Source organism: Rhyacophila brunnea, unplaced genomic scaffold, assembly GCF_057557595.1.
Source record: "Rhyacophila brunnea isolate RB1 unplaced genomic scaffold, BYU_Rbru_1.0 scaffold_20, whole genome shotgun sequence".
NCBI classification, from domain to species: domain Eukaryota; kingdom Metazoa; phylum Arthropoda; class Insecta; order Trichoptera; family Rhyacophilidae; genus Rhyacophila; species Rhyacophila brunnea.
In genome coordinates this window covers 10,000,001-10,133,529 of record NW_028232860.1, presented here as the reverse complement: position 1 = coordinate 10,133,529, position 133,529 = coordinate 10,000,001, and the positions used below count along the sequence as shown (strand labels likewise).

The window sequence follows — 133,529 nt, the reverse complement described above, 5'->3', positions numbered from 1 at the left end:
CTATAATTATAATAAATAATGACAGATCGCATTATATAAAAAATAGCAGGCAAATACTCTTCAAGATGCATTTAATTTAAATATATAATTGCATAGGTAGGACTTTATGCGTCACATATAATATTATCGCACTAACCTAATCGCCGAGCGTCGGGAATGCCGCCCTTCGAAGGAACCTATAATTTTGATTGAATTATAATACTTGAGACCACTGGAGCGAGAGAATGCCTCTTCTTTTCGGAGCAATTCTGGTGTCAATTTGTACGTAAATGACTAAACTAATTAATAAATTATCAAACAGCTAAAATCATGTCTACCCACAATGACTGCACCGAATAAGAAACAAAATAGTATACAAGTAGTAATTCTGGCAGACAGTTTCAAATTTATTGGTGGACCGAAATGTATGGCGTAATTGAAAAAAATGATAAAGTTATACGTGTGCTATTTTCTATGAGTGGTATCTAGAACATCATCATTTTTAATAGAAATTCTAAAAACTATTTTCCCCATAACTGCTCGGCACGTTAGACAGTTGAAAAATAATATTTGGGAAATTTTGGCACGTGTACGTAAAACGGTTCGCAAACCCTGAACTAGCTGTTAGCACAATTATTATTTCTCCAAAAATGGATACACTTACCTACATCTTAAATTACAAGAGGATATATATACTTTATCTGAATTAGAAATGGTGTTTAAGTGTCTTACAATGAAAAGTATCTATAATATTTGTATGCAGTACTGTTTTCGTAATATTATGTAAGATTAAAAAAAATACTAAATAACAATTTTCCGATTATTTTCACGTGAAGATGTAAATAATTCAATTAAAAAATGTTAGTTTTGTTTTCGTTTTGACGTGGTCCAATTCACAAGGCACTGGGGTCTCACCCGGGGGCTCCGGAATCGATTCCTAGTGGGCTCTCAATATATTTATGTGGTTTTATCAAAGCATGCATGTTTATGTGATCGTTTCACTTCTACTACCTACTGCGATACTGTCATTAGAAAACATAACCTATTATAGTGGTAAAAAGTATAATATATAATAAATACGTATATTACATTTTTTTCATATTAATTATATTTTTAAAAAATGTATCTGATTGCGAAATGGGGAAAATTTTATTAGACGCATGCAATACCGGAAGATAAATTTTCGCAAAATTGATTTCTAGGTCCGCTGATCTTCTTATTTATTTAACGATTTTATGGATGAGCATTCAATTGCATTTAATTTTCCATTCGAAGACGTTATTCTAAGTATAATTTAAAAAATATATATTAGTGTTCCGCGAATAAATTAATATAGTGGAATCGCAAGCAGACAAATCCGCCACATTGTAAAAATATTCTAACATGAAGTATTATATAGATCCGAACGTCAACTTGGAAGATTTGAATATAGTAAGTGTTTTACTTGGTGGCAGTGTATCGTATAAACACCGAGAACTCAATACCACGAATACCGCCAAAGACTGGGATGGTATAATCATTGTAAAGAGGAAGATCGACATTGTAAATCTTATTAATCACCATAGATCTGAACTTTGTCGTTTATTATATATAGAACAGGAAGAATATTCAAATTTACGTGTCCCTTATAATGAAAACAGTGAATTGTTTAATCGAATAGACGCAGTTCGTTTTGTTGGTAAAACTGCCAACGGTATAAAAAAGGGCGCCAAAATTTTAAGTGTTGAACATTTCTCGAATATTTTAATAGAAAACTGTCCATCGCATATAAATCTTCTTTCCTTTAAAGACATCAGAGTGATGAACCTTCAAGACAGGGACGGTTTCGACTTTCGCCTCGTCCACCAAGCGTCTCGTCTGGATGAAAATTTGGTAGTTCTACATGACATGGATGTGTTCGTAACAGATCCTTGCGCCGAACATGGAACACGCGCAGCTATATTTGGTGTAACTGCTGATCTTCTTATGACTGGATCCTGGATATATGACAACGGTAGTTCACTGCCAGGTTATCAAATCTCAAGAGATCTTCTGTATAAATTTCGCAAATTGCATACGGCATATTTACCGGAAAAACCTTTAATGTTTGTGTTCAAAAATCATAATGAATTTCAATCTTGGTTCAACCGATATTTGGAAAATCGATTTAATAAATATGAAGCTGAAATAAATAGAAAGTTACTATCAATTAAACCATTGTCTGACTGTAAAACATGCGTTTGGAAATATCAATATTTCGTATTTGGGAAGGTACCAAACCAGATATTTTTTGAAAAATCTTTAATTAAATGTTGTATATTAAAACCACCAGCTGTTACTCAATGTCAAAAGCTCGATCTTCGTACTGTAGAACAATCTTCTCCGTTTTCTTCTAATTCTCAAAGTGGTCAGTGCAAAAGTCGTGACATGGAAAACAAAAAGAGCTTTTGGAAGCAGACTAAATTTGTTAACGAAGAATTGGAAGGAGCCAAATTAGTTTCGGAGTTTTATCCACGAACTCAGTCGCCTATTATGATCGATGTACGAAAGCAGATTATAGTATATCCTTTCTTTGATGGAATTTTAATGTCCGACATAAGATTAGAATACATAAAGCAAAATTTGGCAGGAAATTTACAACCGAATTCGGTTCCCGAAAGACTGATATTGACTATTGAGCTTCAACGAGCTGAAGATCTTTTACGGGCATATTGCTCTTCAGCGAAAATGGTAAAAGAGACAAACATAACACCTTCTGCGATTGACAGATTTTTTTATAATAGACTTGCCCACGACATACGACTGAAAGAATTTTACACTGAAGGAATAATCGTCAATAAAACAACACTCTTGACATTCGAAGAGTTGAAGTATAATAAGTTAATCGTAAACGGAAACGATTATGGCAATTTAAACCAAATTTTAAACAGAGCGACTGAAATTCTTGACCCAATGAACAATACAGAAAACCATCTTGTAGTTTGTGGAATGGGAGATGGACATAGTGGAAATCTTTTAGTTGGTAAAGAAAAACAACCAAATTCATGTCATAATTTTCTATATATTGACTACGAAGTAGCCGGATATCATTCGCCAATTTTAGATTTGGCTAAACCTTTCTTTAATGACGTATTCTTCGATATCTTCTACGCAGACTTGTTCACTGAAAAAGATGACTTGTTCTCCGGCGGCATCGTTCAGGTAAACTTAACTGGTGTAAACAATTCTGTTATATCAGTTGATTTAAAGTTGAAAATATCCTCACTCAGTTATGCAATATATCAGATTAAAACGAGGTATCTGTTATCGCCATTTTTTAAATTCATTGATGGAAAACAAGACTTGCACCTCTGTGATGATTGGCCAGCTGTTTTTGGACATGCTTTGTTTTGCTGCGCAGTTCTGACGCGTAACTTCTCCTGTCGTCCAGATGTGTTCTTCGCAAATCTGGCTCTTGGCGTCATTCTCTCCAATATCAAATGTTTGACAGTCGATGGCATAATCAATGAAATCCATGGGATAGTTTCCCATGGAGTAGTAAGTCCGAATAAATATAATTGACTCACTAAAGATAATAATGTTGAAGAGGTGAACGCAAAGCGTATTAGTATTACCTACACACATAGTCATCACTGGAAGCAGTCAATATACCTACTAAGATTCAAACCAGCAATAATCAATCGTTACGTGGACACCATCGCAGCTAAGTTCTAAAATGGAACCACCTCCGAGACCAGTGAGTGTAAACGTTGTTATTAAAAGATATACTAGCGGTATTTCTATATCCCGAATTAGGATTGATCGCAGCAGATTCATACGTTCATGGAAGTTTTCTGTGACTAGTGAAAGTAAGAAAAAACTATTTCTACCCCTAAGTGAAGTATATTGCCCTCCACCAAATAAATGCTCTACAACCATTTTTTTGGGTTGTTATCCATTCCTCAGTGGGTGAATGTGAATCTATAACAATATTTGATTGACAGTACCGAGCAAGGCCTGAACTAAAACGAACCATAAGTGTCAATATACGTTAGAGTAAGATATAATTTCGACGGCTGAATTAAATATCTGCTGTACACGTACGTCGCCGGTAAATATTGATTTTGATGACTACAGTCATTTAAAAATTGACAGTATGTGTTGCTGAAATAATTCATTGTTTTTGCTATAATAGCTATAAAGTTAGTGACAATTGAAGATCTTGGCATAAAAACATCAAATGTCCACTTTTTTCCATTTTCATTTTATTGCATTTCTATATTCCCTGTGTATGATTACATACAACTGTGCAAAGATACATTTTTAAAAAAAATTATAAGTCCCTCAAATCTGCTCTCGAAAATATGCCACTTTTCTAAAAACCGCAATAGTCCAGGCATTTTTGTGTGAAAACAGCAAAGGTCCAGTAGTTCTACACTTTTATCACCAGGCGGCGTTAGTAATGTTAGTATACATTCCATACAATTTAGTGTCTGAGCTGTCAAATTATCCTTGATTCGTTTAATTATTGCTTTTTATAACGTTTTCTAATGATTGTTTTTATATTTTATCATGAATATTCCTAGCAAGACATCTGAAACGTCTCGAAAGAGAAAAATTAACAAAACTATGCAACGTTTTTACCAAATAACGGTGACTTTCATTATTATTCAGTTTGATGCAATAAGGAAAATTCTGGGCCCTTCATTATAAAATCTAAAGAGACCGGAGAAAATTTTTTTTTTAATATGAAATATAGGTTAAAACTTTGACATTTTTCTGTAAAAATTTGTAGGCTAGTTATAATGTACAAAATAGACCAGGCTAGTAAGGGAGAAGTGCTTTGCGAACATTTCAGTTTCTCTCTTAGCTGTGGGATTGATTCAATGTAGTGAATAAAAATCAAATGCAAGTCACGATTGCATTTAAAACAACATATGGTGGATTAGTTCCATTGAAAGTAGTTTAATAAAAAAATATTTTAAAATTAGCTAAATATTTACAAAACCCAATAAATGTAACGTTTAATTTGCTGATAGTGAAGGTGTCAGACGAGGCTCATCGGTTTTCTTTTTTCATGTTAACTATCAATTCATGGTAGAAATCCATTGAGTTAATGATTTAATTTATTAAAACACATTTTTTTAGTACTTGTTCCACTTTTAATAAATAAATCTGGATAGGTTTCGTCCACCTTATAGGGACATTTTCAACTGTTGAAAACAGTTGGCAGAAAAACAGAGGCGGACGAAACCGGTACAGATTTATTTATTAAAAGTGGAATAAGTAGATACTAAAAAAATGTGTTTTATTAAATTAAATCAATAATAATAATATGAAGCTAATCAGTATTAACCCGCACATGATTAAAACATTTTTTCAAATATTTAATTCTTGATTTTTTAGAAACATTGAAGTCGTTTGTTAATAGGTAAATAATATGTCCAAACCTTATTAAAAGTTGTATTATGATCAAAAAATAACAGAAATATATATTCTTTATTTTATTTAATAAAATTATAGTTTTAGTCATACTATTTACATTTCGATCTTTTCAATTTTGCAATAAAAACAACAAATGTCCAAAAATTGTGAAAAAACAGCAAATGTCACACTCATTCTTTTTTAAATATCTATTTAACCGAAATACATTTAAAATTTTTTTTACATTCATATAGTGCATATACGGTTTCTCTATAATTTCTCATTGTCAAATTAATAAAATTTCTTTTGATAACCAAGATATTATGTTTTTACCCTCTCCTGAAAAAAAAGTGTTTTGTGACATTTGCTGTTTTTATGCCAAGATCTTCAATTGTTTTTAGTTAATCTGTGTTAAATTTGCTAATAAAATTGAGGTTCTACTGTGAGTTACACACAAGAAACACGGGTTCATTTTGCCGAACAATACCCACTCTCTTTATATTATTACTCTGAGTTACCGAGAGTACAAAATAATGAAATTGCAAACAATCATTCATAATACATTTTATGTTTTCCTACAGTAAGACATTAAAAAGAAATTCTCGTGAAAATAACTTACGAATCTCGAATTTCAGAGAAAAAAATATTTCAAATATTAACTGATAAAGTATAATAATGCTAAACATAATAAATTTATTTACCTGTCTGATAAGAGTGAATTAGGTTATTGTATTATTGAAAATAAGTAAGTGTACCTAACTATACGTATTATAATAAAATAAATTTTCCGACTCGTTTTCTTCTGGGGATGCTATCAATGCAATCACTGTCAACCCGAAGTGTGATTGCTCTTTTAAAGCATTTCTTTTTACTTCTTCGTGGGTTCATTTACAATCCGCATGTATTGTATGACAACATCTTTTTGGCTACGTGTTAATACTGTGAACTAACATGCCCCGCCCATTTTTACCCAGAATCCCATTATAAACTAAGAAGCTCCTCCCATTTAGTAGACAGCAGCGCCTAGACGCTTAGCCAAGAAGATGTTGTCGTACAATACTGGCAAAAATATTAATTTTCGTGTTCCCACCAATATCACTCGTAACACTACGGTCTTCATGATACCTCGTCGCAAAACAGATGTGATGTTTCATGATGCTGTGTATTGTGCGATTAACTTATTTGATGGAACCATTAAGGTTGATTTGTTTTTTATTAATGTTTGTGGACGTGTTAAATAGGTTAAATTTATAATTTTATTTATCATTTTAGTCTAATATCTACATAAGCATAGTCTTTTCTACTTTCTTGTTATAATAGTTATTATGTAATTAAGTCATTTTTATAATTTTGTATTAATTATGTATTATGGCGCATTGGCCAATCGCTGTAATACCGTAATACTATTTTCTAAATAAATAAAATAAATTATTGTCATGCCCATGTATTTTTGATCATGAATATTAATTACGTGTCTGATATCGTACTTATGTAAAGTACCTACTGTAGAAATATACATATAATGTTTATTTAAATAAATCATAAGTTATCATTGTATTATAAGAAAACAATTATTAATAACAAATTATAATCGATCACTGATCTAAACGGAAAGAGGTGAGACAGAGAAAATATTAAGTATATCAAACATTATATTTGATTTACTTATAAATAATTAGTAATTGAGAGGAATAAACTAGTAGAAGTGATATATTATATTATAATTATATTATTGTTAACATAGATAATTCACCATAGATATACATTTATACGTGAAATATTATTCAAACATATTGATTGTAACTGTTTTTAATTAAAAGATTTATCAGCATATTATTTCCAACTATTGGACTATTATTTTATCCCATGAACATTGCATATCAACTATAGAAAGGAAAAAGGGCGTACACTCAGTTTTTTAAAAATAGGTTTTATTGCATAATAATGTTGTCCACGACTAAATACACGTTGTGCCCAAAGGATGTAAGCTGCAAATGTCAATTTAATATCTAAATTTAAAAAAAAGAAGTGACATGGGAAAAATGACTTAATCATCATTTTAATTGGTTTTTTTAATCAACTCAATAATTATTAATATCAGATAAGGAATATGAAAACCTTACCTATTAATTATTATCATACACTTCAAGGTTATGTCTATAACGTATTAACTTTGACCGAAAACCATAACAGATACGTTTTTGTGCCTCCTGTCAAATTTGATTTGTGTGGATTACGCTCTATTTCCTTTCCAAAGACAATATACAATTTCGTTATTCTTATAACAACCGTATATAATTCGTTCTGATGATTTTGGCCAGAGATTCCTCTTTCAAACAATACAAATATGTTTCATCATCCACTGCTGGATGAAAGCCTCCCCTAAGCTCCGTCCACACGCCGAGCGACATGTCCAGCCCATTGTGATTTCATCTGATTAGTGACCACTTTAAAAACATCAATAAACATAAAAGAAGTTTTCGTCAGTGACGAGACTTTATTTATAAAATGTTGAAAACAGTTGAGCGTGTAGAATTTACAATCGCATAATATTTAAGTCGATTTGCACATGTGCACATGAATTCATTGAATCCTCAGTAAATAATTGCATAGATTGTAATTAAAGTCGGGAGTGAGATAAGAATTATTAATGATGAAAAATCATTAATTGTAATATAATTTCTTTTATTTTGTTAACTGTCAATTCATGGTGGAACTGCATTGTATTGTTGTTTTATTTAATAAAACGCAATTTTTTATAGTACTTATTCCACTTTAATCAATATATTAGGACCGGTTTCGTCCGCCTCAGTGGGACATTTTCAACTGTTTTCAACATTTTCAACAAATTTTCAACCTCATTAGTTTTAAATTAGTCTGTTATTGGGAAGGTATTATTGGACGGATAATTATTATGTACCTATTGTTATATTATTTCTATCGCTTTGAATTTTGTTTGATAAATATTGTTTTAAAATAATGTATTCAGTTGAAAATGTCCCACTGAGGCGGACGAAACCGGTCCTAATATATTAATTAAAGTGGAATAAGTACTATAAAAAAATTGCGTTTTATTAAATAAAACAACAATGTAATATAATTAATGCTAAAGTTCCGGTGCGGAGAGATATAAAATGGTTTTATGAATTAATATTGATAACAATGCGATAACACTAATCCGGTTTTAATACCAATAATTCGAGAGAACTCATAGCTACTACTAACTGTCAAGCGAAGAAACGATACATACTTCAAACATATTATGTTCCGCTATGAAAAGTAGTTATAATTCATTATAGCTGACAATACAGGAAAGCGTAGAGGGCAGCAGATTGTGTAGGAAGAAGAAGATTGTTTTGGCTACGAAACCTCTGTAAGTGGTGCAATTCCCAAATGTGCTGGTGAGTTATTACGACTATGACATCAAAATAAGAAGTATTCGGTTAAATAATAGCATTGCCTGCGCATCTATTCTATACACACGACTGATTTCGGCGGCTACGGCAGCTATCTAGGGTAAGTTAGGTTTGTATCGAAGTATTAGCACTAATTGTAACAATTACAATAAGTTAGCCGTCTAAACAGTAAAAACTGTCTATCTCGCTCTAAAATTTACCACAGCCAAAAGAGGTCCTGTTAAAACATATCACTTAAGTGCTAATACTTCGATACAAACCTACCCTAGATAGCTACCCTGCCGTAGCGGCTCAAATAGATGCGCTGGAATTATTAAATATTTCGAATGCGGAGTCTTAAAATCTCTGCAAGGACTCATCATGGAATCAAGGATCCCCAATATATTGAACATTGGCGAAGTGTGGAGGTAGGCTGTTAAGATACGCCATAAATAGTGCACATTAAATCATACGTATTTGTCTGTATTGAACTAAGACTGCAATTTACAGATGGTGTTGGTTAGTTTTTAGAATCCTATTAAACCCTGCCTAAATCAAACCATAATAGTTTTGGTGTACTTTGGGCGATACGACAAAATTGTGTACACTTTTTTATTCATACTTACCTTTTCGTTATTACTTACACATATTATTGGTTCTTTTTTTTAAATTCATTCGGCACTGCCTAAACCAAACTATAATAGATTAAAAAAAATAGTATTCTATCTATAAAATATCCAAAGTAATGTATGATTTAATTGCATAATTATAGGTATTTTATAGATGGTCGATTATTGTATGACTATTATCTATTAAGGTTTGGTTTCTCAGGGTTTAATTAAATTTTAAAAACTAACCAACACCATGTGTAAATTGTAGTCTCATTTCAATGAAAACGAATACGCATGACTGACAATGTTTAGTGTGCAATATTTATGGCGGATCTTAACAGCCTACCTCCATCCTTCGCCACTAATATTAAATAAATACGCATATCTACATACTTCACAAAAAGGTTGTATTGCAAAGAAATTCGCATGTAGGGTGTTTTATTTTATACGCGACAAAAGAAAAATATTTTTTTTTGACTAAATAAATTACACAAAACAAAATATACCTGCCACCAATCAGTTTTCTTTCGAATAATATATAATATGCGCACAGTATACAAGTAATGTAATATTATTATTAATTTGTTTACATTAACTCCATGAGAAACTTTAAACAATAATAGTTGGGTATTTACCAAATCTTAAATAAGTATGTAGCATATTATATTATATGCATATAAAAAAGTGTATTTTCCGTCAGCCGATTTGATGACATATTTAAAACAATAACATGACATCTACGACAACTTTGACTGACCTTTAGGTGAAGCGGGATTGGTATATAAAATATTATTATCTTATTGCTATCAGGCATGTCCAATGTATGCCCACAGGTCTAATTATAGAAGATGGACATACCTAATATACATGTTACGCCGAATGTGCGAAATTGAATATTACATGAAATGGGCAAAATTTTGGCTAAATCATGAAAAATGCAAGCCCGTTGCCTTATTCATGAATTAGACAAAATATCTGGAGAGTGCGTGAAATCGGCAGTAATTTTTCTGCCTACTTCATGTCTTGGACAAATTAGATAGTAGCGCTACGGTGGTATTTTTTGCAACTAAACTAAATGTATCAAATGCTCATGGATTGGTCAAAATGTACATTTATATTATCTATGGTCAAAATAGATGATCGCGCTCCGTGGTGTTTTTTGCAACTAAACAAATGTGTCAAATGTCATTGATATGAAAGACGTTCGTATCCATTTACTATGCGCAAAAAAATTCTAGAACTATAATATGATAACGGAAGAATTTTATTGAAAAGTATTTTCGCGATTTGATTCGTGCTTGGGTATCAATTGTGCAATGGTCGATTGAATGTTTGTGATAGTTTGTTAACACTTGATAGCTAACCTCAAAATGGACATTCAGTTGAATAATTTAATTCAGAATTACGAAACCTAACCTAACCTAACCTAACCTAACCTAACCTAACCTAATAATAATAATATTATATTATGTCCAATTATAACTAATAAAACGATCCGTATTAAATTTACTTTTTCTTCTGTCATGTTGACAGTTCAAGAATTCCATACCGTGGCGAATTCATGTACTCAGCAGAAAAATTACCTAACTCATGAATAAGGCAACAGGCTTGACTATTACATGAATTAGCCAAAATTTTGCCCATTTCATGTATTAGTCAATTTCGCACATTTGGTGTAACATACATACATAGACACAGCGAAAGTTATCACCAATATTCAAACTAAATTTCTACGAAAGGTGACAAAACAGTGCCATATTCAGGGGCAGTTTTGCACGAAGCATACTAACCAAAACTAGAGTTGGGTTGCGGAAATTTCCCAACGGGAATTCTCGATAAATTTTCGAGAATTCGAGAACATTTCGGGAAATCCCGGATCTCGAGAATCTTTTCTCAGGATTTCTTTATTATCAAATATTAATTGGAAAAACGATTTTCTATATGGAAAAAGTGGACAGAAAACACAACACGTAGCCAGCGTCAACTCAAAATGAGCGCATTTTTTTTTTGCAACATCAGGGAATTTTGTGTCTCAAAAGCGCACCTACGCGATTGTCAGACGTAGCGATTGACAGTCTGTGTTTTTTGAAATCCTATTTTAATAAGTAATGTTTTGAATTATTTTTGTTTTCCTACTTCTGTTTTGTTTGTCTTCTTACATAAATAAAAAAAATCATATTTTTTTGAAATTTGTCTGTTTTTACACTGATTTTAGGATTTTTACAGTTTTTTTTAAATCTCCCGATATCTCGAGAATTCTCTGGAATTCTTTTCGGGAAATCCTGAATCTCGAAATTGAGATTTTCTCAGGAAGTATCCAACTGTAACCATAACGCACTTACTTCGTCATAAAGTACACAACTGGGCTTCCAATAAACGTCCTTAATGCGATGAAATATACGAAAAATAATATAATACCTACATGAAAGAGACACGTCGATCTACGCAATAATGTATTTTTGTCAGATACCCGTGGTGTAGAAATAGGGAACATAGTAAGTACATACCTATGTAGTAAGTTTCAGAAAGAAAATGTATTCTTTTTGAAAATGTTATTTAGTATCTTTTGCAACGTTTTATTATGCATTACTCTGACTTTCTTTTGCTGGGTTTTAGTCAACGTCACTTTATGTTAACACTAAGGCGATACCTCTACTTACCAGAGGCACCTAGTGGAAAAATACGAAGCTTGCAATTTGAGACATTTTTTTGATAATTTACAATTTAAACTGTATTCATTAATAAATCTGTACCTATGCATTAAAAAGATTTTTTTTATTATTTTAGGTCAAAGATAAACTTTGTTAAAATAAAAAATGTTATAAAATATGAATTTGTCAAAGGACTCCACCTTATTATTACATATATTTAAATGTCATATTTATTATTAAAATTTATTTTATTAAGTTTTCTGTATTTTGACGTAGAGATTTTTGACTAATTCATAGTTTTTATATTTATTTTGAAAAACATCGATTATTATAAAAATATAAATGTGTATAACTTGAAATCCTTTTTATTTATATCAAATCGAGCTTCAATATTGGGACCATACCTAAAAAGATTTCATATAACTAGGCTCGGGTTAAAACTAGGGATTGCAACAACGAATGAAAATATTAATACCGGTATTAGGTAATACCGTTATTCGTTAAAAAAATAGACAAAAAAATATAAGTAGGTATCTACCAATAAATATTATGTACTTATCTCTTTAAAATATTAAAATATTTTATAGCACGGGTCATTGCTGGTCTACAAGGACATCGAAGGGCAACAGAATTAAACCAGACATCGCGTAACCCAACAAAAATACAGCCATGTCAAACCTTTTACGTTAATTAACACATTTTATTTCCACTTTCAATACCGAATATATCGGTATTATCTGATTTTTAAAACCGGGATTTCGTTATGGAAAAATACTGGGATACCGGTTTTGACATATCGGTATTGCAGTCCCTTGTTAAAACCGACGCTGTATCAATATATTTCGATGCAACAAGCTTCTATGTGCCAGCCATGCGAAATCTCCGACATAATATTATTTTTAGCATGAGCCAATTGGTTGTTTATCGTTAATATAAACATACCACAGTAACGTCACGAAGTAAAGTATCTTAATCAGAATTTAAATGCCATCTCTTCCATTTTTAGTTTCAAATTGTATGTTATGTAGGTACATTCATTACGTGCTGCTATTTCTTTAAAATATTATTTTCTGCGCGGCTATCTTAAATGGACAATTATTAAAACATTGGCTAAAACTTTTCCTTGTATTTTAGGGTAACCGCAGGACGACATAAAAATTCTTTTGGGCCGCGCGGCACCAATTACAGCAGTGAAACGGATAAAAGAAATGCAAAGGATTAATTTTCATAGATGTGGGTATATTGTATTGTGACATCAGTGGGAATCGAGCCCCGGTATGATAAACCACTAACCCAGAGGTCCCAACCTTTCCTCCATTGAGGGCGCAATATAAAATATAAAAATCGCCACGGACTTGAAAGCTTAAAACTTTAAAATAATATTATGTGCTATCGCATAAGCACAGTTTAAAAATGTGTATAGCTTTTAGACAACATGGTAACTTTGTTATTGTAGTTGTTATGGAGACTCATTTTATGGTCGCCAAGTCAGACATGAATTTCACACATATGAGGTATTTGACCAGTTCAGTCGTAAGCAGTTGATAAATTTAATGATAACAGCATTCATATTTACTCATTTTAATTATTAGGTACTTACTCAAATGTCATAGGTGACAAGGAAAACTAAGACGTTCCATTAAAATAATATCTACTTACATAAATTAACAGGAAAACGGTTTAATGTAATAAATAATAACATATTTATACTAAATAAATTAAGGGAAAACAACTTGACAAACTGTCACAACGATGGCAATAATTAGTTATAATGAGTTTATTTTCGTTCATATTAAGATAATAATTATTACATCGCTTTGTCATTGAAAATTTCCGACCATAGATAATACACATAAGGTCCTACTTCCGCTGTCATACGGAATATTATTATAGATACTTATGGCCACTGGATAAAATCATTTTTAGAAAAAAAATACCCGACGTAATAAAATTATTAGGATACCACAAATGGCTATATCTGAACAAAGATAAATAAGTACTAAACATACCTACATAATTTGAAAACATCTCATGCATACGAGGGTAGCCGTTTATATTTCGGGAATAACAAACAAAAACGATTTTTTTATAAATGAAAACAGTTTTATTGTTTTTCAAAATATTCTTCACGATAATTTATACACTTTTCCATGCGTTTGAAACAATCTGGAAAGCATTTTTGCCACTTAGCAGAAGGTAACTCCAAAACATGGTTTTTGAATGCATCAACCGCCTCTTCTGTGTAGAAAATCGTTGACCACGCAATTTATCTTTGACTGACAAGAATAAAACGAAATCATTCGGTGCAAAATCGGGGCTGTACGGCGGATGACCCATCAATTTAATGTTTTGAGTGCTCAAATAGGCGCTTGTTTGAGCCGATGTGTGAGAGCTCGCCAGTGACGTCCCGTGGGGGTAGGCAGATTGAGCGTCGCTTGGGGGCGGCAGATACTCGAAGGGCGGCAAATCGAGGAGAATCATTTGGTATTATATAGAAATAGCTACCTAAAATTAGTTATATTATAACCAGAACGTTGGAGATGTTTTGTTCCGGATGCTTTTTTTATTATTACCCAGTAGGTGGTACTCGCAGCGATTTTAGTATGATGTCACCACCTAGTGATTCTACTCCGCTAGAGATTTATTTTATTTTATCTTTGACTGCTCGGTTTCGTATACAAATGCTAATAAACTTGGCGCCTAGACACATTATTTACACTAGAATATTTTTATAAATTAAAACACCATAACCGAATAATAAATCAGTCATAATAATACAATGTCATTTACTCAGATTAAAGAGTTTCTTTCATAACAGTGGTAAGTATACTGCGCAAAAGCCAATAATAATTATGTCGCGCCATAGTTATTAAAAGAAAATAATATTATATATATCAAAGTTGGTAATGAAACAAGGAGAATTTATGGTAGAGATTTATTGGTAGGTACATACCGTATTTTTTAATTTATCCAAATATTTTTGCCAGTCACTCGCGAGATTTAAAAGTTGTCGGATGTACCTATTGCAAATAGATACCTTTTCATAATGATTATTAATCCTTATTGACATTTGACATAATCAATTAGTATTCGTGCATATAATAGGTATTTACGTTAAGTACCAGCTAATTGTAATAAAAATGTACACTGGTAGGTATCTACCTAGATTATATCATATTTATCGTGCTGTGAATACAATACTGTGCAATACCTTCTTTTAAGTCGTTTTTTTGTAAACATATTTTTTGCTGATAATAGTGTGGATTTGTAGTTTATTTCAATCATCAACGGTTGAATGTTGAGACTATTAATTAATAGTGTATTTATGATTAAATTTAGGTTTATATTAAAAAAATAATGAGGAAAATTATTTTGTTTACATTTTGTAGGGTACAATAATAGCATAGAAAAAATGGTGTGAAAATAATACATTTGCGTAGGTATTACTAAATGATACAAACCAAATGTGTCAGACATATCAACCAAATGGCATCTCAGACTCTGGTGATTTGGGTAAGTGTCTAACTAATATTATATTTATTCGCTTATTTATTTATTGATATCTAAATTTAATTTTGTATGTTTCAGCTTAGTGGTAGGTGTATATTTTATTAGTAATGTATCCATACCATGGCCCCCACAAGGGGGGGGCTGATAGGGCTCTAGCCTGGGGCCCGGGCTCCATAAGTGAGATAAACACATATCACAAATTTGCTCTAATAGCAAAAAATTCGCCTGCGGCGCTATTTTCCTTCAATGGTGATATTATTTAAAATTATGTGGTTACACAATACAATTTATAATAGTGTAGCGATACTCAAAAACTCCATAATTCAAGTGTATGTATTAAAATATACAAAAAAACACTAAATATACACATCAATTTTAACGCGTACACCATTTGGAAAACATTACTGTAGAGCGTCACACTGCTTTTATCCTTAGCGATAGGTAGGGGGGGCGCCAAAGATCCTAACATGGGGCCCGCTTCAGGATGAGGGGGCCATGCTTCATACAACACATTTCTTAGATATTGGAGTAATGAAAGGATGATAAAAAAAATGGGGCGGCATTTTGACGCTGCCTAGGGGCGGCATTTTGTCTAGGAACGTCACTGGAGCTCGCATTGTGTTGATGAAGGATGATTTGACGCCGACGGTTGCTTTTCCTTATTTCACCAAAAACTTCTGGCAAACAAATAGTTTTTTACTATTCAGAATTGACTGTTCAACAATTCTCTAAAGGCACAATTGCGATATGGCCCGTTTTTCCAAAAAAACAGGCGACTATTTGCTTCGAAGTGCTTCGAGCGCGAGCAACTTTTGTTGGTTTAAGCTCATTTTGGAAGACCTATACGGTCTACTGCCGTTTACTCTCGGGCTCATACATATAGATCCAAGATTTTTCACATGTAACAATCTTATAAACGTTTTTTGAAGCACCTCGGTCGTATTTTTTGAGCATTTCCTTGCACCAATCGACACGCGCTTTTTTTTTGTGCGATTGTCAAATTATGCGGGATCCAACGCGAACATAGCTTCTTCACGTCTTCACGTATACGTTCATGCAAGATAGTTTACACGCTGGTGTTACTAATGCCCAGGGATGCCCCAGTCTCACGATAGGTATGTCACATGATGATCTTGCATTATCAGTTCACGCACAGCATCGATGTTTTCTGGAGAAACAACCGATTTTGGACGACCTTCACGCGGCTCGTTTGTGAGCAAACGACGGCTATGATAAAATTCGTTAAACCAGCGTACCGTAGTTTTTGATTGTGCTTCATCGCCATATAAAGCACTAAGTTCAGCGCTGCACTGTTCCCGCAATAATCCACGTCAAAAGTTGGGCAAAATAATCACACGAAAATGTTCACGAGTTAATTTCATTTTTTGGTCTAGATAAATTTTTCAAATGAATTAAAAAAAAAACGCGTACGTTTGTTAAAACTTTCTAAGTACCTACGTTTGCCGTTAAAAATGTCAAACTTCAAAATACAGAAGTCGAAATTACACCTAACAACACCAGTGTTGCCAATTCCCGAAATATAAACGGCTACGTATGTATATCCATATCTTGTGTCTTATTCGTTGAATAAAAGAAACAGTTTATATAAAGTATAAACTGAATAATGGAGTTATCCGTGACGTCGGTTAGTGACGCCAGAGACGAGTTAACTCGTCAAAGCATGTATGTCGCGTCAGGCCATGGACGAGTTAGCTCGTGCGTTCTTGTAAACGTCATTACTTCTGAATAAACTGTTAAACAAATTAATTGATAACTACCTTAATTTAATATACAAAAACCGATAGCCAACGCAAAGCATTTCATGTAAGAAATACTAGTTAAAATCGTCGTATTTAAGTAGGATGCCCGTAGCTTATTTGGAAAAGCACACTGGCGCGAATCCAATGGTAACAGGTTCAGGTCCCGTCGGGTGTGTGTTTTAGGTATGATCCCAATCATGGCCCCACAAAGATGGGGCTGACAGGGTTCTAGCCTGGGGGCCCGGGCTCTGGGGGGTCCGGCGTGGTGGGATGACCTGATAATTGAGATAAATACATATCCCAAATTTGCCCTAATGCGGAAAAAAGTCGCCTGCGGCGCTATTTTATTTGTAAAATTTTAACATTTTAAAATGTCTAGTGTGATGCAATTTTTGATTATTGTGTGTCGAAATTCGACAACTCCATAATTCAAATGGATTTATTCAACAATACAAATAAATCGCTAAAAATACACGGAATAGGTACCTTTAATTTTACCTGAAACAACATTAAGAAAACGATTCTGTAAAAATTCCCAATGCCTTTAAACCCTAGCGATAGGTAAGGATCCCGGTCTGGGGGCCCGCTTCAAGATGTGGGGGTCATGATCCCAATATTGAAGCTTGATTTGATATAAATAAAAAGGATTTAAAGCTATACACATTTATATTTTTATAAAAATCGATATTTTTTAAAATAAATATAAAAAATATTAAAACGATGAATTAGTCAAAAATCTACACGGTAAAAAATCTAAATTTTAATAATAAATATGACCATAAAATATAATGTAATAATAACATAGGTAACTCGTGATATAAATATGTAACAAATTCACATTTTTTTACAATTGTAAGTTTATCTTTGACTTAAAAAATATCTTTTTAATGTTTTCAGATACATATTTTATTAATTAAAACAGTTGAAATTGTAAATTATCAAAAAAAATGTCTTAATTTGCATGCTTCGTATTTTTCCGCTAGGTGCCTCTGCAGGTATAAGGATCCCCCTTAATGTGCGAATGTAGACAGGGCTATATTGACAGTCCATATCGGATGTCGGTTGATCTACGCATGCTCTCTGACTTCCGAAGACTCCATTATCCCACTAAGTTTAGATATCCTGATGCTTGGAGTGGATACTGGGAATGCGGTTTGGCATAACTTAGCTTAAGATAAGATAATAGTGCGAACAGCGCGACTAATCACATCCAAAGCGAGGCATCGATGTTCGGTATACGTCTCAAGTCTTAAGAATTCAAACTGGTCTGTGTTTTCTTCAAACCAGTCAGATTCCGGTGTCTCGGAAGGCGCTAAATATCTCTCACAGGGCGTATACTTCTGAACTACGGGATGCCGGAATGATCTGGATAGACTCGAGTGGACTGGCAAGTGATTTGCATTCTTTAATAGCGCGCCACTGATATACACTCATTTTAAATGTACATACCTGCTTGAAAATGTAACGCCACTGCTTTCAGAAGATTACATTAAATTAACTGAGCGGATATTTTATATTATAAAGTTTCCTAGAAAAATATGATTGCCGTAGCTTAGTATTTGATTCAATCATAATCTAAAAATAAGTCGCATAAAAGTGTTCACGATGGAGAGTAAAATATTTATTATATTTAATTGAATAATTGGATTGCAATACCGATATTTCAAAACCGGTATTCCAGTATTCTTCGATACCGAAATACCGGTTTTAAAAATCAGATAATACCGAAGAGATTGGATTGGATAATACCAATATAATCGGTATTGAAAGTGGAAACAAAATGTATTAATAATTAACATTGTATTTTCTTTCGGATTACGCGATGTCTGGTTTACTTCCGTTGCCCTTCAACACCCTTGTAGACCAGCAATAGCACGTGCTATAAAAAATGTTTAAAGAGATTTATTTAAGTACCTACTTCTTTTTGCCATAATAATATATTTCACGAATACCGATATTAGTACCTACCGATATTCGATGGGAAATACCGAAATACTGGTATTAGTATTTTCATTCGACATTGCAATCCCTAAATGTCGGAATTAGTATTTCCGATCCCGATCCTAGGATACTGGGATCGATGAAATCATATAAAATATTTAGATAATAGTTTCCATTATGAATTTTCAATATAAATATTTCACATTTAGTCAGTGACGTCCCGTGGGGATAGGCAGATTGAGCGTCCCTTGGGGGCGGCAAATCGAGGAGTATACATAGAAAGCTACCTTAACTTAGTAATAACGGAAATATATTTCCATTAAAAAATTCAGCTCACTGGTTACAAAATATATTAAGTAGGTAAGTACCTACTATAAAAGTTTTAACAGGACTTTTTTTGTCGGGTTCGCGATGTCTAGTTTACTTTCGTTGTCCTTGGACGTCACGTTCTTGGTGAACAGCAATGACTCGTGCATACCTAATTTAAAATTTATCCAAATATGTTTGCCAGTCACTCGTGAGTTTTGGAAGTGGTCAGGTGTATTTTTAAATGTACCTATCTGAAACCGTAAAACTGAAAACTCGCAATATTATCTATTGAAGCAGAGATGATTAGATTTAGTGGTATACATATATCTTTTTAGTTATGTATCCATACACCACATTTCTTAGATATTGGAGTCATGAAAGGATGATAAAAAATACTGTATACAACAATGTGGTGGCATTTTGGCACTGCATAGGGGCGGCATTTTGTCTAGGGACGTCATTGATTTAGTGACAATATGGTTCACTTAGCAAATACACCGCAATCCGAAACATCACACTTTTGATAAGAGTGAGTATCGATGAGCTTTTTTATTATAATATGGTGTTGTTTAAACCAGTGTTTCACAAAGTGGCAGCACTGTCGGAGCTTTAATGTAAATAAAAGGGCGGTGTAAACAACAATAAAGTAAAAGATTTTCTTTATTATACTGTTTCGTGTGTTGTGTAACATACAGTTAAAGTCGTAAGTGATTATTATATTATTTTTCAAATGAAAACACAAAATGCAAGTTTTCCGATATGCATTTATAGCTGCCAGTCTGTTATGAGCTGCAAGCAAGTGTTGAAAGGTGAGCCTTTCGGCAGGAATATGTGTTGCTGAAAAAAAATAGATATGCACCAGGTTCACACTTTTTATTACGATTATTTTTGGTGTAATTCGTTATTTTTAATTTATAATGTTAGTATAATATTTATAATAACATATTTTCTTTGTTTCTGTGTTTCATGAGTAGAAAGAAAAATAGGGCACATAGAAGAATACAAATTTGTCACAGAAACTTTCTGTTTATTCACTGATTAAAACCCATTTACTGCATCCAACGCAACTGGCGCGTTGCCCATCAGGTGGCCATTAGATATAATTAGCATATTATTTAAATGTGGTAATTAAAAATTAATTAAAAGGTCCTCAGTGAATGGGAAAAGGTAGATTTCTAGGTGGTCAAGCTGACTCCTCCCCAAAATCCCTGGATTTGGGGATCAAGGTGAACAAATCGAACGAGATTGTAATGTAATAAACATATCAATTAGTACAAAAATTTTAATTACATCGTAATTTATTAAAGTAGTTATACACTACGAACCTAATAAGCATTAAGGCGTCGCGCACATAGAAACGGGCTTGCGGGGCGCTCGCGCATATTCAATGTGAATCATCAAAAATACAACGTAATCAAATATGGCAACGCACACTGGTTTTGACGGAGTACTGTGTCCGCTCGCCCCATGATTCACACGTTGTTTGGCTTCTCAGCGGGACGAATTAACGAAAATAATACGTTGTTAAATATGACAAAGCCCATTGAACACGGCAAGCAAAAGGGGCGCGCGTCGTTTTTTTTATCAGCTTCTGGACGCGTTGTCGATAAGACGGGCGAGTAGGCATTATTTAATAACAGTGAACTCATTGTTTAGTGCTTTTATTCTCGCTGGGAGAATTACGTCATCGTGAATATGAATTACAAGCTGCCGAGAAACATAATAATATTTTTATTGCTTTGTTATGAGATCGCTGATAATAATAATTATTTTGTGCTTCTCGTGCCCCTTATTACATAGGTGAAGGGTAATGCGCGGGTGGGAGGGGGCCTACTTCGTAGTGAGCGCACCGAGCGCCGCTTCTGGTGGGCTTCGTCACTTATACTTAAGTAGGTAGATAAAAATAACTTCAACATGTATTATTTTTAGATTGTTGTTTTTTGTGAGATCGTCTGTCTGGTACCTCATTTACAATCAGTAATCACTATTAAATGTTATGATTGATTGTCAAAAACTATCTTAAAATAAAAATAAATAACAGCTGTCTGCTTGACAGAAAATAATTTGATAACTATTTTTACACTCGTTAAATATTCAACCATATCATAATAACGTTTTTTTCCATGAGTAGGTAGGTATTCCCCGTTATATTTTGGAAATAAAAACCCAACTAAACTGACAGTGCTTATTATGCTAGATACTTTTTCCTGCTTTAATATTTTTTTATTTTTCACCCACGTACCTAGGTGTAGCATATGGATACCACGCCCTAGAGGGGCGTTTTCAAAAATCACTGACGATCTCCAGCATGGCCCCCACAAGAGGCGGCTGACAGGGCTCTAGCCTGGGAGTCTGGACACATAAGGGGCCCGGCGTAGCAGGTCGACCAGATTAAAGAGATAATTAATATGAGTAGCGCAATGTGGCATGGAAAGATGTATGTTGGGCACATCGTAAAAAGATCGCAAAATAAACCATTGGATAAGGTAGCAGACAATAGTTCACGATGTGATAAATATTGCTTAGCAGATGAAATGGCAATGGGACATGTCCCTCGGCGAGTGGACAACCGATGGATATATGAACTTATAATCTTCGGTAGGTGTACGTGGCAGTGACAAAATTAGAGACCGGTATGAGTAGAAAGATCTAGGGGAGGCCTTCATCCGGCAGTGGATTGACCTCGGCTGATGATAATGAGATACATACCTGTAACAATTCATTAAGGCTATACCTTAGTTGAGGCATGGTCTAAAAAGATCGTGGCTAGGCGATGCGCGGTTGCGGGTCGCGGGTACAAATGACGTATGCCGAACGAAATATAATTTGTCATATAAATCCAACATGCGTCCATTTAATGTTATGTTTATGTGCATATCCACGGTTGTGCATATATGACGGGTGGTGGTGGGCACTTTAACGTATGTTCTATTAGTAACAATAATAATATATTCATTGACATGTTTTTTTTTTTCAAGTAAATGGGTAACGTTTTTAGTCATCTTTACACGATTTAAGAATTAAATTGAAAATTATTTGCCATTTCTCTGAAGTATCGTCTTAATAATGAAGGTAATTAGCAGTGGCGCACCCAGGATTTAATATTGGGGGGGGGCAAGGAGGAGAATGTAAATTAGTCCTAGAGGCTCTTTTTCTTCTTCACAGCCTAATTTCTCGTTTATCGTCCTTTTGTCTATTGCACTCGGTGTACCTACACCATGGTCCCCACATCCTAAAACGGGCCCTCAGGCTACGATATTTGGCGGCCCCCCTACCTACCGTTAAGATTAAAGGCAGTGTGAAACACTACATTAACGTTTTTCAAATTATGTTTTAGTTCAAACTAAGGGTACTTATACAGTGAATTATTGGCGATTTTTAATACATCTACTTTAATAATGGAGCTGTCGAGTATCGACACATAATAATCAAAAAATATATTGCACAATTATATAATTAAAAATGTTCAAGGCCATGAAGTATAATAGCGCCGCAGGCGACTTTTTTACTATTAAAGCTAATTTATGATGTGTGTTTATCTCACGCCGGGCTCCCCACACCCCGGGCCCCCAGGCTAGAGCCCTGTCAGCCCTCGCCAGCCATGAGCTACACCACTCCGGAATTCAGGTGGACACCAAAAATTTTTGACAGTTTCATTCGAGATTGGGTTTCTAAAAAAACCTGACATTAGTGTTTCGAAATTTTTGTGTTGGAAATTAAAATCTAAGAAATTTTTCTAAAAAGGTTGCTGGAGAATAATTACAAAACGATTTTTTGCCGTGTTTTTATTTGTCTAAGGCCAAAGGTATAGTTTATTGGCTTTCAATTCCAATGTTTAAAATCATTTTGATAATTTTCATGTTTGGGGTGCCAGGGCCCCTTGGCTCCCCCCCTGGGTGCGCCACTACTAATTAGTATATGTAGGTACATGTTTAATTAGTTTATTATAGTTCTTGACTCCATGTCAGTGTACTGTGTTAATCTTTTTATCAAGATATGCTTAGGAACTTAAATTCTATCATGTTATCAGAATTCATATCAAGAGAATATGTATTATAAATATGACGGCAACGTGTTTTGTCGTGCCTAGGGTCGTCATATCGAAATAAAAAGTATCGATACCTGGTATCGGTATCGTATCGATTCTTGCAAGTACCGATACCAAATTATCTAAACTTTTTAATAATAATTATTATAAGAATGCAATATTTTCTTGATAAACAATGATCATGATAATAAAATACTAAATTTATATACCTACTACAATATCTAATAAAATTTGAGACAAAAGAAAATAATTATGTGCAACAAATTTTGAAAATAACTTTGGTTTCAACTCACCCAAGGCCTGAACAAAACGAACTATACGTGCGAGTGAGAAAGCATTTGGCACCCTTATATCTCCGCAATATGCGTTAGCGCTCGTCCAGCGTATGCGCGTTCGGCGGAGCGTTGAGCGGCGCGCGCAACTCAAATGTATAACCGTGTGTGAAAATGTTCATAGACAATGTCTTTTTTTGGTTATCGTTTCAGTAGAGTAGTATAGAATTTCTACGGCTGAATTCAATATTTTTTACGCGTCACCGATAAAATAAAATATTGATTTAAATGACTACATTCATTGAAAAACTGCGAGAAAGTACTGCTGAAATTTATTGTTTTTGTGTTAAATATAAAGTTAGTGGTTATTATTTTTAATAAATTAGAGTAAAAAATATGGTTACTTAACTATGTTGCGTTTATATTTGGTAGCCGTACTGAGAAACAACATGATGGTATAACGTTTCATAGTTAAGTTAAGAATAATGAAATTGAGGTTCTACTGTGCGATATACGCAAGAAACACGGCTTCATTTTGCCGAACAATAACCACTCTCTTTAGGTACTTACTTCATTAACCTTTAAAAAATAGTTCGTGTTACCGATCACACTGCGGGGGTTGGATGTTTGTAACACATCGACTCTATTGCAAATTATTAACTTCAAAACAGTATAGAGGTATTAATTTCGATAGATCGGTAGATCATTTACTTTAGATACTATTATATTTATTCAAAACGATCAATAAGGGGCCGTCCATATGACGTCACACTCCAGGGAGAGGGAGTTCTGATATAATGTGATGATTTGTGACGAAGGGGGAAGGGGGAAGGGGGATCAGAGAAAATTTGATGTCACAAAGTAAACGAAAAAATATAAGGATCTGAAAAAACACATTAACATTTTTAAAACAATATTTTTTAACGTTTAGGGGGGGGGGGTGTTGTCAAAAATGTGACGTTATATCAACAGGGGGGAAAGAGGGGGGTGACAATGGGGGCAGCATTTTAATATTCCAACTATGGTTTAACTCAGTGGTCGGCAAACTCATTTGTTAACAGAGCCAAATATCAACAGTAAAACTATTGAGATTTCTTTTGAGAGCCAAATTTCTTCAACTTAAATTATATATGTGGGTACACTGTTATTAACTTAATAAACTTTAGTTAAAATTTTAATTCATAAACCTTCGCGGGTGTGAGCACAGCAACTGACGAAAGATTCATCGCAATCGGATGAATGGTATAGCAATGCATACGAATAGAAGAAGATAGAATAAAAGAAGAAGAAGAAGATGATTGTACTAATTCAAAAATCTTTTCGGGTGTGCGCACAACAACTGACGAAAGTTTCAATGCAATCGGATGAATGGTATAGGAACCATAATTATGAATAAAATAAAATAGAATGAAGAAGAAGAAGAAGATGATTTTTCTAATTCAGAAACCTTGGCAGATGTGCACACAATAACTCACCAAAGTTTTATCGTAATCGGATGAATGGTATAGGTATAGTGTACATATAATTATTTATATTCTAGTTAGTGGCTGTCCCTACTTTATATTTTGTTATTATGCATTTTTAAATATTTGTATAGAAAATAATAAGTTGGTAAAACCGGTCCTGATAATTAATAAAATATGTGAAAAAAGTATTTAGTCAATAGGTACATATTTAACGTTTTCAATGGTAAACTGTAATTATTTTAAATCAAGTAATTTTATAATCAACAATAGGAACAGTATGATGAGACACCACTGTATTATTGGACAAATAACACGCAGAAATTGTCAATATTCACTTGCCGTTTTTGGCGTTCGATATTGACTTCCCATATTTATTTTCTTTCTAAACGCTTCCTTGACTCGTTGGGCTTACGTTTCGACACATTAATCAGGTCAACATTCATTATAAATATCGAAAAATACTATTAACCTACAGAGCGATCAACACGAAGTCACTTTAATTTTGTTCAGGCAGACATATTGAAATCCGTATCACATGACCATCAGAGCAGCCGCTGATTGGCTTATTCATTTTAGGGGGATTTGAAATTCACATGAAAACTGTTTTAGGGGGTTTTGAAATTAAGCCTAATTTTTGATAATAAATATTGAGGGTTTTAGGCCTTTTTTGAAATTATAACTTTGTCCAACATGTAGTGGACAAAAACATATCTCTAAATATATATCTAACTCAAAATTTTATGAAAACCGTTTTAGGGGCTTTTGAAACTAGACGCGTCAATTTCAAAAAGCGATAAGTCCACATTTGGTCAAAATCGAGAAAAAAATACGCACGTATTCTTTGTATAATTTTACACAATATGTATTGATCTATAAATTCCAAAACGCGACATAACCCTAAGAAAAAAAAATTTAAGTCTCGATTTATTACAAAAAGCGCCAAGTCCGTGTTTCATATTATTTAAAGCTTGGTTTATTTCGCGCGTGTTTAAATCAACCAATAAGGGAACATTCAATATTGAAAAGGGCGTCTCCCATGCTGTAGCATCTGGTAAACTCATGACAGTGCCAAAGAAATATGTGCCTTATGCGGAGTAAATTGAAAAGTGAGGTACAAATAGCGATACGTCCAATTTTATTTTGCCTATATTTATTACATTTAAGAGTTTATCGGCTGAAACAAATTGCCATCTGGTTCTAATTCCGACATAGAATACAACGGAAAAAATAATCGAACGTTAAAACAAATGATTGAAGCTTGAAACATAGAAACGTTGTTTCCCGAAAATATTGAATTGTGGACTTGTCGCTTTTTGTAATTAGACGCCTCAGTTAAACTATACGAATAAAACTTTATATCATATTTACTTAATAATGATCATATTTATTGATAAAAATTAAATTTACGTTTGTATGTTGTTGTTTTTAATTTTAAGCACGATTCCAGGTTCTCATCAAGAAGACGACTTCTCTTGATTTCCTCTCTTAGAAATCTCTTTACTACCCACAAAACATACAATATTAACATTGTTGGAAGATTGTATTCAGTAATTTAAGTTTTGAATAAACGCAAAAATCTCGGTCCATTCAACTTTAAATTCGCGGTTTTCGTCTTCCGTTTTTCTTTGCGCTTCTTTGTAGCTATGTCAAAATAGGGAAGAGGATATTTGTGGCAGAGCCGCATTCAAGGGGCCAAAGACGGTTTGCCGACCACTGGTTTAACTGATAGATACCGGTATCAAAGTATCGAAGAATCAGTTATAAAGTATCAATACTTTGAAGTATCGATAAATTGTTGACGGCCCTAGTCGTCCCAGTATCCTATCTCATTCATACACAGCTGATTTGGTTGTTAGTTGGCCGGCGCTGAGAAAGGACGATAATATTTCTATCGGTAAGCGAGACTTCAACATTTTTTGTCTTCTTAATTATTAAAATTTTTGATTACAGGTGTATTCAATTAATTAACGTACACGTACACTTTCCGAAGGTCAAAACTCAATACTAAACGATTAGTAATTAACGTGCATCTTAATTCGTAAAATACGTTGAAATTCAAATTCTCTTTTTTTTATAATTACATACAGTGAACATTACAAATTATAAATTCAAGACGTTCACATGTTATTAAAAAAAAAAAAAAAGTATTAAAACGGTGTAAATAATAAAGATCATATCTATATGCAGTATCACAAAAAATAAATAGGTACAAAATCATAAAGCATGGAAGCACACAATATGACCTAAGTACACCCTATTTTAAGAATTTATCAAACAACGCCCACCTATAAATGCTCATCCTCGTGTAGCTGGTATACCTATATCAACATCCGAAGCGATTTGGTTGAACAGAGTTATTGCCTTCCCAATTGGCATCACCAATGGCAGGTTAGTTCTGCATCTTGGGGGAACAAACAACTGATGCTCCCGATTTCTAAGATAGTTATCAGGAACACGCAAGTCGATTAGTATTGAATTAGTACTCCAAGAATGGCAGACAACACGTATAAGTCGAAAAAAATACGTGGCCAAATATTGCCATATTCTAGATTTTAAACTACAGTCCTTCAGCTAATTGGATAAAGCCACGGATAGTATCGATATAACCTCAAATAAAGTAGTGTTAACACTGTTAACAATAATTTCTTTTGAACTCTCCACCATAAGATCGTATTTCAACTGATGCAGGTCCCGAACAATCGACATTCGTAAAAAATCGTAAATAATAAAATAACAACGTGATAAATAAGTTTCTAGTCTTAACTAATATTAAATGAATGTACGTAAATTTAATATGGAAGATACATACTTATATAAAATTAATATTAAAAATAAATTGAAAATCTTCTGACATTTTAAAATTAAGCAGAATTCATCGAATGAAGGGCGATTCGAAATGATGCTGGTCAATACTTATGTTCTATAATAATATTATAATATGCAGGAGCGTAGCAAGGTATTTTGTCGCCCGGTCAGTAACAAAAAATGCGCCTCTTAAGGGCCCGCTGAAGAGCCCGCCGTTCAAATATAATTCAGTATAAAAAGGACCTCGGCGTCGTAACTACGTCAATTTAAATCGATCTTTTCGCAAAAATCACTAATCATCGGAGATTTTATTTCAAGAAATATTATTATTATTACTGATAATTTCTGCCGCGCGGAGAATTATTATTATTTTATGAACACCTGCGAGATGAAGCCGATCAGAAAACAGGGCTGTCAAAATAATATTAAGCATTCATATTTTTTAAATGTTAATTTCATCATGGTTTTTAATCAAACCTGTGCAAGTACGTACTGATAACTTGGGTGGATTTTGTAGCAAACATACTATTGATATATATACGGGTATATTATTATTATAACCCAATTCAAATTGAACATAGGTTGATACTCAAATACTATTATAGTATGTTTATGATTTCGAGAAAATAATACGATGGTATAATTAATCCATATCAATTATTTGAAAACATTACATTCGCACTTTGCACAAAATTACAAACACATTCGAAGTTTGCCGCACACGTACAGACCACGTGATATTTGTTTACGCAAAATCGTCGCTTTTCAAAATGGCGAATTTGATTACCAGATTTTACTGCGATGAATCAGTATGTTCCTTTTTGTCTTTTTTTATTCGTAGGTTTGTTTACTATGTACACCGAGAAATTTCCATTTATAAACTCGGAAACGATTTTTACAGAAGAGTTTTGGAATATAATGCAACCAAAACTGGAAAAAATTCTATCATGGGTGTTGACTTCCTGAATTAGCTAACCCCAGGTCCATGCCACTACGTGAACCACAGTGGATATTAAGCCATTTCCACACTGGTAACAAGTTGCTGGCAACCTCATTAAATTTTACGATACTTACCATAATTGCTTAAGAAATTTTACAAAAATTATCGTAAAATCTAACGAGGTTGCCAGCAAATTAACTTGTTGCCAGTGTGGACCCGGCATTAGATGCACAAAACTTAAATAATATATATTATAAATAAAAATTTAAAATTATAAATATATATTATGATTTATGTCTTCGACAGCCCTGATGAAATAAATGTGAAATATGAGTCGGATCAGTCACAGAGCAAATTTATTAACACAAACAACTTTGACACGACCTTTTTATATTAACTAGTAGACAAGATATTATGGACCACATGTTAAAAAATCATATTTTCAATTCTCAAGGCCAATTCTGTAGAACGTCCTCTTAAATAATACAAAAATTGTAAGTAACTACGTATTCATTTTTATTTATTCCATATTAGCTAATAATAATAATATTAGGCTCACCTGTGGGCGGTTACTACAGATTTAATTTAGACGAATTTAAAAAACTAATAATACCTATAAAACTTCACGTGTTGGAACGGCGCTCCGGTGCATACCGGTCCATTTCGAACCCTGTAAAACTAATCAATTTGATTATATTCATAATTCAAACTTGCTACATGTTTCAGAGCACAAAACGTGAGCACAAACCAAAGAAATGATATCCAGTAACATCCGGATCACCATCTCCGTGAACGGCCCCGACAATGTCGGAAAAACGACGCAGATGGACAACATGCCAGAATCTTTCGATCTGCGGTCTTCCATCCACAACTACGACAAGTTTATGATGAGCCTCGTAACAGAGGACACATTGCAGCAATGGTGGTTCAAAAAAAGTACAAGTGAGGAATTTGTTTCTGTCATTATTCGAGCCATAAGCCAGAGAGCTGCAGAATCGTCGTCAAAAGATTTCGTGGTGTATGACAGAGGTGGTGCAATGTTCGAGGCTGTCTGCATTGCCACTATTGCCATTAAAGAAAACTGCGATAGAAAAGGCGCAGAAAGTATTTATCAATCGATTAAGGATAAACTTGGATTCAAAATTGCTACGGAGGATGTACGAATTTTATTGAAACACGGTAATACCATGGAGAAATCTGTTTCAATATCTCTAATGCGTCAGTCTTCTTTCGATCAGACTTATGAAGACTATCAGAAGATACTGCAGCAACACTTATCTATACAGGAGTCGCTCAATATATATACCGATGTTATTAATGTAACTGATATGTCTGTTGTTGAAGTACAAAATAAAATCCGTTTGATTATTCTCGAGTATTCAGCGAAGAAAAATGGATCATCCCCAAGTCTGCCTTTGATGTTTGAGCATGTCAATGCTATTGTTGCATTTGGTGGATTCTCTGAATCGGGTAAAAGTTCTTTATCAGAAGGGACTTGTAATAGATTAGAAGTTGCCGGCACAAAGTGTGCACGTCTGAAGATAGGATATTTTCTCAAATTGGCTTCGGCCCAACTCGGTTGCGATGTTTATGAGTTTTCTTCTGAAAAACAAGCGAGTTTACTTGTGAAACAACTCGATCATTACCTCAAGTGGCATTACTGGATTAGAGTCATCACCATTGAAAGTCTTCATGACTTGAAATCTACTAAAACGTTAAAACTGATTTTAGGAAACCTATTACAGATTGTTTTTGTTGATACGACACTCGATAATCGTATAATGCGTTCAAGCATTGATATTGAGGAATTGAAAGCCAGAGATGAGGTTAAAATGTCACGAGGAGCTCATAAAATTAAAACAGATGTCGCTTGTTTTATTCACGACAACAATGATGTTACATTGGATGAATCGTCGCACCGTATTTACGATATGGTTAAATCAAAAAACGAAAAGATTTCAATGCTAGCTCTTATAAATCATGGCTACACAAACAAGGTTGATCTGTTCTCTCATGAATTCGTTTTGAGTGCTGGATCGATACTTATAAATAAATCTACAAAGCAGGTTTGCCTTATTCATCACATAGCGAAGAACGAGTGGCTTTTGCCGAAAGGACGGAAAAATGTAAATGAGAATCTAAGTGAAACGGCGTTACGGGAGACGTACGAGGAAACCGGATATGAGTGTTCTTTGATGCCTGTGACGATGGAAACCAGAGCGACTCCTGGCGATGAATTTGTTAAAGACGTGGCCCGTAAAGTAAACGATGCCACTGAGCCTTTCATTATTTCTATCCGAAAAATCGGCTCTTCGCAGAAAAATCAGAAGATAATATTTTGGTACATTACTCAAATAAATGAAGATGTAGCTAGAGACGCCAATACTCAAATGGAGAATGAGAATTTCGAAGTGAAACTTTTCTCACTTGAAGAAGCGAATGCAGTTTTAGCTTATGAGGAAGATAAATCGCTAATAAAACGAGCTTTTGAGCTTTTCGAAAACACATACAATTGTTGATATTTTAGTCGAGATATTAAGGAAATAAATACCGTGTCCGGAAACTTGTACGTACGCAGTTCGCCGTATCACACTTCACCTTTAAATGTTGTATCGGAAATATATGGCCGTATATTAAAGACCGTCCAACCTCTTTGAGTCGTATAGTATCTAATGACATAAAATTGATGTCTTAATAAAACACGGTTTTTGTCGGTTTACTTACACTTTACAGGAAGCCAGCAGCAAGCAAATTTTGAAAATAGCCGATATACTGGATTAGTATATCTATATATATAGTATATAGTATATAGTATATCTATATATAGTATATAGTATATCGTATATATAGTATATCTATATATAGTATATAGTATATCTATACTATTAGTTAGATTAGGTTAGGTTTTCATTCTTCAATTCATGAATTTTGCCGAAATCAGCTATGAAAATCGATTTAATAATGTTCATATTGAATCTAATAAAATTGGAAACCGTATAGCCTACGGTCATCTCCTTCTGATATGAAAACTCACGGCGAACTGTGCCACGGTGAAATGTTGTACGTACGATTTAGGTGGGATGTGAGAAGTGGTTAATTACACTGTATGTATGGTTATGAATTCTGCGACCATATTGTTATAAGGTAGCCATTATTTTTTTAAATGTAAATTCAGCTAAATTTGATTTTAAAAAACTCACTACATGTAACCGCCTCAATGCATAATATTATAGGTACGAGTACCTATACATGTTGACTATTAGTATGTGTTTAGTATACACTTATTACTTGTTGGCATCTTTATTTTTCTTCTTCGTTGGGACCACATCACTGAGGATCGGGGTCCAAATACCTTGGCCGTCGAGCTGCTCATGCAAGTGTATCGCAATGAGAATTATTATTGTCATATCTATGGTGTATTGCTGTTATAATATGGTTGCGAACCACTGAATGTATATTATTGTATATATGAATTGGTTATACAACAAAGAAGTCTTTTTAATACTTTCCTACATGCTTTTATATTATGAACTCTTGAATTTAATATTTTTTTTTTTGATAAAAAAAACTAATCGATTTATATCTTGACTTGATTTACACTGAGATTACATTAATTTGAGTTTTTCACCATAAATACAAAAACCCAACAATATTCACATTCAAATTAATTTATTTTACATGTAATGAACATGAAAAATTACAAATTAAAAGCGTTCACGACATGACATAAAGTGTTAACAATTGTTTTCAAATAAAAATACAGTGTAATGTGAGTAAATAAGAACATAGAAGCTCACAGAGTGAACTAGGTTGATAGACCCTATCTTAAAAACTTATAAAACAACGTCAACCTGAATTGACACTCACGTAAGTGGAATATATCAATATCCGAAGCAATTTATTTAAACATATTCATTGCCCTCCCAATTAACAGAGACACACAAGCCAATACTACCAAGAAATGCAGTGTCCAACATTTTCCCAAGATATTATTTTTCGATAGGCGGATTTAAGGTCAAATTCTCTTAATTCGGCTCTGATAAATACGGTAACACTTCATTTATTTCGAGATGAAGAATGAGCACAGTATTCTTCCAGGAATTTTTTTATCAAGTGCTGCAGATAGACTGATATACATATTATTTTTTTAAATGATCTGACATTAATTACATTTTTTATAGCTGTCAATTACTTATCTCGTAGCAATATGACGTTTTCAAGTACCTTTAGGTAGGTAGGTATTATTTTGAGTGAGTATCATTAGGTACTGAACATATTTCTTTTATTATAGGTATTTAATCAAAACTAGAACTTATATTTATCTTTAAAAATATGTATATCGTCACCTTACTATTACATCCAGTGACGTCCCGTAGGGGTAGGCAGATTGAGCGTCGCTTGGAGGCGGCAGTTACTTGAAGGGCGGAAAATCGAGGAAAATCATTTGGTATATATAGAAATAACTACCTAAACTGAATACTTAATAACGAAAATATCGTTATTTTTAAAAATTCAGCTCACTGGTTGGAAACAAAATGTATAAATTAGCTTAAAAAGTTTAACAGGACTTTAATTTTTGTCAGTTTCGCGATGTCTAGTTTACTTCTGTTGCCCTTCGACGTCCTTGGTGACCATAAATGACACGAGCACGAATATTAAAAAATATTGTATAAAAAAATGGGGCGGCATTTTGTCTAGGGACGTCACTGATTAGAACCTCGTAAGTATGTTTGAGAAGAATGTTGAGGGAAAGGGAAAAACGTAGTAAAAACAATATTTTAAACACTTCTCTAATTGATGAATCTGCTAACACTATATAAAAATATTCTTTTTGTTTTTATTGTTTATCGGGAAAGGTTAAAGTTAAATCAATCCTTAGAAGAGGTTGTGATCCAGATTTCTTGTCTTGAGAAATAAATACCCTGAGATATATTTTTTTTAGATAGATAGGTAGGTATCTATATTTTATCTTCAAGTGACTCCCCATTCGGTGTTTTAGGATCACAGGGGCCTAACTACAAAAATGTATGTTTTGAGTTAGCCCCTGTTTCGATAATTCTATAATCATATTTATTGGTGACACAAAGATTTAATATGTCGTATGTACATATATCTATTTACAAGATATAGTTGAGTAAAGTTTGTTTAATTGAATGAATTTCATAGCAGCAAAATCTTTATTTGCGTTTATCTCAAAACTGTGTTATTGTAGATAGGTCCCTGCGATCATAAATCCCCGTACTGTGTCTTAAGCGTAAAGTGTTCAACCCATGTGTGCTACCAACGCTCTCATAAATTCATGTGAAATATGGACTCCTAATGTAAGAGAAATCCAAAAACTAGGAGAATCACAACATGTCATGGAGAGGAGCATGTTGGACGTAACGCGTAAAGATCACAAAAGAAACCAATGGATAAAGAAGCCGACAATAGTATGCGATGTTATAGAGGTCGCTAAGCAAATGAAATGAAAAACAATGGGCTGGACATGTCACTCGGTAAGTAGACAACCGCTGGACAAATGCCGTCATACAGTGGTACCCAAGGGGCACTAAACGCCCACAGGGACGCCCTAAAATCCACTGGATAGGTGAGCTCATAAAGTTTGGTGGATATATGTGGAAGCGAAGGACTATGGACCGATAAGAGTGAATAGAGCTAAGTGAGGCCTTCATCCAGCAGTAGATCAACCCCGGCTGATATTTTTTATTAATTTCTTAAGAAATTACAAGCTCTAATCCGTAAACATTATAATATAATATTGTATCATTTTTTTATGGTCTTACTATTTTTATTTTAAGTTTGTTGGACTCATATTTGTAATCAATAACTCTAACTATGATTACATGCAGAATTAACACATGTTATAAACAATAAGAGTAAAATAAAGTAACAATGTGTAATACTAAGTAATAGTGTAAAATTAATATATGTAATGAAAATTATGTATTATAAACCACACTTACGGTAACCAAGCATTGACGAACGTATCACCTTATGTTGTGGATCCTGGGTCTGATAAATTTATATGTTGTTTTGTTAATATTTGTATTGATCCAGAGTATGGTCTTAATATGAGTGTGACTTACAACCATTTCTCGTAAAAACTAAAATCTGTTAATACAACCTCCACTCTAGAGTATGGTCTTAATATGAGTGTGACTTACAACCATTTCTCGTAAAAACTAAAATCTGTTAATACAACCTCCACTCTATAGACTTCCATACATTATGATCCTTTAGGATAGAACATGATGTAATAAATCTTATTAAAAAAATATTTATATAACTCTAATATCCCCAGGTATCCCATAGAATCTATATAAAACATATCCTTCAATCCCCTGGATTCGCCGAGTTTTAAAGATGCTGCAACCTTTCACAATTACCTACCACTGCAGCCAAGGATTTTCTACCCTTGTGGACCTCTTGGATTCTGAAGACAGCGCTCATGTAGCCTTGACATAGAAAAACTCAATATTGCTTTTATCAATAAAACCTGAAGTGGAGCTGTTTTGAATAATCTATTTCAGTTCTGCAATCCTTTTTATTAATTTTGTATGTGCGATAGTCTTTTAAACATGTGTGGTGATTTAAACCCTTCCCAAGCTAAACAACCATACATCATTGCTCATAATACTCACGAGAAATTCCAACATCGATCGTTGTTGATATTATTATGCTTGAAATGGTAAATTATTTCGGGAACTTTCTACCGTCCTATTATCAAACTGGTATTCATTTTGTTTATTTTGTCCATTTAATTAATTTATTTAACACTCGCACAAAAAGATAAGATGGTTATAAAAATAATACCATATTTTTTTATCAACAATAATTATTATAAATGGTAGTATTACTCACAAAGAATTTGAAAAACATCATAGCACCTAAAGGATTAAGTCTATTATTAATTCTTGGCATTGGGATTCCAATGACAATTAGCTTGTGTCTTTATAATCCAACAGTGGATAGAACCTAGATGATGAAGTTATTTTCACTGTTTAGATTAAAACAAAAACTCTTTTATAGTTTAAATACAAACTTAATACTTATGTACAGGGCCATGGCAAGGTTAAAGTCGCCCGTGTACAAAAAAATGCCAAAATTATAGATGTTTACTCATAATATAAACGCAATATGATATCGTAATAGATTTTTGGGTTTACACCGTGTGTACTTCTTACTTCTTTCCTCCACACCAAGTGCACACGGTGGAAACCGAAAAATCTATTACGATAAAAAAACAACCGTGAAAGCCTGAAACATTACACAATATGGATACTACGTAGGTTGGTATATTAAAACCATGGAGGTAGAGGTGAATTTAATATTTAAGATGGTCAATAACACCAACATAATATTTGTTATCCGATAGAATTTCCTTTATATGGCTACCCATTGGCCGATATAAATAGTCAGTATTATCAGTTATTTTAATTAAATTTTATTGTATATAATCTTTTAGTTTAAACTATTGTTTTTGAGAACAAAAAGCTACACAAAACCGTCTTATAAATTTGTACTGAGTCTACATATTAAATGTCATAATGTTAACGTTTTAAATTGATGCCACTTGTGTGTTTAAAAAAACATTATAAATAAAACAACACTTCATATATTTTATATTTTTAACTAAAGACTTATAAATAATAAACAATTTGTACATTTAAAATTTTAATAAAATATCTAAGTACTTATAATTAATTTGTAATTAAAGAATTCTTTCTTCTTAAAAAAATTATAAAAATATAAACAAGCTTACATACTTTTAAAATCAAGATGTCATAATAATAATATATTAAAATATATTTAGTAGAATGTGTATCTTATAATATAGTACTAAATTAGTATGTATGTATCTCTAAAAATTACTGCTTATAAGTGTTATCAAATAACTCAAAAGCTTGTCTTATCAACGATTTGTCCTCCTCATATGCTAGAACTTTATTCGCTTCTTCAAGTGAGAAAAGTTTCACTTCGAAATTCTCATTCTCCATTTGGGTATTGGCATCTCTAGCTACATCTTCATTTATTTGAGTAATGTACCAGAATATTATCTTCTGATTTTTCTGCGAAGAGCCGATTTTTCGGATAGAAATAATAAAAGGCTCAGTTGCATCGTTTACTTTACGGGCTACGTCTTTAACAAATTCATCGCCAGGAGTCGCTCTGGTTTCCATCGTGACAGGCATCAAAGAACATTCATATCCGGTTTCCTCGTACGTTTCCCGTAACGCTGTTTCACTAAGATTCTCGTTTACATTTTTCCGTCCTTTCGGCAAAAGCCACTCGTTCTTCGCTATGTGATGAATAAGGCAAACCTGCTTTGTAGATTTATTTATAAGTATTGATCCAGCACTCAAAACGAATTCCTGAGAGAATAAATCAACTTTATTGGTGTAACCGTGATTTACGAGAGCCTGCATTGAAATCTTTTCGCTTTTTGATTTAACCATGTCATAAATGCGGTGTGTTGATTCGTCCAGTGTGACATCATTGTTGTCATGAATAAAACAAGCGACATCTGTTTTAATTTTATGAGCTCCACGTGACATTTTAACCTCATCTTTGATTTTTAATTCTTCTATATCTGTACAGGAACGGAGTATACGATTATTGAGCGTTGTATCAACAAAAACAACTTGTAATAAATTTCCTAAAATCACTTTTAATGCTTTGGTAGATTCCAAGTCATGGAGACTTTCAATGGTGATGGCTCTAATCCAGTAATGCGACTTGAGGTAATCATTGAGTTGTTTCACAAGCAAACTCGCTTGTTTTTCAGAAGAATGCTCATAAACATCGCAACCGAGTTGGGCCGAAGCCAATTTGAGAAAATATCCTATCTTCAGACGGGCACACTTTGTGCCGGCAACATCTAATCTATTACAAGTCCCTTCTGCTAAAGAACTCTTACCCGATTCAGACAATCCTCCAAATGCGATAATAGCATTGACGTGCTCAAACATCAAAGGCAGACTAGGGGATGATCCATGTTTATTTACCGAATACTTGTGAACAATTGAACGGATTTTATTTTGTACTTCAACAATAGACATATCCGTTACATTTATAACATCAGTATACATATTCGCAGACTCCTGAATAGACAATTGTTGTTGCAAGATCTTCTGATAGTCTTCATATGTCTGATCACGTGAAGATTGACGCATTAGAGATATTTCAACCGATTTCTCGATGGTATCGCCGTGTTTTAATAAAATTCGGACATCTTCTGTAACAATTTTAAATCCAAATTTATCCTTTATCGATTGATAAATACTTTCTGCTTTGTTCCTATCGCAGTTTTCTTTCATAGCAATGGTAGCAATACAGACCGCCTCAAACATTACACCACCTCTGTCGTACGCCACGAAATCTTTTGACGATGGTTCTACAAATCTCTGATTTATGGCACGCATAATGACAGACACGAATTCCTCGCTTGTGCATTTTTTGAACCACCATTGCTGCAATGTATCCTCTGTCACGAGAGTCGTCATAAACTTGTCATAGTTATGGATGGAAAACCGCAGATCGAAAGACTCCGGCAAGTTGTCCAGTTGTGACGTTTTTCCTACATTGTCGGGGCCGTTTATGGAGATGGTGATTGGGCCAGTACTCGTTTTCATTTTCTTGGATATGTGCTTATAATATTTGGTATTCTGAAACAAATTGATAAATATTAATAGGGTACACGATTGAAATTTACAAGTTATTAAGACATGTCTTGTTTTCATAATAAACAAGATTCCTATGATTGTTATTGTTAGTTCTATAAAAATAAACAGATAACTAATGCACATCTTATATTCTATATATTATATATTTTTGTCTTTATTTATCTATCTATCTCTCTGTCTGTCTGTAATGCATAAGAGAAAACATATGTAAATGTGTAGGAGAGGGTAAGATAGGGGAAGACATATTAAAAGGGCTAAGGTGAGATAAAACATACACGTTAAGACAAATTCTCAATTTGAAATAATTACAAGATAAAGAGAACTTTTTATATATCACGTTTTTAAATTTTCTGTTGAATCATATAAACTTGACAATTCTATGTATTAATAAATACTTTTTATTGTACTTGATAGAAATACTGAATAAATATTATAGAATATTGAAATGTCATTTTGACATTTCATATTGATTTCTATAGTAACGCTAGTATATATCAATAATTTAGTTGCTAGGACCCCCTAAGCAACCGACAATAATAACTTTCCATACAAAACAGAATTAACTGAAAATGAATCCAATTCTGCTTAAAATTGGCTAAAACTATTAAAAGAATGCATTGTCGTCGTGTTCTGATATATTCTAAAAGTTTCAAATGTCTAGCTAGTCGGGAAGTTAGTTAAAAATCTTCAATCGTCCAATACAAATCTTGGACAAACAAGAAAAATCTGTACCGGACAAACAAGAATACGAGCTAACGTGGTAAAAATAAACTGACACGCAAATAAAGGTGACATGCTGTATCACACAATACCTTATCATTATGATTATCATTGTGAAAACGGTTTGCTCCATCAATGACATTATGAAGAAAACATTTTTCTATCAGGCTTATTGTTTCAGTATTTCGAAAAAAAATGAGATTGCTGGACTGGTCATCTGCAGAGAATACCGGAGGAGTTGCCAGAAATATAAGCCATGTACGCATCCTCTGAGGACAAGAGAAGACCTGGGCAGCCAAAACTGAAATGGTTGAATTGCGCCACGAGAGATTTTAGAATGCTCATTATTAGCCAAAGATTTTGCAGGATGACAAACGTTGCAGTGCCATTATGACGAAAAGTCTTCATGCAAATTTGTTATTACTCACATACTTAACAGAAACATGCCGAAAACAATTTATTTTTCAGTTAACCATCGCAAGGTTAGGTTAGGTTTACATTGTAGTGGTAATCTTCCGATGATATGTGTATAAATCATTGAACACTTATGAAATATTTTCTCAAAATATTTTAGTTAAAAAAAACTGATAAATTTAAGACATGTTATATTAAATTTAATACCTATGACATATTAACCAATAATTTCCTCCATAATTTGAAACCACACCAATATATCTACCAGTGTGGTATGATTCATAGATGTTGTGGATGCGCGGCGCATCCCTATAGAATTCCAAGATATTCATATAAGATTATAAGGTATTCGTAAAATAAAAAAAAACACAAATGTAGTAAAGACAATGAAAATGTGAAGATTACTATCTTCTTTCTTCTTCTTCTTTCGACCATGTCCGATCCTAATAGGATCATATGGGCCTCCACAGAGTGGAGGTTTGTATTGACAGATTTTTGTTTTTACGAGAAATGGATGTCAGCCACTTGCTCAACCTATTAGGTCCAAACTCTGACTCATACACAAATTGAAAAACAATATGTGTACTCGCCAGACCCAGGAATCGAATCTGGGATCCACGACGCTATAGGCCGACACTTAAACCACGCGGCCACTGTGGGCGTACGGATAGAGAAATAATTATTCATCGTTAATCCATCATCATCGTAGATCAGGATGATTTTTTTCTTATTGCATCCGTTGCAGCTTTAACGTCATGTAGAACAAACCCCTCTGCAAACCAATCCACCCCGTACCACACTTAGTTTTAATCGAATGTAGCACGAGGCCCTACGTTTGGATGTGAACAATCAGCAGTTTTTACGCCTGGTAATGTATCAGGAGCAGATACTCAAGTCTGAGGTCGCCTCGCTCTCAAGTGAGCTAAGACTGAGTTTACTAAATTGACTTAATACAAAATTACCATGCTAAAGAAAGGCACGGAAAACTAACAAAAAAGAATAAAAATTTAATTATAAATATAATACAAAAACAAAGCTAAACAATACAGACATACAAAAACTATGTAAAGAGATCTTCATGTCCGCAATATACCGTAAAATTTTTAAATACAGCGGAAAACACATTTTGAAAATAGCCGATAAACGGGATTATTTGTTAGGTTAACCTAACCAAACCTAACCTAACCCAAACTAACAAATAATCCAGTATATCATTCAAAATGTGTTTTCTGCTGTATTCCTGATAACCGAACAGTACCTTATTATTGATGAGACATGCATAAAATCCGTCGTGATGATGCAACGTTCGTAAATAATATTATTTTCCAAAGAATAACTCCACATAATTTTACATACCTACCTATTTAGAACAAATAAGGTATAATTTATTAGTAACTAATTGGTATACCCAATCTCAAAAGCCACCGCACGCTACTGATTACTAGATAGTATTAACTTAGAAGAATATTTCTAATTCAGTACGTACCTATACAATAATATTATTAGGAATAGTCATTTCGCATTGGATTACAGATATTGTGTATTATATCATCTTTATCATTATTGCTTATGACACGGCACGATGCATTCACATGCACATGCAACTATGCAAGTTATATTGTTGTGTATTTTCGGCATCACATTAAATAATATACATACAAAATACCTAATACACAAAAAGTATTCTACAAAAGTAGATGGATACGTAATTTTATAACATCAAACAAATTCAAAAAATTACCATTGAATCGGAGTTTTCCTACTTCTGATAACTCTGGGAAAAACTTTTCTCGAGTACAAGGAATCAAGAACAAACGCTGGCAAAATGTCAAATGACACTGACAGAAACTGACTACTGACTCAGTGTTGCCATATTTTGAAAGTGGAATTATAGTACAGAGCCTCCAAAATTATAGTATTTGGGGATAAAATATAGTACGCGTTGTCATCTGTTGAAAATGAAAATTTTCCCAATTTTTCATGGTCGGCTCGTTTTTTTTAGGAAAGATATTTCGTCGCGGGCCAAATTTTCGAAGACCACTCGATTGCGAAATGGCAAATGCAAAATTATAGTACTTTTATATGAAATTATAGTACGATTTTCAAAATTATAGTATTTTGGGCGTACTATACATATTTTATATCGTACATAGTACGCGGACCAAAATTATAGTACAAATACTATAATTATAGTACGGTTGGCAGCACTGACTGACTACAAAGTTGCTGACACTAAGTGCTCGGCCGTAGTCAATTGGCGGGCGCGGCGCGGCGGCGTCTTGCGAAACTCAAACGTATAACCGTGTGTATTATGCCCCAAAAAACACACTGTCTACGAACATTTTACACACGGTTATACGTTTGAGTTTCGCAAGACGCCGCCGCGCCGCCCCCGCGCGACCACTACGTTCTTGCACTAAGTGCTCGTCCGTGGTGGTTAGGCGGGCGCGGGGCGGCGGCGGGGCGGGCAACTCAAACGTATGAACACGTCTCGACGTGTCCGTAGACAATGCGCGGGGACGGGTGTTCGCGCGTGTTGTTTTGGCGCGTCTAGCTCAACGTAGGCAAGATCGTACATGCGGCGGGCTCTTCCCATACTGCGCGCATAGAGGTGTCCGCACTGAATGGACGGGCACCGACGCGGGAAACGAGCGAGTTGCGGGTGTCTCAAACCATCATGAGCTTACCGCGTGCGTCTGGTGTATTTATGGTATTATTTTCACAAAGCATAGATAGTGCGAAGTGATGTAAAGTAGGTATACGTTTTATAACGTTGCACTTTTCACTACACTGATACGCCTCTTTGCCTTATTACGTCGCATAAAATTATATCAAATATATATAAAAATTATATATTCACTTGTATTAATATAATATGTAGTACTAAATAAATATATATTATGTAAAAATAATATCTTTAAATTTCAATAATTCTTAACGCACATATAATATTGTATACTTATTTTACTTATAGTTATAAAGGTAGGTACATAAAAAAATGTTTTTTTTTGTCTATAATTATTCAATATTCTTTCTCATTTATCATTTTATCTAATTTCTCTGTATTTAAATTTTAATATGATTAACTATAATTATTATAATTTATATGGAAACTTTGCTTGTTGCAATATCTTTTTCTAGTCTACTTTATACATATTTGTAGTCTATGTAACTGTTTGTTTTCCTTAATAAAAAAATATAAACATAATAAAAATAAAATATATTAAGTAGGTACATCATTTCCATCCTAGAGCCGGGGTGCAAAGTTATGAAGCGTACATTCTACACCTACATTCACACCATATGAACCGAAAAGTCTTTTTTAAACTTTAACTTACATATTATCCAATATATAATCAAATTATAAAATCGACCAAGGGTACTTGATGGAATTTGAATTTAAATTCATAAATATAAATTTACCAAATAAACAGGAATTAACTGTATCAGATGACAGTGTATATTCACCATTGGTGGTGTTTGAAGATGCCAAAAGGCGATAGTCGGATCGCAAAAAATTACTCAAAAAGAATAGATAAAAACTTAGATCAATTAGAATATACCTAATCAAATATTTTCTCATGTTACTCTTTTTCGAAAAACTTGTCTGGTTGTTCCCGCAGTTTCTTGTATAAGTTATAAAATTCTTCTGCTAAATTAGTGCTTTCCATATTGATTTCATTGGCCCCATATTTTGGTGCAAAGTTTTGCCATTTCAAATAGGAGTTTTCCAGTAAAAACTTTTCTGTGTTTATGGTTTCCTATCCCTGATTTGACGCTGAACACGACTGGACGCGCGCGGGCTACTACGGACACTCTACCCGTGCCCGTCCCCGCGCCAATTCCGCGTCGAAGACGCCCCATGACTACGGCCAAGCGCTGACACTGAGCGCTTGGCCGTAGTCATGGGGCGTCTTCGACGCGGAATTGGCGCGGGGACGGGCACGGGTAGAGTGTCCGTAGTAGCCCGCGCGCGTCCAGTCGTGTTCAGCGTCAAATCAGGGATAGGAAACCATAAACACAGAAAAGTTTTTACTGGAAAACTCCTATTTGAAATGGCAAAACTTTGCACCAAAATATGGGGCCAATGAAATCAATATGGAAAGCACTAATTTAGCAGAAGAATTTTATAACTTATACAAGAAATTGCGGGAACAACCAGACAAGTTTTTCGAAAAAGAGTAACATGAGAAAATATTTGATTAGGTATATTCTAATTGATCTAAGTTTTTATCTATTCTTTTTGAGTATTTTTTTGCGATCCGACTATCGCCTTTTGGCATCTTCAAACACCACCAATGGTGAATATACACTGTCATCTGATACAGTTAATTCCTGTTTATTTGGTAAATTTATATTTATGAATTTAAATTCAAATTCCATCAAGTACCCTTAATGGATAATATGTAAGTTAAAGTTTAAAAAAGACTTTTCGGTTCATATGGTGTGAATGTAGGTATAGAATGTACGCTTCATAACTTTGCACCCCGGCTCTAGGATGGAAATGATGTACCTACTTAATATATTTTATTTTTATTATGTTTATATTTTTTTATTAAGGAAAACAAACAGTTACATAGACTACAAATATGTATAAAATAGACTAGAAAAAGATATTGCAACAAGCAAAGTTTCCATATAAATTATAATAATTATAGTTAATCATATTAAAATTTAAATACAGAGAAATTAGATAAAGAGATAAATGAGAAAGAATATTGAATAATTATAGACAAAAAAAAACATTTTTTTATGTACCTACCTTTATAACTATAAGTAAAATAAGTATACAATATTATATGTGCGTTAAGAATTATTGAAATTTAAAGATATTATTTTTACATAATATATATTTATTTAGTACTACATATTATATTAATACAAGTGAATATATAATTTTTATATATATTTGATATAATTTTATGCGACGTAATAAGGCAAAGAGGCGTATCAGTGTAGTGAAAAGTGCAACGTTATAAAACGTATACCTACTTTACATCACTTCGCACTATCTATGCTTTGTGAAAATAATACCATAAATACACCAGACGCACGCGGTAGGCTCATGATGGTTTGAGACACCCGCAACTCGCTCGTTTCCCGCGTCGGTGCCCGTCCATTCAGTGCGGACACCTCTATGCGCGCAGTATGGGAAGAGCCCGCCGCATGTACGATCTTGCCTGCGTTGAGCTAGACGCGCCAAAACAACACGCGCGAACACCCGTCCCCGCGCATTGTCTACGGACACGTCGAGACGTGTTCATACGTTTGAGTTGCCCGCCCCGCCGCCGCCCCGCGCCCGCCTAACCACCACGGACGAGCACTGACAGTGACAGAACAGCGCTCAGCTGTTGCTGTGTTCATGTCAGAAATTGCCCGAATAGAAAACTCTTCAACACTTTTCAATTTTTAATAATATTACCGTAGCTTGGGGTGACTTTGTGCCAAATTATTCTTCTACCTACTCCAAGAAAACTGATATAAAATCGAACTCGAACAAAATAATGGGCTGAGTATTTTGAGTCAAATCTAAGGTTGCGTCCAAGGCTCAACTTGTGGTGCAACACTATAGAACATCACTTTAGCTTTAGACAGTCTACAAACAATAATCTTACCACCAAAGAGATTGAAAGACTGCAATCTCTTTGCTTACCACACAATACACAAATACAAGCCTTTGCTTTCGATGTTTTAATATTGCAATAGCCACTTGGGGGCATGTCCTGAAGTTTTCAAAATTATATATCGCGGAGCTGTGTAGCCAATCTTAACTTACGCGGCATCGGTCTGAATAAAGCATCTCATAGGAAATCACTCAAAAAAAACTGAACTCCGCGCAAAGACCTTTTGCAAAATCAATTTACAAGGGATATCGCACAATATCACTAACGTCAGCACAAGTCCTGGCAGGCATAGTGCCAATCATAGAGATATTAAATAAAAAGAGGAGCGAAGAATCGTCTTTCTCATACAACTGAATGAAGGCGGCCAACAATAGCCGAAAACTTACGAGAAATGGCGACGCGATAAAAAAAATTCAGGGCATCACGGAGGATTTACTTTGGTCATTATAACGTACCCATATAATATTATGTTAACGTGGAAATTTTGCCGCAACTTGATTATCAGCCCGCCTCACCATACTTTTTCACCATACTAGCCTGCTTCACCATACATTCATATAACCTGCCGCCCCTAGGTGCCAATAGACATAAAAATATAAGAACTTACAGGAATATACCAAGTTAAAACAAGCCACATACTTTTCCCGACACTTACCTACAGACAAAACGTACGAAAACAAAACACACCACACACAACTTCCACATCCTGGCATCAGACATCTAGAAAATATAGAACACATAGGGAACAGTTGACAAAGACATTAAAACATAACACCACATCGCACGATTGGAGATCTACACAGGCATGACAAAGTAGGGGCGGGGCAGCTTTTGTAGCTTGTTACATAGTACTAGTTAGATAAAGTTGTCGTGTTTCAATAAGATTCCCGTAGCTTAACCGTAACCTGATTATAAAAGTGTAATGTTTCACATACAGCTCCCTTTTTGGAACTTTTCCTTTCTGGTAGTTCCTCTGTTTCACGTCCTCTCACTAAACTTGCTTGTTCTTTTAAGATTTGTTAGTTGATATTGTGTGTTTCAAACGTTGATTTATGATTTGGAACATTATTTTGCTGATGTGTACAACCAGAGAAATAGTCCTGTAGTATTTCCACTTCTTCGTTGAACCTTTCTTAACCTTTTTACTGCCGGTAGGTGTATGGATGGCGGTACGTTGCACGCAATTCTGTTTCAATTCTGAGTATGTGACGATATTCCCAATATATGTCGTTGTGCGTTCAACATATTTGTATTGACACATACCTGTTATCAACTGGCTTTTTTTGTTGTTTATAAATATCAAATGAAAGCGGGCCGAACCGTTACCCTGATCTCTATAAACAATTGAATAAAACACCTGATCTGATTCCCTGCTCAACTACGTAAATGTTTTATTCTTAGGTAAAGTCCTTCGTCCGGTATATGGAAGTAACATGCCGGACGGAGATGAAAAGCAAACGTTAAAGTAATATTAAAGTATGAAAGATGATGTATGCAATCAATAGTTTAAGAATATAATAAATTTGTTTTATATAAAATATGTACTAGCTATAAGAAATAAAATGTTTAGTTATAAGGTTTAAATCATGGGTAGCCAACCCGAGGCCCGCGGGCCGCACGCGGTCCACTAGGTGTCAACTTGTGGCCCGTGGAGCAGTGAGAAAATAAAAATAATATCAAATGCTACCGCTAGATGTGCTAATTTCGCAAATTGAGATTCGATATTGACTCAAGATTTTAAAAAGCACCGTGTGCCTTTTGCTGCATTTACAACGCCATTTTCCGTAGACGTGAATTTATTACCGAGAAATTTACAAATGGAACATTGTGAAATATGTTGCGATGAACAGATAAGGAGAAATGTCATCAGGTTGTTTTTAAAGAGTTTTTTGGACAAGGAGAAATATCCTGCATTTTACAAACATGCTCTCATGATAACTTCGCTATTTGGAAACACTTACATGACGTGTGAACAGCTTTTTAGTCGGATGAAGTATATCAAATCCCGAGTGAGAACACGAATCACTGATATGCATTTGGAAAACTGTTTGCGTGTAGGAACAACCTCACTCGATCTCGATATTGATCCACTTAGTTCTGCCACCCAAAATCAAACTTCTCTCTAAAATTTATTATTTTTATTTTATTTAATTTTTATTATTTAAAAAAAAATATAACCTAATAAATATGTTTGATTTTCATTTTTGTTTTATTTCATTAATATACAATATATAATTCTTTTTGGTTTTGTATAATAAAAAAATCGGTTGTGCGGCCCGGTAGGAAATCTCATTTTTACTTTGGCTGCTGAAAAGGTTGGCCACCCATGGCTTAAATGAAGGAATGAAGAAAATTCAAATATTATAATTTTGCCGTGCATTGCGCAACGCTGAACTCGTCACGCGCCAGCGCTAAAGTCCACCTTGTGATTCGCCAAATCAAAAGATCATCCGATCGGATTTGGCCGAACACGGGGGCTCCTTCAAAAAGCTGGCTTGGGTTGAAGAGTGGTAGAAGAACCCCGTGGCGAGCAGTGAGCATCTTCTGGTTAAAGCGAACAGACCTGAATCACTGTAACTCTGTAAAACCCCGAAAGTGAACTTTTGTTAAACTAACCATAAAAATATAAGACCACGTACGACCAAGAAAGATTTTTTTTATTCAATTTCCTTTATTTAATTTTTGTGAATCCGGGGATCTATCAACACCCGAGCTAGTCACTGAACCCTGGATATCTCAGTATGTTTAAAATAATTGATTTATGTTAGTAAAATCCCGTTTAAAGAGGAACATCCGAAGACGTCATTTTTGTATGAGTGGTGTTTCTGTTCACGGAAAAGTACGCGTCTTAGGACGTTATTGGCAGCCATCCAGTTAATATGTAAGGGTATATAGTAATAGATTCTGCTTATTCACCTAACCATTTACATGTACAGTCCTACAAACTTATTTAAAGAATGGTATAAAAATGGAACTACGAACTACCATATGGACACCATTTTGAAAACGTCATTCGAATGTCAGATTCTGTCCAATTGTAAGTCTTGTTTGGGTAGTTTTCGACAGTGGTTCCCCCATCCATTCTTTAGATAAGTTTATAGGTCTGTATCTCATAATTATAATAATGGAGCACATCAGCTGATGAATACTTTTAATTCCTTCCCTCCCAGTTGCTTTCAATATTTTGGTTTGTATTTGAATTTCTTGAGCTTATGAATACAGGGGGTCCTCATTATCTGAGTATTCGTTATCCGAGTGCGCGCAGTTACGAATTTGCAAGATATAGAATTATAAAATTATAGAACTATAAAAACACATAAAAACACAAGCGCAATAGCTCACAGTCATCAACTGTCACTTTCAATCTTTCAATCGCACATTCCTACACTATTTCTGTCTTGCTCACATATCTATTTCATTTCTAAACGTGTCCCAATTAAACCTATGTAATAAGTAATTTTGGTCCCATATTTTTTCGGTTCTAATTACCCTCAAATAACGAGGACCTGCTGTAGTATACTCTGATTCCCCTTTCAATACGCATTGTTCTTTCTCATATATACCATGTTTCCATCTCTCTTCTACTGAAATGGGATCCTTTTCACTCATAAAGTATTCCTTCCATCTAACAGTGATCTTCTCAAATTCGGATATTAGTTTACCATCCTTACCCAAACTTTTGGCTTAAATTCTTGTGTGATGAACTTTACACTATTGAAAAGACGTTTGATTTCAAAAGTTGCCGAGTGGTCTCCGATTTCCTAACAAATTTTGCCAATGAATTCATTTTTATCTCTTAAAGATAGTTTTTTAATTAGTTTAATTTGCGAATTGTATATTATATTCTATGTTTCAGATGTAAGGCGTGTTATCTTTATACCGAATCACACTCTCACCGAAATCGCTCGTGGGGGATCGAACGCAAGAGTGTAATCGGTGCACTTGGCTCAACTCCCCGTTCCTCGTTAGCGTTCACTCCAACACCAACGTTATGACTGTAGAAGTGCTTGGTAGATTAAAACTATATTGACGTTACAAATTAATGCAGTTTGTAAATTGAGCCCAATTACAATGCTGACTGAGTTAATTTTCATGTGTATTTCACATCTGGTTATTAGTATTATTTCAACAAAATAATATTTGTACAGGTGACTTGGCAGATTTTAATGTAACTGGTATGACTTCATTTTATTATCGCCACTTTTCGTCCATTCAATAAAAATAATAAAATAATTCATTTTGGCGAAAACTACATTAAACGCAGTGTATACTGACATGTAAGCATAAAGAAACACAATATAAAAACATGTAAAATATCAGTCCCTGCTAAGGGAAATCATAGGAAAAAGGTTAAACCTCCTTGTAAAAATCCTTTAAAAGTAATCATATCATAATATTTTGTATGTATTATAAATAAATACTTGTATAAAACTGAGTATATCGATTTGTATAAATCTTAGCCTAAGCAACAACTCGTTGAAATAAAGGATTGTCCTCTTTAAATAAGATTGGATGATCCCCGTATTCATTATGCACGAGCGTAGAAAAAGGGTTACATGTAAATTGTATGTAAAACATTTCACCGTGGCACAGTTCGCTGTGAGCTTTCTATCGGAAAGAGATGACTGTATACTATACGGTCTCCAATTTTATCAGATTCAATATGAACATTAATTCAATTTTCGTAGCTGATTTTATTTCATTGTGTTAACTGTCAATTCATGGTGGAACCGCATTGTATTATTGATCAATTTAATAAAACGCAAATTTGTTTAGTACTTATTCCACTTTTATTATTTAATAGTAGAGCTACAATGTCCCTCTGAGGCGAACGAAACCGGTCCGAATTTATTAAATAATAAGAGTGGAATAAATACTAAAAAATTTTGCGTTTTATAAAGTTAATCAATAATAGCTGATTTTGGCAAAAATCATGAATTCAAGAATGAAAACCTGACCTAACAAACATAATATAATCCAGTATATCAGCTATTTTCAAAATTCGTTTGCTGCTGGCTTCCTGTAAAGTGTAAACCGACAAGAACCGTGTTTTATTTAAACATGAATTTTATGTCAGTAGTATACAACCCAAAGAGGTTGGATGGTCTTTAATATACGGACATATATTTCCGATACAACATTTCACGATGAAGTGTAATACGATGAACTACATGGGTACAAGTTTCCGGACGCGAGAAAAAAGAGTAGCACTCGGTATTCCACGCCTCAGAAAAGTCTCGCCAAGTGGTTTGGGGAAACGTTTCGGTGAGAGTGTGGATCTGGCGATAGAATTCTTCATTTATTAATATCTCTCAACGTTACTTCTATCAACCAATTCTTCCTGTGATTAGGTTTATTAGTAATGTTAAGATCTTTGGGTATTTCTTCAATAACTTTTAAGATACAGAAGGTGTTTTTATCTTAAATATTTACATATTAATATTTACTTAAATACCACATTTCATTGATATCGGATGATCCTATATCATGAGATAACTTTTCAGTGTTTTCTTCTTGGAACCGATGCCTTACCTTCAATAAATTCGACTTGAGTGATCTTAGGATGTCTCTTCAGTTTCATTAAAAAATCTACTACTAGCAATAATTGATGGTTGGATCCACAGTTTGCTTCAGGATATAATTTCTTACACGATCCTTTGGTGAGATCCATGTATATTGTCAGCGTGGAGGAAAAACCACAAGTTCATTATGTTTAGACATTCCTTAGGTGGTCATCCATTTTTGTATTGCCAATTTTGCAATTCACATCCTCCTGAATGATGGCAACTTGTTTTCGAGGCAAGTTAGGAGTAGAAACTTGACATCTCATCTTCCACCACTGATCCTGTTAGAACAATAATATCAGTGTAATATTTAAGACACATGGGTGTGAATATTGAGTTTAATTATTATGATTGTTTCGCAGAACAGCTTCCTAATGTTCTTTTTCGGTCCTGAAAACAACGGTATTTCCATTCATCGTCTCAAAGTGACCCGAACCTCTCCAATGTGTCTCACACACACCCATAATGTCTAGGTTTTTCCTTTCTATTATGCTGAGATTGCGGGGGTTTTGCATCAGTCTTTTAATGTTCCATGTCCCAAAGCTGGTTTAAGCCTTTAGAGATATTCTACCAGTAGCCAATTTTCCACAAGATGGCTGGTGAGTCACATCTATGCATCCGGCAACCAATTTCACACCTTATGCTTCACCAGCAGTAATTCTGTATTGTTGTATTATTGGTTACTTTTCTACTCTTCAAGACGGATTGTCTTTTCATATCCCATTTTTAATAAATAATGGTTTCATCTTTTGTCATCTTGGGCTTTTACACCTACCTACCGATGTCAATTATATATACCTAAATGTCCTAAAGCCTGAAAATAGTAAAAATCTGGGTCCCCGAAACCAATCTTTATGGAAGTGTAGAAATCAAAAGAAATTTTTTATCAATAGTACCACCGGATTACTTCTTATTTATTTGTGTAAGTATTTAGGTAGATACAGCGGCATGTTTCTTTGACGCAAATGACGCAACCGATTTGTCAGAAAATTTGAAAGAGGGCCTCCCAAGACTTCCCTATGAATGGTGATTTGTAAGAGAGAAGACTATTTCAATTAAACCATGTTTGTACAATTTATACAAAATTAAAATGACAAATTCATTATGGATGCACAGATTTATTAAGAAACTTAAAAAAATGTTATTTTTTAATCGTAGGGGACCGCAAAATCAGTCAGTGCGTCGAGCCTCTGTGTCACTAAGCGCACCACTGGATAGATAAACATTTTGGTGTTAGTTATTTCTAGGTAGTCTCATTTTTATCAGTCGAAAGATGTAGGTAAGTACCTAGTTATCAAAAAAATATTATTGCAAATTCGAATTTTTTAAACAATGACTTATTTTTATATATTTATGTATTCTTCAAAGATGATGAATCGCATTTTTGGTTTTCTTGTAAAATAAAACAGAAACTATTACATAATTTGAAACACCTTAGAAAAATAACTACCAACCTATTAGAAAAATGTTTTCCTATACTTATAATAGGAATGTTTCTGAGATGTTCCAAATTATGTCCCTATGTTCAATAACAGATTAATAATAATAATATTATATTCCATTCTTATTAGAAATATTTTTTTTCCTTTTATTAAAATATGTAAATATAAGTTCGGGTCTATCACTATTTTTTTAATAGAAATATTGAAATATCAGAATGACAATAATATTATCATTTTTGCCGAAGCCGAAATGAACTCTATAGAATTCAAATATCCCTCGGAAAGAATAAATTATAAACGTAATTTTCCGTGCTCTGATTGGTGTAAGTGGAAATATGCGTCATCGCATTCCTCGCCGGTGATTGGCCAAATGTGTAGTCATACATCTAAAAATAGAACGTGAGATCACCCTCCGTTCGGTGTTGGCGGCACAAAAACAAAATGTACGATCTCTCCGTACAAAATTCATAGCCAACAGATGTCGTTTATGTCATTTTAACATTTAGTTGGGAAGTTTTTTCTGAGAAGGGCATCCCCCATCGTTTTATTCGTCATCGGCGATGAGTCATACCAGTTGTTTGTAGGAAAAGTGGACAGTTCGCAGAAAAACAAAATCTTCTCCTACGAAAAGTGTATTATTGGCAAATTGTACAAATTGTCTATAGTTTTCTACAAACAACTTGTTTCGGGTACACCCGTTACGAAATTTGACATCGCGAAAACTTTGTAACAGATTTGTTTGTGTTTTGTGCCGTTTTTTGAAGCTGTCAAAATGAGATACGATGCAAATGATAGTCAATCGAATGATTCTGACATGTCAAGCGACAGTCAGTCATCCCAGATGTCTTCTGGGACTGATTTCCTGGGATCCATATCGAATACGAGAATATCGCCAACCACGGTAAGTCAAAATGCAGAACATAAAACCTCCATTGATTTTGATTGACATAGGTACTGTTTTAATACCATGATAATCGTCTGTTGTCTTTTATGATTGTATACGAAAACATTACAATCTAGTTTAACATGAGTTCCAATCCATCATGTAACGAAATATATCAATGTATTGTTAATATATTTCGATATTATTTCATCTGACAGTTCATTTAAATTGTAGGTTATGTCAAAATTGTTTTCCAAGTCATCTGTTCATAGTTTTGCATGTTATTTGATTATTTCATAATGACAAAACTGTTTTAAATTAATACTTTATCTATATGACACTGTTATTCGCAGATTAATGACATTATTTAGATATTGTAATTTGTTTTATAATTTTCTTTCCATGAATCAAATAATGTCGTTCAACCTTTTGTATGAATTTGTTAAAATGACATGATAAATACATTGCATATAATAAGGTTTTAACCAATTTAATTAATTATTTACTACTTGTATACTTTATTGAACACCATTATTATACTGGTAAGCAGTGGCGAAGGCTACTAAAACTAAATGAACCAAAATACAAATAATTACAAGATAAAAAGAACTTTTTATATAAGTACCTACAACGTTTTTAAATTTTCTGTTGAATTATTATGCTCAATATGCTCAAACTTGTACTTGATATGAAGTAAATAAAAAACAAACAAATAAACAAATACTTATAGAAATACTGAATACTGAAATTTCATTTTGATTTCAATAGTAACGCACCTATATATTAATAATTTAGGTGCTAGGACCACCCCTTTCCTTTAGCAACCAATAATAGTGGATTGGATTACGAATTTCTTCCGAAATAACTTTTCATACAAAACAGAATTAACTGAAAATGAATTCAATTCTACTTAAATATGGCTAAAAGTATTAAAAGAATGCATTGGCATCGTGTTCTGATAGGTATATTCTAAAAGTTTCAAATGTCTAGCTAGTCGGGAAGTTAGTTAAAAATCGGTTGCAAGATTTGTACCGGGCAAACAACCACGGACCTTTCTATAATCTAAGCACCGGACAAATAAGAATACGAGATAATAAAAACGTTGTAAAATGCCATGTAGGTAGGTACCTACATTACGTTTTAAGTTTTTAACGGAAGCCAGGAGGGAACCATTGATAATAATATGTTGTTTTATTTCCCTGAAGTGCTAAAATGGTGACCATTACAGAGTACTTACTTATTAAAATCTTGTTATTATGTTCGTAGCAACGTACCTATCTAATTTCAATATTTTGACTTGATTTATACGTACCTATACCCATTCAATCAGTGAAGTCCCTAACGACCCTAACCAAAGCACAGCCTGACTTAAAAAGCCACCCCCTTTCATTTTTAATCTCAAATAATTATTGTAGTAACAGAATTCTTGAAATAATTACACAGGGACCTACTTACTTACATGACGACGTAATCTACTGAGGATTATTATAGAATTTCTATGAAAACAGCGGTGGTTTAAAAAAAAATACATGGAGGTCTGTGGTACTGACACGTTTGGAAGCCCTCTTTATGTTTTTTTTTATTTGACTAATATACCGGTAATTTAAAAAAAAAAAGCGATCGCATCCTCTGCTTCATGAAAAACTGCCACTGCTTTCAAAAGTTGTAATGATCGCATTCGTTCCTTCATAGGTATTTTGTTTGTTTTTATAATTTGTCGCTCTAATGAACGCATGGCCTGCCTAATCCCACATGACGTCACTGCATTCAATCTTTAAAAAATGGGTTGCTGCTGTGGAAATACCCACCATTATTAATTTTATTGAGCCCAGATCTTGCCATAGTAAAAATACTAAAATAGTGTATAATTTTAGGAGCAATGCCCCATTACCCACGTAGAATTATTATTTACAATCACAAAGAACCATACGCTGACTTTGAAGTCACTATTTAACATCGTCACATATTAATATTATGCATTTAGATTCTTTTAATCCTCAGCTCCTATAGTATAGTTAATACACTAATAATGAAATTAAGCAAGCAATCTAGGTACGTATTATATTATTATAGTATACAGCCCGATAGCAGCCTTGTGTATTGAATAGATGTGCTGGGCACATAATAACAAGTTAAAACGATATTTGTGATTTGAATTATTACAATTTATAATTGTATATTACTTATCTTATAATATATTTAAACCATCACTACTTCCACAGTGCTGACTGATAAGAATATTATAATATGTAATTATTATTTAAAAAATTAACGTATGCATATTATGTATCTAGGCAGTGGCGGTTCCTCCATTGGGGTACATGACAACGTGAATCGCCAACCAAAAATGCAATATCCAAATATTCTTATAATGACACGTACCTAATAAAAATGTATAGATGTACTATCATAAATCGTCAGGTGTTCGAATTTAGAACTAAGCTCATCACAATATAAAAAGTTTTGAGTGATATGTTAAATATTAACATGTGGCGCCCTCACTCAGCGGACAACTTATACTGGTGGATCTATACTAATTCAATTGAATAACTAAACCCAACTCTTCGCGGAATCTTTTCTAAAAACTTTAAAGTTTACAATGGCAATAGTATAAACATACTACCAGCGTGAAGTTGCGACCAGGTCGGACGGTACGATGGGCCCAGCAGCTTGCTGAACGACTTTGAGCAGCGCTTGTCTTTTCGTACACATTTTAGGACGTTCCCAGAGGATGTGGTTTGTATCCTGTATTTCTTCGCCACATGGACATGTTGAACGGGTAACGAAACCAATCTCAAAGCGTCTGTCAGATCACTACATCTGTCAAGAATGATCTGGAGTTAAAGCGGTTATCTCCAAACGTACATTACATATTAATATAATATCCAGCCCATAGGTTTTTTAAAGAAAATAATGTGTACCCCCGCTTTCAATTATTACGTTCCGCCACTGTACCTAAGTATATAACTATAGGTAGTTATTAGTAAATTGTATTCAGAGCTGTCTTATCAGTGAGTTGTACAAAATACTCAATCCCATTTTAGAAACACGTATAATATAAAAATGTTACGTTATTAAATTATATAGACGAGATTTAAGTTTCTACTTCTTACGTAATATTTTAATATTTTCTGTTAAAATATGTGGCAACGGCGGACTAAAGAATTTAGAATAAAATATCTGAAACCAATCCGAATAAATGGTGTCATTTTATGTTCAAGAGGGTATTGTAGATATAATGGTGTCGGATTCTTTTGGAAGTATGGGCGACTCATTTAGGTGTTGGTATTAGAGATGGGAAAACTGGTCGATTTTGAAGATTAAGTATACTTACTACCAGTATAAAAAAATACTTAGTATAGAAACTTGTTCCAAAATACTTACTAGTATTTGGAATACTATATAGAGCATTTGACGTGCGTATGCGACAAAAGTTTCATACTCAACTGAAACTAAAACCAACTCCATAGTACTCGTATTTGAAATACGTATCGGCTCAGGGAACTCAGACTGTGTATCGGCTTCAATAGAATCGCTAAAAATACGCTGAGCTCCGCTTGTCGAATAGTCTCGTTTATTATAAAATTTTGAACACATTTTAAATTTATAAGTTGTTTTTCTGTTAGGTTAAAATAAAATATATTTTTTTTAAATTTTAAACATGTTTTGAGCAGTCATATAACAAGCCTAAGCCTGTGCGTCATATCACCACTGTGCTGCGACACAAAATTTATGACCTATTATTCATACATTCGAACGCAATAGACTAATAAATTAAAATATACCTATATTCAATTATTGCTACCTCGCTCGCGCGCATTTAATGTCAATATTGTTAAAAGTCTACCAGCTGGCGAGCGACTCGCGATGATATTATCATCACAAGTTTTTTGGAATAAGTTTATTGGGCCACGCATACTGAGTATGGGTATTTTCATCCGAAACTTGAGTACACAAACTGGTGACAGTATTTCCAACTCACCTCTAGTCGGTATCATTACTTTGGTTTATAGATACTAACACGGTTACAACGTGATTACGTCGTAGCCGCAATGCCAGAAGAATCTGTCTTCCTCTTATAGTCTACACGTCATAGCGGTGCAATGAACCAAATTTGATTGACACAGAGCAGAGTTAAGGTCCAAGGTACATACTATTTTATCCGTAAATAATTATCATTTTATAAAAAAAAACTGTTATCAAACATTCGTATTTAATACATTTAAAATGTTTTTTTGGTACGTGTGCAAGTGTGCTGATAAATAGGTGAGTGTGGCTATATTTTGGGGGAATTTTTTCACGGTTTTTTCTGAAGGAATGCTCTTAATTCATTTTTATCTTAATTGTTGTTGACAATAATTTTAAATGATTTGTTTTTATACTGAAAACAAAAAAACGTACTTAATACAATATTTTTTTAAATTAATACCTGCTTGAAATGCAGATGTGGTTCTTTTATCTTGCTTTTGATGCAGTCAGAACTATCAATGTATGGTAAATTATTTTAATACTGCGCTATCTATTTGAAAGAAGAAAATATAGAATAATGGCATGTGTTTATTTTCTGCAATAAAAAAATGTCACTGTCATAATATAACGAGCGAACGCACGTACCATCTTTTGGCGTTCTTTCGATATAATTGTCACCCACCAAATGCTATAGTCACCGCGTTGAGATTAGACGAGTGTCTGTGATCCTAGCTGTTGGATATTGAGATACATGACAACATGACACAGGGCATTCTGTCCACGTTCTACCATTTTGTATCGATTATAATACACACCCTTACTTTCGTAAAATCATAAACATTCATTACGAAGATGAAAGTCACACAATGACAGTAAAATCAGTTTATAATTTATATGCTTTCGTCTGTAATATCACCGAGTCTAAAACTTCGGATTCTGTGTCGGATTTTGCGATTTTGGCCATAGATTATTGTCACACGCCATCGAATATATGGGCCAAAGCACACTGCGAGTGGCCGCGCGATGCGCGTGAGGCGTAAAAAGCAAGTGCCGTTTAGGCCCTCTGCGCCGTGAACGCATTGCACGGTTTCCTGCAGTGTGCTCAGCCACTAAACTCACACTGAATTCAGACACATCAAAATAAGACAAAATACTCATCTTATAACCGATACAATACGGTATATCAATAATTGACTATATGAGTGGTAGAGTTGCCACTTCATAACTTTGCACTCCGGCTCTATGATGAAAATAGTGTTAATATATTCTAAAAATATTTTTTTACATAACACGTTTATGTATTTTCTTATTACTACATATTATATTAATGCAAGTGAATATCATTTGATCTAATTATATGCGAGGTAATCACGCAAAAAGGCGTGTCAGTGTTGTAAAATGTGAAAAAAAAGCGTATAGATACTTCACCTATATAAACTATGCATCGTGGCGCTGCTCGAAAATTGTTTGAACACTATAATTTCTAAAAAATGCTTTTGATCTTGATTGTGGACGGAAAGAAAATTTTGAGCGGAAAACTGCCAACTTAGATCAAGGCATCGACGTCCGTGCAGTGAAAGATTTTTTACACATAAGGGCGTCGTGAAAGTTTTAAAACCACTGGAATATATGACATACGTAATTATTTAGTTTGTGCTCTCAACATAGTCCCGATGCGGATGATGACAGGTTGGTCAACGACCTATGAGTACCTATTTCAAAAATTGCTTTAGAATTTCAGATGATATGATTTTATTGGTTCTCGGAAAATTGGCTGCAAATTATATAGGTATAATGTGTATTATATTATTCAAAACGTGTTTAAGAAACAACTCCACTGATGGAACTCATTTTTAATTGGATGCAAACATACATTATATTATTAAATATGATGTAAACAAGAATTATCCAAATTTAAAAAAAAAATAATAACATACTAATAATAGGCACACGTTAATTATTGTAGTGAAAAAAATATTATATTTATTGTTTTGTAATTGATATGGTTGCACTGACGGTGGGTGACCTATTTGATATAGCGGTCATCTATGTAGCCGTGGGTAGTGGGCTCGATCCCGGCTGGGGTATAAAACTATGTTGTTTTTCAACGTGTATTATTGATCCAATCTCTTCTTTTGGTGCCATATCCGTTGTCGGGCGTCGGCGACGAGTTCGGCCATTTTCTTCTATGTAGAAGTTAGTTCTAAGTATGGATGAAGTGCTGAGTTCAAATCAATATCTGAGGTTCATGAGCCAGGATGTTCTTCTTCTACCAGGATTAAACTAAGATGTCAACAGTTTCTAACGAATCGACCGCATCGTCTGCTCCATGGAAAACCGCCACTGCTCTCAAAAGTTGTCATATTCGTTCCTTTATTTGCCGCTCTAATCAACGCATTACCTGCCTACCCCCGCTGGACGTCACTGAATCTAACCATTCTCATTTTGAGTCCCAGGTGTATGTCGTGGCTACATAATATTTTTCTCAGTCGTGTAAAATCATCCCTGGCCATCTCAACGTTCTCAATTGGCATTTTAGTTCATAGTCCAAGTTATCACACAGAATGTAACCGAAGTATACAATAGAATGTGCTTTCTACAAGGGCACTCAATGCAAGAATGTCCCCTATATGTCCCATATGCTCACAAAATGGTGATTTACTTTTAAGTTTACTTATTGCCGTGTTATCAACTTTCATCAATATCACAGTGAGTAGGTAGTTTTTTGGAATAAGCTGGAATCAGAGAACTCAGAAATAATGGGAATTGAAATACTTAACGGGTGTGGAGTAACAGGCAACTGATCTCGAGTGTGGAAGAATATGGGATAAACTTACAACACGTGTCAAGAATAAGCTTGTCCTTCGTTTTGACAACTGCTCTCGGCTTATTCACTGACGCTCAATTAATATTGGTGTATTTGAAGGTTGCAACCAGGGAACTCATTTTCAACTTTTCTGTGGTTGCAACACACACTATTGCACGTCTATAATATGTGGTTCATTTTCTTAGGACACTCACACATTCAAAGCCCTGCGTCAAAATGTAGTGCATTGGGGTATATAGCCCATGGCCCCCAAGGGGGGGGGGGGACTGACGCGGCCCTAGCCTGGGGTCCGGGGCTCAGGAGGGGCCTGGCGAGGCGAGTCGACCAGATAAGTGATATAAACACACATCACAAATTTGTTTCCCTCAATATTATTATTATTTAAAATTATGTGGTTGTACGATACAATTTTTAATTGTGTATCAATACTCGACAACTCCATAATTCAAATGGATGTATAAAAATATACAAAAAAACACTATATATATCTACACATTAATTTTATCGCGTACACCATTAAATGGTACTAAATTTTGGAGAACGCTACTGTAGAGTGTCACACTGCCTTTATCCTTAGCAATCGGTAGGGGAGCCCGCCAAAGATACTAGCCTGGGGGCCCGCTTCAGGACGGGGGGGGGGGGGCGTGGCCATGATGTAGCCTATCGGAATTATATTTATTAATCTGTTGTAAAATTGTCAAGGTGTGCATTTCATCGTTCATAAACAGGATCATAAAACTATCAATTATTAATGAGTAGGTAGGTACGAAAATATTCACCTGGTATTGCCAATCCATTAATAATAATATGCAATTTTGATTATTACTAATCTATTTCAAGATACCTTTTATTATATAAATATACAATTCCACGTAATCTTGTCAAATAGGTATAGGTATATGTGATTATTCAATGAAATAGTTTGGGAAAACCCCAGACTGTTTGTAACGATACGACCTCCGAGTAGCTTTCTCTGGCCTGTTTTGACTGTGTCCGCCTGCAGTAGAGCGGCTACAGCTCCGGCTCATAATATTATGTCAGATGCAGAAATTGCTGTTACTAAGAAATAATAAAGTACATGGCATGCTGGATTGTTAGCGATAGGTACGGTACATTCTAAAATTAGTGGCCGCGGAGAAAATAAAATGCTTTATGTACTTAGCGTAATATGCCGAATTTTCAATGAGTCAGATGCGGCGTCGATTTTCTTTGACGCAGGTGACGCAATCGATTCGCCAGTGGATTTAAAAGAGGCCTCGAAACAGTCCAGACATGTCATACAATTATTAAATTATACCAGAATCTTAGAAGTTGACTATAAAAAATATTACCCAGAGTATTGTAAAATCCCTCCAAATAACATAAAAATGGCCCATAACAGATAAGTACCGTGATGGCCGCGCGGCTTAAGCGTCGGCCTATAGCGTCGTGGGTCCCAGGTTCGAATCCTGGGTCTGGCAAGTACACACATTATTGTTATTCACTTTTTGTTTGAGTCAGGGAATGTACCTAATAGACACACATTATTGTTATTCACTTTTTGTTTGAGTCAGGGAATGTACCTAATAGGTTGAGCAAGTGGCTGACATCCATTTCTCGTTAGAACAAAATCTGTTAATACAAACCTCCACTCTGTGGAGGTCCATATTATGATCTTATTAGGATTGGACATATTCAAAAGAAAAAAAATGACAGATACGTGCATAAAGTAAACCAATAATATTATTCTGTATCATTCATCTTCGATAATAATTGGATGCGGAAGAGATACAATTAGTCATTTTTACTGGGTAGATACCTCTGTTGGTAGTTGGAATTAATGATTTTTCCTTTATTGTTTATCGTGAAGGGTATCAAAATGGCCTCTGGTTAGGTGGTTGATAGCACCACGATGGCTATTTCTTCTTCTCTGGCACTATAGTTCAGGGTGGACAGGGTGGCAGTCTCCTCGTCTCCATTCGATCGCTCCCAGTCTATAAACCGCCGAAGGTGACGTCATCTTGCCGCACTATGTTTTCCTTCTGGACGATTAAATGCGTGGCGCGTAATCGGCGCTAGTTCGTCCATATTTTTCACGATTCTGAAAGTCAACATCTCTGGTTCTTGATAAAATGATATATCTCACAGATAGCACGTACATACGCATTGAACAAGGGGATTTTGGTCTTCTATTTCTATTTGAAACGAGCGATTGTTTGTAACGCGGTTGTACTAATGTACAAAACTCGTCTGCAACGTGTCGATGTAACGTCATCGTTATTCACAAAACACGTTGCCAAATGGAGCTGATTGATCTGACTGCGAATTGATGGAATGCGACATTTAGTTTGAAAAAAACATCTAGTGCTGCTAGCAACAAATCGCATGCGTCTCGGGCCGAAGCCGCCAAAACTCTTACGCGTACCTACGAATTGGTCATTCCTATACCGGCTCACCGGTCGCCGCATCCCAATACATCCACATTTCGAGAGGTTACGCGCGACTCGCTGTGCGTGATTTTCATATGCAACATTGGAGCGACGTTCATAAAAGATTTGATTTGAGGCTGTGCGACAGACGGGCGATAGTAGATGTGAGAGCCGGCTTAAAGCTCAAAAATAGAGTCAAACAATCGAGTTCGTGAGCGGTCACGTCAACTCGTCAGATGCTTCACGTGACTGGGTCATAACATGTCCCTTGTGTTACCGGAGAGTGCGACACTCCATATCCTTATGGCAGAGCCTCAAGGATTCCATCGCTGTGGCCGACCCTCACACGACGGGAGGCGCGAGACGTGGCGATAGATTTTGTGCATGCCATGAGCTCCAATGCTGTGGCGTAACATGATGAAATAGTCTGAAAAATAATTAATACTATCACGTGATATCATTGATTTTAATTGAAGAATAGTTAATTTAGCATAGTTGAATGGTTTTTTTTTGTTGATGTATCCGTTTGTAGGCAGATGAAGTTATCATCTTATATTATTGAAAGCACAATTTTAATGTTGTCGCCTTAGATTATAGGTTGTCGCTGATCTATGCCAAGGCGAGGATTAGGCGAATGGTGCACAGTAAATCCCCGTAAAATACAGTTCAACTTATACTCTGCCTCCAGTTGAGGATTCATATAAATACATACGGTATTATATAAATAATATACATACGTTCTAATTATGTTGTCATTTGCATGGAACGGACTGTACGTTTATTTTTACACTGTTTATCAACAAAATATCGTAATATTGCGTTAATTTATGTAAAATGGAACAGGTTTAGTTTGGTTTAGTCAATTTGTGGTCTAGCTTTGATTGTATTGATCGTTTCGAAGAAAAACGGTTTCCAAATCCAAAACTAATGGTTATTTACGAAATCAATTTATTAGTGTGTTTGACCAGTTACCTTATATTTAATTTACTAAGGTGAAAGAATAATTTTGTTTTGAATATGTACAATAACTTTAGTTTTTCGAATCAGTCATTAATATTCTAGTTAATAAATATTATTTATTTATTCTTTCAACAAAACAAATGCGTGTGCCCCTGCTCTCTCCTTATGTGCCTATGCAATGTGTCGGTTTTCCAATTCGGTAAGTACCCCAAGCATACTGTAGTGAGTTGTAGCCAATAATCATCGATATCTCCATCTAGTCAGCGATTTATTTCGATTTGAAGACGAGAAGCAGTGGACTGTATTAGTGGATGGTGTGTAATTTGACCATACGAAGAAGAGGTGGAGGAAATTATGGAAAATGTGCTCACTCTGATATTAAAGATGAACTTAATGCTCCGACGACGATCACGATGTGCACTAGAATTTGAACTGTTTACCCAACATAGATCTTTAGATGGAAAGGTAGCAGACGACGCCGCATTTAGTGGCTTAAGAACCTCCGTGCTTGTTACGAGTGCAGCTCCACCGAATTGCTCAGGATAGCAGATGATAAAGATAAGATCGCCCAGATGATGGTCGACATCCGTTAGGGGATGGCACGATAAGAAGATTTTATGGAACGGCAGGATCAACTTCATATAAACACCTTTTATTTTTAAACTGGCTTTATTAGAAGGTAATATAATATAATTATATGTTAGACAAGTCTGATTTGATACAGTGATTGAATACAGTCGATGCGTTAAAACTAAATTGAAAAGCTATTTTGATTCTATATAAAACAAACATTAATATTATGCATGGTATTCTCAGACATTTAGTTTGATTAGAAGAGTGGATACCTATAAAACAATAACTGCTTGAGAGCAGTTCTAAACAATGAGCGATAAGGATGCATTGCATTCCAGACGTTTAGATTGATAAGAACTATGGTGCGATAAAGCAAATCTGTATCAAATACATTTTCAGCCATTCATTATGCATGCTTATTAATACTTGATAAGAATACAAATATAGGATCAAAGCTGCGGGGCTATAACAAAGAAGATGTTTAGTATTAAAGGTCTCACTTCATTTTAGTTAGTTTAACACTTAGTAGCTCAAATTATTGTTGCTACATGCCCCACACGATCCATAGAAGTAGAGTTAATGTCCAGGTTTCCGATTGTGCTTGTTTTGCGATATTGCGAGACCAGTTAATAAACCGAAGTAGCATTATTATGTTCGCTTATTTTTACTTGATTTTCTTGTTAGATACAAAAAAAACAAAACAATTAATAATGCTACTGAGTAAAAAAAACAATGGAGATGTTTCCGTTATATCATGTACCTACTAAATGGTCCAGATTCCAGAACAACAACCAACAGCTGAATGCGAATATACGATGATATAACTCTATGTATTTCGAGACATAACATGACCTGTCATGGGAAAAACCTGCGGTATGTGTAGGCGTTTAAAAACATATCGAATAAATTATTAAAGACTGGCTTATGCCAAAATATATAAAAAAATCTGGATCCAGAGAAGACAGGACCCACATAGCATAAATTCCTGATACTATAATCATATCTAAAATGGCGAGTCAAAAACATTAATTACATCTAAAATTCTTAACTAAAATATAAACATCCGCAAATCGCATGCGGTCGATAAAATTATTATTACGCAATTTGGCTTCCTTCCGACGTCGTTCTCGGAAGTTCGTTTTTTTTTTGTTGCCAGTTCCGAAAACAATTTCTAGATTCTGCCGCAGTTGTTGTCGCTGGATTTTTTTTTCTCGGAATAGTAAATTACACGGGCCGAATTTTCGGTGGCGCTATTTTTCCGATTCCGGCTAGCTCCGCTGCCCGCGAGTGGCTTTTGGTGTTGCCGGTTTCTGGAACAAGTGGCACGCGAATTTAAAAAGAAACAATCGAATACCTACGTGCTGCGTTCTTCTCGAATAATTTCCCATGAAGCCTAGTTTCGGACCATTTGCTATTTCTTTTTAGTTTCTTGGTATTCAGTTTAGGCAGCTTAGATTATTCTGGAAGATGACGATCTTATCTGTTATCTTGTAAATACATTGCTGCTTGTAATATTATACTTACAATAAATCGTTGTCATTTTGGTTTATTTATACAAGATAACGAAGTGCAAAATCATAGATTTAATGCACGCGTCGAAGAGCATAATATTTATAGCATACATTCAGGGGCGGGTTTAGGGACTTGGGTGCTCGAGGTACTGCCATAATCTCTTGAGAATTTCCTTTGCAATGAGACTGAAACGCCGAAGAAATAAGGATGAAATACATGCGGTGAAAAGTAGCATAACAACCCAAATATCTATTACGATGACTTTAATTTTGACTTGTGAAGAAGTTGATGTAGGTTTTAATTTGTGACATTTATTATGTTGACTAATGAAGTCAAAGCAAATTGCAGGAAGGTTTTATACATAAACCGTTATTATTTAAATAATTTAAAGTAATTAATTGGATTAATTTACCAAGACCACATCAAGCTAAAAAGGTCTTATATGTGTTGCAAATACAATACAGTTGTTTATTTTATACAATGAACCATCATTAGTGCCCAGTGGTGAGTTGGGGACTTGGAGGACAGAGGCACTGTTTTTGCAGGCACAATTTTGAGACCCCACGATAACAATAAAATAAAAACCACCAATTCCAACTCAATTTGTGAGAAATTAAATATATTTTTCTATGATAATGGTATAATTTAATATTATTTATTGGACTGGTTTGAATTGTTTCGAGGCCCACTTGTACATCTTCTGGCGAATCGATTGCGTCAATTTATGCTATCTCACCATAATTGAATTCCATTATTTGAAACGTTTAAATGGTGTAATATTTCATATTCAAATAGTTATAACAACTTCAAGAAAAGATTTTTTGCGAATTACGATTTTTTTTATTCAACACTGAAGATTATTAATTAATACACGACATTATTTAAGAAAGCATTCTTCATTGAACATTCATGGCTTGGAACATCCCCCAAAAAATGTCTATTAGACAAAATTTCTGAAAAAATATATTTTTGACGTCATTTATACTGATCCCACGTCGATTGCATAATGCTATTATACATGTAATGTCCCAAAAGTGGCATAGATCCAACACCCTTTTTGTGACACTGTTCAGGGTCTGGTTTACCAGGTTCACTATATTAATTATTTTGGCTGTGTATCAATAATTTTGATTATGTCCGTCAGTGTTTACGTATGGTTTGATTGAATTTAAAAAAACCAACCAAGACCACCTACAATCTATATTCTTAGTTTAATGAAAACAAGTAAGTAGGACTGAACTGTGCACTATTCAAATGTGTCGATTCTTCACAGCCCACCACCACCCCTCGCCACTGGCATATACATACGTGATTATTAATTTGCGGGTATCAGGAATTCTCCATGTTGGTTTACTAATTTATAAGGCCACTAATTTATTACATATTAGGGGACGAGGCTTCCTAACTCCACCCTAGTTTGGTTGATGTCAATCGTTTGTTATATAACAGATAATTGTGTAATATTATGCATATTTATTAACCATTGTCATTCTGCCACTTGAATCAAGTTACAAAAGGTTTATCATATTGCATTTTTTGTTGTATCTTGACATAATTTGTAATATGTTTTTTGGAAGAAATAGCTGCCAATTCCTGGCTGCCCACGTACAGCATGGAGCCGGCAAAGTTGATCAATCGTTCTAGCCTAGCCCGACGTAGGAAGGGGGGTATCGCACTATCGCGGGGGCCCCCGCTCGCTGCGAAACTTCCACGGCGGCGCCCTCCGCGTCTGGCCCCCCAAACTCCGGACCGACCTCAGCAAAACTTATTCAAAACCCCCCACGCCTCCCCTCTCGCGTGGCCCCTCTGGGCGACCTTGCCGTGAGTAAAACTCGGCTGATTTTCGGATTCGCGGCCAGTTGATAAAAGCATTCGCACCAACGCGTTCGAAGCCACTATCGCGAGTTGTTCAACTTCCTATCACGGAAACATCTGCATTTACTCCGCTAGTGACTCATCTTTTGATAACGCAATGATTCAGAATCACAACTCTGACAATATACAATAATAATTGAATCGATCTTTGATTCTTTTATCTTAGTGTGTTTATCAATAGCATCTGTCAAATCAGTGTGTTAGTTTTGTAAACAAAGTTCGTGGACTCAGTTTGACATTTGACAATAATTATAATCTATTTTTTTGTGACAAAGTGACTTGATTGCTTATTTAGTGTGCGTTTTTTGTCGCACTATTAGTGTGACATTGGGGTAGTTCCACAGGACTTGATTAACATTGTGGAATTGATGTCGCAGTTAGTACCTTTTACCCAGTTCTCGGTGGATCTGGAGGATAATCTTATGTTTGCCACCATGTTCGACTGGAAGGCAGAAGACAAGAAACTGGTGAGTAAATTGAATCGATCATTAATCAAAATGATTTTCATGATAATCAGCTATTTATAATACTATGTCACACATATTATAATACGTATTCCTGCTACGAAGGCACTAACTATATTTTTACCTAGAGTATAATAATATAATTATCATTCTGTGGCCTTTGATCAATGTATCATAAGTGGAAATTGATAATTTAAAAACGTATAGTTTTATACTTTATGTTTATGGAATATAAACTTTGCAGTATCTATTATCGGTTTACAGTTAAAAATATGTAGTTTTTTTAAATGATCGTCAATTGATTATGATATAATGATGGCCAATTAACTATATGCTAACCTAAAATACATCATGGGTAATCAATAATCATGAATGAATTGGAAAAATCTATTATTGGCAGCAAGTGTTGTAGTTTAATATCCCCATTGATCAGAGTGAGAGATGTAGTAGGTACCTACTGTACTGAAAAAATGTAGTAGCAAATAACTAGGTACCTAGAGGTACGTCATTTTTTTTCATAGTCCCGTAGCTACTTCATTTATTGATTTTAGATTACTAATTGCGATTGCACAATAATTTCAGTGATTGTGATTACTTACACACAACATAACACCGGTTCTATTCTTATATTTTATAATTCTTATCTGTGACAGCACTTTTGATTAATTGTCTTATAATCGTTTTATTAGATTTTTATTTTTCTCGTTGGGAGTAAAATGAGGTTTGTTTGCGTACTGTATCCTATCTCTTATTCAAATATTTTCAATCGCGGTGGTGTCGCCGATGAATCCGGTTTTTATAATGAGTATTTTTGTATTTCAAATTTTTCAGTGCGTTCTCGAAAACGCATGAGAGGGACTTTGAATATGGATGGCGATCGAGGCGGTTTAATTCAAGATCGTGATACAGATTGAACGTGTAATTTGTAATGCCTGCCATTGGTGTATTGAACGGACGAAGAATGTGGAAAATATAAATATATTAGTCTGCCGGAGACTAGACACTTCTTTCGTGAACAGAAAAGTCCTTAAAAATCGAACTCAACCAGTCAATTTTCAAGTCTGTTCGTTCGTATACAATGTAGGTATATTATGCATCGTTATTGTCATATTCTACTAACGTGAGTGCAACCGCTGCACCCCCAGATTTTCTTTAACCTATTCTGAAAATTGTGTCCACCATATTGAGATTTTTTATATTGGATAGTATCTATTATCATGTATCAAGATCAAGCAAAGGTATGATATTGGTATGTCGCGTTTTTAATTGTCAAAAAAATCAGTGGCGTACGGTCCATAGATGCTATGTTGTTGGTGCGGCGTACGTCTTAATTATTTCAAACTATTCATAACAATATGATAGTCGGTATATACATATCCACTTTTTAAATATACCATTACTGTAAGTAAGACAGCAACGTGAACGGATATCTTAGTTAGGAGCCAATGACAGTAACACTAAATTCATCTGTTTTAAAAATCGGCCACCGAGTATTCAGTAGAAATAATATATTTCAAAATTGGGATATCCAGCGTGACAAAAACGTTAGGTACATTAAAAATACGCCTTATGATTTTAATACATAAGTATATGATTTAGAAGAGCATGCCTGATCTCTAAAGACACCGCAAGTCCGCAAGCCATTGCTACTAACATAATTACTTATGTTGGTTTTCTTTATATAACTTATATAATATAACTATCGGTACATCTGGGAAAATGGTGTACACCTATTTCTGTTAACCCCTGGTTAATATAACCTCCACTCTATGTATTATTTATTTGTATGTATATTTACAGGGCTAATAATTAAAATCGATACAAGCATAATGGACTTCATGTTATGGTAACTCCTTTTGTAACACTAATGCCAACTAATGCGTATTGGATTACAGTCCGATATAGTTGGGAATACACAATGCGTATCTCGACCCCAAAATACAATTCGTGACTCGCAGTCACTGCGCTGTCGTCTGTTTTTATTTTTACCATTTTAAATTTTGCAATACCGGTTATTCGCTGCATAACTGTTGTTGCCTATGGCTATTCTGTCAATCATTGATCAATAATTATCTTATTAAGATGTAAATCACATTTTCCGCCCCGAGGTGGAACTGCGCATCATTATATTTTGGATTTTACTGCGTGGTTTTTTGTGTTTGTTAAAATAGTGAAAATGGTTTTTGAATCAAGGGATAAGATAATATATGCATAATATGTATGTACATATATGAAAATTAAGTATAGGTACGTACCTATTATAATGGTATATTTCATTTTCTATCGAATCAAAAGAAATGTCACAGGTATGTACCTACCAACACACACTCCTGACTACACAATATGGAACATTAGGAAAGCCACGAAGGGAAATTACCCCATGGCCCCCACAAGGGGGTGTCTGAAAAGGCTCTAGCCTGGGGGGCAGGTGTGGCGGATTGACCAGATAAGTGAGATTTACACATACTTATCGAAAATTTACTCTAATAGTGAGAAAAAAGCCGCCTATTTGACAGCGCTATTTTACTTCTAGAGTATAAACATTTTAAAATATGCTCGACAATTCCATAATTCCAAAGATACAATACACACTAAAATTGCACTAAATTCCCTTAATCTTATCTCGAATACTATTTAGGAAACTCTACTGTAGAGCGTCACACTGCTTTTAACCTTAGCGATAGGTAGGGGGGGGGGGGCGCCAAAGACCCGCTTCAGGATGTTGGGGTAATTGAAATTACACAACCGAAGACCAGCACGTTCGCTGATCGGTCGAGCGAATTGGCGTAAAATACAATATTATATTCAATCCACGATACACACAATCGACGGATAAATGAGATTTTTTTTTAATATTTGCATGTAGTACAGCACAGCAGAAATTAGTACGGCGGCACAAAAATATTGATTGTACCGTCACCAGGACCGAACGCCCCCCTGTAAGAAGCTAGTGTCTTACACATTGGACCACGGGGGTCGCCGATTCATAAGATTCCTATCATCGTGATAGAGATAGAAGATTGACAACGATGAATAAAGCAACTTCCAGTAGACAACAGACATACTGTATAATAGTATACAACAGACATACTAGTATACAACAGACAATAGTATGTGAAATATTATTATGTCTTGTTTATATTAATTCAGACCAACGAACTAAATTGAAAGTTTTGTGCAATGTTTATCATTCATTATCAATGTTTTCGACTTTGTTTCCGACATGACGATTATTTATCAAATTATGAAACATGTAGGTGTTTTTTTTTATCAACACTTTCCCCGTAAAAAGCGCAAAGATCGCTTGTGTGGAATAATAATAATAAAATGTATGTAGTTTTTATATTTCAAATTTAATAATGCCTAGGTACTTAAATTGTTATCATTTAATTATGAATAATTCTTTAATCTGAGGATTTAAGACTATTCTTTTTAATTCCTTTAAAATCCATCCATATGCGTGACTCTAAAGTTGTGATTTTATTGAGATGCACGTCGCGTACTGTCACGCTATCACGGCGACGAATTTAGTCTATGGTTTCGTCATTTTGCAGAATATTTTGAACGTTCACTGTTTTCTGTAAATTCTACGATGGAGAGTGCCAATTCTGATGTATTAGTATTTTGAATTATTATTCATTATTCATAATTTTAACAGTTTCTACGTGTGCGTTCGTTAAAATTACTTGCGATATTACATCCATAGATAATATTTTGAATTTATCCCAACCTGCAGACTATAGATAATAGACAACATTCTTATAGAAAATACATGGTACCAACCGCTAAAAACAAAAAACATGCTATTTTGTAGTAAATGATAAAAATGTAGAAAATGATAAAAAAAGTTCATTGAGTAATGCAGGTGTCTATCCAGTGCGGTACAACGTGAGGTGACCTCACTGTTGTTCTGGTGATTTCATAAGATTTTGTTGTTCATTTAATTTAAAGGTTCAAAATGTGCTACGGGATGGGAGTATCAGTCTGATAACATTTTAAACACCAAGAAAAACGACATTGCACACTTGATTCCCGTAGTGGCAGCTTACTGTGACGTCACGTGATAGTACGCGACGTGCAGCATAATATAATCACAACTTAATTGTTTTACAACCACGCTTATAGGTATAGCTAGATATGTATAATAATATTATATTGTAAGCTTTAAAAATCCTGTCTATTTTCCACTTCAGGCGGTGCCAATGTCTCATTTTAATATTGATTGTACGTCAATTCATCTATTTATAGCGAAGCGGAATTTAAAGAATTATTCATCATAATAATATATTTCTTAACTGTCCCATTACCGGTTGTACCTAATACAAAATACGTTTCTCCATCCTTGTACCTATTCAGCTAACTACTAAGTGAAAGAATTGCAATAAAATGTGCAAGGTTAGAGACAGGAGTTAATAAAATACGATTGTTTTCTATCTATCTATCTATTCGTGTTTAAGTTTGCTGACAATGGTCTTACATTTCGTGTTGCCTGTTATTAATAACCAGTTCAAAATTGCCTATTGTGTCAAATAGTGACACCTATATTTTCATATAACGACATTTTGTGTTTATTAACGACCAGTGTTGTCGGTGATATATATTATTTCTCTACCGATGTTGAGCAGAAGGTAGCGCATTGCGTGTCCGGTAATTTATACGAAGGAATATCAGTCGAAACCATCAGACCGTTTCACAAATGACAGAAAAGCATTGATGGCATTTTCATCGATCAGCACTTTGTCAAGGCGGTAATTTCTTTGTGGTACATTCGTTTTTTCTCCACATGCTTGATAATATGAGAAATTAATTTAAAAAAAACTTAACGCGATGTACATTGATCCTTCTGTCGTCTCATACGTAAGGGCTTCTCGACACCAAACACGCCCGTCATCAAAAAACTGGAAAGAAAAATGAGGACCAGGAAGTCTAAACTGCGGTGGTTGGACTGCATTGAAGGAGATACCTACACCATCCCTGGTGCTACGGTACGGCAGTGGAAGGAGCCTGTGTCAGACAGATGGGGGTGGAGGCGTTTCTTGGAATTGGCCATCGGGTAGTAAATATTTAATGATCCTACTCATGGTGGGTTATTCAAATCGAAAAAGTTGCATCGTTCCCTTCCTCTAGATATGACGTTTTGTCATGGTTCGCCGATTACCACACGGTGTCACAAATTAATCGGACAAAAACAAAAACGTCCACGTGTCATTGACATAAAAATAAATACACCTGGATATCGTTAAAAAGATCAAAGGTTAGCATTGGAGACTGACACTTTGGTGTTCGATTGATTTGCTAAACAACGTATTGTATTTTTTATCGGACAATGGGGTCAAAAATCAATATTATTTATTTTTTCTCACTGTTCACGTTGATGAATAAAATTACGTGTTTTGGGAACAATTCAATTTATATGTATTCAGTTTTTATATTGTAATAAGCTAATAATAAGTACCTATTTGAACTGAGTATGTTCTAACAGAAAAATTTCAGGTTTCTATTGATTTAATAATTATTAATTACACATAGGTCGTGTTGTTTTTTTTATATGGATAAGTAATACATAAATTCATATTCGTCAGTTGTATTGGCTTAAATGAAATTTAACATGGCAAATAATAATTAGGATTCTCGTATTTGGCTTTGGCAGTTTACAATAATTATTACCATGGCGATTTCTTTTTGCACATATGAATTGAATTCACAGAAAACAATTGAATAGAAACTTTGTAATGAATATTGATAGATTTTTTCCATTAGCTATATTATGTAGGTGATAAAACGTCAAACTAAATTTTATACCGATAAATTCAATTACCTATCACAATTTGAAAACATTCCATTGTGTGTTTATACCATATACGTTTTCAGTATAATCAGCAGATTGTGAGATTTGACTTATGTATTGAAAGCTTTTTATTATAAATACTATTCCATTTGTACAATACTTATAAAAGGCAGGTAAGTATTCGAAGTGTGGCTTATATCTATTGCACACGTGCGCCTACTGATGTGGGCGGTTAAGTTGTCTTGTGTCTATTGCCATGTTTTCGCGACCTATTCATGTTTTCTCCATTCTGTCTTCGGTTCAAACCACGCAGGAACTCTCAAAAAAGGCTTGCTAGTCGTGTACATTGTATACCATGATTGTATATTATAGTGAATATACCTATGTCCTAATTAGTACGTACTATAATATATACAACATATTTTTTTTTGTAAATTGTGTAGATACTTATATTAATGAATACTATTGCATTATTCGCTTGTTCCTGCCCTTTTCTGGAATGAAACCTTTCATTTCTATTACATATTTGATTCACCAAATTATCTAAATAGCCCGTGTCTTCTGTCCTTTGTAAAATCTGTATGGTTGCTTCTCGGGGAGAAAACAAAATTTTCGATAATCTCGTAAGTATATTTTTTTACCATTAGTAAGTAGGGCACTCTGTTTCTAATACTTTCTAGCTAGGGTTATACATTTCTTTGAGGGCACATATTTCCTACAGCAACACGGTTTTTATATTCTCTACGTCTCCAATAATGAAGACGTGAAAGTTTAATTTACGCATTTATTATTAATTTACCGTCCAAAATTCATTATCCCGTATGGCAACAGGATGTAGGCGACAACATGGAGATCCTCAATCAATGCCAGCAGTCAGCACGTTTTCATCAGTTTGGTGGAAGGCAGTCAGTCCCTGGGAAGGCATACACGACACAGGTCTGAACAATATGATCGGCGTTCTGAATCTCTCCACGCATATACCATATCGTGCTGTACCTTGATACCTACAAGCTTCCTACAAGCAAATTTAATCAAGAATTAAACAAGTAAATAGTTGACCGCACCGGCGTTATCTGTTTATTTATCTTTTCTGATTCACCGCATTTCCAGGGTTCTTCTCCAAGGCTTCATTATCTGAAGATGTGGTTGCCAAAGCCTTACCAAGAAAGATATGTGGGTAGTATTAATTATAGTAATAGTAAACTAACGAATATTTTATAAGTCTGCCAATGTCATGGTTCCGTTATTATTTCAGCATGTCAGAGGAGAATTATAATATCCTACTTAAATTGGTCCACTGGTTTCTTCGTGCCTTCTACAGTTCTTTTAACTCGTCCTTTGACCCCCAGCCAGACATATTATGTTGATCACTTCGTTAATGAATTTAAAAATAATTTTATTTATACTGTCTTCCATGTCTATATATTCTATCTAAATGCATTGCGTCATATTTTTTTCTCGTTAGCTATATTTGTGTTACACATATCTTTTGCAGTATTCACCTGTTTAAACAAATTGAAAACACGAAATCCATGCAAAAAAACGCACACACACAAAAAGATAATGTTCCTATGTACATACTGCCTACAATCTGCATTCTTGATTATCCTTTGTCAGCTCTGCACAAAAAAGTTGTAGATAATGCAGATTGGTTAATAATAAGTAATTCGAGACTAATTGTTATGTTTTATAAAATCGCAAACATTACAACATTTTTAACACAAATGTTATACCTATCCACTCGGTCAGTTTTATAAATTATTAAGTAAAATGTAGTAAGTATATAAATCATGAAACTTGGAATATAAAGGCATGCATTACTGGAGTGCTGGAAAATAGCGATGTACCTAGAGTCTGTATTCTATAAGCTGGCGTACACGTCACACGGTAAGCATTCTGCCATCGCGTTCGACTGTTGCAAGTTTTCAATGGGAGGGAACGAGAGGGAATGCAGTGCTGAATGTAATGCGGGGGAAAACCGCACGCCAGTTTATAGAAGACAGACTCTAGTACGTTGATGCCACAGAACAAAGAATTATGATAGCAAAGTGAGAGCCAGTCGCCATGGACCAAGGCTTTGAAGCCGAATTCGGTGTATTATTTTATGAATAAATCGCAAGAAACACAAAGCGCACCGAGTGTCTTCAAATGCCATCAATATTGAATGCGCGTTTCGCATACGCGACAAACTTTAAATCATTACGAATAATTATGATGCATTCGTAATTTATTGAAAATAACATAGATATTCTGTAAGATGTGATTTAAAACTATCCCGTATTTCTCCATATTAGAGATTTGAATTTTATAACAATCTCACCCCGAGGCCAGAATATGAGGGATACACTATTCCATATAAATTACCGAACTGCGCATTATTTTTGTGTTCCCTGGTTTGATTTTTCAATCACACCGATTGAAATCGATGCTCGGTTTAGCTTCTGATCTGATTTCATTCAATTACCACGATGCAAGAACACGTCTGCGCCGGCCGCTGTGAAAAACCCCAGCATGTCGAATCGCCTCGGCGTGGGACTGTCTTGGAACGCATTTCTTCTGTAACAAAGCTGTAATTGAAGTCAAGTGACCACTATTAATTGCTCCCTCTGGTCTGGTCGGGGGGTCAATTAGCCGGATGCACCACTTGAACCATTATTATTGACGGCTGCTTCGTTATCAAAAGATCCCGTGCGCGGGGGCGGTGTCTAGGTAATCAACGAATCATATTGAATTCGCTGCCGTGGAACTTTCTTTGACCCATTCAGGGAACACAGAAATAATCTGTTCTGAGGATCAATTATTATGAATTTTATTATATGGAACCAAATTATATGTTTTTGTTATCGTTGGACATTAATTGTCTTTCGATTATTTTTAAACGTAATCGACTTTTCTGAGAGTACCTACCTTATCCCTTCCAAACAATGATGGGGTCGTACATTATTAATGGTATTCACATGTGATACTCTCGTCAATGGTCATTAGCAGAGAGGTTAAACTTACCTACACTAGAGTTTTAGTATTGTTAAGTTGGTAATTATTATACAAAAATCAATATTACCTTTGTTATCAGAATAAATAACGAAAAATGGAAGCGTTCTGTAGACGCACTTGCTTGCGTTGGTTACCTACTAACTGTGGTATTGCTAATTTACCTGATTGTTCATCATCAACTTATTCTTTTAACACTCTCGTTTTTAAATCAGTGGAGACCCGGCAGATAGTATTTCGCCGTATCACAGTTCACCGTGAGCTGTCTTATCGGAAGGAGGTGGCCTTATAGCGCTGAGATGAAAAAATGATTCGTGGAGCATCGCAGACAGTTAGAACATTCATTTGATTATTGATAAAAATACGACTTGATACTTACGAGCACCTACCAGAATTTTATATACTTACAATTTTTTTTACCCACCTGTTTTTCTTGCCTTTGTGTATTCTGGTGGTTTTACTTTTTTCTATGATATTTTATTAAGACATGAATTTGATCGCAATACTGCAAGGCCATCTATTTCTGATACGAAAGCTCACGGAGAACTGTGATACGACCAATTGCGTGCGTATAAATTTCCGGAAACACGACTCCACGTGCTAGGTGGTTAAGGTATTTTACCCTACCTATTCCTCTGGTATCTATCTACCAACGTTGAGTTGGCGTAGACGTCAGAATGTCAAGAAGGTTTTGCTTTTTATTGTTCAAGTCGAATTACCGTTGTTGATTTGGATACAACGTAAATACGCGCATTCTTATGAAATCGATAGGTATAATAATAATATGTTCTAATCTGTGTTTTAGCGCCGAAACCATAGTCCAATAGCGCACATTTCGAAGTAATTTGCAAGAAGCGTGCGGCCCGTCGATGACGCACATTGTTTTCATAGGAAGATCCGATAGAAAGTCTGCCACTACGCTAATGAAAAAAAACTACATTATTTATTATGCGCGCGCAGCCGACCGTTTATTATTTACGCGCGCGGCTGCGAGAAAATTCCAAGAATCCGATGACGTCAGTTATGACGTCATCGCCGTGCTAGTAAAAATGGCGTCATTCGATAAGTGCTTCGAACAAATGCCGCTAGTCGCCGCCGCTGTTCCCAATAATTATTCAATTTATTTAGTCATATTTTTCTCTTTTTTTATGAGACAAACAAATTGTATAAAATGCTTCAGTTATATTGAATAAATTATATTCTTGTTTATAAACGTGGTTCTTTCAAATATAAATACCTAATAATAGCTTCCATTAAATTGCGTTCGATTGGCTGCCTGATTCCCGCGCAGCAGTGTTGCACGAGGAAAATTGCATATAAAAATATTACTGTTCCAGAATGCATTCTTTTTTGCAGTGCTTGCATATTTTCCGGCGCAGTTTATCCTCGTTTGCATTCTATGCGAATTCCTCGATTTACTACGGCGAACGTATCACAGGTTTTTAGCTGGGTACCTACTTATAATATTAATTTACTACCTATATAGGTAATTGAATTTATTTTAGTCTTTCAATTCATTTTTTTAGCATTGGCAATTAATTAATTTTGTCATTGCCATAAATGTTTTTGTAGGTTTATCTAGTTTCAAAAATAATGATATTGTGCTGTGTTACTAGTATGCTTTTTTTTATTAATTCCTGGAACCATCCAGTTGTATATTTACTAATGAAGTTTATATTGGCCTGATTGGTTAATATACATGTAATTTACCATACTATCATTTTACTCATGCATCAAAATTGATGTTGCCAATTTAAAAAGATTATTCGCTTTGCACTGAAATGAGTCATACACAGATAACCGTTATTGTATGTAGATTAAGTCAGATGACTTGGTAAATACTTTGATAAGTCTATTTTCAAACAGTGATGCATATTGAATCTTTAGGTAGGCATAAACAAACCGCCCAAATAGGGGTGGGATGTTGTTGGTGGGCGCAAGGTTATTTTAGGATGAATATTTTGGTGATCTGACACAGTAGAAAATACAAGATAAGTAAGTAATGTGTAATATAAATTACGTTTGATTAAACAGCGCGGCGTGTGGGGGGGGGGGGGGGGAGAAGTATTTAGTGAATAACACGTCTTCTTGCTTCTTCGACATGAAGATTGGAATTGAATTCAAAAACCACTATTCAAAGTTCAAGTGAGGGTGAATGCACTCTGTGCAATGACATTTATATGGACGAATCATGTGGAAATTAAAATGACACTCACTTTGTGTCGGGTCTGCCGGATGGCGAAATTCATATTTTAATATCGGTATCCTTCGCTCAAATGAACATTCCGCTTGCAAGCGGTCTGGCGACACCACTGGGTCTGCCCATACAAAATATCGAACTAATTGCCGTTCGCGTCCGTTACATTTCGACACCGCCGTTATTATTGTGTTACAAAATGCCAATGTGCCTAGTTAAAAATTGTAAAAAAAATTCTACTAAACACTCCAAGAAAGATGGGATAACTTTTCATGTGTAAGTATTATTTATTATTGATAAAATGCCATTTTTAGATATTGACAAACGATATTATTCGATGCAATTCAATGACAGAACAATTTGACAGAAATGGCCGAACATTTTTACGCAGGCAGCGATGATTTCTCCGTTCCTAGGAGGGCTCAACGCACAAATGGTGATTTATAAATATGGTCCGTATTGTAATGACAGTAAGGTATATATTCGTTCAATTTTTCAAATATGGTAGTACTGTTTGCACCGTACTTCAGCTAATTGATTTGCATGAACGGACTGGTAATATTATTTTCAATTTATTATATGTAATTAAACATATTTTTTGACATCGTTTGTTTAATTAAAAATACTTTTTGTCACGAAATCGATAAATGTATTGGGAAGTATATATTTTTATAATTGAATCGCTACAAATTAAAAAGTGAAATAATGAAGAAGGGAGAATAGTAGTATTATGTCAATGGATTTAGCGGTTTTATTGTCATTATTATCTCATTTATCTCTATTATCATTTTTACTCCCGAATATTTCCATTTACTTTCTTCTGTTTTATATGTCGTTGATTTTGTTCTGTTTTATCTGTTGTTCTGTTTTATCTTCTTCTTTCTTTTTTTTTCTTTTCTGTTTTATCTGTTGTTGAACTTAATTATTGTTGTTCATTACGGTTATTTCTTCTTAGAACGCCATAATGAATCGTAATAGAATTGTTATCATTGTCATACTTCAATAGTATTTTCCACTTTGTATGTTTGCCAATAATATTAATAATTATTAATCTCATATCTTGTGCTCCATTTACTTTTTATGAATATTTCTATTTACTTTCTGTTGTTTTCTCTGTTTGCTTGCTCTCTGAATTATTAAAACATGCACCTATAATATAACGTTAATCGTGTATTTTTTATAACTTGATTCTTGATTTTATTCTCATTTCTTGTTGTGATTCTATAATATTTAAATAAACAGTAATAGAATTGTTATCATTTTCATGCTGAAATAATATTTTCTCCAATAAACTGATACTGGTTTTGTCATTCATTGTTTATGTCATAATAATTAAATTAACAATACCATTGTTATCATTACCATGATTTGATAATATACGGGTATCGTTGTTATAACATTTTCCACGGATCAACTTTCAGTTGAAAATGTCGTAATGATGAAACTGGTATCGCCTGTTTGAAAATAAATGTACGAAGATACATACGTCAAACATACAATAATAATATATTTTTATAACTTGTTTTTATCTCGAATAAATGGCTTCAATAAAAATTTAATTGTGTTTGACTATTTTTTTTTTTGTTATATTTATCTACCTCCGTTCTCTTGTATTATTATCATAGGTACCTACTTTCTTCTGTATTCATACTTCGAAACTGTGTTATTAATTGATAAAAGGCATGTATTTATTATACACACAAACAAAAAGAATAATAATATAAATAACGAGTTACAAAAATATTTAAAGTTATTAATTAAGGGCAGAATTCCCAGTTTGCGTCTGGAATAGAGACGGAATCGTTTCGCTGAATGCCTGGAAGCGTTTCGCTGAATCTCCGGAAGACGTAAGTAACCCGAGAATTCTAACGCGATGACATTAATACGCCGTTACAATAAAGGCTATATTACTCTAAATTCTCGAAGCTTGATATCGTATAATGGAAATGCAACGTCATATGATCACGTGACGTCTACCTATACATCTGTGAATAAGTTTCGTGCACTATTTCTCGTGATCGCCAATATGAAATGAGTTGTCCATTTAATACGTCTTTGACTCTGTGAATTCAAAATAAACGTCCACCAAATGCATAGCGAATGTGTTTATACGACCGTGCGCAGGGTACCCTCATAATAAGGGGGTGTTTGTACCCATATCATATTTAATTTTCATAATTATTTTTTAGGAAGGAATTTTATCATTTTATTCAATACGCATTTGAAAAATATCATTTCTTTAATTAATATGTAGATAAAGATACCTAGGTACCCCAATTTAAATAAAATGAAATATATTTGTAATTATGTATTTGAATCGATACCACATAATAAATTATCAACTTTACTATTTATACATATTTATTCGTAATAATAAAATAAATGTTTTGTATTGACCAATCCAGTCAGAATCGTATATGGTACGTAAGGTACTAAAATATTATTATTACTGACTTTCGATAACATTTACCTTGTAACCTTAATTTTTACATTATTTTAAACGATCTCCTTTATTTGACACTTTATGTCATCCATTAAAACAAACAGTTGTGAAGATTATCAAGCACCTTTACAGAGTTTTCTTTAAAAGTTTAAAAGAACACATAAACCATTATGTCTTATGTCAGACAAACAACAGTGGCATTCCTGCTCAAGGGGTAATTTTCATAATAATTTAAACATATTTTATTTTTATTTTACCGTTATGTAAATGCCACTTTATCCAATATAATCAAACATACATATTATTATTATGCCAGCATACAATTAATTTTAATATTCCATGGTTTTTAGCTTTCCCCGCTACGTGAGTGTACGTGCGTTATTTTCAAATTTTGTCAACTTCGATGCCAGATGCACACTCTCACCGAGCCGCTTGGCGAGACTTTCCCAGATATTATTTGGTACACGAGAGTTGCCAAGCGAGCCTACCACACGTAGGTAGTCTAAGTGCAAGAACGTAGTAGTCGCGCGGGGACGGCGCGGCGGCGTCTTGCGAAACTCAAACGTATAACCGTGTGTAAAATGTACGTAGACAGTGTCTTTTTTGGGGCATAAAACACACGGTTATACGTTTGAGTTTCGCAAGACGCCGCCGCGCCGCGCCCGCCAAATTGACGGCCGAGCACTAAGCGAGAGCACTTAGTAGGTACCACATAAAAAACACATGCAAATAGGTATTACAGAATCGACGGTCCACATAATTATTTTTTTTGCGTTTTAATTAAAATAACATTCGTCATGACCGTGTGTCAGTGGCGAAAGGTGGAGGTAGGCTGTTAAGATCCGCCATTAATAGTGAACATTAAACTTTGTTAGTCATATTTATTTTGTTTTATTGAACTAGGGCTACAATTTACAGATGGCGTTGGTTAGTTTTTAAAAATGAATTAAACCCTGCTTAAACCAAACCATAATGGTTTTGGTATACTTTGCGCGATACGTCAAAATTGTGCACAGTTTTTCATTCATACGTATTTGTTTTCGTTGGATTAAGAATACATAAGTACCTACACATATTGTTGGTTCATTTTTTTTAAATTAATTAATCCCTGCCTGATCCAAACTATAATAGATAAAAAATATTTTTCTATCTATAAAATATCCAAATTTATGTATAATTTAATTGCAAAATTTTAGATATTTTATAGATAGTCATATTTCAATGAAAAAAAATACGTATGACTGACAAAGTTTAATGTGCACTATTTATGGCGGATCTTAACAGCCTACCTCCACCCTTCGCCACTGCCGTGTGTCGCTGCTTCCGATGAAACATTACTAACAGTAACAAATCCCCCTATCTCAAATAATATGATGTGGCGAAATAATTCGATTTTCTTTTCCGCACTCCATTATTCACTAATCGGTACGCCACTGCATAAAATCGTGTTTATGGACCGTTTTGACTAAAGTAGCTCCGTGGATATTATAGCGTGCTATCACCATGTTTACCTATAATATCAATTACTATTCGAGAGCGAGATATTTCCCCATTTTGGGAAAAGAGTTCTGACCGTTAATAGTTTGTTTAGTGCGCTTTTAACCATTTACATTTTACATAATGCGCCTTTTGTATCGTCTGACATTTTGTATTGTTGAAGCCATTATCTCAGGAATGTATTCGAAACTTTTGTATTTTTCTTATCGCGTAATTATTTACGGACTTACTTAATACCAAAGATAATAATTGTCTTTGTTTTGGTTCGACTAGAGACACGTCATTAGAAACAAGCGAGATTTAAAAAAAGAATTCCTAATTTTGACAAATTTATTATTACTATGATATTAATTAATAACACGGTAGACACGCGAAAGCCAGTCACCAAGAACCAAGTCTTTCACGCCATAAAATCAATGAGCACAAAATTAATGGGAATTGACTTTTACCCTACCGGGTGTGGTATAACAGGCAACGTCTCGAGTGTGGAAAAATATGGAATATGTAATTTTAAACACGTGTTAAAGAATATGTCAGTGGCGCACCCAGGGGGGGGGGGCAAGGGGGCCCTGGCACCCCCCAAAAATGAAAATTATCAGAATGATATTAAACACTGAAATTGAAAGCCAATGAACTATACTTTTCTGCTTAGACAAATAAAAACACGGCAAAAAAATGATTTGTAATAATTCTCCAGCACCCTTTTTAGAAAAATTTCTTAGATTTTAATTTCTAACACAAAAATTTCGAAACAATAATGTCAGGTTTTTTTAGAAACCCAATCCCTAATGGAACTGTCAAAAAATTCTCGGTGTCCACCCGAATTCCGGAGTGGTGTAGGTCATGGCTGGGGATGGCTGACAGGACTCTAGCTTGGGGGCCCGGGCTGTGGGGGGACCGGCGTGTCGGGTTGACCAGATGAGTGAGATAAACACACATCATAAATTAACTTTAATAGTAAAAAAAGTCGCCTGCAGCGCCATTGTACTTCATGGCTGTGAACATTTTCATTTACTTATATAATTGTACAATATATTATTTTATTATTATGTGTTGATACTCGACAGCTCCATTATCAAAGTAGATGTATTAAAAATCGCCAATAATTCACTGTATAAGTACTCTTAATTTGAACTAAAACATAATTTGAAAAACGTTAATGTAGTGTTTCACACTGACTTTAATCTTGGCGGTAGGTAGGGGGCCCTATAGTAAAAAGAGCCTATAGGACTAATTTAGATTCTCCTCCTTGCCCCCCCCAATATTAAATCCTGGGTGCGCCACTGGAATATGTTATTTTCAATATTCACGTCTGTATGATAAATAATATCCATAAAGTTTGTTACGTCAATAAAACTTGTAAACAAATATTGAGTGACGTCGCGGCATGCTTTGTTATAATTTAGGTTTTACGGCTTGACCGTCATAAAATACCCTGCTTTAAAATATTGGTCCACGGCGATGGCTTTTACATTATTAAATTTTATTAATCTGTTCTGCGAGTGTCCTCAATTATCACTATTTTATCATGATTTTTCGTCGGAAGATCCATAAAAAAAGATTTCTACTTCGAATTTGCACTTATGTTTATTTCTTTGTAATCTCGAATTTTCGAGAATCAAATATTTACCTATTATTTCATTAATTTGTGAATCGAAATAGTTGCGTAATCACAAGCTCTATTTGAGTATAACAAATAATATAGTCATTCGTGTTGCCTTTTTTACACTTCCATTGATTGATTTTTTATTCAGTTGTGAAAAATATGCATATTTTTAAGTTAAAGCGAAGCTACTGCTTCATCTGCCTCATGTGCAACCAACTATATAGAAGCCGGGTCACCGAATTGCGAGTTGCGATGGCAGTGCTAGCAATTGATTATTTTTAAACCTGTTTTGCAGTAAATGAAGATTCTAGATTGTATATATCGTTCAAATCAATTATTATTAAGTATCATTTTATTTTAATGTTAAACAATTATAATGTTCATACATAATTTACCCGTTTACCATATTGCACTCGAATTATGAGCAATAACCTGCACTACGATTGCAATTTAGTTTCGTGTCACGGCCTTACTATAGTGGGCTTTGGTGTAACGTGTAACCTCTGCAGTCTGCATTATAGGAATGGAGAAATTAACATCAACCTCAAAGCTAACGTAATAATTAATAATATCTCCATCAAATGAAAAAAGATTGTTCGGATGTGGTCATTGTTATTATTTTGAATCCTATCCTAGTGGTGTTTTCACAGTTTTAATAATTTTATCACACACTTATTATTTGTAATTAGAACACGATGTCGCATGCTTTATTAAATTAGGTATTATGTTTGAATAATATTAAATAAAATTATTTATAAATATGGATTGGTAGGTATGTAAATCCTTATTTGATTTATTTAAATACAAAATGCACACGTGCTCCAATCCGATCAAAGTATCAACATTTTTATGTCACCTGAGAAGCGGTTCGATTTACCCTTTGTTCTTTTGACTAATAGTAAAATCATTTACCCATACAAGGATTGTTATTTTTTATCGATTTGCTCTTGTTGCAAGGCAAGCTAGCCATACGACACTTTGCTGCTGGGTAAAACTATTTTTAAATAATTATTGTGTAATGATTTTATTGAACGTGACCATAGACACGTAGGTGGTGCTGTCCTAATTATTAATTGATAATATACTTAAACTTATTTATTAAATATGTACCTACTTACCTAAATAATATAATTTACACAACAAATACCTGTTCAATTAATCTAGATTAGCAACGGTTTGTAAACGTAAATTAATAAAATACACCATATCTAATTTACTAAAATGTGGCAGGTTTGTTTTGGAGAACCTATTTTGCTCACTGCAATTATTATAATATTTATTTTGCATACCTATCCTACAAAGAATAATATTGCCAGGATTAAAATCCTACCCTTTTTGAATAATAATGTTCATTTTATTACACCAGGTGTTTATTATATTATTATGGCATTGTTTCGGCGAAACAATCCAAATGACATTTCTCGGAATAGATTTGCGTGTGGCCTTCTTTATTGAGAACCGCCACCGGTCAATATTATCTATCGCCTCAATAATAAATTATTGGCCAGGAATCGAAAGTCAAATTAATCCGATTATTTTGTTTATTTGTGACAAATAATAATATCCTTATTAAAATTCACCACAGTAAATGGCTCAACTTAGGGTTTTTATTTCCGACGAGTGTATTATTGCAATCCACGAAATCCGCCCCAGGCAGAACATATTATTATCAATCAATAATAATTATTTACTTGTTGGGCCAGATAGACAATTTATTACGTTTAGGTTTTCAATAATAGTGATAATGAAATTTGATTCGTATATTAAAGTCTAATTAAATTTAAAGAACTTACCTGTAAAATACGTATATTATGTACTATGTACCCATCAGTGGCGAAGGGTGGAGGTAGGCTGTTAAGATCATACATAAATAGTGCATATGTACTAAACTTTGTCAGTCAAATGCAGTTGTTTTCATTGAACTAAGACTTCAATGTCTAGACTGTAGATAGTGTTTGTTAGGTCATAAAATTCAATTAATCCCTGCCTAATCCAAGCCATATTAGATAATAGTCAAAAAATACTCGTTTATCCATAAAATATTTAAAATGACGCAAATAAACCGTACATAACATACATTTAGATGTTTTATGGATAGAGAATTATTATTTATCGATTATGATTTGGTTAGGCAGGGCTTAATGAACTTAAAAAACTGTAATAAGTAGGTATGTGTTCGTAATTAAACGAAAACATATACCTAAGTATTACTGAAAAAGTATGCACTATTTTAGTCAGATCGCTCATAGCATACCTAAACTAATATGGTTTGGTTGGGCAGGGTTTAATTGAATTTAAAAAACTAACAAGCACTATCTGCAAATTGTATTTTTAGTTCAATGAAAACAAATAAATATGACTGATAAAGTTTAATGTGCACTGTTTATGTCAAATCTTAACAGCCTACCTCCACCCTTCGCTGCTGGTACACATGGCATATAATGTGACTTAGGATAATTCTGCATTCAAGTGATGAATAATTAATACATAGATGTTTCAATAATAATAATTGTCATTTTAGATTTTGCAAATTATTTTTCTTATATTATCTTAAATTCTCTGCATTGTGTTCTCAGACACTGTTTAATTTGGTATGCAGCTGATAATGAGCGCACGATTTTGCAGTCAAGGCAAATCCTTTCTGGGACGATCAAATTAATTTTCTTATCTATTCCATCATTCACAACTGAAATAAGTTCTTGGCAAAATATCTTCAAACCCTGCCCACGGTGTCACCTTCATAACAAAAACACAAAGAGTTCTAATACCCAAGTCAACACTTTTATCAGTAAGTTGTAAAAATATACCTACGCGATCGGGCAGGATAGTGATGGTACATACTGAATAAATATTTTATCAGTTATCTTACTATTTAAATAACGCTAGGTGTTTTAAGTGTCAATACAGTTCGATCAAAGGTGCAGGTTGATATCAATTCTATAAGAATAGGTATAACGTTTTTGTCGAATGAAATAGAATACGTGGAAAATTTAGTATCTACGTCAGATGTCGGAAAATCGAAACTCGCGAGCCGCATTTGGCTCTTTGTAATCCGCACGTGGCGCCTAACATAATATTGTATAATGGATAATATAAAAAAACTTCTATATTTCGAAAAATAATCGTCAATATCCGTGAAAACAATGTACTTGTATATTTATTGAACATACTTACATAATTTTGAAAACACTTCTGAGAAAATATAAAACCAATAGAAAAGACACCTCGCAGGAATCGAACCTGCATATGTCGGGTATCGCACCCACGCACATAGACCACTATGCTAAAGAAGTCATACTTAATTGCGACAAATTTTAACTAATGGCTTTTAATCTGTACTCATTGAAGCGCTTTCCAAATTGAGCTACTATTGGCGATCGGCTTTTGTATTTTAAATCAAAGTAGGTACTTATTAATTTACTAACCGACGTCACGGATCACTCCCAAGATTTTTTGTTGTAACTTGAACTTGCTAATAATTTTTAATTAACTATTTTTTTTCTATATAGTATGTAGGTACATAATATTATAGTATCTATTTATGTTTTAAGCCTGCTAGAATTCACTTTGAAGGTTTTTGGAATAGGTACACACATAGTGAACCAATCTTTACTGTTACAATATTAATCTCAATACCGATGTCATATTATAATCTATGTGTTCTGCATTAATTTGTTATTAACATGGAGATAATGAACATATTAATATTATGCACAAAGAAAAATGCCATCTGATACCACAACGCAAGTGGGCACTTGTAAAATAATTTAACCTTCCATTTTTGTACTATTTAGTAGTATAGTTAAGTTACATAATTTTACGTTTGACTCTTAATTTATTTTGTTAACTTTCCGATGCGTTCACATCCATTTTGCGCCTCGTCATAATATTGGTCTGTTCAATTCTACAATGGTGAATTTTTATATTTATTTTTAATTCGGAAGTATTCAAGGTAAAAAATGATGCAATGATAACAAGAATTTATTTTACCTGTTTTATGATAACTGATAAAATAGTTGACAATTTTGATATCAGAAAGCTGTTTGTTTAATCGTATGTAAATTTGCTATTCATAGATTACGCTGTTTGCGCGTAAAATAATATTTTATTGGTAACATTTATATTTTAATTAAATATACTAATATAAAACTGTAACGACTTCAGTTACTTATATCAAATTGAGTTATGTAGATATTATTTAAATAATATACTTAATATATAATATTACAAACCACACGACGCCCCTTCGTTTGTGTATTTATGTTTTATACCTTTAGGTACATACCCGCATTCCACTCTAATTTCTTACGTCTACAAATTAAAGTAAAATATTACATGCGTTTGCCTTCATTTGTTGCTTTGAAGGGGGCTCGGGATAATATGAAGATATTTATTTGTAATATATTTTGAAAGAATATTAATAATGGTAAAGGTCGAATCAAAATATTAATTGTTGTAATAATATTATGTCTCACGTAAGCAGCATCTTTAAATTTATTTGCTGTAGATTGGCGTTGTAAATGTTGGGATAATGAATCGTGAAGTCGTTTAGAGGCCAAATATGCTTAGCGAAGTATTATAAATTATAATAATGTGATTCTAGGCTGGAAAATAATATCATGTCCTTGTTGAATGATCCAAGGCTTGTTTTAATAACGGTATATCAATATTGCAGGAAATAAATGCACTGGTTTAAAATGCACATAAATGCAAGCATCACTTACAAGGATTTAGTTCTTGTTTTTAAAAAATATAAAATGTTAATCCCATTCTTCCGTTGAACTTTACACTTATAGGTACGTACTAATAAAAAATATAATCCAAGTACTGGCAAATTATTACATATTATTATTATATAATGTTTAATGTTAAAATACGTACGACTGGGTAACTCATCCACTATCGGACCCATTAAACTTATTATATAATGGAGATCTATTTTTCCTGAGGTTTTCCTGATGATTAAAAATATTGTCTAGGTATCTTATAGTGATTATAATATGTTATCGCTTAAATTTCCTGTTTTGTTTACGCCCACTTACTACTATAGAGATAGCTTAAAAAGAACCATGACAATGAATACAAATTAAAATAATATGCATTCACTGCGTTGGCCAGTAATTAGCAATGTACCACCTATCTATTAACTGTCTGATGACAGAATTTATATTGAGTATCACCGAGAGGTCTGGACTTTGGATGTTACGTTTTAAGGGTCTGTAAACCAATACAATACATTATTATGAAAATAGAAAATAAATGAAAAGACACATCGACATCACTTATTCATTTATTCATTCTTTTGGTCTATGTTTATAACTCTACGGTTGACTGTTAGGCATAAAGCCCATTGACGCAGCGAGTGCGGCGCTCGCGCAAAATTTCTACAAGTGGCGCGTAAATCATCGAAAATACAACGTAATCAAATACGCCAGCGCACACTGGATTTGACGATGCCTTGTGCCCCGCCTGCCGCATGCGTCACCGTTTTTCGCTTCTCAGCGATACGATTTAACGAAAATACAACGGAGTGCATTCATTGAACACAGCAAGCAAAATCACGCTGCTCGAAGCGTCGTCGATAAGACGGGCGAGAAGCCATTATTAAGAACAGTGTACGCTTTGTTTAGTTATTGCGTGTCCGATATTTAATTACAAGCCCCGAGAAATAATATAATATTTTTATTGCTTTGTTATGAGAGGCGCTGTAATAATAATTATTTTGTGCTTCTTGGGCCCCTTATTACATAGGTGAAGAGTAATGCGCGGCAAGAAGCGTGTGATTATGGTTATGAATATACGCTTCTTACGCCGATTGCGCCCGCTCGTCAGTCTTGATGGGCTTTATGCCTTAGATTTTATACTACGACGATATTTGGTCATATAGGTACCTTTTATTATTATAAAATCAAATCAATAGTCAATCATTTGAGAATAGACTCTTTCATCTAGTATACTACAATTATTAATCCCTTATTGGCATAGGGGCTTTTAATTAAACACCCTAATTTAATATATTGTCAAGGGTTTCAGCGATACCATTCATGATTATTAATTATAAAATGTATATAGTCTAAGGTGTGATGGCTTCTTGATTCGTGGGTTTCCTTGTCGAATCCCGCGACTCTTGAAATTCGCTTTTTTTAAATATTGTTCTTGACACCCAATGCCAGTAGTGTATTTGTAGGTACCCATTCCCATGAGTAAAATAATCACAGAAAAACCCAGGCGTTGGGAACATCGCATTGATGTGTTCTCACCTCACCGGAATCGATCCCGGAGTCTCCGGATGAGAAGCCAGTACCCTACGTATTGAACTACCAGGACCATTGTTCAATGTTTAGATCTCGAACATGGAATCGATGGATTGAGTTGGCCCAGTCGCACATTGAAAATTGTCTCGACTGGGATGTCATAAATCAAAATTGGGCGCAAACTTTCTTCCGTGCGCATAGGCAAGGCCATGCCTTGACAGTGACGTCACGCGACCAGCGAAAATTAATGACGGACTGCGACATTTTTGGATTATATTTTTTGCGCCGCATGTCGGGTGAAATTTGTTGCATGCGACACCGGCAGTACGCGAAGGAAGGTCCATTCAGTTCGATGTATTTTGTGAATCAACAAAATCACATCGACATATTCGACGTGTTGCAGTCGAGACTAGTTTAGATGTGATACCCGACTAATGGCAAAAAGCTAACCCCCTTTAAGGTTGCTTCCACGCTGTTTCCTCTCAGAGCGAGGAAATCTTACTTTTTTATGATACACGTCCTAGTTTATTAATATATTTGTCACGTTATTATATATCGTTTTCGATTGGACTACCTATTTATAGACCATTGCCCATAAATGGTTGGGTTTTGCATACAACGTTTGATATAGCATCAGATTTAGTCTGAGCAATTACGTCATTATAACAGGTATTTTTTTAATGTTGGAAACTAATGTATTCAATAAATAAATCACTAGATATATCATCACCTCTGTGTTTCGTGTTGGCTTAAAAAATGTTCTAAAATAGTTTTACGATGGTAGGTAGTTTGAACTATATGAACTATTTATTATTAAGCACTTACCTACTAGTTGTTTGGCAATAGTACACGTACTAAAAGTATGTAGGTATACAGACAACGTGTAAATTAAGCCGGTTCCATGAATAAACAGAACATGAAAAATCAGAACAGTGACAAAACAGAATTTTGACCTTCCAGGAAAAATATAACATTTAATATTGAATTTATCGTATCTCTATAGGTATTATGTTGTATAGATTTTTAATAGCACAGGTTTTCAATACGTTGTAAAAATGAAATTAGGTACAATATAATTTCTGCATTCCTAATGGCTGGAAAGCCTCAATTTATTAAACGGGACTCAATTCGGTGCTGTCGGCAAGCTAGGTACCTATATCCTGTCGTTCAAAATTCTTAGGTGACTAGTACAACGAAATAATGAGTTTAATAATTCTGTGGAGTTCTGCATGATTACCAAAATCAAGCAGACAAATTTAGGTTTTTACGCCGAATGGCCAACTTGCAGTAATTAATATTATATTAAATATGTAGGTACATACCTATATCTTTATATTTCGTTTATAAACTTAAGTTTTAAAAGTATTTAATTAATAAATAGATACTTACGACAAAAATTAATATTTTATTTTTCCAATGGCTGTTCTGTTTAAGATTTCCCACGTCTAACGCACGGACTTTGTCGGTACAATACATACATTTATGTTTTTAGCATAAATGAGTAAACATGTTTTTTTTTGTAGCATAACAATAATAGTTTGTTCTGTACTTACCTCTAAACTAAACTCATCCCACAAGCTCTTGAATCGATATTTTCTTAAGTATTTTTGAAGTTTAGAATACAATTAATCTATGAATGCTCTAACTAAATAAAGAAAATGGGTACAAGTATGCTTACTGGAAGCTAGTCGGGAACATCGGCAATTTTTAATTATTCATGAATTCAAAAATAATAACCTAACCTTACAATTAATGATCCAGTAGGTAGGTATATCGGCTATTTTAAAATTTTGTTTGCCGCTACTAAAAATAGATAAGACCAGAAAAAGTTTTCATAAAAATATTTTGAATTGATTCAATCAATCATCAGACGAGAATAATTGAAAAGGTAGCAGGTAGGTACCTACATTTAAATTAAATTAATGCAAATAATGCATAATGTGGGAATAACCAAACTAATTGCACATTAATAACCATCACCGTTGGCAGTTTCACTGAAGTGACCGAATCAGCATACCCACTTAAATACAAATATTTAGATTTCTTTTTTAATATCAGGTAAGTATAAGTAATTAATTATTTAAAATATCCAACCACTAAATTACGACGAATATAATATTACTTAATCAATGTTAATTGACTAATCGTCCTCATGTTATTTAATTAATTATTCATAATATTAATAATAAATCAAATATATTTTAGCGCCCTAATAATATAATACATATTCATATTATAATAGAATAAATCCCTGAAGTAGGTATATAATATACATATTATTATCTGCATGCAAATGAAAAGTGTTCTCTCATCTTTTGTGACAGGCAGAAGTCATTGTTTTGGCAATGATAATTACCAATTAGATTTGAAATATTAATTTATTTAAATAATAATTTGGTGTTCAAAGGCCCGATATTTTGAATGCCGGCGGCCGGCGCGACGTCCCAAAACGTCAGTCCGTCGACCCCCTCGCTGTCTCGCCGGCGGGGGGCCCCCTCTGTGCCCTTGCCCCCTCCACTGAAAGCCCAGACCTTGTCCTTATCAGCTGTGTGGCGTATGGGAAAACCCATGCCCCCCATACTGGATTTTTTCCACACTTCGTTTTCGACGGTCTCCCATTGTCGACGTCGCTTCGCAGGCTCTCGTTGTGCATTACAGCTCTACTTGTCACAACAAGTTTTGTTCTCAGTGTGAAGCAGTAATAATTAAATTACTCCGATATTCCGTCCTTTGTCCGTAAAAATAATATTATTGTTTTGTAGTTTTCTGTAATTTTACTGGCCAAAGGACCAAGCTCTTTGTTTGTGTACATTGTACGGTATCTGTGCATTTGTTTGTTTTAGTGTTGCATTTTGTGCAGTGCAAATGAGTGTGTGCTAATATTGTGATTTGGATTGTCGTATATTTTTAGGTAATATGAATTCAGTATTTACTTATTATAGTTTAGGATTTTCTATCTAGGTATATGATGAAACTATACGATAGTATTGGCTGTTATATTTTTAATAATAAATAAATGTCATTGAAAATGCTCTAATTTATACGAAAGCATTTCACCCATTTTTATCACAAATAAAATAAGATAAAACTGAAGATTTACGATTGCACAACAAATGGGAATGTTGTGCAAAATATGTATGTGCTATTTTTTTACAATACTAAAATGATTTTTTTGTTGTACAAAACTTTTCTACAATTTAAATTGAGTGTCTTTATAATCTTTAAAACAATACATTATTCTGTTTAATTTATCGTACAATTAATATTTTGTAGTAGTTGGAGCCTTTTTCTCATTATTAATCTCCTACATAAACGATTATGTTTACCTCTATTTTTTGTAGCCACTCGTGAAATATAATTATGAATTAGGAATCTTGCACGTCAAAATTATCAATACATCAATAATGGTACGTCAATCAAAAAAAGAACTGTCAAAACATGTTTTTACTGGTCAATAAACTCAATTCATAGTTGCGCAATAACTAGCGAAATGTCGCACGATTTTTTATCATTTTTATTGTTATTTTGCTAAATAAACAATAATTAATATCGTTTGCAAACTATGGCTTTGTTGAATTTCTTTGTGAGACGTCAGTATGTACTTCCATTGCAATTCTGTCGCATGTTTTCTTTGTTTTGAACGGAACAGCGACAGCTCTTCCAGGGCTGAATTCGCGCGTAATGCAAAAATAACGCGCGGTGTTTATTAATACGCAGAGTTGTACTTTGTCGTCCACGGAAGGGCGCTTTCTTTCAAAATATAAAATCTTCAAACTTTATCCATTCCAATATTGATAATGGATAAATCAGAAAAGCTTTAATTAAACGGGTTATCTTTGGAAATACTCACGGTATCACAGAGAATCTGCTTGGATAAACAAACATACAACTTAGTTTATCTAACTTTGAATATTGGACTTTTTATCTGAAAGTTAATAGGCATGACTGCAATCCACTAATTTTAATTACGTTACTATCATCACCAGGAACGTCATAATTCATAGCGGAGTCTTCGCTTTCTTCGGATACTTCTCTTCATTTGTAAAGTTTTTCCAACGTGGCCTTTTCCATTTTGCTATATACCCTAGGGCCTAGGTATATAATATAATATGTCAATCATCCAACCGCAGTAAAAATGTTTGTCCTGCCTCTTCTGCGCCATGTCGGATTGTTCAACATTAACTTTTTTGCAGTTCATTCTTGGTGCACAATGCACAGGTTAGTCTCCCAATAATAGTTGATTGAACTGAGCTGCAATTGGTTTAGGTACAGACCGTAGATCTCAACATTGAATCCTCCTCTCCAATTATTCCATCATTGATTGATAGCAGATGCGGCGGAGATTTCTTTATTATATATTTAGTGATCGTTGATCTCAAAGCTAATATCCAGGTTTCCGAGGCGTATGCAAGCACATTCTTTACAATCGTCTTATAAAGCGTGCATTACTACTTACAGCTAAATGACAGCTGAACATATTCATCTGTAAACTTTAGTATTTTGAATAAAATATTTTATAAATATGAGTAATTAATTGAAACTGTTTGAATGGCGGAGCAAGCTTAGGGAGGCCTTGTAGCCGAGTATTCATTTATGATGACGATGATTATTTAAAAAAATATGGTTCCCATTGAGTGAGCACGTGTTCAGTGAGTTTGCGAAATTCTCAAAATTGAATAAGTAGGTAAGTACCTACCTACATTTATATTTTTTTCGCTAACCTCGTGAGTCAGTATTTTACTATGTATGATTCAAGCGATTTCATTCCCGGAATATAGTATTGTTAGTAATGTTATGTTATAAGTTATAAGTAATTCTTAATAAAATTTATTATAATGTCAAACTGTGGTTACATAACGTCGCATAACTGTTTGAACAAATTAATAACACGATCGGAATCCTAATAATTTCCTTATTAAATACCCACTTATAAGATGTGATTCTGAATGTATGTAATGTCATACATTTTTATCTATAGTGGACTAATTTAATTTCTACCTGCTTTTTTAACTTGTCATAAGTGGGCACCTACTTTATTTACCATGCTTTCGTTGAGACTTTTACATTAACCTTGTCCCTTGAAGGAGCTTCCTAATAATAGTTTAGTAAACCTATTTCAAGTTCAAACTTGTTAAAACCTGTACAGTTTAGTTTGAAACTGACAAAATGGTCCTTTTGAAAATATGCCTTACACCTTTTTCGTTCTTACCTTGTTGACCGCATTGTCGATACAAACGCATTCTTGCCCACACAAAACACACCTTTTTACATACCTTATGAGGAGAGAAATCCTTGGCGAAACTTTAAGAATCATAATAGCAATGGGTCTTACCTATATATCATTTATTGACTGTAGAAAAAGCTCTTGGAGTGAATAAAAAATATTTTTGAAAGATATCCTGCATCATATCTTTGATACTCATTACCTGCATTATTTATTAATGTAAACCAAGTATCGATAAGTAAGTACTTTTCTTTCGTTACTTCCGATTCGGTACTGGACTCTTCATAATAAGTTGCGAACATGTAGTGTCTATCAATATTTTTTCCCAGGATTAATTTAAAAAATCCTGTCTTCATGGCGTGTCCAGTATGTAATGTTACCGTGAACCTGGTATAAGTATTGGGCTGGCCATAGATATCATGTCCAGTAAATTGTACGATATAAATTATAGCCGTGAACATTTGTTCAAATAACATAATTAATTGTCAGAGATAACATTGAGATCAGTTGACACGTTCTTCGTCCAGCATTTCACCGAGCGGTAATTTGCCTGCACCTGTATTGAATACAATACGATCGCATATTTTATTGTGTACCTATGTAAGTAAATAGTTTCAATATTAAATTAGTATACGTACAAATTACCGCTCCTAAGAACGTGTCATCCGGTCTGAATGCTATTCCGCCATATATTATTTGAAGAATTGTCCACGGCCATAATGTATATTTACAACTGTTTACGCACATTTTACATGTACCCATTAACTGACTGACTTTCATGGTTGGCTTCTCTTAAGAGCATACTTGTGAAACGGCAAATAATTTTCAACTATGGTGCTACGAAATTTCGGACTGGCTGCCAATCGGAGAGGGAAAGTCGAGCTGTGGACACGTCAATTTGTTATGTGATGGCGTCGGGGGAATTAAAGATGACTAAAAAACGTTACCCATTTACTTGAAAAAGAAAACATCTCAATGAATATATTATTATTATTACTAATAGAAAAATAAACATAACATTAAATTTCTATCATTCATCTCGTCATGATGTGGTTTCTGTCACGTGGCCTATAGATGGAGAATACTGGCTAATTAATTATAAACGAGCTAGATAGACACTCGAGGGAGGAACAGTTTAAAATACTTATGTGAATACATATTATTAACACCCATTCGACCGTTTCATCTTCCAACATACTATTTGTGTGCGGATGACAGAAAACGAATTTTCATTTGTTTGTTTTTACTTACAATAAATTTCAAAATTAGAACACTTCGCGTTCTTTGCTTTCAACACATTGATTTAAATTTAAAATGATATAAGTAGGTACCTAATTAGTTTTAAGATATGTACTGAAACACAATTAAAATAAACGCTAATAATTAAATATCGTCGGGTGGGGATATACCATCGTTTGAAGTGGTTTGGCGCGGATGTGCGACGCGTTATCATGGTAACCGCGCGGTCGCCCCGCTATCTTATCTCGCGGCAAGGGCGGGTGGAAGCAGGCAGAGGACGCCATCACCCGACCCGCGCGACATCGCGGCCTGCCACCGATCAACACGATCCGAGCTCAATATTTCAGCTAATACCACGCAATACGGAATTCCGACGATCGTCGATAATCGAATAACAGGAATTATTTATCCAGCCATTTACAATAAATCAACAAGATGGCACATTTTCGAAGAACAATACAGTGTTGTCGATATGTCAATAAGCCCATCCTTTTAGCATTTGTGGGCTCTTGTGTTGTCGATGGTCGCTTTTGGACGAATGGCATAATGTCCTTTTCTAAAGCCGTGAATTGTCGGTTCTGGAAAAGTCACCGTGTGTTTCCAGGGCTTCGAACCGTTACGTTTTTTTTCGGTTTTCGTTCCGAAAAAATAACGGTTTTTCCGGTTTTCGGTTTAGGAGTGATAAATTTTTAAATGTTTTTATTTGTATTAAAAAATATTTTCTGCTATTATTTAGAACATTTTATGATAGCCCGGCGCCTCGCTCGTAAACCAATGGCTGGCTGGCTGCCTATGCTGCACCGCACGGCAGTAGCCATAAATTTAAAAAAATATATATTGTAAATGATGAGAATTACATATGTTGAGATGCGTCACACGATCGTGATTGATTTCTTTGCGCCTTGCTTGAATTTGACACACATTTCAACTGAAGTGGGGAAGAGACCATGTTAACGCGCGTGTTTGAACATGTACCGAATCGAAAAAAAGATATTTTTATGGGTTATGTTCCGGTTTTCGTTTCGATAAATATAACGGTTTTCAGTTCCGGTTCGAAATCCTGTATAAATCTGTCTGCAAGAGGAAAATGGAGAACAAGTCGGAAAATTTGAGAAAATAATAATTGAATAGATATTTAAAATTAACTGAACCATTTATTATGCCTACCTAAAGGTAAAAAGGGACGACTCGAAATAACACCGCTTAATTACTAAATTTCACTCAAAACTAATAATGGTGTAAACTTTGGTTTTCTTCCTTTTTCGCACACGGTTATTATATGACTACCTAGCTTTTATAGCTATTAGATTTTATGTCGAGTGTAGACACAAATAATTTTGTTAATGTTTGAAATAGTGTCATGCTATAAGCATGCAATTAAATTATGTATGATCGATGTTTTACAATGCATGTAAGCAGATTTATCTTACATATTATATGAAGTATGTGAAAAAATATTTATACCTATAATCTGCTCGAATTCTACGCAATTTTCGTTATAAAACCTCCGTGATATGAATTTCTCAATCTTGTCCCAATCAGTCGTGAGATGTTTTACCTTTAATAAAAACTGCCAGGTTCACAGAAAAGCAAGCACCATAGGTCACTTAATAATGATATAATAACGATACAAAATAATAGTTTAAGTTTTACTGATTACGCGTGTCTTTGTAAAATTTTACGTTTGCAAAACCTTCGTTTCCTAAATCTAAACGTTTTTCTTCCAACAACCACACGAAATACCACGTTAACCGACCAAAGAACCAGGGGTACTTACTTATTATCACTATTGTTTATCGCTATATAATTATACTCGATAGGTACTGGACAGGATAGCTCAGTAAATTTTAATTACCTTATAATATTTTATTGTAGATATAGTATTCAAGTTACGGTTAAAATCACCGCGTTTACTTTGACCAATGTTTAGCTTTAAAACCGCAATGGATAACTGGGTTTCCTGCTCAGTTTTTGAGAAATACCGTCGATAGATTGTAAAGAAAGATACCACTGTATACTTACCTAGATTTTCTTTCTATCGCAGTAATTATAATATCATTATACTTACAATATTTTCGAATTCACAATTTTCGGTGGTGTCGTGATCACTAATCCACGTAAATAGATAAATGCATTCGCAACGGTAATGATAATTTACCCTTTTACCTAATCATAATTATTAATAACAGTATCGTTTACGAAACTATAAGGTAACAATGTAGCAAATATTTAATTAGGCGACAGCATACAATGACATTCTAATTTTTCTATTGCGCGGATCATAAGCTCATCCTTAGTAAATAATTACTGTACAAATATTGTAATTGAATAAACTCTTGTCAAATTATTATGTCGCTGTCCTATTTATGCAAATCAAAAATCTGGCATCGCATACCTACATAATATTACGTTTTACAAAACTCTGTATGCAGAGGTTTGAAACATTTGTGCGATGTTTGAGAATTTGAATTAGACATTCAATTTATTAGAATCGTAAAAAGAATAGGTACGTTCGTAATGTCAAAAATGCGTTTTTATTCATTAGAATTCATAACATATGTATGTAGAAATCTTAAGTAGGTACTTATTTACCCACAATAGTAACAGATTAGTAAGAAATCATGTAGTTAATACCTACCCAAGCGGTTATATTTAATACCTCTATGTATTATACCGATGTGTATACGGCCTTACATTTAATTAAATGTATAATGGTTTACCTTTGCCAATGTTTTAAATGCGCTGTTTATTTATTTATACAGGTAAAATAACAACTTAATCAATTATAGATACGATTCAACCAAGGTTAGATATTTTATACTTAACTATAACGTATTTGTGTTGTATAATTATAATTTACCTCACATTTCATCTAACGTATACCTATCTATTTAATTATTATTTGAATAATACTTATCGATATCAGTTTGACAGTTTTTCATACTTTAAAAAAAATTAATAATAAAACTTATCAATGATCTCTACACGTGGAGGATTAAGTGCGCAAACACAAATAACCAAAACAAATACTTAATTTATTAACACTACGTCAACGTCTTGAACGTACATAGGGATTTCAATTCCGGGCTTATGATATCGATACCGGGAACCCTGGATTTTTTTATTGCCTCCCCAACAACAGCTTCAAAAAACCCCGTAGGTAGGTAGTAGCATTTTATTTAAAAACACATATTTAATGAAGTTATGATATGATCTCAATAATCTCAATAGATGTAATCTCAATTTGATAATTATTTGCAAGTGCAAGAACGTCATTACTAAAAAGTCATTTACTCCTGTCGCCACCTCATTATTGCAAGCTGTCCGCCGACACAATCACTGGCCGTTGAATTTTCCTCGTACCTCGCCTGCTGGCTCCTACATTTCCTACGGGGTCAAATTCAACGAGTTATTAATAGTATTCGCAAGAATAACAGATGGATCGATAGTTTAATGCAGTGTTTTACAACCTTTTCGAATTAGCTACACACAACTAGTTGTGATTGCGTGACACCAAAACTCTCACTGGTGTAATGGATAAGAGTACTCATTGGGTAGTTAAATATGTGAGTTCGAATCATATTCGGTCCAATTCTTGTAAATGTATAGCACACAGGTGTATTATTTCTGAGGTGTTAAAATAACATAATTTATAAGATGTTAATATTAAACAAACTGGTACCCACTACAATAATGCTCTCCGAATTTAGAAGTAGGTACCTAAGTATTTTTACTTACTGCGTTAGCAATCTGTGGAGACAAGGACTTGTCAGGGTACCATTTCATCGCTGAGCGCAAAATAATGCCGCACACTATCAGCCGATAGGTTCACCTTATCCATTCTTGGAATATCTTACCTACGTCATTGGTCGTTTATCATTTGCATAGAATATAGATAATGTACTTACCATAGGCATCTTTTACTAAGCTTATCGTCGGCTCATAACATGCAGCAATACACACATTAACATACAAAATACTATGTAGGATTTATTTGCTTATTTTTTGGGGATTTCCCCAGTGAGATATTACGTAAATTATACAATTATATTCTGTGTAAGCACTTAACATTTATTGTAGTGTCATATTTTTACTTATTTTTGCAACCTGAAATGCTCTCGTTAAAAATCGTCGAAATCGTCGAAAAAATCTCGTTGTTAAACTTTTATGGCTGTCTCTATGGGCATGTTTATAATCATATACCTATCATGACTGCGAATGTTTTAGCGGAAATCTTCGGAACTTTTAATCCCCCCGTTGTTTTACGTACGTTGCCCTAGCTTCTGTCCTTTATAATGGCTAATAATATTGTGAATTGAGCGAATGGCTTGAAATCAGTCCATGTTAAAATGAATTGCGTGCGACAAGCGTGCGACATTCCATATTTATTTGCTTATTGCGATAATATCAGGAATGGAAATCGTGTAAGATACCTATATGATTATAAAGTTTTTGTATGCACAAAATTAAAAATAGCCACGTAATAATACTATTATCGTGAAATCCAGCGGTTTCGTGTATAAATAGTAATACATTTAAATTAGGGGGCGCCAAAACTTTTTAAAAATATAGGGCGTAAGTAGGTAGTAACATTAAGTTTGAAAACCACTGATGTAATCTTTTAAGACGTTTAAGTGTAAATATAAAGAAACCAGAAGATTTTTATTATCAAAATTACATCGCATCGTTTATAAATGAAACCATATTATCATGTTCAGACAGAAAAAACACATCAATAAAGTTGATCGCGCGTTATCAATAAGCAATCTGGCTTGAAGAATGCAACAGGGTTCGCTAGTAATAAAACTCGGACAAAGGAAGGCTCGCGACTTCAGTCAAGTTGGTGACTAATTCGACCTGCTTATTATAGCCTGTTGCAGTTTGCGTTGCTGCAACAAAATTGCATCAGGATACTGCACCCGGTGTTCGTTCTTGAATTTGGTTTAATTTTTAATTTGATTGACTTTTGTGAAAGGCTGCTGAATTGTATTTGCTAAGCATGTGGTAATAACATAATAATTATTCACGTCTATGGTTTATTATTACTTGATATTCAAGGATACTCGAGATTCAAGTTACCTATTCTCATAACGTTTGGCACTACTCAAATAGGTAGGTATGTTGAATAAAATCTTATTCTACTTATATTCCATCAGAGAAAAAATAAGTAGGTAGGTATATGAGATGGTAGTTTGAAAAAATATTGCTAAAAATATACGGCTAATGGTAAAATTAGCGTGTTTGTGTTTTTATGCATTGCACTTTTCTGCTCTGAGATTTAATTACCATGCCCTACGCTTAGGATTAGCACCTCTTGCAATAATTTGAATTAGATGGTTTATGAAAAATCGCAAATAATAAGACATCATAGCAGGCCGCCATCTTGTTTGTGTCGCTATGTTTCAATGCAATTTTATAAAATTGTATTAAATTTAAAATGAGACACGTTTGCAAATATGTTGAAATTATTTTGTGCTTACCCTTCATATTTTTTTAGGTTTGCTTATCGCCCTGATGTTTCTATTAGAAAAAAATGGATTATTCACCATACATAAAATTATTATTTGACAAAAATGTGATTCACGCATCCCATGCTTTCCGGTGCGATAATAAATAATATTGCCTGACTCATAGTATGTAATTCTAAAAAAAAAATATTTACAGTTTGTTAAAAATATTATTTATTATATGTATTTATTTAATATGCGTGAGTCATCGTGCCATTTTTATTAAAACAATGATTGCAAGTGGGTGATTCATTTGAAATTCTAAACAAATGCAAATTAAACAATGTGCACACCTAGAAGAGTTACGCATTCAATTGTTATTAATCAGTCGACAAATTGAAATAATTGGGTGCGTTATTATTTATTTTAATGATTTTTTATTATTATTTTCTGTCGATCCGAAAAACATGAAATTAACATTATACAATTTGACTTTGGGTGATCCTATGTAATGGGGCTCCTAGCGTTTCACGTTTATCACCTTCAGGTCTGTGGTGTAGGTTTGAAAGAGTGTGTGCGATTTTACTCCGGCTCTTGAGGAGCGCCGGTTGAGGGATTTTCCTCTAAAATTTCAAGTGGTGTTGTAAGGTAGATTTTAAGTCTTCAAGCCCTCAAGCTCTCCTATCCCCCCCAGATGAGGAAGGAATAGGAGAGAGGACGCTCTTCGGCATTCTTAGCCTCCCCAACTCGAGCCACCGCCGCACCCGTCATGCTCCAGCGATGCTCCAGAGGTTATTCTGATCCAGGGGCTGTTGACATCGTTTCGGAATTGCCGGGGGAGGAACGAGGCAGAGTTCGTGATTTTAGGCGACGTACAATCCAGCTCCAAGCGAATGTCGAAGAGAGAAGGAAACAACAAAATTCCGGGACTTCAACCCCGCTCATCAAAATTTGAGCCGCGGTGGAGTAAAAAACTCCGGGAATGGGTTTGCAATACTCTCGGCCAAAAACCCTGCTGCTGTGATTTGATCTAAAAGGAAAGTTTAAATGTTAGTTGCTTGTTTGCTGTCCGATGTGGGAAGCGTGCTGCGTCCCAGTGGAAATGATCCTCTCCTTCATGCCGGTTGGCTTGGCCGTTATGCTCATCAAAATTGGAGCCATATAGGGCGGTATTGATTTTGATCTGTGAGGCTGTATGTGGTGATTTGGCTGCATGGTTATGAAATCAGAAGAGTATGTTAATTTTGTGCATAGATTATTTGGGTTTGACTTTTTTTCTTGAAATTGTCTTATATTCTGTAGTGATGTTTTTATCGTAGTCGTTTAGGTTTTTAATAGAGGGATTTGGGTGGTTTTTCATTGATGTACTTAAAGAATTTAGCTGCTAATTTTGGGATATGGTCTTCGAGGGGGTTCTATTTTTAAGTCCCTGTGGAAAGTCCCTGTCGAGGGTTGTGCCTCGAACGAAGTTAGGGGCCTGTGTGATTAATCTGAGGTTTACGTTTTGTACTAGGTATCTGCAGTTTTTTGGTGTGGTACCGTGTGCCCATTCATGGCAGGCGTAGGTCATGATTGGTCTGATAATTTCTGTGTAAAGAAGGAGTTTGCCTCTGAGGGAGAGTTTGCTACGTTTAATTATTATAAAATCGTGAGTAGACTAGGTCAAATAGGTAGGTACTATATAAAAATCTGTGGTTTTAACTTCGCAGCTTAGGAGTTTTATTTTAAATATTTAGAGTGTAGTCAATATTTTTTGTTTATGCTCTAAAGATGAAAACTTTCCAGGTTTTTAAATAAAATTTCATGACTTTTTTCCCAATGTAAAGTTCTCGCGCATTTTTTATGCTTTTACCTGCTGTATGAAGCATCGAACTGAAAAGTAATACAATGAACGACTGACTACCAGCTATAATATTGTAATTTGTTTGTTATTGTATGTGACTTGTAAGGAATGTTCGGCATTTCCGAAAGGATTCGGGAACAACACGCGACCGAGTCGTGAAACGGAACTCAGACTTCGCGCCAAATGTAATGAGCCGAGGCAAAAGCGTGTCGTGTCCAAAGAGTCACTTTTAATTTTCTTTTATTTTTTATAAAAATGGACATTGCAAAGGATCTGTACGACGAATGCTTATTATTAATATTGTCTTTATATTTACCAAAGACAATACTTTTAATGTATTTGATTTAGTTTCAATTTCGAATGGCTAGGTACTCGGTTCGTTATGATGTGTGCGCATAAAGTTGAAAACTTACTTGAACTTTTACAATAATGATTTGTCGTCAACCATTTTTATTAAATAAATTATTAGATTAATAAAATATAATTCAGATTGGCTCTACCCACACTACATTTTAATCTACACTACATTTTAAAGCAGGGTTTTGAATGTGTGAGTGTTCTACGAAAATGAAACACATTGTTATAGACGTGCAATAATGTGTGTTGCAACCTTCAAATACACCAATATTGCTTGAGCTCAGTGCATAAACCGAGAGCAGTTGTCAGAACGAAAAACGAGCGTATTTTTGACACGTTTTAAGTTTATTCCATATTCTTCCACACTCGATATCGGTTGCCTGTTACTCCCACACCCATTTCAGTTCCCATTAATTCTGTGATCCCTGAGTTACACAATTTGAGATAGATTCATAGTAGGTATATTATTAATGCATGCTGACTGTCGACTATTTTTGGTTGCTTGGATCTTTTTATAGTAATTATATTATATATTCGTTTAGTCATTGATTTAAAAAATGCACAAGAAGAATATACGTATATCTATATCAGTGTTTGTGAACCAGTGTGTCACGAGGATAATAATTTAGGTGTGTCGCGATTTTTTCTCGAAAATTATACTAGGTGGTATACCTAACTAGAAGGTCTAGGTGGTACCCATGTGGTATACAAACGCATTATTGTTTTAAAGTGTGTCGTTAACTTAACTCAAATATATTAAAAAAAACACTGCTTTATATTATACTATTAAAATAACGCAAAGGTTTTTTGATATGGCAAACTTGATTACATAATATGTTACAAAACTAAATTATGAAAAAAATAGTAAATGTAATGTACCTAATGCATTAGGTAATCTGCCTGTATCCAGAGCTTATTTTACAGAATCTTGTCTAATCATTCTTTAAACATAATTTTTGGTCTTCTGTAAAATACGTGTTAGGTTACAAAAATGTATTAATTTACCATCACAATGACTGAATAAATGATAATTAATGACATTCCAAAATTATTGTAATAATTATTTACAATTTTTAATGCCCGTGTTTCTACTACAACCCTGGATAGGTATGTGAATTTTATGAAATTGTAATAAATTATGACTTGTATCTAAACCGACAATCCTACTAATTTTCGCGGTACCAGTTTTTTTGGTGGCATCTTTTGTCAAAACATAATAAAATTTAATAACAAGTATCTCCGACGCCTGATACTGGCACTGGCAGCGAAGCGGCGCCGGAGTTCGCGGAAAAACGGCTGTGGAGGAGGCGGCGCCGTCGTCGCCCGGCGAGACCTCCGGAAATGCCTGCGAACCAACACCCGACGCCTCGCGCCCCACTTTCGTTTTTCGCACGCCTGCAAAGTGTTGTGCCTATTTTTTTTTATTCTTCATGCGCGTTTATTGATTGCTATCAATAATACATGTAAGATATAGATAGGCACTTTTCTGTTTGGGTGAAGATAAAATGCTATTTTGAAAATGCTTGCATTTCCTACTTGTTTATGTGGCGACTTGCGGATGATGCCGCACACTTTCCCCTGAAGTATTTCAGTATCCCCATATCGTAGTTTTGGCCTCTCTTTAGTATATACTTGCCACATTATGTCCTCATGTATTAAATTTACTAGTATCACATAATATAATATCGACTGAAGGAAGGAAAAAATACGTAACCCTCAGATTTAAAAAAATATGTTTTATCGGATAATAACGTTGTACCTACCTAGACGACTAAAATACACATTGTGTCCAAAGGATAAAAGCAATTTTTAAAATAAGTGAAGTGAGAAAAATGACTGAATCATTTTTGTTGGTTTTTTTTTTAAAATTAACTCAATAATTAATATCAGATTAGGAATATAAAAACCAAATTATTAATTATCACGCTCTTCACAGATATGTCTATTTTGTATATTGACTTTGATCGAAAACCATAACAAAAACTCTTTTTGTTATGGTGCCGCGTTTGCGCTTTTACTAGGTTGGATTTTGCATAGACAATGCAGTGCATATCTGGCAAAGCCAAACCGACCTAGTATTCTCTCCAAGGCCATTAGCCCTAACAAGAAGGGCTCTTCTCGTCGATAATTGAATATACTAGATTATTTCAAAACATAAATCACTATATTGCACGGCCAGGGAGAGTGACTTGAAGATTGTACTAATATATTTTTCAACTGTTCACTAGGTACATAGGTACCTACTTAAACTTTACTGCAGTTACAATGGACGTAAGCAGATTATCTCAAACGTCGTGATTAATAAAGTAATCATATTTTATGTAATGTGCGAAACCCATGGCTAACCACAAAAAGCTAATGACACGAGCTAAAAATAGGTGGGTATAACTCGTTAATCAACATGCTCTTTGAGTTAATTTTTGAATACACTGGTACTTGCAAAATAAGTCAGAGTATTCTGCCTCATTTCATTTGGTCAGAGGACCGCCGCCGGAAATGGTTATCTTTTTTTTTTGCGATTCTGTCATGTTTCGATTAAACGAATGGTTTCATGCTGTAAAGAGTTGACTCTGTGGTCGATTGCGTTTCGGCTATAATAAGTACCTAGCCTATATTGACTATGGTTTCATTTCGTGTAGTCTGTTCAATTTCTATATTAAGTATATTAATTGTAGGTATTTATAATTATAACTAAACGCTTGATAATTACAGGATAATATATTTCGTGTAAATATTTACATTATGGAAATAATTATACCTACCAATAATTGCTTATCCTTATCTAATCGCAATCTATTCTTAGATTCGCTATGATGCTTTTGATTAAGTATTTATTATTGCGATTCATTTTACGTTTTCTAATTTATTTTTATAAAATACATTAGTTTCGATACTTAATTTGTCTGTTTTGTTGAAATAGTTATAAGCTATTTTTCAAAATTTTCAGAATCATGAAAATAAACTTATGATAGTTGTTACGTACGAACTTTTATAAAAATGCCCTTGAAAATATTGTTGTTTTACGTACTAACTTGGTAGGTAGTTCTAGCAAGGACCTACGTAGACACACCTGTTTTACCTGCTTTTTGCAATTTACACGCAAATACGTCAATGTTTTCATGTTTATCGTGGAAGTATCAAAATAACAACGCGTAGGGCGTAGACGTAAACCATTACTAGGCAGGAATGGCAATAACCTAATAGTATGAATTATTTATTACGTTATCTATTTTTCTTGTTTTTGTTGATTCCTGCACATCTATTTTATACACAAGACTGCTATCGGCAGCTATCGAGGATAGTTTTTCGTATGTTTGTATCGAAGTATTATAATTGTTACAATAAGTTAGCCGTCTAAACACTCAAAACTGTCTTATCTCGCTCTAAAAGTTAGCAAAGCGAAGAGAGGTGCTGTTAAAACATGGCACTTATTGTAATTGTTACAATAAGTGCTAATACTTCGATACAAAACTATCTACCTTCGATAGCTGCCGATAGCAGTCTCTTGTATATAGAATAGATGCGCTGATATTATTGATGTTTGATGTATGGGCTGTATGGCCGTTTTATAATTTTTCGCAATATTCTTTTCATGACGCATCGTTGTATACACCGGGTACTTCCCGATGAATGCGTTGCGCTGTTTGTCTTCCGAAAATGAATAGCGAAAGTAATTTTGGCCCTCGGCCAGTTCCGGCGGCGAATTTTCAACGTGTCATTCTGCAATTTACACGCTTTGATAGGAAAATATTTGCGAATGGGTAACCTAGGCACTCATCTACTTGTGCAGTATTTTACTGTGGAAGAGTTTTATAATATGAAAATATCCATCCATTCCATTTTTTAGTTTACTTTTGTTTAGGATAATTACTTTGGTCTTACGATATCGGCGAGCAATGTTGTAAATAAATGGCAGTAAAAAATGTTTGATTTCTACAAAATCAGCATTTTAAAAAAATACGCTGGATTGATACAGAATTATTGTTTCGTAACCAATAATTAGGGCATGCAATTAAAAATGCAGATTTGGTTATTGTCATCTTTTATTTTGTTACATTATAATGTAGTTATAAAAGGCTAACATTTAGATTTTCAAGCAAATCTGATTTACCTAATCTAGTTTTTTAATGTGTCATTTTGACCTGCTTGTTACAAACGCGCTAGACTTGACGCTATATTATGTACGTATTGGTCGTGTATATGCTTAATTAGAAAATGCTAGATCTGATAAAATAAACGTTTATTTAGTAACACAGTGTGTAGAAGTACCTAGTTGTAATATTATTGGAATTTCTTATTTCAAGTAACTTGTGGTCTAAATGAATTTTAACGGTGTTATGTTTACCGATATTTGACAGTGACGTTCTTCTCGCGGCGGAATCAGTATTATAATTAAATTTATTCAAGCTGACACTATGTCTCCCACGCGAATAGTTGGCATGTTTCGATTGCGGGGCCGGCGGTGGCTGCGCTCTGCCCCCAAATGCCTGCTGCATCCCACACTCACGGCGAATGCTGATTGCCGGCATCAATGCAACACCTGATCTCACCTGGGCCCTAAGCACCGAGAGAAACCACGCCTTTACTCGCCGCATATGGCAGGCGGCCAAAAATCGCCAGCCAGAAAACTCCGCAAACCGATTCGCGCCGTTTAGAATGTGCCGTTTCGCGGCGCCGACGGACAGCCGTCGCGACGCCTCCGCGGACGTGACGCTCACGTTCTGAACGCCACCTCGTCTATCCTGGACTAAATGTAGACACTCGAAATCACTACGAGGCCCGCTGCCTCAGCGAACGAACGAACAAACGATCTTATACAATTATTATCAAAAAAGTAGTTTGACGATTTGAAAAAAATTATAATCGAACAATTTATAAGAAAACAACGAATAACTTATATTCACCGTCAACACGAATTTCGCGCGATCACTATACGAACGTACTATATTCGAGTACTACTTGCTACCTGTCAAAAAAAAAATTACAACGGCGCTGAATATTTCTGTGACTGCTTCAATGAAAACTTTCCACTACGAAAACAATATGGATGCGAGCGAAATCGCCAACATTCTGGCCAAAGAGCTATTGTTCCATCAGGTATTTTGACAGCATGGTTGAAGCATTGGACCCAACTAACAACTCCTGTCTAACAACACTATTGCGCAGTTTGCTTCTTGTGACCAACTAACAAAAACGAGAAAAACTGGCGAAGAAGATCTTTTGTTGCACGTTTTGTCTATGGTTTTGATGTGAGAATTCCTCCCCCCACCACAAGTTCATCAGCTGTCATAATAAACATTTACATCTGCATAATATTATAAAAAACCTGTCACAAATACCCAATTAATAACAATCATGTAATCCACATTTTTATTGTAAATAGGATAACATTGTATAAATATAAATAATACTTGTTATTAATATTATTTATTGTAAAATATATCGACATTCATCCAAATCATCCTTTAATTTGTTTTATTTTGTCCATACTTCCTCCGTTGTCATACCTATGTTTACGTAATTTAATAATTTTTTATATTAAAATCCTAAAGCTTTTTCACGATTATCTAATAATATGTGTTAATTAATTAACATTGACTATTTTATAAATTATATTAATTCGCACAAAGTTGAGTGAAATGAATTGAGATACCTATTACACTAAAGTTTCTGTTCTCTACCTATTGGTATTCATTGAAGACACGATGATGTCATAGTTGTTTGGGGTTTTTCGTTTTGGCTAAGCCCACCTAATTATAATGGAGATTTTCATTCGCAATCAATTATCGGTATTTCTAGTGAAATAATTTTACTATTAAATTATTATGACTCGACTTGCCTAGTATCTATTAAGACCAGGGTGGGCAAACTTTTTGGATGGAGGGCCAAATTCAAGAATTCAAAATGGGCGGCGGGCCGCAAGTAAAATAGCATTTTTAGATATACACTATTTATTATCATGAAAAATAAACATTACAAAAAAATTAATGAAATCTCAGGTGTTAATTTTGTAGTTCTCAAAACTGCTTGTAAATGGGCATCGGAGATATTTGATCGTAAAGAATTTTTATTGAGGTTCATGATCGAAAATGTTTGTTCACATTTATATAGATTGATCCAAAAATAATGAACATTTTTCTTGCATAATCTTTAAGTTGGTAGAATTTGTCTGTTAAGGGCATTGTAAAATTTGGAGATTTCTTCACGACGATGCAATTCTCTTAAATCAGTGTCACACTATATATCAATAATCTCAAGTTGTAGTTCTGTCGGTACACTATCAATATCTATTGAAATCGATGTTCAACATAGAAAATAGTGCTTAAATAGTGCGAGACGAGACGCAAGGAAGATGTACTGAGATAATACATTTACGAAACAACAAATTCTTCAAATTTTAATCTATTGTCAATATTTTTAAAAAATTATAAAAAAAGTTATTCGTAATCAAACGTACAATTAATGTTGGCGGGCCGCAAAAAATACCCGGCGGGCCACATGCGGCCCGCGGGCCGCAGTTTGCCCTCCCCTGTATTAAGACTAGGTATTAAAAGTATGTATGCCACATATAGAGTTAAATAAACCATGGTTTGTCACACGTGGAGTTACTTATTACAGTTGAATAGTTTATGATATAATTTCTTCTGGAAAGAAAAACTCTACTATCTTATGATCATTTTGAAGATGGGTTATGCCCCGAAATAGCTGTCAACATGAATATAATAGAATAAACAAAACATTTTGTTTTTAAAACCGTATAATATTGTATTTGAATATTAATAAGGTACACTACTTAGTGAAACACAGTTACGAGTTTTCAAGACATGTAAGGAATGTTATAATATGAATTAACCAATATATTATGATATATGAAATAGATACAGTGTTTACATGAATATAAAGTATTGTTTTTACATAATATGTGTTTGTTTATTTATCCAATTTTAAGAGGTAATTTTATTACCGAATGTAAACAAAACATATCGCACTGTGAGTGTAAAACCAAGGCATCTGCAAAAGACATATTTTAGATATATTAGGGTTTGAAGTCTTCGTTTTGTTAGGAGAAACAGAGTTTCTAAAAATATTTGGTTTATATCTACATTATATTGCATGTTCTTTCAGTTACTTCACTTTTACATTATCAAGTTCACGACTTTTGCAGTTGTTTTGCATTTAATCTCGAAATTGAAAAATTTGCACTTGCCTTGGTTTTACACTCACGGTGCGATATTATGCATCGATATACTGAAGAAATAAAAGCAGTAATCGTCTGTTTTTTTATACCAATCATAAGTATCATAATAATATTATACTATTGTTAAACCATTTTGTTTTTGATTTAGATTGAAATCTGATTGTTAAATCATTAATAAGTGTGTCAGCCTGAAGATGAAGCCTCCTCAGGTGGCATGATGTTGATTCCGCATGAAATTTTCACGCACTTGATTATGATTTTATGCTTGTCCTTCGAAAACCACAATATAAATCCTGTTTAGTTGACGAAAAATCAAGATTAACAAATAATATTGTGTATTTTTACAGACTAGATTTGCATTGCCTTATCATTTTGTGACTAATGTACGGCCTTATTAATAATATCTGTTTTCCTTGTTACAGTTAGCGAGTTTGGACGGTTTAAACTCGGGTGTGCCAACACGCACGACGGCTACCCTAACGCCGACCACGCTTCGCAGCATCGAGCAGACATTCATCGAGCTGCAGTGCCAAACGGAGCAACACTCCAACCAGGCCGGCTTTGTGCCCCCCTCTGTTGCACCTAACAATTTAGGTAAGCGATGTGGTAGATCATCTTCCATTCGGATAGAGCCATTATATATATTATTATGAAATGTCAGCCGTATATCATTTCATATTCGTAGCAAAATATACACTTGGCTTTACTCTTATAATTTTTTGTCAGGGCTTTAATAAGAACACCCGAAGAACCCTACGCTTTCAAAAATGTTATTTCTTTCAAACCTTCCTACAAAATTTTTTATCACTGCATATCATTAGTGTTACAACCCTAAAAACGTTTTTTATACAAAGAACCAATCACTACATAGATTTAGATTTTAGATGAACAATCATATAAAATCGTAAAGGACAGGCCGATACTATATTTTTTTTATTTACACCACTAATCTCCACTAATGCGGTGAATATAATTTTTTCAATAATCTCAAAAGTCATGGAAGTATTCAAAATAATCATTCGTGTAATTACAATACCTATTTCCATACAATACTATTGTTAATTTTGCATACAAAAGTGACACTTGCATCAGCGATTTTTTTTATACAGAAATCACAATCCTGATTGAGTTTGAAGATACAACACCTTTAGAATCGACTACGTATTCCATTTATAGTTATTGATTTAAATCAATACCACATACAAACTTTCATTATAAAACAAACTTGAAGATTTTCATAATTCATTTATTTGCAGTATGGAACTTACACATCTAAAATTTAACAATTCAAATAAGTGATACATTCGTTCTTAATGTTTTTCTGCCATGTGAAGTAATTTTTGGATGCGCCGGTTTTTAAAATATTTTTGATAGTTATGTCTAACAGTTGTTTTTTGTATTATTCCAGGTGTGCAACAAACAACAGTGGGTTTCACGGGGGGATCGCTGCGCGTGTCCCCGGGCCCGTGCAGCGAAAACAGCCTCAGTGGAGACAGCGATTACTCGCCTTCTCCACCCCCACTGCCCACCTCCACCGCCAGACGACGAGGAATGGGCGGCCGCAGACCTGCACACGCTCAGCCTCACCTCTCGCCAGAAGAGGAAGAGCGCCGGAATGTTCGCAGAGAACGTAACAAAATGGCGGCCGCCCGATGCCGCAAGCGCCGTCTCGACCACACCAACGAATTGGTCGAAGAAACTGAAGGCTTGGAGAGAAAGAAGCAGAATTTACAAGCGGAGATTCGCCAACTGCAGACAGATAGAGAGGAACTGCAGTTTATTCTGGAGACACACCGAGCTTGCTGCAGACTGCAGACCAGCAGAAGAACCAACAGTCCGCCTGACGTGAAGCCAGCCTTCCAGATCCTAGCCACCGACCGCAAGAGGCTTCTAGATGCTGAGTATGAGGCTGCGGCAGAGTATGTGAGGGTGAAAGAGGAGGCGTCGGAAATACCTATAAATTTGGACAATGATGTCTTCACGTCTCCGCAGACAAACAAAAGGTGTGTATTTTAACTCATTTAGTGCATTAGTTGGCCATTAGATATAATAGGATGATATTTAAATGTGGTAATTTATTAGTAATTATCTGGTCAGCAGTGAATGTGTTTTAATAAGTAAATAAATATTACGTAAGCCCATTTCCAAGTTCACACAGTGGAGAAGTGAAGTTTCCATTCCCCATTAGGAATTGGTGGTTTAAACAGACGTACCATACATCTCAATAATTGTGACTGGAGGTCATTAGTATTATAATCTACAATCTAGATTATAGTTGATCGCAGGCGATGCGTTTTAGAAACGGTCTTGATAAATGAAATTTTGCTATCCAACACTAAAAAATTGAAACACTATTAATCAACTAAAACGAAATTGTTAAAAAATTAAATAAATGTAAGTACTTATATTATTATTAAAACCGAAAAAATAACATTCATTTTGTTATGGACTGCAAAAAAAAATTTACATATTCACCCTGCGTGGTCTGTCTGCTTTTAATACCTATATATATCTCTTGTTTACATTTACTGACCTACAAACTAAATTATTCCCGTTCTCTTTTCCAGAGTAATGCTGTCATCCGCCAACCCTCAAGTAGTCTCATCCCCCGCCCAGTCTCACGGATTGTCGGGCAAACCGAACCGACCGAACTTCCTCAACGTGCCTCTCAGTCTGACCCCCGCCCAAGCGCACGGCCTCAAGAACAATCCTAACATGAGCGAGGTGGCCGGGATTGCCATCACCACGCCTTCCAATGGCATTCCGTTCAACTTCGACAGTCTCATGGAGGGCGGGACCGGACTCACTCCGGTGCAGCCGTGCGCCACTCAACAGCAGAAGTCTCAACCAGAAATTGGATCTCCCGACAACATTGGATCGAACAAACTTGTCAGTCTTTAAAACAAGTGATCTGATTCGTCTTTTAGTATATATTTAGCTCTAGTCTGTCCGATTTAACACTTGATAATATGAGTGTTAAGTATGATTTGACTGTAATATTTCACCCCGCCGTAGCCCTGGTAGCAATGGGCTATATGCTAGTAATAAATTAAACAAGCAATCTTGATGACTTTGTTGACGAGTTAGTAGCGTGGTGAGCTTGGTATTATCACCATTGCTATTTTGATTAAATAAATTGACATGTTTTTCTTTTAAAATTATATGTGTACTATTGGCCGTGTGCAGTGCAGGTAAACTAAACTGTCAATGGAATTTGACTTCAGACAAATAAACGCATGATTATTATTTAAAATGTGTTTTTAATTGAGTCGCTTGGGTATAGATTGATGGATGTAATGAACAAATGATGAAGACAATGTCGTAATCAAAGCCTTAATTAAATGTGCTGGAAATTTTAAAATCTATACCTGAATTACATAATAAATAGAGTGTTTTGTAACTTTTACAAATTCTACCAAAAATTAATAAACAAATATTTGATTTTATGATCTTGTTGATACATTTGAGCTGCTCACATTCTAAAATCTTGGATGTAAAATTTATATTCTGATTTATTTCTGACAGCCGCAACCAACCATGATGTAGTCTTGGTTTTTGTGATAAACTCAATGACATGTTCCGCCATACCTTGTTAGATGTGTAATAACGATGATAGAACGTAATATACCAGACGTTACTTATTAACAGTCAAAATGTATTAAATACTTTAATATTATAACAATCATACACATGGTATGTAATTAATTACAAAGTGTATGTATTAAAACTTTGCCTTTTGAAATTGCTAATAATAATAGATCTGTATTTGCAATTTTATAATATTTTAGGTACCAAAGTTTTTTTACATGCTTATTAATTTTCATATTCAGAAGCTATTTACATTTAGAAAAAAAATGATTTTTACTACATTATCAATACAGATTGTTTGAAAATAGATTTTTAATAAAAGTAGCAAAATAAAAATGGAAGTATGTAGTAATAATTAATAATGACAATATTTTTGAAATCATTCAATAATATCAATGTTGTTTATCTGCATGATTATGACTTTACCGTTTATATTAAAACCACTCGGATCAATCAATCAATCAATAATTATTTTTGCTCAGATTCTAAAGTATTTCTTAGGAAAAATTTACAAGGTATTTTAGAAATTGATTTTTTTATCATTACAGGTACATACTTAGCATTTTTATGTATTCATTAGAAGCTTTTGAAAAAGAATTGTATTTATTGAGTACAATTAAAGTACATTTTTTCGGTGCTTTCATAATGTAATAAGGAAAAGCTCAATTTGAACTTGCTAGTTGTAATATTTTTATGTGTGGTAAAAACACATGAGAAATCAATATTGAATAGTAGAAAGGTTTTATGTGATAATTTTTGGCCATCTTTTCTATCGTAGGTTATAAATCTAAGCAAATTAAAGACACCAGAGTGCTTTAGCAAAATATTCATTAATATTTAAATAATAAATAACTCATGTATTCCCTCCTAAACGCTGTCTAAGGGTTTTATTTTTTATTTATATGAATACTTAGGATAATAATAATTCATTAAACATATAATACTTTTTATACATGTTTATAATAAACGTTTTGATAATATTTATAACTTATCTAAATGTTATTTTATTATTTCGCATATGGAGAGTGTCAAATTATTGTAAACTGCACTCTCTATTGGTTTAATTATACAAGCAGACTTCCCGACCTACGCTAATCGTCATGGACAATTATTAATTTTAAATAGTAATATTACACGCAATGCTTCAGGTACCATTTGGATCGTCTCGACACTTGGTTCTTCTTTCTTAACAAATGCTTTATTGCCAATTCTCTCATATTTTTATACTTTGAACAGCATACTGGAGATTGTATTTTGACAAGTAAAATTTATAAGTAAATTTTTGTTTCATATCAAATTGTGAAACGAGTTCATCGGCAATCTTATTGTTATGATGGGTAATATCAACATAACATAATTGACAGCGCACGCCGCGCATTTCTAGGAGTGGGAACTAATGCGCCTTTTGGTAATCTTCGAGACAATCGTGAGGTTCAGTCATTGAGTCAGATCACGACTCAATGATCAGTAATATTTTTTCTTGATCAAACAGTTGGTGGAAGTCGGCGAGTCTGCTTATTTAATTGAGCCATATCATAGATTTATTCAAGCCAAATACTATTATAATTTTATCCTTGAATATACGGCAATAATAGGTTTATTTTTAAATGAGTATTAGTCAATTTAAGATTACGACGAAAATATTATTTTCTCAAATTTAGAGTGTTGCCTTAACAATAAATATTGTTGGAATTTGCAACTGCAAATCAAAATATATTACAATAACTACGGCGGAAAGCCCTGGTGATCTCGTTTTATATGATTATTAAAGCAATAATGATAATATTATTATATTGTGTAATAGTGTACTGTGACTTTTTTGAAAGTTTATTATGGATAATTCTACGTATGTATTGATTTTATATGCACACAATCACAGTAAAGTAATTTTAACGCGACATGGAATAATTTGAAGTGACTATATTTTTTATATCTTTGAATTAACTGTGTTAGTGGCCTCCATAGCTTGTAATTTTATTAAGAAAATATATTTATGCTCTTCAGAAACTTCTTTTATTTATTTCTTTAAAATTATTCTACCATTTTCCCGTTCCTTATTAATGGCAAAGAATTGAGTGATTATTTAGCTTTTTCCAGAAATATTCTATGGACACAATGATTTCTTCCAGATGGGCTCAACTGTAGCTTCTCTATCAAAATACCTGAAACAATTCAAGTTTGACATAAATTCACTTTGTATATAAAATAAATTTAGCATATTTACTTATTTTTTCAGAGTTGGCATAAAAATTAGTTTTTTATTGATCACTCTAATACGATTAGGGTCAATCTTTATACAAGAAAGTTTTCTTCAACATCTTTGGTTAAACAATACATACCTGCAACAGCATTGCTATGAACAGCGTGAATTGATTTTTCATTTCATTTGTAACTAATGAAATTGAAATGTGTGGACATCTTTAAATACTATTAAATTAATAGGCTAATTTCTACACAAAAATGATATTAAGAATAAAGTTCATTCTGCTCCCTATATTATATTAGGCAGGCCATCATGAAGGCCCATTGCGTCATAGGGAGATCGAACATCCCTTGAGTATACACTAAATAACAAAAGATGGTGGTCAGTCTGACCCTTCGACTCAGTTCAAGCCTCAGAACCCACCCACCCTAGGTATTAAAAAATAATAAATACCAAATCATTGAGATCAAGGGTTTAGCAAAAAAGATAAATTGCCACTCGAGGGAACTGCATCAATCATCCAAGCTCCGAGATCCTAAAACCACAAAAAGACAACCCATGCTGCACAAGCCCTCAAACAGACCTGCCACGACGCAGAAGTAGACATCACAAATCCTGATTATGACTGCGGGGAAAAAAAACCTACGAAGACGAAGACCTGGGTGAGGAGGCGGAAGAAGACTGCAGTGCCGGATGCAGAGAAGAGGAAAAACAGCACAGCGGGACCTGAACCGACGAATACCCTTGTTTTGGACGCACGGAAACTTTTTATAAACTTACTAGAGATAACTTCATACAGACCTCCAACCTGGTCTTGGTCGGTCGCGAAGCCACCGAGGCCAGCTTCCATATCCATATAAAGAAAAATTCATGCAATCCTACAGATAATAACTTCATTTGGAAGGGATACAGGCCAAAGTTTGCCTAAGCGCCCCTAAATTTGTATATGTCCTAAGTAGTAAATTTGATTCGTTCTTTTAAGTGGATTTAAGACCTAATGTATATTTTCGATGCTAAAGCAAAGTGGACGCCGCCCCGCCTGTGAAAAAAGTAAGGGTAGACACACACAATATTTTATATGTTTCTAATGTTAGGTGGAGAATGGAGATACTGCGATAACTCTCGACCATTAGGTAGGTATATCAGTAATTATTTTTCTTGGGTCATGAAATCAAAAAGATTACAGACTCTAGCCAAAGTAAAAAGATTGGACTCCAAATCTCGTTGGTTAGAGTAAAAAAGTTATAAAAATTAAATAATTATTTATATGACTACTATGGCATTATATTTTTAATTAATATGTAAAACGCATGCTTAATTATTACTCTTAGCGGTTTTTAATTTGGTAAAATATTAATTGAATACCGATAATAAAATAAAATTAATATTGTTTGAGTATACCTAAATCTTAATTATCTCTTTATATTACGTCTTAGTTCTGGTATCACCGATGAATTAATGTTGTAATGGCATGGCAATAATTTCTTGATTTTGAACAACTGTCATCTCAAATTCAAACTTAAAACCTATGCTTAAAACCATAAAACAAAACAAAGTCCAAGAACAATAATTTTCAAACATCTGTGTTTGAATAATATATAGGTGAAGTCAGGTGAAGTTATGCCAGAAAAAGAGGTTCACATTAGTCTAAAAGAATGGCTCCTTCATATGAAGTATCCGAAAGAAAGATTCCCTAGTGAAGAACAGTTAAAAACAGTGTGTGTGGGGAAGCTACGTTATTTTTGGCGAGACGTTATCAAAAATGTCAAATCCAAACAAGAAGTTCGTCAAATGAGATTGAATGTGTTCGTAAATAAGATTAGAAAGTTCGAGAGCATTGAAGACTCCTCGCTTGTGAAAGTAGGACAAGTTTTACCACCTGCTCCGTTGATGCAATGGAGAAAACGTCTTGCTTTGTCCAATGAGTTGGATATTCAAAGGCAAATGGCGATCGAATGTGAAGCGCGGTTATCTACCGCACTTTTTAAGACTAAAATGAAGAAAGCTACGTTAGAACGCACCAGGAAGTCGATAGAAGATAGAAGCTGTCAGATTCACCTTCTTAAGGAGACCACAAGGCAATTAAAAGAAAATATTCAGCATAGCAAAGCAGTTTCAAATATTGCCTGCAGTATTCCTTGTTTCAAGAAATATAAGTCTCGCGTTGGCTGTGAGAATCTGAAAGACTCCAAAGCGTCGTTTACGGAAGATAGCTCTAATGAACACAAAACTAATGTCACAGATGAATTTTGTTTGTTTTCTCCGATTCCGTCTGTCATAACTGAAATTACTGCCGATTGTGCCAGCGCTACAGATGAAGAATATGACACCTTTTTTGACACAAACTTCAAGGAGTTGAGTAAAGTAGACGTGGAAAAAATGCTGGAGAAGTTTGATGTTTCGAAATTGTGGTCCGTGCTGTTGAAGAAGCGAGATGCCGTCGTTGAGAATGTTCTCTTCATGGCAGGCTCTGCCGACTTGAACGGTGAACTGTCTGCTGTAGCGAGAAAATCGTCTGCTGAGAAGAATTTTATCGGCTGGAAGGATAATCTGGCCGAAATGAGTGCTCTTCATTGCAAGCTTATGGTCGCAGGGGTAAGATGCTTAAAACAGACAAAAGACGCGGAGAAATCCTTTCAGAGCATATTGAAATCCAAAATTCTACCAGCTAAATTCACCAGTGAACAAATAGAGATTCTTAAACTTCAGTGTAAACATGTTGAGCTGAAAGCGACGTTAGATTCTTTTAAAGAAGACTTAATCGATATATTGAATGGTGAAGGAATATTTACTAAATTTCATAATATTCAAAGAGACCTTGATAATAATAGTACAGAAAATTTCAATCAAACCATGGCAAATCATAAAGAGACCATTTTTAATTTACAGAAGTCATTTTTGGTCAAAGAAGAAGAGGTGAAGAGTAATATCACTAAACTAAGCGAAAGTATCGTGCTTATGAAAGATATTCAGCAACGAGTTATAGAAGTTTTAGGGTATAATGAAGATAATTTATTCGGTTCAATGACTTCTTCTCATAATATTTTCAGTAGAATTGGAAATGATTCATTGAACACATCTATTGTTGGGTCAAACGTTTCAAAAACTATTAATAAAAATAATGAACCGAGTTTAATGGATATTAAAAAGATATACTCTGAAAGCACTATTAAAGATGATATTATAGACGTATATAACATGTTCTTAAAAGAATTAAAATCTTTAAAACTGCACGGTTTGGACGGACACAGAAAGATCGTCTTGGATAACGGTGAAGAACTACTAATACATGATAGTTTTCATTATTCCAACGGTATTAATAGAGATGACGAGATAATCATGTATAAGTATTTAAATCCATTCAACAATATAACAGCGACCATAAAATTATATGAAAATAAATTCCGTTGGGCAAAGGTTTTACAAAGATTCAATATGCGTTTAATTGAAGATAGTTTTGTCGGTTTATTAAATAAGGAACTGTTTGATTACAATGAGCCGTGTGAAGACGGTGATTGTAGAATTAGTAGCATCATTAAAAATACGGAAAAGAGTCTGAAGCCGTTGGACGCAATGCAAGATAACATCGACAACTATTATGAGAAGTTGGATTTCTATTCCAATAGTAATTTGAAACAGTTTATTTCTGATAGTCGCAAGATCGATGGTAAAAATTATTTCAATTGCGAGCAAGAAATAAAAACAGTTTTATTGGAAAAATCATATTTTAAGTAATAATATTAAGTAAATCTTATCCATTTTGTTTTATTTTTCTGTAGGTGTTAAATTTGTCATAGGGTTAACACATTTTGTTTATTCCTAGTACCTATGTTCTTAGCTGTATTCATTCAAGCTGATATTGTGTAGTATGTAAAGTCTTTGGATCATCATATTATTTCAATTGAACAATGCTTTGTTTTCTTATTTTTAACTAATAAATGTAGTTTTTTAACTAAAATATTTTCTTTTCATTTATACATTGCACTACTTTTACCTTTTTTTGTCAATCCAAGCTAGCATGTATACAATACACCATCATAAATCGTCAGGTATTTGAATTTAGAACTAAGCTCATCATCGTATAAAAAATATTGAATGATAATTATGTCAAATTGAGATGCCCGGGGTTCCAGCGGCTAGCTCAGGTGTCCATCGAACCCCGGATTCACAAAAAAAGATAAATTTTTTTTTATATATGTTGGTAAAATTAAATAAAACACTAAGTCTTTCTCGTGCGGTCTTAGCGTTGCGTTATATATTTTAATATTTGGTTGGACAACGTTACTTTATAGTCCATTACATATTATGTTTTTTACAATTAGTTACGCAGGTCCGTACACGGTTTACAAAGGACGCTTACTAACTTTCTTTTTCTTTTTCAAATTCCCCTTACCCACGCCGTCCAGCAAAAAGGACTCTCGTGATTGGCAAAATTTTATCGCGTGATGCTTTTTATTTGACGAATCACGAGGACCACCCCGGCACAGGCGCGTGGAGATTTTAACGTTGCCGGCAAGCGCGGCAAAATTTATTATATATGAATACTTATATTTAGTCTTAAAATTATCTCTTTCATCCATCATCATTTACACATTTTAAATTAAATAAAATTTATCTTAATTACACCTCCGCCCAATATGTGATTTTCACACACCGGACGAAGGCCTTTACTTATAAATAAAAAATACTTACCTGGTTGAGCAAGGAATCAGATTAGATGTTTTATGAAGCCGTTTCTAGAGGTCAGGGTTACGTTTCGACTTATAGCTACTAAATGATTATTTTACACCGGGAGAAGCCCGCCTGTAACAGGGATGTATCAAAATGTTAGCATGTGGCGCCCTCACTCAGCGGACAACTTATACTGATGGACCGATAGTCATGTCAGACTATAATTTATTATTGGACTAACGCATTCAGAACTAACAATATATAAAATGGAAAATCATGAATGTTATCTGCACAGGAAAATGAGAAAAATATGGATTCATTGAAGATGTTGAATTTTCTTCTAGATGTGATCTTCGGTTTCCTTTTAAAATTATCAATGGTATTTTAAGTTTGACGTTAGTGCCACTTTTGTATGGAAGAAAGAAACAAAAATCCTGGGAATTCGTATGAAAATTAGTGGTATTAGTAGTCCTTTTTTGCCATTACTTTTAGGTTTCATCTCCATACGTTTTCATCAATATCTTTGTGATTCATGTTTATTTGAGAGAGTTTGGAATTCAGTATCATTGTATTGATATCATATTATTACATTTAACTATCTCAGTTTAATGAAAACATCACTTTAAGTCATATTCTCATTGATGCATCCACAGGAGGTCTTCGACTTTCGTACATAATTGGTTCCTGAAAATGTGTACAAAGGTTGAATGTAGAGTAATGTAAAAAAAAACAAAAAGTGTATTTTAAAATATTATGGACTTTAATACGAGGGTGGGTCAATAATTCCTTAGAAAAAAGCATTAAAACAGTTTTTATTTTTGTATTTTTTTTTTATTTCTCAACATAATCTCCTTGGAGCTCAATACACTTGGTTAGACGTTTCTCAATTTTTTTTAAACCGTCAGAAAAATAAGTTTTCGGAAGGTCCTCAAAATAAGCATTTGTCCGATCGATGACTTCTTCATTTGAAAAAAAACGTTGTCCACTTAGCCATTTTTTTAAGTTTGGGAAAAGGAAAAAGTCACTGGGGGCTAAATCTGGCGAATACGGTGGGTGGTCGACCAATTCGAACTTCAATTCTTCAATTTTAGCCATTGATCGTAAACATGTGTGAACACGGGCATTGTCCTGATGAAAGAGGATTTTTTTCCTGTTTAAATGAGGCCGTTTTTCTTCAATTTTGTTTTTTAGCTGGTCCAATAAAGATGCATAATAATCCCCTGTTATTGTTTTTCCTTTTTCCAAATAGTCAACGAAAATAATTTCACGTGCATCCCAAAATACAGTAGCCATAACCTTACCAGCTGATTTTACGGTTTTCGCCTTCTTTGGACATGGTTTGCCTTCGCAATCCACTGCTTTGACTGTTCTTTCGTCTCGGGAGTATAGTGGTGTATCCATGTTTCATCTACAGTCACAAAGCGACGAAAAAATTCATCCGGATTGCGTTGCATGAGCGACAACAGGGCTTTAGAGGCCACCACCCTATTGCGTTTATTGTCGACTGTGAGCAAACGCGGCACCCATCTTGCAGAAATATTTTTCATGCCCAATTTGTCATGTAAAATAGAAATGACGCTACCTTTTGAGATCCCTGTAACCTCAATTATCTCACTCAACTTTAATCTTCGGTCACTTAACACCATATCGTGGATTTTATTGATCATTTCTGGTGTAGTCACCTCTACAGGACGTCCTGAGCGTGGTTCATCCTTTGTTGATGTACGACCACGCTTAAATTCATTTAACCAGTTATAAATAGTTGCAAGTGAAGGAACAGATATGCCGTGAACTAAATCCAACTCATTTTTTATTTCGTTTGCTGTTAACCCTTTTATATTAAAATGTTTAATAACAGCTCTAAACTCAATTTTCTCCATTTTCCATTTTTCCATTTTCCACAAGCAAATTTTTTTTTTAAATGTACGAGAAACACACAACAACCCGACCAATCTGATTGAAACTTCGCAGCATACTGAATCGGTAGTGCCGCTGCATGAAAACAAACCGCTTACAGTACTAGTCGCGCCACCTGTCGGCTTTTCTAAGGACTTATTGACCCACCCTCGTATTATCTAAAGAATACATCTTTTATTCAGTTTTTATGTTCTCCTGAACATCTTGTAGAATTATTATAATAGGTACCTACCTAATACATAGTTTTTTTTATTAGATTTTGATCATATTTGGGTTTATTTGTTTTTGGAAATAGTTGCCTTTTTCATATTGAAACCGGTGTTTATCACTATTTTCTGATGTCCTTGCAAGAATACCAAAATACAGGAGGACCTCGACTTTCGCACATAATTGGTTCCTGAAAAGGTGTGCGAATGTTGAATGTTCGAAAGTAGAGGGTAGTAAAAAAAATTAAACTGTGTGTATTTTGAAATATATATTTATCAAGTAAATATAAGATGTTTAAGAGACATGTTTAAGTGGGGTTTGCGGGTGTTTCCCTTAAAAAGTTATCAAGAGTTAACTGTTTGCCACTCTTCTTTTTCTTATTTTAAATAAAATATTTTAAATGGTAAATCTACAATATTGCTTAACTGCTGGCACGAAATGTAAAGTGAACCAATCTTTTAATATTAACGCAGTAAACCCAGGCTTTTTTATTTGATTACTGGAAGCAATTCTTTATCCTTCTTTTTCAATGCTCTGGGATTTTCTGGTTGGTAAATTAACATTTGCATCAATTTTAAATCACCAGCCAAGTTTCCACCAAGAAGCAATGTCAATCGGTTTTTAGAAGGTTTAGCCCAGGGGCAAGTGATTCTTCCTTAGATAAGAATGTACGACTAGGCATTTTTTCCAAAATAAACCTGTGTCATCTACATTAAATATTTGGCTAGAGGAATATTCTCCATCTTCAATAATTTTGGATAATGAGGAAATAAATTCTTTTGCAACATATTTATCCGCATCAACCGATTCTCCAGTGAATTTAATATAAACCAACCGTTACTTGCTTGAAAAATCGTGTTAGAACCTTCTTTTTCTAGCCTTCCAATCTTTGTACAAACTAAGAGCCTTCGCTTGAATAATTGAAATATCAGAGGGACATCTTTTTGATGTTGGTCGTCGATCCATGATGACAAAATATTTTTCCATTTCATCCATAACTATGCCGTGTCTTTTGGAAACAACCTTTAAAGATAATGTATTTCCACAATTTTGAACGTATTCCTTAATTTTATTTTTCAAAATTGAACATATGTTGCAGACCTGTTTGTATCATACGAACGTCCGATTGAAGCAAAAGATTCGACTTCGATTCGAAGCCAGCGCGACGTTTTAAAAAAACGATTTTTTTTGAAATGTGCGAAATAGCGAATTGTGCGAAAGTCGAACGTGCGTAAGTCGAGGTCCGCCTGTATAAGTTTTATTTTGGGAATATTCATATCAATAAATTTAATATAACTGTTACTAGTAAATGTAAGACACTGACATCTGTGAATTTAGAGTTGAAACTATTTTTGATTTCTATCAAAAAGTATTATCCTGACTTGCAAGATTCAAAACTATGTGCGACTGACACTAGAGGGATGAATATTTATTTATTAAGTAGGTAGGTACATACAGCAATATTATGTTTAATTATGTAACTATTATTAATTTTTTATTTATTCTTACACAATGATTACATTATTTTGAAAGTATATTGAATAAAAATTGTTTCACATTATCTACTTGCAAGTGGACTCAGATTCATAAGGGATAATAAAGCTGTAGTCATCATCAGCCCAGAATATCTTTATGGTACCTATATCGATATAGCCCCATCTTGAAAGCTTCCAGTGTTCTTATTATCCATTCTTTTAATTCCAGGCTTTGACTCCTAGACTAGACTGGTGGTAACCTCGCAGGATCATATATGCCAACAGAGAACCTAGCGGAAAAATACGAAGCTTGCAATTTGAGTTTTTTTTTGATAATTTACAGTTTCGTATCTGAAAACATTAAAAAGATTTTTTTTTTAAGTCAAAGAATTTGTCACATATTTGGTACACAGGTTACAATATTATTATTACATTATTTTTATGGTTATATTTAATTTTAAAATTAAGTTTATAAAGTTTTCAAATTCATATTTATTTTAAAACATTAATTTTTATAAAAATATAAATGTGTATAACTTGAAATCCTTTTTATTTATAGGTATGGTCCCAACATTGAAGCTTGACCTAACCATTAGGTTCTCAAGTTTTCAGTACCTACCATTAAATAATATGTTTATGTTTTATTCCAGGTTTCAGTGGCGCACCCAGAGGGGGGGTGGGGGGGGGGGGGGGTCAAGGGGACCTGACACCCCCCAAACATGAAAATTATCATTGATCTTCATTGATATTCATCATCAATCAACATTGAAATTGAAATCCAATAAACTATACCTTATCTTTAATCTTAATAGACAAAAGACCGATAAACGAGAAATTAGGCTGTGTTGTGTTGAGTAGGTTTGTGTATGAGTTAAATGCAATAATACCGTTTTTTGTCCATTTTCAATTAATATTTTCAATATCAATATTAAAAAACCAAATATAGACGATAATCATTCGGCGAAAAAAACAACTACACCCACTACAGTCGGTGGTGGTGTAAATCAAGAACATTTTTTTTCAGTGGAATTCGGCAAAAATATTGTAGCTCTCTAGACCAAGCGGGTAGCACAGCCGATATTATTTGAGCAATGTTTTAGCATACTAGGCGCACATGTTCAGCATGGTCGCTGTTAGTCACTTCCAATACGCCAGTCGCTGATGACACGCTCAACGGTTACCGCCACTATGCCTCCAATAAAAAAAAACTAAGAGAAACTGTACAAATATACCGCCGTGTATTATGAAAATATGTAAAAATAATAATTATACGAAGAAGAAAAAGAGCCTATGGGACTAATTTACATTCTCCTCCTTGGGCTCCCCCTAATATTAAACCTGAGTACGCCACTGCCAGGTTTCACTTATGAATAGTATTTTTATTCTAGATTGTGTATAAACTCTGTGGAAGACATTGTATCTTCCTTATTTTCGTAATTCGACATAAATTTTTTTGAGATAATGATAATTCAAAATAATAATATTATAAGAACAGCATTTTCATATTTTTTCATTCATTTACCAAAGACCTACCTTTTTTACCTTCCTATTTACCTACCTATTAGTTCTAGGTCTATTCAGCGCTCGAAATGGGAAATTTAACGAACCGGAGGGTTCGATAATTTTACGAAAATATTTACATAGATAAATATATATTATTAATGTCTTATTATTGGCAATAATCCGCAAACAATTTACGAAATTTTCTGAAATAGTGAATTATATAAAACTGTGTTGAATGCTTGCGGTGTTTCGGGCATAACAGTGTGAATTTTGCTACATAATATGAATCTACAATGCGAAATGACTTGTTGGTAAATAAATAATTAGCGTTATATACTTATTTTATCTTTATTTTCATATATTTGGGCTCCGCTTATATAATAAGGTTTTACTTTCGTGTTTGGTAACCCTAAATTAAATTCGAACCGTTGTTTTTCAAAATGGTAATGACACACTGAAGGTAGCATAGTAAAAAGGTCTTGAATCGCTGAACCAGACTCTCTAGGGTCTCCATATCAGTCAGTTACCATTTTTGAAAACAAAACTTTCTCTGTGACGTGATATTATACTGCCGGAGACATGTCTCGGTGAGGGAAAAGCCGCGAGCGAAAATGGAAACCTTCCCGCGTCACGTATAAGTGAGTTGTAACAATTTTGTCACTATCTTCAGAATATACAGATATAAAGCCTGATAATATATCTAGGTATATATACCAAACGCACATTGGTTTAGCCTCAATGACATTGAGATATTTTACAAGCTGCTTGTTGGCGAATTTAAAAGCGGGCGAGTCAGCTGGGTCTAGGACGATTTAGTGCCGGACAACTGGACACCACGCAATTCGAAATTAAATAGACGTTAGGTACTTGTAGGTACGTTAAAAAAATAATTAATATTAGGTATTATTTATATTTAAATACTTATGGGTATTATGATTTTATGGTTGGTGAGAATTTAAATATGCACACGTAAATAATAATGATTTAATCGTGCATATGTTTAAGTTCCAACGAAAAAAGAGTTTTTTTTTTATTTTATATAAAGCCAGGCATGGTAATTCTCAATCCGCAATAAAAAAACATTATGTTAAGAGTAAAATGAATTAAAACTACTAAATAGTAGATAGAAACCTCGTCTACGTTCTGTATACGTGTCTACGACAGTGCGGCGTCCAATTGCTCTGCCCCCCAGTTGTCCCATTCCCGAGTCAGCTAGTGCGATTGTGATGACGATACACAAAACTTTCCACTCGCTCAGAAGCCAACAAGCTAGCGAGTTGAAACCATCATTTTTGGTACTATTTTGATAAGACGTATTGAGTAGCTCATTTTTTTTTACCGGGAGGTCGCTACTATCGCTCTACTGTAAACTAGAGCGGCTTTCAACTTTTCTCGGTAGACTGTTTATAATCTGATTGTTAGCTTGTTCGATGATGACACTGGGCGACTTTACAAGCAGATTGTAAATTCACCAACAAGCAGCTTGTAAAGTGGCTCAATGTAAAATTTGTTCTGTGAGGGTTACACCCTTTTTCCGTGGAAGGACATATTCTTTTGGCACTGCGGTCACGAAGAATTTACTATCGGTAATCATGGAGTCGGATGAAAATATTCTTAAATCGTGTAAAGATGACTAAACACTTTACGTATGTACTTAAAAAGAAAACAATCAAATGAATATACTATTATTATTAGTATAACAATAAACATAACATTAAATGGACGCATGTTGGATTTTTATGACAAATTATATTTCGTTCGGCACGCGTTATTTGCACAATCCGCGCATCTCCTAGCCACGATCTTTTTAGACCATGCCTCAACTGAAGTATAGCCTTAATTATATCTATAACGCATCGAGTAGGTACGTATTATTTTTAGCGAAAACTATAAACTAAAAATAGGGACATATTTTAAGGAGACTTGATAAAATCGATATCCCGGCGGATGGGATAATAAAACGAGAAGCAGGTAAAAGCGATTGTTAATCAAATTAAACCGTTGAAGAAATTTAACGAAGTGGTGGCAGTATGGGGGGGGGGGGTCATACTTTTCTTCGATTTTTCTTCGAAGAGGAAAGAGCTCGTTAAAAAATTACAAGTCCACGGCAAGTTGGATTCTTATTTTCGTCATTATCTATGGCCAGTCTAGCAAGATTATTGCCAGACGCAAAAAATCAACTCGATTTCAATTATTATTAACCTCTCTAAATTGGGTAAACGTAATATAAACCCCTTTGTACTTACTTATCTAGTACATCTACGAACTGAGAATTATGAGCGTTGACAGTTTTTCGGGGGTAGTTATTATAATACCTACCTACACCAGACGCTTAGAAACCGAGGGGTGAGATAACCCCTAAGTCTACGTTAATTTAGAAAAAAAATGTTTAGGTACTTGTCTGTCACTGTTAAGGGTAATTATGGGCTTGAAATAACGGTTCAGTTTTTTTCAATCTATTGGTAGGTAGGTATTATTATAGCTAATATTTAATATTACCCAATTTTAATCCTAATTCGCGATGGGAATCTTTTATATAAAACACAGATTTATATTTAATATACTAAAGAAACACTTTCTAAGCAGTTTTTTAAAAGTTTAAGTACTAAAACTAATGATTAAATTGAAGATCTTGGCATAAAAACATCAAATGTCCACTTTTTTCCATTTTCATTTTATTGCATTTCTATATTCCCTGTGTATGATTACACACAACTGTGCAAAGATATATTTTTAAAAAAAATCCTAAGTCCCTCAAATCTGCTCTCCAAAATATGCCACTTTTCTAAAAACAGCAATAGTCCAGGCATTTTTGTGTAAAAACAGCAAAGGTCCAGTAGTTCTACACTTTTATCACCAGGTGGCGTTAATAATGTTAGTATACATTCCATACAATTTAGTGTCTGAGCTGTCAAATTATCCTTGATTCTTTTAATTATTGCTTTTAAAAACGTTTTCTTATGATTTTTTTAATATTTTATCATGGATATTACTAGCATAGACATCTGAAACGTCTCGAAAGAGAAAAATTAACAACACCAAGCAACGTTTTTGCCAAAACGGTGACTTTCATTATTGTTTAGTTGATAGTTCAGATCAGTTGAATAGGGTGGTAATGGATGCAATAAGGAAAATTCTAGGCCCTTCATTATAAAATCTAAAAATACCGGAAAAGAGATTTTTTTAATATCAAATATAGGTTCAAACTTTGGCATTTTTCGGTAAAAATTTGTAGGCTAGTTATAATGTACAGAATAGATCAGGATAGTAAGGGAGAAGTGTTTTGCGAACATTTCAGTTTCTCTCCGGGCTGTGGGATAGATTTAATGTAGTGAAGAAAAATCAAATGCAAGTCACGATTGCATTTAAAACAACACAATGGTGGATTAATTCCATTGAAAGGAGCTAAAAAAAATATATTATTAGTATTATGAGCTAAATATTTACAAAACCCAATAAATGCATCGTTTAATTTGCTGATAGTGAAGGTGTCAGACGAAGCTAATAGGTTTTCTTTTATCGTGTTAACTATCAATTCATGGTGGAAATCCATTGTGTTAATGATTTAATTTAATAAAACACATTTTTTTAGTACTTATTCCACTTTTAATAAATAAATCTGGATAGGTTTCGTCCGCCTTAGAGGGACATTTTCAACTGTTGAAAACAGTTGGCAGAAAAACAGAGGCGGACGAAACCGGTCCACATTTATTTATTTAAAGTGGAATAAGTAGATAATAAAAAAAGTATTTTATTAAACTAAATCAATAATAATAATATGAAGCTAATCATTATTAACCCGCACATAATTAAAACATTTTTTTAAATATTTAATTCTTGAGTTTTTACATACATTGAAATCGTTTGTTAATAGGTAAATAATATGTTCAAACCTTATTAAAAGTTGTATTATGATTAAAAAATAACAGAAATATATATTCTTTATTTTATTTAATAAAATTATAGTTTTAGTCATACTATTTACATTTCGATCTTTTCAATTTTGCAATAAAAACAACAAATGTCCATAAATTGTGTAAAAACAGCAAATGTCACACTCATTCTTTTTTAAATATCTATTTAACCAAAATAAATTTAATATATTTTTTACATTCATATAGTGCATATAAGGTTTCTCTATAATTCCTCATTGTTCAATTAATAAAATTTTTCTTGACAACCAAGATATTATGTTTTTACCCTCTCCTGAAAAAAAAGTGTTTTGTGACATTTGCTGTTTTTATGCCAAGATCTTCAATTCTTCTTCTCTTTTTGACCGTGTCCGATCCTAATCGGAAATATGGATCATATGGGCATAATAATAAATTAACAGATTTTGTTTTTACGAGAAATGGATGTTAGCCACTTGCTCAACTTATTAGATCCATACTTCAAAGACAAATTCAAAAACAGTATGTGAATTCATTGTGAATCTGCAAGTAATTTCGCATTATATTTATTTATAGATCCACCAGTATAAGTTGTCCGCTGAGCGAGGGCGCCACATCCTATCATTTGACATATCATTCGATACTTTTTATACTGTGATGAGCTTAGTTCTAAATTCGAACACCTGAGGATTTATGATGGTAAGTACATCTATAGAAGGACTGCACCGAGATAAAAATGTGGGCGATATGAAAAAACATCTTTTTTTCATGTTGTCCTTAAAATACTAATTAGTAGGGTGGGTGAGCTTGTTGGTCTCTACTAATTTTTCAAAGATTGGAATTAATCTGTCCATGATTAGTCTCAAAATACCACTCCATATAATCATTTGTCTCAGATTTTAGGTAATCTATCTATTTAAAACTGATACACTCAGAATTTTTTTCAGTTCTGATTTATATACTACTTATATAAATTTTGTCCACTATTAAAAAGTTGTATTATTCGCATTCCTACCGTAATTTGTCATCTCCATGCAACGCATGACATCCAAAGCACATGGGACGTGACTGCAGCTATCCTCATTTCTTTCAGATCTTGAATATAGGTACCTATGTGAAGTTCTCCATATTATCTTCCTGAAACTATTTTTGGAACCAGTTGCTAAGATGAGAAAAATAGTCTTCCAAAACAATTTCATATCTTGAGGGAAGCATTGGAAGCCACCAACAGACCTATAATTGAGTCGTATAGTATCAAAAGTAGATCTGTGCGTTATTCATAATTTCGAGAAAATGACGAAAAACATTTTGTTCGGTTTTTTAGTGTTATGATAGCATGACATATGTTTCTACATTTAGAAATTAGAAATTCAGTTCAAATTCAACAGTTCTACTTTTGTTTCCAAAGTATTGAACAGTTCTAATTCTGAAACCAAGCCCTATTTTCCATCACAATTTTATACCACACAGATATGATTTTGATTCGAATATTATATTGCTAGTCGTACATTATGGTCAAAAGAATAATTTGGCATACTTAGTTAAATTTCGATATATTTGCGACAGTTCTACTTTTGATACTATACGACTCAATTATAGAAATTTTCAAAAAGAAGGCGGCGGAGCATAGTTTCCAGTGGCGGCTCTAGCATATTTTAGTAAGTGGGGTCAGGTGGCGTGAAATATCTAATAAATATATACCTAATCAATACCAATCAAAACGTATACCTATTATAATTTTATTAAATTTTGAATTATAACATTACTTGTATGTAAGTCATTTATTTTGTATAATGGCTTTAGGGATTCTATACATAATTCGAAAAAAACATACCTTTTGTAGCTATTACTTCATTTTCATATGTCTCCTGTGTCTGAAAGAGTCTTATAGGTAACTACTTAAATAATTCTACTCTTCTGTTTTCATTCATTCTGCACTAATTTTATTTCTGGTGTCAGGGCAATAGCCGATTTATCCAATAGTTTAGAACACTGCACAAA

At 34.1% G+C, this 133,529-nt stretch overlaps 3 protein-coding genes and 1 long non-coding RNA gene across 7 annotated transcripts; 3 read left to right on the top strand and 1 right to left on the bottom strand.

Annotated features, from left to right (window-relative positions):
* Nucleotides 1–23,064: 23,064 nt before the first annotated feature.
* On the top strand, nucleotides 23,065–33,117 carry LOC147071157 (uncharacterized). Of its 2 annotated transcripts, XM_085948381.1 has the most exons (3): nucleotides 27,153–27,218; nucleotides 29,796–31,849; nucleotides 31,959–33,117. In XM_085948381.1, exon 2 carries the CDS (start codon nucleotides 29,825–29,827, stop codon nucleotides 31,586–31,588), a length of 1,764 nt encoding a protein of 587 aa, XP_085804507.1. In that variant the 5' UTR covers nucleotides 27,153–27,218; nucleotides 29,796–29,824; the 3' UTR covers nucleotides 31,589–31,849; nucleotides 31,959–33,117. The 2 variants fall into 2 exon arrangements, with proteins under 2 accessions (XP_085804508.1, XP_085804507.1); XM_085948382.1 differs by lacking the exons at nucleotides 27,153–27,218; nucleotides 31,959–33,117 and adding an exon at nucleotides 23,065–23,165 and having other exon boundaries at nucleotides 29,796–31,588.
* A 674-nt stretch (nucleotides 33,118–33,791) lies between these two features.
* On the top strand, nucleotides 33,792–35,330 carry LOC147071156 (uncharacterized). The gene is made up of 3 exons (XR_015070832.1): nucleotides 33,792–34,172; nucleotides 34,236–35,208; nucleotides 35,288–35,330. It is a non-coding gene; the product is annotated as an uncharacterized LOC147071156 (long non-coding RNA).
* Nucleotides 35,331–36,799: 1,469 nt separating this feature from the next.
* On the bottom strand, nucleotides 36,800–41,750 carry LOC147071155 (uncharacterized). Its single transcript, XM_085948133.1, has 2 exons — nucleotides 41,631–41,750; nucleotides 36,800–38,737 (listed from the first exon to the last, which is right to left on the bottom strand). Exons 1-2 carry the CDS (start codon nucleotides 41,631–41,633, stop codon nucleotides 36,941–36,943), a joined length of 1,800 nt encoding a protein of 599 aa, XP_085804259.1. The 5' UTR covers nucleotides 41,634–41,750; the 3' UTR covers nucleotides 36,800–36,940.
* An 11,199-nt stretch (nucleotides 41,751–52,949) lies between these two features.
* kay (transcription factor kayak) lies at nucleotides 52,950–116,549 on the top strand. 3 transcript variants are annotated; one of them, XM_085948383.1, is made up of 4 exons: nucleotides 52,950–53,420; nucleotides 112,497–112,668; nucleotides 113,483–114,077; nucleotides 114,642–116,218. In XM_085948383.1, exons 1-4 carry the CDS (start codon nucleotides 53,292–53,294, stop codon nucleotides 114,973–114,975), a joined length of 1,230 nt encoding a protein of 409 aa, XP_085804509.1. In that variant the 5' UTR covers nucleotides 52,950–53,291; the 3' UTR covers nucleotides 114,976–116,218. The 3 variants fall into 3 exon arrangements, with proteins under 3 accessions (XP_085804509.1, XP_085804510.1, XP_085804511.1); XM_085948384.1 differs by lacking the exon at nucleotides 52,950–53,420 and adding an exon at nucleotides 67,543–67,993; XM_085948385.1 differs by lacking the exon at nucleotides 52,950–53,420 and adding an exon at nucleotides 109,646–109,973 and having other exon boundaries at nucleotides 114,642–116,549.
* The last annotated feature ends 16,980 nt before the right edge of the window (nucleotides 116,550–133,529 follow it).

Coding starts and splice junctions, on each gene's coding strand:
- kay (XM_085948383.1), top strand. CDS start 53,292: ATGAGATACGATGCAAATGATAGTCAATCGAATGATTCTGACATGTCA. Junction 112,669..113,482: donor TGTTGCACCTAACAATTTAG/GTAAGCGATGTG, acceptor GTATTATTCCAG/GTGTGCAACAAACAACAGTG. Junction 114,078..114,641: donor TCTCCGCAGACAAACAAAAG/GTGTGTATTTTA, acceptor TCTCTTTTCCAG/AGTAATGCTGTCATCCGCCA.
- LOC147071157 (XM_085948381.1), top strand. CDS start 29,825: ATGATATCCAGTAACATCCGGATCACCATCTCCGTGAACGGCCCCGAC.